Consider the following 144179-nt stretch of genomic DNA (forward strand, 5'->3'; position numbering starts at 1 on the left):
CTGTTGCGCAAGGATGAAAGAAATGGGTTTCCATTTCTAATCATAGAAAAGCATCACCCAATGCTTTCTTCCAGGTGCATTATCTGACCTACTTAGCAGTTGCCTGGGGAACTGCCCTATTGTCCTGTGTATGATGATGCGGCTTTCAGAATCTGGAGGAGGGAGCAACAAATGAGAACAAAGGCTGGCTCCAGGAGGCAGCAGTTCAATGGTGGGCAAGGCTTCTTGAGCCTCTGTGGAAGAGGTCAGCCACCAAGTGCAAACCTTGTGAAAACTCTGGTGCTGAGGAAGTCTGAAATGCGGACACTGATTACAATGATTGTCCTTGTGTCTTGAAATGTGCAAAACCTCTCCCATTCAAAAGTAAAATCTAATATTCCAACAACAAAAATGTAATGATCCCACCACTCTTTCTTACCGCTCATCTCTTTTTTAGTCATCAGCCTCAAAATAAGTATTCTGTGACACCTAAAATGTGTTTCCTTCCAGCTACTAGCCAGAAATATTCATATAACTTTTAAAGGGTGTTTTTTTAATTATGGTTCTGATTTGTGGGATCCATCAGTCCTTTATCTAAACTAGAGTTTTCTCATTCTTCTTCAACTTGCATCTTCAAAAGTCTCCCGATGTAGCTTCTTTGTTCTGATTTCAGGATATTTGGCACAGCTAACCACATTTTCCGTCGCCTTCTGTATCTGTTTTCCTGATCTCACTGATGATCCCTGTTCTCCTGCAGCTTCACTAGTCATTTTATCTCTGTCTGATTTTTCATAGCTCCATTTCTAAAAGCTGCCGTGCTTCTGGTCCTTATCCCGAGACACGGTATCCTTACTTGCACAAACTCTCTAGCGCCTGAAGTCACACTTACCAATTCCACCTGCAGGAATTTGTTCATTCTCAGGACTATCTATTACCTCTGCCTTTCCCCCAGACCTTCAAAAGATTTTCACAAACCTGCATTTAAAGCTAAAACCATCATAGAGCCCTCCTGGCACTAATTGATGATTTCAATTGTGGTTTTATGTTTAGTTTTAGTTTTTGCATTTGAGAAAAACTCATACTCTTTTTGATTATCCTATGGAAAGAGGGTCTGTCTCGTCCCTCCATGTGCCTTCTGCTGAGGAGCAGAAGCAGGAGCCTGGTCGGCAATGCACACGCCTCATGCTGGGGACCTGGGTGGTCGCCTGGGTGCAGGCCCCCTGAGTCCCACTGTGTGTGGCCCTGGTGATCCCAAGCATATGGCTTCTGGAGCACTGCCATGTCCCAACCCCTTCCAGCTTTGTCCACCTTAAAAAAAATCCATTAAGAGCAGAAGCTTTATCTGACTTATTAACCAGTGTCTGTGGAAAGCCCATAATAATACCTAATTCATAATGTGCTTACAATAAATAGCTTTTAATGACTAGTGTTTCAATTGCAAGATATTTTACCTGGTAAAATAAGCTAACATTTTTTAGTAAATGCTAGAGATGGCATTAAGTTGTGATACAGTTTTATGCTCGAGAAGATAAGGGAAGAGAAGGATAGAGAAGGAAAGAAGTCAAGAGAGGGTTAAGGAGAGATAGATAGGAAGTAATGGGTTGGGTTCCGGGCTAGAGGGGAAAGCACCTTGACCTTCTTACTCTCTGTGGCCCTACACCAGTTGTCAAAAAGATTGTCTTCTCCATTGTACAGTTTGGGCTTCGTTATCAGGGATGAAAATATTGATAAATGCTTGGGCTTGTTTCTGAGCTCTGTGCTGGACAAACGGTGTGCCCGCTTGCATGTGGCAGGCCCAGGTTGAGTCCTCAGTACCACGTGGTCCCTTAAGCACTACCAGAAGGAACCTCAAGGCAGAGATTCCCCCCAACTTATTGTTCCAAACCATGAACATTGGAAATATTTCTATTTGCATCGTGATATTTTTAACTATATAGATTCCCCCCTCCCTTTATAAGTTTACTCCTAGGAATTTAATCTTTTCGATGCGATTCAAATGTCTTATTCTTAATTTCCTTTTTCTCCAGCTCATTGCTTATGCATAGAAGTGCAGCATATTTATGACTATTGGTTTTCTCCCCTGCCACTTTACAGAACAAATTAATTATTTCTATTAATCTTTTCTTGGTGAGTTTATGTTTTTTCTAGTATATATCATATTCAAAACAGTGGTAGTTTTATTTCTTTTCCAAAAAAATTACCTTCATATCTTCTTTTCTGTTTCTGCAAGCATTTAGAATAATATGTTCAAATTATTGGTGAGTGAGAAATTCGTTTTTATTCAGTTACAGAAAGTTTTTTACCACTGATTGTAATATTAGCTGTGGATCTGTCATACTTTTTTATTACATTGAGATGTGTTTCTTCTATTCCTGATTTATGAATCTCTTAAATTGTAACAAATATGGGGATCTTTAGATGAGGGGTTGGTACATGGGTGATGGGTGTGGTGTGGGGATTATGTTTGTGACAAACTACCCATAAAATTACTGTAAACTATAGAATCTCAATAAAAAAATTTAACGGACATCTTAGCTAGAAAAAAATTTAAAAAGTAATTATATGTGGAATATTTAAAAGCTTTTCTGAAACTTATTGAAATAATCATGTTTTGTCTTTCACTTTGTGGATTCAGGGTTTTGTGTTTGCTGAATTCCAGGCATCAGTGCGTGAGGCTCATTTGGGTATAATGAATGGTCCTTCTCAGAGGTTGTTGCATTATATCTGCCAAGATTTTATTTAGATTTTCTTGCATCTATGCTTATCAGTTATCTGTTGATGCTGCTCTTATTTCTGCCATCCTTTCCTAGCTCTGAAATGCACATTGACTCATGAACTGTACTTGGGAGCATCTCCCCACTTGGATTCTTACGGAAATTTTTCAGCTGGATTGGTATTAGTCCTTTCTTTGAAAGAGTTCTAGAAATTATAGCTGGACGCGTCTAAGGCTGTAGTTATTAGGAAGACTTTTGATCACTGTTGTAGTTTGGAATTTGTTTTCCTCAGAACTGTCTTTCGTTCTGGTTCAGACATGGAAGGCAGCGCAATTCATTATGCTGCTCTTCAAGGTTATTCAATTTGCTGCACATGGATGGTCACAGTTGTTTCTTATGATCCTCTGTGCTTATTTAGCATTAACTGTAACATGACCTCTTTTATTTCCGACTCTGTAACAGGGTTTCCTCTGTTTGTGAGTCTAGTGGGGGAGTTTTCAATTTTATTGATCATTTCAAAGGCCAAGGTCTTGATTTCCTTGATATTTGTGTCTTTGTTTTTTGTTTGTCATTCATTTATTTCTTCACTGGTGCTTATATTGTCACATTTTTTTCTGATTAATCTTCCTTTTCTACTACTGTCTATAACTTTGGTTTGTTTGATTCTTATATTGTTTATTTGTGTGGGCCTGCATTTTTATAAGCTTTTCTCTTTATTCTGTTTGTTGCATCCCATAGAACCTAATAGCTAATCTTTTGAATTTTATTGTTTCTAAAAAATTTTATTTGCCCTTGGGTATATTCATTTACCTGAGTAATTAAGAGGTATTCATCATCTCCACATTTGTGACCTTCCACATTTTCACTGCTGATTTCAAATTTTAATATATTTCATGATATTTTAAATATATATTAGATACACATTTTCTATAATGAAAATTTTACCATCATTTCAGATGCATGTTTAAAATATTAACATCTGTGACCTTTATTTGCAGATATTGTTATTGCAGTTTACCCATCTCATACTGTTGTGATTAAAAAAGATATGTGACATGATTTGATTTGGCATTTACATATAGATTAAGTTCTTAAGTGCCTCAACTTATGGTATATTATTGACAATTTCCATGTTAAATTGAGAATAATCACTTGATCACTTGATCACTTGACTTCCCGTTAATTATTGATTTGCTCAAGCAGGTGCCAGTAACGTCTCCATTTATTACTGTCGCATGGTAGTGTAGCCCAATGGCATCTGTTCACTCTAGGAACACGAAGAGCCTCAAACAATTTGTTCAGGGTCTTGAAAAAGAAGTCTGACCATCTGTTAGGTGGGCGACCACGTGGTCTTTTGACTTCCCGTGGAATCCAGTCCGTAACGGCTCTAGTCCAGCTGTCATCTCTAAATCTCATTACGTGTCCAGCCCATTGGATTTTTGACGCCTTGGCAAACTAGACAGAGTCCCTGATTCTTGATCGTTGATGGAGGTTGGAACTCCAGATTCTTTCTCTCATTTGAGTGAAACGTGATACTCAAAGCATAGCTCTTTTGATTCCTCTTTGGGAGACCCTACTAGCATTCTTATCCTGTTTTTTGTAGAGCCCAGGTCTCTGAGGCATTTGTTAATGCAGGAAGAACAGTGGAATCAAAGAGATGTGCCCAGAGCCAGAGGTTCTTTGTCCTCTTAGCTATTTCTTCGATGCTCTTGAAGGCGTTCCAAGTCGCTCTCTTCCTTCTGTGTAACTCAGGTGCCAGGTCATTCATCATGTTGACTTCTCGACCTAGGTACACATAACTGTTGCATTCGGAGATGGTTGTTCCGTTGAGAGTGAATGGAATGTCAGGAACGAAACCGTTTCGCATAAACATTGTCTTCATGAGATTCAGCTGTAATCCAACATTTCCACACTCATGGTCGAAGTATGCCAGCATTTGTGCCACTTGGCTGATGTTTGGTGTTATTAGAACAATGCCATCAGTAAAGCAGAGGTGGTGTATTTGTTGACCATCTATCTTCATTCCATTTCTTTCCATTCCAGTCGTTGCATGATGTTTTTGAGGGTGGCACTGAAGAGTTTCGGTGAAATGATATCACCCTGCTGAACTCTTCACTTGATGTCAAAGATCACCTCCCTGTAGAATGGTGAGATCCTGGTAGTGAATCCACAGTACAGCTCATGGAGGATCCTGATGTATTGAGTTTGAGTGCCCTGATTGGCTAGGGCTTCAATGACCACTTCTGTCTCAACAGAATCAAAGGCCTTCTTTAAATCAATGAACGTTAGACAGAGCAGCACCTTGAACTCCCGAGAAATCTCAATGAGCTTGGTTATCATGTGGATATGGTTGATGGTGCTGAATCCTTTGTGGAACCCAGCTTGCTCACATAGTTGTCCTTCTTCTAGTGTTCTGCCAATCCTATTCAGGATGACTCGAGTGAACAGCTTGTAGATGACAGACAACAGGCAGATTGGCGATAGTTGCCAATGTCATGGATGTCTCCCTTTTTGTACAGTAGTACAGTCCTGCTGGTTTTCCATTGGAACGGAACCTTGCATTCAGACAGGTAGCGTGTGAAGAGCCGAACCAGTGTATTGATGAGTACTGACGGCAGGTTCTTCAGGTGTTCGGGTCTGACCTTGTCTGGGCTGGGTGCTGTTTATTCTTTACTGAGGAAATGGCGTGTCAGATTTCGAAAGGGAGAACATTGGGAACGACATATCCATTCTGTGGAATTTGGTATGTGGGCAGGTGGACGTGGCTATTGAAGAGATCTGAGTAGAAGCCATGGATAATCTTCTCCATTGCCCTTCAGGAAGATGTGATAGATGCATCGGGATGATGAAGGGCAGTGATCTTGGTCTTGTAGTTGGTGAAGGACAGGTGGGCGTTATGAATGCTTTTCCTGACTTTTGCGACATCTACCAACACTTCTGCTTTTCTCTCTTTGAGGTCTTCCTTGATTGCATCTCTGCACTGCTTTGCAAGCTCAGACATTCGCTTGCGGTTGCCTGAGGCATGTGCCAAACCACGTTGGCGAATAAGCTCAAGAGTTTTCAAAGGCAGGCGTTTTTTTTTTGTGTGTGGCTATCTCCCTCTTGGCGTTCCTCACACAATCATAGAGGTGTGGAACTAGTCAATCGTATTCCTCTTCAATGTTGTCAACAGCGGCATCTTCCCATGTTGCAGAAATAGTGCCAAAGAGCTCCCAGTTGGTGGCCGTTCTGGGAGTTCTCTTCTTAAACTTTGCCACCCTTTCATCGCTCGGTGAAGTAGAATTTTGCACAAAGGAGATGGTGGTCTGATCCCGTTTGGAATTTTGGGACAACAGCAATATCAGTCAGGCAAAACCATCAATTGAATATGTGGTCAATTTCGTTGTGAAACCGTCCACTGGGAGATTCCAATGTCCAACGTTTAGATTTGGCCTTCTGGAATTGTGAGTTATCATGTCTTTATTGACATGATGAACTCAGACAGTCTCTCACCCTGTTTGTTCCATTCTAGGTCATGGGTCCCAATGTTGAGTTCTTCGGCTGATCTTCTCGGTCCTATCTTGGCATTAAAATCACCGACAATGATCTTGTAGAAGATTTGGTCTTCTTTATAGAATTTCTCCAGCTCCATGTAAAACTTCTCAATTTCTCCTTCATCATAATTGAATGTTGGTGCGTAGACAACGAAGATAGAAACTGCTGGCAGTGAGCCACATCTTTTCAAGTGTAATTGTCCAATTCGGCTTGTTAGGCGTTCAAATGAATCAATGCTCATGGCCAAGTTCGTGTTGACAAGGACACTGATGCTTCTGACGCTTCTTTTATTGCATGTTCCGAGGAACAGTTCTTCTCCTGTGATGAAAAAGGGGTTATGTGATTGCTGCCTTCTTGTCTCGGTCAGACCAATGATGTCGTACTTGATCTTTAGCGCTAGTACCATCACCTCGATGGATTCATCTAACGCTAGCGTACATGCATTGAAAGTACAATCATTTTTTGGCAGCCTAGTTCGACCTTGAGATTTTATCAGCCTCTCCTTCATCCTTCTCAATGCTTCCATATTGCTGACGCCTTCAGGATCAGGGGAATGAGACCCATTGTAATTAGTGGTTTTGGCATATCGAATATACAACAGATAGCTTGCCAGGCTCTGCCATGTGGGCTGAATACTCTCGGTAGCTTGCCAGGCTCTCTGAGAGGGATAGAATTGAGAATAATCATTTCCTTTAAATCTAAAAGTTACTGCATAATATGTAAACTCTTTTTTTAAATTGCTTAATTTGATGTCAATATTGTATATTCTGGTTGACATATACATTATTATAAGTAAGTACTTTTTATCTTTTCCTTTTCCTATCTATCTATCTATCTATCTATCTATCTATCTATCTATCTATCATCTATCTAGGGCCGAAATCTCCAAGCCTACTCGGATTGGAGTCGAGCTTCCTCCACCCAGATCCTCCAAATTCCAGTAGGCGGGGGTCACACCCACCACCTGGCCCCCTGGCGCCGTGTAATCCCATCAACGGCCAAGACTCAGAGACTATAAAATCCAGCTCCTGCACGAGAACAGTGCAGTCTCCTGCCCCCACGCCTGGCTGTTCCTCGCCGGGGCCCATTGGAGGGGAGCGGGTTGAGCTTTCCTCCCCGCCCCGACCAGGGCTCCAGCAGCCCAAGACCTCCAGGACCAGCCACCACCATGCTGAGACCACTCTCTGCACACATGAAGGTACTGGCAGAGGGACAAAGCCACGCGGGTTCCGGGGCCGAGATCTCCAAGCCTACTCGGATTGGAGTCGAGCTTCCTCCACCCAGATCCTCCAAATTCCAGTAGGCGGGGGTCACACCCACCACCTGGCCCCCTGGTGCCATGTAATCCCATCAATGGCCAAGACTCAGAGACTATAAAATCCAGCTTCCAGAACCGCTCAGCCGCATTCGCGGCCTCAGGACATCTTTATCAAAACATCTTTTTATGACATCTTATTATCTCATTCCTACTTTGGACAAACTTGCAGGCTATCGAATGTAGCCTGCCCACAGGGCAGAGTCTGGCAAACTCCCCGTGGCGTACCAAATATTCCAAATACCAGTAACAATGATGGGTCTCATTCTCCTAAAGAGCCTTGAATATAATCTCAGGGCTAGGATGAAAGAGACGTTACTGTTACTGGAGCCTGCTCGAGGCAATCGACGAATAACAGGATGATGAAATGAAAAATGAAAATGAAATCTATCTATCTATCTATCTATCTATCTATCTATCTATCATCTATCATTTTCCCTTTGGACTGCACTGGGTGATGCTCAAATCTTATTCCTGGCTCAGGACACCACATGGGTTGTGGGGATTGAACCTCGGTGGATGGCATACAAAGCAAATGTTTTTATAGTGATGTAAGTAGTATTTTGAGATATTAAATAATTTTTGGTTTTCTATCCATAAATTCCTTCAGCAATAATTATCTGCTATTGGTTATAAAATCAATACCCAAAAGTCCATGGCTTTCCTATATGCAAACAGTGAGAGAGAAGAAAGCAACATAAAAAAAAAATCCCATTCACAATTGTGCCCCAGAAAATCAAGTACCTAGGAATCAGCTTAACTAAGGAAGTAAAGGACCTGTACAAAGAAAACTACAAAACGCTACTTCAGGAAATAAAAGAGGACATGAGGAAATGGAAAGATATCCCCTGCTCATGGGTCGGGAGACTTAACATTGTCAAAATGGCAATACTACCGAAAGCATTGTATAAATTCAATGCAATCCCTATAAGGATACCCATGACATTCTTCAAAGAAATGGAGCAAACACTCTTGAAATTTATATGGAACAATAAGCCCCCACGAATAGCTAAAGCAATTCTTGGGAAAAAGAAAATGGGAGGAATCAACCTCCCGAACTTCAAACTGTACTACAAAGCAGTAATAATTAAAACAGCATGGTACTGGAACAAAGGCAGAACTGCAGACCAGTGGAACAGGGTTGAATACACTGACATCTCTCCTCAATCATATGCTCATCTAATCTTTGATAAAGGTGCAAGTAATGTGAAGTGGAGTAAGGAAAGCCTCTTTAATAAATTGTGTTGGCATCACTGGACGGCTACATGCAAAAAAATAGGCTCAGAACTCTGCCTAACACCATGTACAAAAGTAAGATCAAAATGGATTAAAGACCTCAACATCAGACCAGAAACCATAAGGTACATTGAAGATAAAGTTGGCAAAACCCTCCATGACATTGAAGCTAATGGTATCTTCAAAGATGCCACGCCACTGGCCGAGCAAGTGAAAACAGAGATAGATAAATGGGACTATCTTAAACTAAGAAGCTTCTGCACCTCCAAAGAAACAGTGACCAAAATACAAAGACAGTCTACAGAATGGGAAAGGATATTCACCGAATACACATCTGACAAGGGGTTGATATCCAGGATATACAAAATACTGGTTAAACTCCACAAGAAGAAAACATCCAACCCCATCCAAAAATGGGGCAATGAAATGAACAGAAACTTTCTCAAAGAAGAAATCCGAATGGCAAAAAAGCACATGAGAAAATGCTCTACATCATTAATCATCAGGGAGATGCAGATCAAAACCACAATGAGATACCATCTCACACCTCAGAGACTGGCTCACATTCAAAAGAACAAAAGCAACCGATGCTGGCGTGGATGTGGCGAGAAAGGGACACTCCTTCACTGTTGGTGGGAATGTCCACTGGTTCAGCCCTTCTGGAAAACAGTATGGACGATTCTCAAAAAATTAGAAATTGAGCTCCCATTTGACCCAGCAATACCACTCCTGGGAATATATCCCAGAGAGGCAAAAATGTATAGTCGAAGTGACATCTGCACTTGTTTGTTCATTGCAGCACTCTTTACAATAGCCAGAAACTGGAAGAAACCTGAATGCCCAAGAACAGATGACTGGTTAAAGAAACTTTGGTACATCTACACAATGGAGTACTATGTAGCTCTTAGAAAAGATGAAGTCATGAAATTTACATACAAGTGGTACAATATGGAAAGTATCATGCTAAGCGAAATGAGTCAGAAAGAGAGGGATAGACATAGAAAGATTGCATTCATCTGGGGAATATAAAGTAACAAAGTATGAGATTAATACCCAAGAATAGCTGAGATCAGCACCAGGAGGATTACTCCATAACTTAGAGGCCAGCCGGGTATCCTAGAGGAAAGGGCAGTTCAGATAGAGAAGGGAGCACCAAATAAAGGATGTTTGGAGGATCCTCCCAGGAGGGGAGATGCATGTCGAAAGTAGACTATGGACTGAACATGTTTGCCACTCAATGCCTCTTTTGCAGACCACAACACCCAAAAGGAGAGAGAGAACACAGGGCATTGCCCTGCCACAGAGACAGGGGGGATGGGGGGATGGGGGTGGGAGGGATATTATCCATGGTGGTGGAAGATGGGCACTGGTGGAGGGATGGGTATCTGATCATTGTATGATTGAAACCAAAGCACAAAAAATTGTAAATCTACAACTTTAAAAAAAATAAAATAAAATAAAGGGAAAAAAAAAGAAATAAACTGGAAAAAAAAGTGCCACATAAAAAAAAATAATAATTATCTGGTATTGATTGCTTTGTATATTTGGGTATCTCTATTGTTGGGTTCATGTTTATCAGTCACCATTACATTTTCTGGCTTTATCAGTCAAAAAACTTTTCTGTCTTTAATTGTCTCAAAGTCTATTTTAGTAAAATAAGAAAGTAACATTTCTAGCCAGGGAGATAATTCAGCGGGTAGGGAACTTGCTTTGCACATGGCTGAACTTGTCTCATCCTGTCATGCTACATGGTCCCTGAGTCCACCTGGGAGATCCGTGAGCTCACAGTAGGTGTGACCCAAAGAACTAAAGAAAGGGAGAATGAAAGAAAACACTATTTCCCTTTTCCCTTCCTTGAATTATTGACTCCATCTACTCACCCTAAGATTCCATTTGTGTTTATATCAGATATAAGATTTGAAACTATAAGAGCCTGTTCAAATCTGTTCAGCGACTTTATGACTTGATTGGTGAGGACAGCTTTCACTTTTGTTCCATACTTGTGTCTGATTTCCTCTTGTAATTATTTCTCTTCATTTTTTCACTTTTATGATAAAGGTGTTTGCTTCAAATTTTCATTTGTATGTTTTTTAAAATTTTCATTTGTATGTTTTTTAAAATTTTCATTTGTATGTTTTAATTTTATAATACTTTATCAAACATACACGTGTACACACGCGCACATACACACACACATGCACACACAGAGTAGAGGGTCTTTCTGTGCAGTGCCTAGGGGATCTGCTGTCCACCTCCAGCAATTCTCAGTCAAATGTCTCAGAGTGCGAGAGTCAGGACGCAGTGCTCCTCAGGCCTGGTGGTCATAGAAACCACCAGGGAAACTCAAGAGAGCTTGAGGACCTCAGGCCACACCTTCGTACATGGCTAGTGTGTTGGGTGTGGGACTTTCAGGACATCTGGAGATTCCTGGGAGGCTACTTGATGCCAACTCATTTGTCTGCAAGGCCCTAACCCCTGTAACATCACCCTAGCCATACAAATATTTGTTGTATGTGCTGATACGATATATTTTGGTTTGAGTGTATGTATTCTCTCTATAAATTGTGTACTTTTATATTTTTCCTACTGGCTTCCAACATGTTTTTTTTAAATTGACATTTGATAATTTAACAATGGTATATCTTTGTGTAGGTCATTTTTTAGATACAAAAAAGAGTTTCTTATACAGTTTTTTAAGTTCTTTCCTATTTGGACAGTACTAAGTTGCTATTTTTTAAAATATGCTTTCTGCTTCCTTTTATTTTTCTTCATCTTCTAGTACTTCTATAACTCTGATGCTTAGCTCTCTACTGCAATATAATAATTCCCATATTTATTCTTCAATTTTCTGGTGTTTTCTCTCTCCTCTTTAATTTTAGTCATTGCTTTGATTTATCTTAAATTTCTGGCAAATTTGTAGCACTGTAGCACTGTAGCACTGTCCTCCCATTGTTCATTGATTTGCTGAAGTGGGCACCAATAACGTCTCCATTGTGAGACTTATTGTTACTGTTTTGCCATATTGAATATGCCATGGGTAGCTTGCCAGGCTCTGCCGTGCAGGATGACAAATTTAATGAAAGTTAATCTATTTGTTATGAGACCAAATTTTATACACATTACTTGTTAGGCCAAATATCTCTCTTAGAAAATACTGTCATTAGTCTCCACAGTGAATAATTACTGTGTGCCTGTAACACCTTTTTCTCATATATTACATTTATCTTTCTGTATTTATATAAATTTATCTTACTTTTTGAAGTATCATGCTTCACTCAATGAAAGAAAGAATCCGAAGTGCCGACCCCCATCAATACTCTAGAAACCCTGTCTCGTTTGCCAAGGCATCGAAAATCAGATGGGCTGGACACGTAATGATATTTAGAGACGACCGCTGGACTAGAGCCATTACCGACTGGATTCCACTGAATGTCAAAAGATCGCGTGGCCACCCACCTATGAGATGGTCAGACTTCTTCATCAAGACCCTGAATGATCGGTTTGAGGCTCTTCGTGTTCCTAGAATGAGCAGATGCCATTGGGCTACACTAGAACACGACAAGGACGAATGGAGACGTTACTGGCATCCACTCGAGCAAATCGATGAGTAAAGGGATATCAAGTGATCAAGTGATCTCTTACTTTCCTTTGATTCTTCTTCATTATTAGCTATTTATCTCACATTTTTGTTTTTCTATATTCTTTTGGATATCTTTTCCTGTATATAAGGAATTCTATTCAATCATTCTTTTGGTTTTGGGGTCACACCCAGAAGTTCTTCAAGACTACTGATTCTGCTTGAAGTTCTCAACTGACCAAACTCAATGACTGACCTATGTCATTGACCTAACCCAGGCCTCCTTCATGCAAAACACTCTGCATTTTAGGTTATCTGTCTACCCTGAAGAGTTCCATTTTATTCTTATTATGGTTTCCTGGAAGATGTTTAAGTATTGTTCACAGCAACATTTAATTATAAAGTTTACAGAAGAATAATATCCCCTCAGGACATCTTGATGGTTCTATCTGTAAGATACATATCTCAGCGGTTCTATATCTTGTTAACCTTAAGCTATTCTCTTGTAAGACTCACCAGTTCTTTGCTAAAGGTGATGGTCCTTCTGGACCTTTAAAGTGGTGTGCTTTAATAGAAATTCAATGTATTTTTCCTTACTTCTTATCATGGTTCTCTCTAGGATTTACTCTAGTTTTTCCTAGTCACCTGCACTAAAGTTATTGTAACCCCTGCTAGCTTCCATCTTCTACAACATAGGCAAAAATCCCAGGATATCTGGTACAATTTCCGTAGTCTGAGCAGAAACTGAACAAGTATGAAAAAAGATTAATCTGAGATTTGTCCCTTTTCCCTTTCCATAAAGAGTATAATATAGATGAAAATAACTTTTCAGTCTTAAATTTGCACTGAATAATTAATGACTTATAAATCTTTGTCTTGGTCTCAAAGTTGCAGTTCTCAGTGTAGAGTTTGAAACATGATGTTTTTGGATCTTTTGTTAAGTATTGAAAACTACAAAGATTCCTGTCTGTGGAGTATATTCCTACTATGAGGAATTCACTATTTAGGAAGTCATACTCTCATTCAATTCTATGGTGATTATTTTAATCTGAGGTACAACTCAAAGTTATTCTTTTTGTGCAACTCTGATGTAGGCAGGCAGGCAGATAGGGAAGGACCCTCCCCCCAACCCCTAAGTGATGGCAATGAATTTCCTGGGAAATAATAATATCAATGTCTCCGAAGTTGCAAAAAGTCAACTTTGCAGAAAACAGGAATCCCCGCCCCCTACCCCCACCCCACCTCTGAGAGAAGTTCCTGCAGGAACAAAAGGCCTGAAAGGCCTGAAAGACCATTAAGGTAAAGGTAAAGGTAAAGGTAAAGGCCATCCCGTTGATCGTCGATTTGCTCGAGCGGGCCCAGCAACGTCTCCATTGGAGACTTTGTTGTTACTGTGTCTGGCATCTCGGATACTCTCGGTAGCTTGCCAGGCTCTCCGAGAGGGGTGGAGTCGGGTTGGCCATGTTGGCCGCTTGTAAGGTGAATGCCCTACACACTGTGCTAACTCTACCTCTTTGGAATCCTCCCTAGAAACAGGCTTTACCTAGGTCGAAGCTCCACCTGGGGGCAGGTTGGAGAAACCCTATAAAAACCACCTTGAACAAAGGGAGTGCACATAAGCTGCCCAGGCCCAGCCTGTATGGCCGTGCACAGGTGTTGCCCACATCACTCCTCTGGAGATGTGGACTTCACTATCTAATGCTGGGATGTGTGCAGGGGCTCTCTCTTCACCCTTGGAGATGCCTAGTTTCTCTCAAGTGCCTTACCCTCTCTCACTTTCTGTCTCTCCTCCCCCTTCCTAAAAACCTCCAAATAAAATCTGTTTTTACTCACTGCTAGTCTACTCCTGAAATTCTTTTCTTCGAGGAAGACAAGAACCTAGTAAGCCTACAACCTCATACCCTGGGTGGCAAAGGCAGATTGGGAGAAAGTGACAGTCTTTTCTCCCCGCTTCACATAAGCCACCTATGGTTGAACTCCACTGATTTCAACTCCACCTTGAGTGTATCACAAGTATTTGAAATTACGGCTTTAAAAAATTATTTTAAAATGCTAATATAATAATTATTCTGCTGTAGTATATTAAAGTATGATGGTAAATGTACTAATTTTATTAAAAATTTGAGGTAGGCAGACTGAGAAATAGTTTTTTTTCTAATTCTTTAAAGCCAAATAGATGTAAACGTAGACTAGCAAGACGTTATCATTTTCAGCTCCCCTAGATCTGAGGAGGAAATTAACATGTTGGTTATCAGGCAAGGATTTTCAAGAAGGGAAAAAAATAAATGTTTTATACAATTCACAATAAGATACAGTTCATCTTCTACTATGGGACTTAGGTTAAAAAAAAGAAGCATTTTTTAAATCTTTAGAAGTGAAACATTCTGTTGAAATGATAGAGCACTCAGTAAGGAAGCTGATGCTTTTTAGATGCTCTAATTTGCATTTCCTACTGCCAGTGAGGAAACTGAGGCCTCTGCATGGCCTCTTGCACTCTGCTCCACATTGCCTGGGGGAGAAGGAACTCTGTGCCCCCATTGGTGGAGCCAGAAACTCTCTGTGAACTAGTCACCCTTACTGAGGGCCATATAATAATGACTCTCTCTCTTCCCTGCACTCTGATGAATGAGGTGGTTACTGGTCTAATCTTCAGAAACAGGGGGGAGGCTGCGTTTAGTTCAGCCAAAGTCTGATTACCAAGAAGGCAATACCATTTCTTTCTTCTTCATTTCCCAGCCACTTGTTAATAAAGTATTTGTATAAGACTGAGTATGGACCAAAGACAGACAGATGCAAATGATATTTACCACATATAGACCATGGTAGTTTTGGGTTCAACACTCTTATCAGGGTTTCTTTCACTCTTACCAGAAGGGAATGAAGAGGACTACAGAGATTTGAAACATAAGAGTGGATGCCAAAATAAAGCATCGTGTGTCCTGAATGATTACTTTCACATTACAAGCATTCATTTTGAAATTCAATATTTTGTTTTTGTTTCTTTTTGTTTGATCTTAGCCTCCATCCTTGAAATTAAATTTTCTAAAATATGTTCATAATATATAAATTATTGTTATTTTAGTCTCAGTGCATTTCAGTAGCAAAAAAAAAACCAACCCTAGTGGTGGGGTACAGTGATTGGACATCAATACCATAGGTTTAGACACAATTGTAATGATAAAAGCAACAACAGAAGTATAACTCAACCTTAGGCAATTTATATTTCTCATCATCCTAAGGGCTTTGTATCAGAAAAGCTATCTTTTCTCACAGTATGTTTCTATACTGTGTGATACTTTTATCATTTTTTTTTTTTTGGATTTTGGGCTATACCCGGCAGTGCTTAGGGCTTACTCCTGATTCTGTATTCAGGGATCACCCCTGCTGGTGACTTGGGAACGATATGTGGTTCCAAGATCAAACCTGGGTTTGTAATGAGCAAGGCTGGTGCCCTAGTCACTTTACTCTCTCGGACCCATAGTGCTTTACCAAAAAATTATGAAGACTTTGAGATTTTTGCTTTATTTACAGTTCATCAAATTTGTCACAGATGCCTGTGGAGTGAAGTCAGGTCAAAGTAAAATATGCCTCTGATCACTGCGTATGAAAGAGCATCACAACATGTTCAAACATCATGAGGCCCTGGGAGACGCTGAAGGCTGAGTTCTGCACAGACTCTTGTTCTTGCTGAATGTGAGGGACCTGCACTGAGCATCTCCACAAAAATTCTCCCTTGTTCCCTAGAGAAAGACACCATAGAAATTATTCTATTCAGATGTAGTTTTTTCCTCCCTGAAAGGGAAAATCATCCTTATTCCAAGTTAAATGCCGATAAAAGCATCTTTGAGATCAAAGCTCCTTTAAACAGATTTGAAATACAACAGAGAATCATCTCAGTGTGTTTTATTTTCCAGGCTGAATAACCACAGAGCAAATCATAGTAAAAGGCAATGTTAGAGCAACTATCAGAGCTTGGAAGATCATCTGTACCTTAATTTTAAAGATGAAAGAAGAAAAGATCTCAGAGAGCAATGGACTCAGCCAAGTTCACCTAGAACACACTGGGAACCTTCAGTCTATTCTTTATATCTTGCGCCAAGTGTAATCAGACCAGATTATATATGCACGTGTTTTACAAAGGTCAATTTATATCTGAGTTTTAAAAGTTGTACTCTAGAAGCAGTAATTATACAACTGTATTGGCTGGTGGAGAGAAGCAAGCTCTCTGGGGATGGGTGTGGTATTGGAATGGTGACCAGATGCGTTAAAAACCATGATAAACAGTACCGTAAATCTGTACCTGAACAAAAGTGGTTAAAATGAATAAATAAAGGAAATAAATGTCTGTGTTGGGAACCTAAAATCTGTATGTTCATCACTGTCCAATAATGACCACTTCTACAGGCCAATTTGACTTGACTACCTTCATGGACAATCAAATATTCATATATATATATATATAAATTATATATATATATAGAGAGAGAGAGTCTTGTTTATATATCTGTAACACTGTAACACTGTCCTCTGGTTGTTCATCGATTTGCTCAAGTGGGCACCAGTAACGTCTCACAACAAATTGTGAGACTTGTTGTTACTGTTTTTTTTGGCATATCGAATACGACACAGGGGGCTTGCCAGGCTTTGCCATGCAGGTGAGATACTCTCGGTAGCTTGCCGGGCTCTCTGAAAGGGGCAGAGGAATTGAACCTGGGTTGGCCACGTGCAAGGCAAACGCCTTACCTGCTGTGCTATCACTCCAGCCCATTCATATATATAGTATTTTAAAATTAACTTTTTATTATTAGCACTATAAAAAAATTCCTAAACATTATCTCAATAAGTTGAAAAGTAATTTTTGAAAAATGATTGTTACTATGTGAGTACTATGTTTCAGCATATAAATTCTATTTTGTGTGCATGTGGTTATAATTTATGCCATAATTTCTTACCATATTTACTTTTCTATCCAAAAATCTGAATATCACTTCCGTTTTATACTGTTCTCTTGAATTGTAGGTGCAACTATCCAGTGATTGAACTAGTTGCTCAAAAATGTATTGTGCACTTTCTATCAATAGTAATAAAATGGGTAAAATTAATAATAGTGCTGACATTATAGGTCTGAGTCTGAACTGTATTACTTTGTTAGCTGAAAGTGCCATGTTAGAGAAAGAATGTAGGAAGGAACATAAAAGGAAGGAAAATCTTTATTATTAAATCAGTGAAAATTATGTATTAATAAGGTTCCAATTACAAATTCTATTATTCCATCCTACCTCAAACATAACTATACTCCCTAGAAATTCTCTTTGTTTCAACACAACTGAAGAGAGAAAGTAGCAAAGAAAATAATTTGAAGTTGGAAAAATGATTGGTTGTAATAAATTAGAGCCTCTGCTTACTCTACATTAAAAAACACATAACAAAACTGTCAACCCACAGTCCTATATATAGTACTACCGCTTGTCCCTCTGTTTTCTTGTTTAATTTGTTTTTGTCTTTTTCTAATCACTCAGGAATCATTTCCTTAGTTCACTAGAGTTACCAAGAAACTGTTCATTAACAGGAACAAGTAAATTTAAATGAAAATGTAGAAACATCATGTATTTATTTATTTACTAATTTTGCTTTTTGGGTCACACCCAGCGATGCTCAGGGGTTATTCCTGGCTCTGCACTCAGGAATTACTCCTGGCGGTGCTTGGGAAACCATATGGGATGCCGAGGATCAAACCCAGGTCGGCCACGTACAAGGCAAAGGCCCTACGCGCTATGCTATTGCTCCGGCCCCAACATCATGTATTTTAAAAACGTACATATTTTTATAAGACATACTGTTAAAATTACTAAAAGTTTGACCCAGGAAGTGACTCAAAGGACTGGGGCAATTGCTTGGAGTGAGGCAGATCTGAGTTTGATCCCTGACTCCCCAGGACACCCCAACAGGGACAGAGAGCAACCTCAAGCACCAAACCAGGAGTAGCCCCAGCAGTGTCAGGAGTGCTACAAATAACAATGGCACAAAAAAGACTGAAAATATGGGCCAGCACAATGGTACTACAGGTAGGACACTGGCTTTGCACACTGCAAACCCAGATGCCATCCCAGATACCCCATGTGGTCCCCTAAACTCTCCAGGAGTGGTTCCTGAGCCAGAGGCAGGAGTAAGACCTAAACCAGGTGTGGTCCCAAAATAAATAGAAATATATTTTAAAAAAAAGAAGTACTAAAATGAGCTTAAGTGACAAGATTACTTGACCATGATTTACTTTGCTGTGTCTTTTTGACAAAAATTTTACTATAAACCAAGTAAAATCAGAGTAAGAATAAATGCTGTTTTAAAGGAAACAAATGCGGGGTGAGCAGATCACTCCCAACTCTTCCCCTCTGTCCCCAGCTGAAAGAGACGCCAAGCCAGAGAACGGAACAGGTACCTGGTTTCCAGGCTGAAATTCCAGGCCTCAGCAGGAGAGAGGCAAGCCAGCATCTCCCATCTCTAGCTCCTGGAGCATATGCAGCTAACAGCAGGGCACCTCCAAATTCCACATCACTGAAAGCCCAGTAGTAGCACACCAAATTAAATTGAAAATAGCATAGAAGCTCATTAAACTCAATAAGCGAAAACAGTAACACAGAAGGCTCAGCTAGCAACAGCTCAGTAAATCCTCAAACAATGACTTTAATACCATCATCATGAGATATAACAATTTTCACAAATTTTCTTTTACTGATCTATTTTTTAAAATTCTATATACTATTTTATTGTAACGAGCAATATGAAATACATTATTTTGTGCTGCTAAGTGGCCAGGCTTTGAAGGTAGGTGGAAAATTGGGGACAGTGATAGAGTGAAGGTCACACCAGTGGTGGAATTGGTGCTGAAATACTGAATGCCAATATTCAGAATAACTTTGTAAACCTCAGTATTTAAATAAAGTCAGAAAAAGAAAGGACACAGTAGAGTACACACAACATTTCAGCATCCCTCTGGGATATATTCTTGGTTCTTAATATTGTCAACATTTGAAAAATCATCTCTGAGGTAGTGACAAAGACTCTTTACCAAGTTCTAGCCTGACATGTCTCAAGTTTTTTCTCATCTAAATCATAACTCCGGTTTTCCATATCTATCATTATATGATCCACTTTTAGAAAAAAATTCTAGGTGAGAGTGTCTAGCCTACTCACCATAGCTCTCCTCTCGGTTTCCTGTCTGCCATCCCCAGTGTCTGATCACCCTGTTCTGTCTTCACCAAAATCTCTTTAAGTTGATTTAGTCAGAATTTCCACCTGTCACTAATAGTCCCTATCGGTCTTTTGCCTATAAATCTGGCTTTCCTAGTAAAGTAAGAGCTATGGCTCCTTCTCTCCTACACAATATCTAATTTTAATAGCTCTTCCTTACTAAACCCTCCCCCCACTATCCTTTTGAGGTATTATGCTATTTTTCTCTAACTGGCAGAAGAATAATTTTCTCTTTAAAAATCGTAAGTCACAAAGCCTGTATGTTCATTTACATACCATAAGGAAACAATAGTACCAAAGAGTTCCCAGTTGGTGGTCATTCTGGGAGTTCTCTTTTTGAACTTTGCAGCCCTTTCTCCCCGCTCTGTGAAGTAGAATTTTGCATGAAGGAGATGGTGGTCCGATCCCGTTCGAAATTTTGGGACAACAGTGACATCAGTCAGGCAAAACCGTCGATTGAATATGATGTGGTCTATTTCATTGTGGAATCGTCCACCGGGAGACTCCCATGTCCATTGTTTAGATTCTGCCTTCTGGAACTGTGAGTTACCATGAATGGTCTTGGTCGACATGATGAACTCAGACAGCCTCTCACCCTGTTCATTCCATTCTAGGCCATGGGTCCCGATGTGAAGTTCTTCAGCTGATCTTCTCGGTCCTATCTTGGCATTAAAATCACCCACAATGATCTTGTAGAAGGTGTGGTCTTCTTTATAGAACTTCTCTAGCTCCATGTAGAACTTCTCGATTTCTCTTTCATCATAATGAGATGTTGGTGCGTAGACAACGAAGATAGAAACTGCAGGCAGTGAGCCACATCTATTCAAATGTAAACGTCCGATTCGGGTTGTTAGGCATTCGAATGAATCAATGCTCTTGGCCAAGTTTGTGTTGACAAGGACACTGACACCTCCAACACCTCTTTTATCGCATGTTCCGAGGAACAATTCTTCTCCAGTGTCGAAAACGGCATGGTGAGATTCGTGCCTTCTTGTCTCTGTCAGACCAATGATGTCGTACTTGATCATTTGCGCTTGTCCCATCAGGTCCTCGATGGATGCATCTGATGCTAGCGTACGTGCATTGAAAGTACAGACGATCATTTTTGTCTTCCTTCGTTGTGGCAGCCTAGGTCGGCCTTGAGATTTTGTCGGCCTCTCCTTTCTCATCCTTCTCAGTGCTGCCATGTCGGTGAAGCCTTCAGGGTCAGGTGAATGAGACCAGTTGTAGTTACTGGTTTTGGCATATCTAATACACAACGGATAGCTTGCCAGGCTCTTCTGTGCGGGCGGAAGACTCTCGGTAGCTTGCCAGTCTTTCCGAGAGGGATAGAGGCTTTCGGGGTGACCTCTAATCACCCTTGTAGGTGTTACCATATTTGAACCCTATCAAATATGGTACGACAATTCCAGAAGATGGGTATTTAGTGTCTTATGATGTGTCGCGCGGCCACTTGCGGCCGCGCGGGTCCGGAAAGCGTCCTGGAGTGTGGCAACGACTGGGTAGTGGAAGTAGTGTCGAGAGTGGAAGTCTGCCAGTGGGGTATTTATCTGGGTAGGGTGGGTCTCCTGTGCACAATTCGATCCCTGGGTGATTGATGGAAGCAGACAGGGCAGGGTAGGGTGGGGCTCCTGATTAGAATCCCTTTGTCACCTGTGGTGGTGGGAGCAAGCAGAGAGTACCATTGTACTATTTGGTACTATTGCGGCAACATGGGAAGATGCCATTGTTGACAACATTGACGAGGAATACGATCGACTGGTTCAGCACCTCCATGAATGTGCGAGGACCGCCAAGAGAGAGATAGCCACAAAAAGTCGCCTATCTTCGAAAACTCTTGAGCTAATTCGGCAGCATGGTTTGGCGCATGCCTCAGGCAACCACAAGCTAACGTCCGAGCTTGCAAAGCAGTGCAGAGATGCGATCAAGGAAGACCTCGAAGACAGAAGAGCAGAAGTACTGGTAGATGCGGCAGAAGCCGGGAAAAGTATTCGTAATGCCCGCCTGTCCTTCGCCAACTATAAGACCAAGATGACTGCCCTCCGACATCCTGATGGATCCATCACATCATCCAGAATGGCAATGGAGAAGATTATCCATGACTTCTACTCAAATCTCTTTGATCGCCATGTCCACTTGCCAACATACCAAATTCCACAGGATGGGTATGTCGTTCCCAACGTTCTCCCTTCCGAAATCCGACACGCCATTTCGTCGGTAAAGAAACAAACAGCACCCGGCCCAGACAAGGTCAGACCTGAACACCTGAAGAACCTGTCGTCAGTACTCATCAATACACTGGCTCGGCTCTTCACTAGCTTCCTGTCTGAATGCAAGGTTCTGTCCCAATGGAAAACCAGCAGGACCGTGCTACTGTTCAAGAAGGGAGACATCCATGACATTGGCAACTATCGCCTGATCTGCCTATTGTCTGTCATCTACAAGTTGTTCACTCGAGTCATCCTGAAGAGGATTGGCAGAACACTAGATGAAGGACAACCATGCGAGCAAGCAGGGTTCTGCAAAGGATTCAGCACCATCGACCATATCCACATGATAACCAAGCTCATTGAGGTTTCTCGGGAGTTCAAGATGCCATTCTGCTTAACGTTCATTGATTTAAAGAAGGCCTTTGATTCTGTTGAGACGGAAGCGGTCATTGAAGCCCTAGCCAATCAGGGCATTCAAGCCCAATACATCAGGATCCTCCGTGAGCTGTATTGCGGATTCACTACCAGGATCTCACCATTCTACAAAGAAGTGATTGTTGATGTCAAGAGAGTGGTGCGGCAGGTTGATACCATTTCACCAAAACTCTTCAGTGCCACCCTCGAGAACATCATGCGACGACTGGAATGGGAAGGAATGGGAGTGAAGATAGATGGTCGGCAATTACACCACCTCTGCTTTGCTGATGACATTGTTTTAATAACACCAAACATCAGCCAAGCGGCACAAATGCTGGCCGACTTTGACCGTGAGTGTGGAAAGGTAGGACTACAGCTGAATCTTACGAAGACAATGTTTATGAGAAACAGCCTTGTTCCTGATGCTCCATTTGCTCTCAATGGAACGACCATCTCCGAATGCAACAGCTATGTGTACCTAGGTCGAGAGGTCAACATGACAAATGACCTGGCACCCGAGCTGCGCAGGAGGAAGAGAGCGGCTTGGAACGCCTTCAAGAATGTCGAAGAAATAGCTAAGAGGACGAAGAACCTCCGGCTCCGGGCAAATCTTTTTGATTCCACTGTTCTTCCTGCATTAACATATGCCTCAGAGACCTGGGCCCTATGCAAACAAGATGAGAACTCCATTCAGGTCTCCCAAAGAAGAATAGAAAGAGCCATGCTTGGAATATCACGTTTCACTCAAATGAGAGAAAGAATCCGGAGTTCTGACATACGTCGATGATCAAGGATCAGGGACGCTGTCTCATTTGCCAAGGTGTCGAAAATCAGATGGACTGGTCACGTAATGAGATTTAAAGACGACCGTTGGACTAGAGCTGTTACTGATTGGATTTCATGGGATGTTAAGAGACCGCGTGGCCGCCCACCTATCAGATGGTCAGACTTCTTCGTCAAGATCATGAATGATCGGTTTGAGGCCCTTCATGTTCCCGGAGCGAACAGAGGCCATTGGGCTACACTAGCACGCGACAGGGACAAATGGAGACTTTACTGGCGCCCGCTCCAGCAAATCGAGGACTAACGGGAAGTTAAGTGATTAAGTGATTAAGGAAACAAGGGTTTGCAGATCAGCTCACAAATGCACAACAGAAGCTCTTAACTAGGTGAATTATCTTGGACTAGGCAATCGGTTCAATGTATTATCAAGACTCTTAAAGGGAAAGTGGCAGACAGATGAAAATGAGAGAAGGGCCAGCATGAAAACAACTTGGGTCTTATTTATTGGTCTTAAAGACAAGGGTCAACAAAACAGTAGGAACTGAAGAATCAAGGAAAAGAATGGCCCCCTGGAGCTTCCTGAAAGGAATACAAACTTGCTTACACTTGAATTTTACTCAGAGAGCCTTTCCTATTTCTCTTCCATTTCTATTCTGCAAAATAGTAAAATAATGAAACTGCACTGTCATAAGCCACCTCAGTCTGACTTTCCTTTTCCCCACAGCAGTTTATGCTGCTAACCATCTTCATTTGTTTTGACTAGTAGTGCCAGAGACGAGGATGGGGTTATGTAAAGGGCTCTGAAGAGGACTGGCGGGAGACATAGTACAGTGGATAAAGCCCTTGTCTCATGTGCTGCTGACCCAGGTTCGATTCCTGGTACCGCATATGGTACCTCACACTGACCAAGAGTGATCCATGTCTGCAGTCAGGGGTTAGCCCTGAGCACAGAGACAGAAATAGCCCTTTAGCTGCTCCAGTGGGACCAACTTCTTCTTAAAATGAAAAAGAGGAAAGAGAGACAGTACACTGAATAAAGAATTTGCCAGTACAAATTCGAGTTGGGTTCAATCTCTAGAATTTCATAAGGTTCCCTGAGAAGCATCAGGAGTGATCCCCAAGCACAGAGCCTAAAACACAGGTAGATGAAGCTCTCAAACAAAACAAACAAACAAACAACAAACAAAAATCCCATCTAAAAACAAAGAAACAAACAACAAAAATACAAAAACTCCAGAAGGTTCCGCAGGCACAGCACTCAGCTTACACACACTGATTTGTTTCAACACGTATGACCCCCTGGGCCTGTGGGGAGTGAGCCCACGCAACCAACAGGAGTAAACTCAGAGAACTGAAAGCTGTTGCCCCAACACAAACAAACTCCTGATAAAAGATAGTAAAGAACAATGAGCAAAAAACATCAATAGTTTTTCTTTATTACTTTTTCTGGCATATAAAAAGTTTCCTTCTAGGCAGAAGCTAAAAACTAAACTAAGAGTTTTCTCATATTGAGGGGAAAGATCCTGAAAGACACAGCCCATATGCCACATAACTGGCTCACTGTGAATTAGATCAGACAGCAAATTAGATATTGACAGAACTATTCGGAACAGTCAATATACTTTCTGAAGACTGAAAACTTCATATTACCTGATAACATCACTACTATTGTTTAGAAACTAGAGGTAAAAACTATAATATTCTCTTTGTGGAACACTTCATTGTAACCTAAGCCTCAAGTTTTATTTCTTAGTAAGAATTTATGGAGTTGATTTTCACAAGAATTATCAAAAGATAATTAAAATACCACCTTTTACTTTCCATATAAAACTGTCCATCAAGTTAGCCTTCAAACTGAATTATAAAATAAAGCAGTCAAACTCTTTAGAATTTTCAGGCATTTAAATACTTAATTGATAGAAGCGGTCAGGGAAAAAACATTTTAGACAACAAAAATAAACTAATTGTAGAGTTAATAGTTCATTTTATTAGGTTAATAGGTTTCATTTCATCAGCTCTAAAAGAAGTGCTCCACAAGCCACAAAAATACAACCCTGTACACTGCCAAATACTATTTATGGAATGTGATCAGGATAACAGAATATGATTCCTAAAACTCATACAATAGCCTCCATTTACCTCTCTCCTAATCTGACCTTCCAGTTGAAATTTCTCAAAGAAATTTCCAAGATTCTTTAGTAAGAAAATTCAGGAAAATGTTTATGAATTTGCCCATTTACCTGCTCAGCAAATATTTAGAAACCTCCACTTATGTCTAGACATTGTTGTAGTCACTGCGAGAGAGCAGAGAACAAAGGCCATATAATCACTGTCCCTTCCAGAGGTTGCCTGCTGGTAGGAAAAGAAAGTGGTTCATGCACAAAGAGCAGAAGGTGTACGGGATGCCTATTGTTGCTTTTAAAGGAGATAGTAAATACCAGGAGTGAGTCTGCTGTTAGGAATGCCAGATAGGGTATAAACAGATGAGATAAATTTGAAAACTACACCGAGGGACACCATAAAGAATGGATTCAAAATCACTGATAGAGAAATGTTCCAAGGAAAATGATATAGTACATAATTATAAATATGAATATGAATTGTAGCACATTTCTAATTAGAAACAATTTCAGAACTTTCCAGAGATGAACTAAAGAGAGATAGCAAAGGCTCTGGGAGATAGAAATATTGGACAAGATTTGCCTTGTATCACCTGCACACCCATCCCATAAACATGATTTATGAGAAAACCTAGAGAACACTCTGAGGTAAAATGGTGAAAAAATATATCAGTGCAAAAGTGTCTCTGAAAAAGATGTTCTCTGGTAGCTCTCTGTTGTAGACCAAATGAGTACGAAGAATACTACTATTCCTGTGAGCACCCTTATTTCAGCAAAAGAATGGAATAATCACAAAACAGCAGTGGCAGAATATCACCTCTTAATGATCAAGGATTAAGAGGTGAGCACATCAAATGTAGGAGAGGACAGGAGCATAGCGATGATTGGAAAATATTGGCCTGAAGAGATGTTTAGTAGTGGCTAATTGATCACAATCAGTGTCTCTTGAAATAAGATAAAGGACAGCCTAGTTGCACATTGCATGATTTATGTGACAGGGAAAGTCAAAGCCAAGTAACAAGAAATCTGACTTCAGTTGTCACAGTTGGAAATTACAGCCACTCACTCAGTTTCCAGACCTAAGTTCATTCACATACCCAGAGAACACTGGCCGTGGGAGAGCTGCCTCTCTTGATGGAAGACACCACCAACGGCAGCTTCAAGGACACGTTATAAATCTCCCTCAGTCCTTCCCCAAAGAATAAAATCTAGTCATTTACTAGAGTGGCTTTGTACTAAGAGAAAAAGCTACCCAGCCATTTCAGGAATTACTAAACAGTGACTCTGGATTGTACCCTATTCCTGGAGATATGAAATGTTACTGCACATGCCAGAAGTTTGAATCAGTAGTCAAAATAGAAGTCGTAGGGCGGAATCCAAAGTATTGATCCCAATTGTTCTGGTAGGCTTGAAACAAACTCTCCATTTATTTCTTCAGATACTCAATATATAATTCAAATGGACAAACTTGTCATCTGATAAAATTCTCTCTTTAATTCAGTAGGCAACTTCGTCAATATGCAGTGAAGGATTAAATTTTATCTTTGAATTTCACTTCCCTTTCAGATAGTAAGCAAGAAGCAATACCATATCCAAGAAAGAATTGCAGAAATAAATGTCACCATGAAGAATAAAAGAAATAGGAGGGATACTATCCATCATTTACTGTACTGACTAACCTATGCCGAAATCAAATGCAGGGGTGGCTATGGGCACATTGGCTTAATGAATTGGTGATCTCCATTGTAGCTACTGTAAGATACAACGTTACTGGAACTAGTAAAGATAGGCCTTGGCATTTAAACTGACTCTATCAACCCAACTCATATATTTTGTTTCAAGCCATTTTTTAATTTTATTACTGATTTATTTAGTTATTTGGGGGTTTGGGCCACACCCGTCAGCACTTGGCCCTTTCTTCTGGCTCTGCACTCAGGGATCACTTCCAACGAGCCAAATGACTTCATAAAAGCAGATTCTTTTCTTTCCTTCAGAAAAAAAGTATTGCATGAGAAATAAACAATACTTCTGTTCTCTCTCATAGTACTGTTTGCTGACATCTAGATTATTCAGACATTTCACAAATTTGACAGCAGTAGGCTACTTGTACTGGAAACCAAAAACAAATAAATTATATGAATAGGTCTGACATCTCCCAATTTCTACCACATTATGCTCTCTCCTTTAGTTCAATACTTTGTATTTCAGGGGGCTATTATTAGTAAATAACTAGTGAACTAGAACCAATTTTAAAAGTGAGTCACGTGACAATGGAGAACACCCTCAAGTTGCATACTTTAAAAATCAGGAGATGAACCTCATATTTGGTGGTGACAAAAAATTTTCCAAATGAGCTTAATGTTGGGTATTTTGCTGTCCACTATGTATTGAGTGAAAATTGGGTCTCTGTATGCCTGAAACTCATCATGAATAATTCTGTAACTTTGTAATTTATAATGATTCAATTTGAAAATAATTGAATAGAAGAGCCAATGTATGATGACCATAGGAAGTCAAATCATTTTTCTGGATGTTTATCAACTCAAAAGAAATGTGATTTGAAAGATTAGTGAACCACAAGTTTTGGAAAGAAGTATGTGTATGTATCTCTCATAATAATATGATTATCAACTTCTTTTTTGTGTGAGTACTCAACAAAGGTATCCATTTCAGAAAAATACCTTTGTTATAAGAATAGAAAAAAAATTTGCAAGTGAAACATCTGAGCTATCTCTGGAGTTCAGTTATTCCTTTGCCTTGTTATTCCAACTATTACTCAATAGGCCCATGAAGAAGAACGGGCATAAAGTGATCTCAACAGAGATCATGAATGGATCAATAGCATGATTATCTTTTCATAAAGCTGCTGCTAACAAGTAAGTTACCAATACAGAGACCAACATTGATATGGCATGATGTCATAGAATAAGGGTAAGCAAATATACCATCTACTGTAGCTGAATTATACCTTAGTTCTTCCATAATATTTATAAATGATATAACTTTAGAGGAGTATACACATATTATAAATATGTATTTGCTTTTCCTTCAAAATGCTTCTGTAAACACAATTATCTAGAAACAATATTTTCTGAATGTCATTGTGTTCTATTATGCTACATCAAGAAGTGATTTCTAATGAAAGAAGTGCAGTAATTCACTATGTCTATGTAATCAGCTGCCTTATCTTATACTCAGACAACCAGAAGTGGTCGGCCTTGTTAATCATAGAATGATTCGTTGAAGACATAGTTATAGCTCCAGTCAGGAAATAATACACTGAAAATATGGAGTTCTTTTTTAAGAACACGTTGTAAATTAGAACTATAGATTATATCATGCTACTTTCCCCATGGCCAAAAGTATACATGCCATGGAACTAAGCACTAGAGATAAGAATTACTACTCTAACTATTTAAATCACCCATAGAGATATTTTTTCTTTATTCTGGAATCCTTACACTGCTTTGAATAACTTAGCATCCAATAGGGGTTAGAAGGATAGCACAGCAGGTAGGGTGTTTGCCTTGCATGCGGCCGACCTGCGTTTATTCCTCTGCCCCTCTCGGAGAGCCCAGCAAACTACTGAAACTATCCCGTCCGCACAGCTGAGCCTAGCAAGATCTCCATGACATATTCAATATGCCAAAAACAGCAACAAATGTCACAATGGAGATGTTACTGGACCCACTCGAGCAAATTGATGAACAACGGGAGGACAGTGATAGTGACAGTGACAACATCCAATAAAAGAGGCATCTTGCTGTCACTGAATAAAACATTAAAATTTCATCTGACTGGTCTGTTCTTTATTTCCTTATTAGATCAAAAGGATAAAAATGAAATAATATACAGGCTGAAATTATCTCTCCTAACTGCCTAGGAAAACCATGGTTGTTGATGCCTAATGGAGAAAAAAAATGACTATGACACCATGATTCCTAGGATATATCTTGACATCATCTTGCCAATATAAAGGTGAACAAAAAACAACAGACAAAAAAAGTAGGATAATTGAGAATTCTCTCTATTTCAGAATGAATATTTGAAATAATATGAATAAAAAACCTGAAGAAAATAGAAAAGTCTGAGGTTTTAGTAGAAGGCAAGGAAAGTGAATGGCTAGTAAAGAATAAAGTGATAACAATTAACTATAATATTTGGAAAAATTAGAAAATAAAAATTCTAATTTCTTTGTATACTTTCTTTATGTTTTATTTATGAATGCATTTATTAATCTATGCAAATCATTTTATTCTCTATCCTTTCCATTTTTAAAAGATGTATTTTCTGTTTTAGTTACTAGGGTTTAACTTTAAAATTAATGCTTTGGGTTACCAAATATTCAGTGGAATCATGACTGAATTGGGGAAATAACCAGTATTGTTTGAAATTGAAAAAAGTAGTGGGAACTTCTCCTCAATTTGGAAACAATCTAAAACTTTTATTACTAGTAAGGGAAGGAAAAATATTTCATTTGGAAACATATCTTTATTTGGTAATATCTTGTGAAGTTGTTTTACTGTTTCAGGATAGTTAAAACAAAATGAAAATGCATATGAAAATTGAACAGGTGGAAGAAGTTTCAGCAATCAATTTTCTGCCTCTAAGTTCCCAGTGAACTCTAAATTATATGCCCTATTATAAACTAGAGGATTCTTTGGACCATTACTTCATTAAATTGAGTTTCTGTTTCTCTTTTTTTCCTTTTACTTTTTTCTTTTTACATTTAAGAGGGTTCAGGAAAAGAGTGAATATACTCAAAGTCTACTTAAAATAACTAGACTTACAGGGCAAGAAGATTAGCTCACACTTGACATCAATAAGAAGTCACAAAATAAAACTTCATATTCATTTAGATTGAACATTTTGATTAGAACTTATTTTAAAATTGCAGAAAAGAAGCACCATTAAAATCTTTTTACTGAAAACAAGTTGAAACTGCAACGACTCAGTAAGAATTAGTCAAGTGTCCTTACAATTAGAAACTGAAACGCAGAAGATTGCTAGTTAAACTATGCCTGTGCTTTCTTATTCATCTTATAAACAGAATCTTAACAGCAATCAGAGTGATCCATTAAAGTTATGTATTATTCTTCAGGCCCAAATACCAAGTCTGTTCAATTTTTCTAACTTTTTTTTATTAAAGTACCATGAGATAGAGCATTGCAAAGTTGTTCATGATTGCATTTCAGTGATCCATTATTCCAACACCCATCCCTCCACCAGTATAATTTCCCAGCACCAGTGTTCCCAGTTTCCCTCCCATGCCTCCAAGCCAACCCCACCACTGCTGCCTGTATGTCAGGCACCTCTCTCTCTCTCTCTCTCTCTCTCTCTCTCTCTCTCTCTCTCTCTCTGTCTCTCTCTCTCTCTCACACACACACACACTCTTCCTCTTCCTCTCTCTCATATTAGACATTATGATTTGCAATACAGATGCTGAACCTTTGTCATGTATATGCCTTTACCTACTTTCAACACCCTTTTTCTTGTCCAGAATGATCATTTCCAACTACATAATGGCCGTGTAACCCCAACAACGGCCAGGATCCAGAGATTATCACACTCAGCTCCCGGGAGAGAACAAGGCAGAGTCTTCTACCCTGTGCCTGACTGTCCTCACCAGGGCCTAATAGCTGAAGACCTCTGGGCCCCAGCCAAGGCCATGCTGGGACCACTCCACACACTTGGATGAGCCTCATGCATAAAAGAACTGGCAGAGGAACCCAGGTGTGTGGGACCCGGGGCTGAGATCTCCAAACCTGCACGGTTTGGGACTGAACCTGCCAGTAGCTAGACAGTTACACCCACCAACTGCCGTGTAACCCCAACAAGGGCCAGGATCCAGAGATTATCACACTCAGCTCCCGGAAGCGACATCTTATCATCTCATTCCTACTTTGGACAAACTGACAGGCTACCGAATGTAACCTGCCCACACGGCAGAGTCTGGCAAACTCCCCGTGGCATACCCAATATGCCAAATACCAGTAACAATGATGGGACTCATTCTCCTAACCCTGAAAGAGCCTTGGATATGGCACTTTTTTAAAAGGTCTCAGGGCAAGGATGAAGGAGACGTTACTGGGGCCTGCTCGAGGCAATCGATGAATAACAGGATGGTTGTGATTGATTGTGATTGTCATAATGGACCATCCTCTATATTAACTACCCTCTAACATTCACACCCTTGTGGTAATTACCAACCATTGACCAGTCCTCCTGACCCTTTTCCCCCTTGCCTTGGATATTAGTTTCATACTGTTTTTATTTTTTAACCCACAACTAGATGCAGTCATTCTGTATCTGTCCCTCTCCTTCTCTCTAATTTCACTCAGCATGATACTCTCCAAGTCTAATCATTTATAGGCAAATTTTATGACCTCTTTTTTCCTTACAGCTGTGTAGTATTCCATTGTGTAGACATACCATATTTTCTTTATCCAATCATAGTTTCTCTATCTGTTGTCAGGCACTCAGCTTGTTTCTAGATTGTGAACAGTGCTGCAATGAATATAGAAGTGCATATGGTGTTTCTGCTGTGTGTTTCTGGACCTCCAGAGTTTATCCCAAGAAGTGGTATTGCTGGGTAAATGGGAACTTGATTTCTAGTTTTTCGAGGAATGTCCATATTGTTTTCCAAAAAGGCTGGTCCAGTCGGCATTTCCACCAACAATGAAGGAGAGTCCCTTTCGCCCTGCATCCACACGAGTACTGATTGTTGTTTTTCTTTTAGATGAGTGCCACTCTTGTAGCATGAGATGATATCTCACTGTCATTTTGATTTGCATCTAACTGATGATGAATGACGTAGAGAATTTTTTCAGGAAACTTTGGTCATTTGAATTTTTTCTTTGAGAGAGTTTCTGTTCATTTCTTCTCCCCATTTTTTGACAGGGTTAGAGGGTTTTTTTTTCTTGTAAAGCTCTACCAGTGCCTTGTATATCTTTGATATTAACCACTTATCAGATGGGTATTGGATAAATAGTTCTTCCAATTCCCTGGGATGTCTTTGATCTTGGTCACTGTTTCTTTTGAGGTACAGAGCTTCTCAGTCCAACACAGTCTCATTTGTTAATCTTTGCTTCCACATGTTTGGTCAGCAGTGTTTCATCTTTGAAGATCCCTTGAGCTTCAATATCATGTGCTTTCTTCCATGTACCTTATAGATTCAGGTCTCACAGTGAGGTCTTTAATCCATTTTGATCAGTCTTTTTTGCATGGCATTTAGAGGTAAGATTTCATCTTTTTAAACATAGCTGTTCAGTTTTCCCAGCATCACTTGCTAAAGAGATATTCTTGCTGCACTTCATATTTCTTACTCCCTTATCAAAGGTTTGGTGGTCATATATTTGAGGGTGGAGTTTCTGTTTTATTGGTATACATAGTTTGTTACAGCCATATAGACAGAAAATAAAAGTAAACTACAATATTATCAATAAATGCAGAAAAGCATTTGAAAGTATATACAATATTTTCATCTAATGAACTCTTTAATAAAATTATGAAAAATGGAACTTCTTCAACCTGATTGTGGATTAAATGACAACAAATTATTGTACATAGTGTTGGAGAATGTGACATTATTGTCATATCAAAATGTGGTAGACATTCAAGTAGGAGGTCCTTTAAGAGTGCTTGGGAAGAGTTAAATGAAGTCTAGAAGAAATATTAAAAAAGTTATATGTTATATATGTTATATGTATACGTATATGTAAATCGCTGGAGCGATAGCAGAGCAGTAGGGCGTTTGCCTTGCATGCAGCCAGCCCAGCCGAGCCGATTGGATTCCTCTGTCCCTCTCAGAGAGCCTGGCAAGCTACCGAGAGTATCTCACCCACATAGCAAAGCCTGGCAAGCTCCCCGTGATGTATTCGATATGCCAAACACAGTAACAACAAGTCTCAAAATGGAGACATTACTGGGCCTGCTTGAGCAAATCGATGAACAATGGGAGGACAGTGACATGTTATATGTCATCGATTGCCTCGAGCAGGCCCCAGTAACGTCTCCTTCGTCCTAACCCTGAGATTTTTAAAAAAAGTGCCATATTCAAGGCTCTTTCAGAATTAGGAGAATGAGACCCTTGTTACTGGTAATACATGAATAAACATACATAATGTAAAAAATGAATGGTTCATAAGATAAAGGATGGAAATTTTGGAAATTATCAAAATGAACAACTCCTTGTCTCTGTAAGGAAGTTATTGTTTAGAGAAAGAAAAGACAAAAGTTCTAGTTGGGAGAAAATATTTGAAAATTAAATATAAAAGACTTGTACCCTACATAGAGTATAGCTGTGAAACCACTAATATAAAAACAAGCAGCCTTGTACTGACTAAAGATTGAACATATGCCTTACGAAAGTGCTATGAAAATGCAGTTAAGCATATAAGATGATTAGTAAAATTAGTTCTATACACTTAAAAACATTTAAAAGTTAAAAATAACTGAACACCTCAATTTGTTATAGACATGGAACAAGGAATATGGACACATTTCTAGTAGCATTTCAAAGAGAAATTTTGAAAAAAATGTTGGGCAATTAACATATAACTAACATATAAACTGACCCTTTCCATTCTTAGTATTTGTAAGGGAGAAATGAAAGTAAATACACTCTTAGATATGCATTCAAATCATTGTAGCACTTTATTTCTAATAATCACGGTATCACGGTCCTCCCGTTGTTCATCGATTTGCTCGAGCGAGCCCAGTAACGTCTCCATCATGAGACTTGTTGTTACTATGTTTGGCATATCAAATACGCCACGGGGAGCTTGCCAGGCTCTGCCGTGCGGGTGAGATACTTTCGGTAGCTTGCCGGGCTCTCCGAGAGGGACGGAGGAATCGAACTCGAGTCGGCCATGTTGGCTGCGTGCAAGGCAAATGCCTTACCACTGTGCTATCGCTCCAGTGGTTCAGTGGTAGAATTTCTAATAATATAAAATACAAATAGCAGTATTTCCTGGAGCACGCAGCCTCTCACATTCTAGCCCACTGATGTACCATCCCATCCACACAGCAGAGTCTGGCAAACTCCCAGTGGCGTATTCAATGTGCCAAAAACAGTAACAATAACGGGTCTTATTCCCCTGCCACTGAAAGAGCCTCCAATATGACTGTTGGGAAAGACGAGTAAGGAGAGGCTGCTAGAATCTCAGGGCTGGGATGAATGGAGACATTACTGGTACCCGCTCAAGTAAATCGATGAACAATGAGACAACAGTGCTATAGTACTACAAATAACAAATATAATTAAGCCTATAAAATCATAAACATCTTATGATGCTAAGAGTAAGAAAAAAATGAATCACTGAAGCTTGCAACAATATGGGTAATCTCAAAATAATTATCCTATTTAAACAACCATATGGTAAGGAAACCTATTATTGTGTTTATATAAAACCTTGGAAAAGGCAAACTATAGTAACTGAATGCTGATAACAGTTATCTAGGAATGAGAGTATGATAAAGCAGGTAAAGGGAATGTCTATAATGATAAAAAAGCAAAACATTCCAGATTAGTGTATAAATAAATAATCTAACAGTCAGGTGTGGTTAATTGTAGATATATGTTACTGACATGCCTGTATGTCTAAAATTATTAAATTATATATCTTATATATGTGTATTTTAAATTGTAAATTGTACCCCATGCAATTTCAAAGCCAACATCTGTTTTGAGTTTCAGAGAGAATGGAAAGAGGAATAAAAAGTTAAGTAAAAATAGAAGCATTCACAGTTACTCAGGATGAAACAAAATGTTTTAAGAAGAGAAAGTGATCTTGAAAAGTGTGGAAAAGTTTTAAAATAGAAAGGAAGAACTGATTTAAAATGTTCACCGCATGTAAGAACCAGGTCTCAGAATGAATTAACCATGCAAAGGTTGGGGGCAGAAGCCATGCCTCACAGAGTTGGATGATAAGGGGGTGAAGTTAGCAAGATAGAGGGAAGCTGATTGTTTTGAAAGTCTGTGAATGGAAAAATAGTAGGACCTAGATGGAAATTCGGAGTACGAATGTACCATCTTCAGAGGAGTTGCCTTAACTCTTGTAACTTTTGGTGTTAAGACTTATTCAGGTGGAAGAGATGGTATCCAGGTTAAGGAACATGCCTTAGGTATAATCTAGCCTAGTCAGAGTCCTAGTAGCTCAGGGCCGTTGGGCATCGTGGGATGTGGGCCCAGAGCTCCTGGGCAATCCATAGCACTACAGGATCCAAATAAAAAGAAACATACCACAAAAGTGTGGGGGGCGGAGGGTAGGTAAGATAGAGAAGGGAGCACCGTGACAATAGTAGCTGGAAATTATCAGGCTGGACAAAAACTGAGTGTTAAAAGTAGGTAAAGGGATATCCATGATAATCTTTCAGTATCTGTATTGCAAACCACAATGCCCAAAAGGAGAGAGAGATATACACATACACATGCAGAGAGAGAGAGAGAGAGAGAGAGAGAGAGGAGTACCTGCCATAGAGGCAGGTTGTGTGTGTGTGAGAGAGAGAGAGAGACAGAGAGAGAAAGGGGTGATGGGAGGGAAACTGGGGACACTGGTGCTGAGAAATGTACACTGGTCTCCAGAGGGATGGGAGTTGGAACGTTGTATGACTGAAACCTAACCATGAACAGCTTTGTAAGGGTCTATCTCACAGTGCTTCAATAAAAAAATCTTTAAAATATATTTGATAGTACAAAAATATTTTATTGTTCAAAACTAAACAAAGAACAGCATTCTTGGTTTTATCAGTGTCTGTCCCCTTAACAAACCCTTCTCTGAATCTATGCTCTCTGGTCTGTAGATTACGTTTTGTAGACAATCATGACTCTGATTTTCAAACTTGATTTTAATGTTTTAACCAGTGTTTTAAGAAACTGTATATAACTTCTGCATTTTCTTTCACCTCAGGGCTGGGTGTCCAGGCAGTACTCAGGTGATCTGGGTGACTCTTAGATGTCCTTGTCTGATAATGCCAGTGCTCCTATGCCCACTTGTGCAGGAGGGAGGACTTATGTGCCCTGATGACTGAGCTATCTCCACCAGACCCATTTCATTCCTTTTTAATTTTCTTAATGCACGCTAGAATATATTGATGAAAATTTAAAAATATACCCTCAGCATTTATAAAAGTTTTTATATTTATTTACTATGGGAATCATAATCCAGAAGCTATAGATTTGATTAATATGTGTGACTAGAACTCTGGAAACTAGAATTTGGTTAGATGACCACTTTCTTTGACTCGGGTGACTAATCTATGCTATCATGAATTCCACAAGAAATCTCCACTAAGCATACCTTTCAGAGAGAAAGACAGACTTTGAACCACTATTAATATGGTAACGTTCTGAAGGTAATAAATTTCAAGCCTTGGCGTGCTGGGAGAGCTCTGTGAAAACTGATGGAGAACTGGAGCGGCTGTTTAACTGTATGATTCCATTCCATTTAAAATATTCTAACTGTGTCCTCACACGAGCTAAGAGTTTTGAAAAACTATGTACTCTAATAACATTGGAAAATTTTCAAATGTTATTTTTATATATTTTGGTGCTGTTATTATGATCTCCATGTGTAAAGAAAATAATACCAAACCTAGTGCTGATGCAATCAAAATGCTGTATTTAGCCTGCATGAAACTTTTCTTCTGGGAATTACAGAAAGCTCTGTCCTATTTAACATAGCATATGGACATAGTATATACTGCTATTGTAGTCTTTTTTCTATTAAAATGCTAATGAATAAAAAGGGATTTCATTTTTGTTAAGGAAAGTGGTGGTACAAGTGTGAGAGAGCGAATTAAAAACAAATCTACTGGGAGAAGAGATAAGAATTCTGTACATCTGTGAGGTTCTTCTTCCACATAGCACAAACTGTTAAGATAATTGGAGACTACACACACACACACACACACACACACACACACACACACACACACACAAAGATCTGGTAAGTTAATCAGGGAAATTTCCTATTCATAGAACAACATTAGATTCATAAAATCTAGAGGAACAACATACAGTGGGTCGTTTAATCTGTAACTTTCTTGTAATTAAAAATCTAATTACTGGCATATTCTACTCTGAGTCTTTCTCTATGTCCCTTCTTTTTCTTGCTGATTTGCCTTTGGCTAAGTCAAATTCCATTACTGGTTCCTTTTACCTGCAAAACTATTTCTGAATCTAGTTCTATTTTTTTTTTTATCCCACATCTATTACTACCTCCCAAGTCTCAAATTCATTCAAGCAGATTTTTTTCTAGATATGTTCAGATAAAGTGCCCTGGAAAGTGATCAGTTTACTTTACTTTTATTTTCTGTGTCAGAGAAATAGACACTAGTGTTTCTCTGAAAGTGCTGGCTGGGAAGATAGCACATCGGGCAGGTAGAGTGCTTACCACTGGAAGAGGAGGCCTCAGTTTACCCATGACAGCTGCTGTGAGCAGTCCTGTTTTTGGTTGCCCCATTCTACAGAGCAGTGCAGTCTGCCCCCGCACCTGGCTGTTCCTCGCTGGGGCCCCTTGGAGGGGAGCGGGTTGAGCTTTCCTCCCCGCCCCGACCAGGGATCCGGCAGCCGAAGACCTCCAGGACCAGCCACCACCATGCTGAGACCACTCTCCGCACACCTGAAGGTACTGGCAGAGGGACAAATCCACGTGGGTTCCGGGGGCCGAGATCTCCCAGCCTACTCGGATTGGAGTCGAGCATCCTCCACCCAGATCCTCCAAATTCCAGTAGGCGGGGGTCACACCCACCACCTGGCCCCCTGGCGCCGTGTAATCCCATCAATGGCCAAGACTCAGAGACTATAAAATCCAGCATTTGCGGCCGCGCGACATCTTCTGAGGACATCTTTTATGACATCTTATCATCTCATTCCTACTTTGGACAAACTTGCAGGCTATCGAATGTAGCCTGCCCACAGGGCAGAGTCTGGCAAACTCCCCGTGGTGTACCAAATATGCCAAATACCAGTAACAATGATGGGTCCCATTCTCCTAAAGAGCCGTGAATATAATCTCATGGTTAGGATGAAAGAGACGTTACTGGGGCCTGCTCGAGGCAATCGACGAATAACAGGATGATGAAATGAAAAAAAAAATTCTACAGTTTTGGTTCTCTAAAAATTTTGGGATTTTTCTGATAAAGAAGGAGTTAACAATTGCTAATCATATTATTTTGTCTCAGAATTAGGAGTCACAAGACTATGCTAATGAACAATACCCAGGAGATGTGACCAGAAAGACAAACCAGGAAGAGCACCCTGCAGATTTCCCATGTTCTTTGTGATGCTTGTTGATTGATGCAAAGTGCCTTTACAAAGGCCAACACAAAACTCTGACTTAACTTAGCCCTATGCTAAGTTCCTTTCCTCTTGGTAAACTCCTTTTATTTTCTCTTAAACCTTCGAATAAACTCTTTTACTTTCTAGCTCTGAGTCTGAGCATCTTTATTATTCAACGTTTTATTTCTTGGAAATATTGAAGATCCTGGGCTGGAGCAATAGCACAGTGGTAGGGCGTTTGCCTTGCACGCAGCCAATATAGCCGACCTGAGTTTGATTCCTCTCGCCCTTCTCAGCGAGCCTGGCAAGCTACCAAGAGTAGCTCGCCTGCACCGCAGAGCCTGGCAAGCTACCCATGATGTATTTGATATGCCAAACACAGTAATAACAAAGTCTCCAATGGAGACGTTACTGGACCCGCTCGAGCAAATCGATGAACAACGGGAGGACTGTCACCGTGACTGAAGATCCTGGGGAAATGAACACAGAACCCTCCCTCCACGTCAGCCTCACCTGAGTCACCACGCACCAGGCCAGCCTGAGTTTGATTCCCGCCACAGCTATGGCTCAAAACAAAACAAACCAATCAACAAGAACCAAAACAAACCTATTAACAAGTTTGTGCTGACTTTTACAAAGCTGAATATGTGAGGCTTTGTATGAGATCACTAAAAAAGCAAAGTGAGAAATCTGAAAAATACTGCAGCAAATCTCTTACTTTCAAATGCTGTTTTCCACTATCACTTCTTGACTGAGAAACCACCTATAATTCACCCTAGCTGAGAGACCTTCCAAGTGGTCTAGTTTACGTTCTTACTGCAAGAAGACCAGACCCACTTAAGCTATTTCAGTATTTAACCTTGTGTACCCAGTTTCTACAACTAATACTTGACACTTAATAAAATAACTCCCCCAATATTTAGTTTATATTATTTCTTTTTATATTCTATATTTATAAATTTTTCTTCTCTTCATAGGATACTTTATGCACAGTTCACGTAAATAAATGAAAATGTATTTGCACTCCTCTGAGGAAGTTTATTGTTTAGTTAATATATGCAGAGAATAACACATTCTTATCCACACATCTTGCAACTGAAGTCAGTAAAATGAATATATACTTTCTTTTTACATTTGATTAAAAGTACACACAAACACTCAGTGGCCTTTCCTGCTATGAATTCCTCAGTAAATAATACAATTATTTGCTTCTCAATTTATCTTCACAACCAAATTAGGTTTGTGAATGAAGTATGTATGTCAATTTACAGCAACAATGTGATTTGCATGATAGACATAAGCAATATTAGTGCATTGAAACTCAAAGAATGATAGAGTCCTGTGCCATAAAAACAATGCTAGTTACTAAGATTCAGTGGAATAAGATTATAAAACACTGTTTCTCTTTTTTTGGGTTGTAACCATTCTGAGTTTTATATATTTAGAAAGCCCACCTGTGTATTGCTTAATTGATTAAGTGACCTTCTTTCTTTTTTGTATGCTAGTATGCTTTCTCCCTAGTAAATAGGGTGGGAAGTCCCACAGTTAATGGAGTTTGCAACATTTCCTGATTTAGATTTTTACCATTGTAAAAATAACTATTTTAAATGATTTCTTCGTTTTTCTTTCAGTTCCAGTTCATTTGACATCTTGGTGTTCGCTATGTTACAACAGTGAAAGAGCTAGCTTTTTAATTTTATTCAGTACTGCACTATTCTTTTTCATAGACATATATTTTTGGTTGGCCTAACAGATGCCAGCTATAGTTTTATATTTAACATATTTAGAAGTACATCAGAAACCTAACATTTACAGGTAAGCATCTTATTAAATAAGGTAGCCACTCAAAGGAAATCATTTATACATTTCAATTTACATTTATACATTACTGTTGTAAGAAATTGTAAAGTTATAATTTATGAATGTTACATTTAGAATTTTTTCTCTATGCATCTGAGAATATGCATTTAACAACTGAGATACATAGTTGATGTTAATTATAATGGAAACACAATTAATATTAGAAATATTACTTTTATTATACCTAAATTATCGAGCATCCTTCACCCAGATCCTCCAAATTCCAGTAGGCGGGGGTCACACCCACCAACTGGCCCCCTGGCACCGTGTAATCCCATCAGCGGCCAAGACTCAGAGACGATAAAAACTAGCCCCCGGAGGAGAACAGTACAGTCTCCTGCCCCCGCGCCTGGCTATTCCTCGCCAGGTCCCCTTGGAGGGAAGCGGGTTGAGCTCTCCTCCCCGCCCTGACCATGGCCCCGGCAGCCGAAGACCTCCAGGACCAGCCACTACCATGCTGAGACCACTCTCCGCACACCTGAAGGTACCGGCAGAGGGACAAAGCCACGTGGGTTCCGGGGCCGAGATCTCCAAGCCTACTCGGATTGGAGTCGAGCACCCTCCACCCAGATCCTCCAAATTCCAGTAGGCGGGGGTCACACCCACCAACTGGCCCCCTGGTGCCATGTAATCCCATCAGCGGCCAAGACATAGAGATGATAAAAACCAGCTCCCGGAACCGCGTGGCCGCATTTGCGGCTGCGCGACGTCTTATTATGATATCTCATTCCTACTTTGACAAACTGGCAGGCTACCAAATGTAGCCTGTCCACACGGCAGAGTCTGGCAAACTCCTCGTGGCGTACCCAATATGCCAAATACCAGTAACAATGATGGGTCTCATTCTCCTAAATGGCCTTGAATATAATCTCAGGGCTATGATGAAGGAGACGTTACTGGGGCCTGCTCGAGGCAATCGACGAATAACAGGATGATTTGTGATTGATTGTGATTGATACCTAAATTTTAGATTATTAAAACATGTTTAAAGAAGTGCTATGCATTTTAATTGAACATATATATTTATTGAATCACCAATACAGTTACAAAGTTGCTCGCACCTGAGCTTCTGTCATACAGTGTTCCAACACCCATCCCCTCAGCAGTGTGCATTTCTAGCACCTATGTCCCTGTTCCCCTTAGGGCTGTCCCCAGCTCCCCACCCACTTCTGCAGCCTGCCGCAAGGGAGACACTTTCCTTCTCTCTCTTTTTTACCTTTTAGGCACTGTGCTATGCTACACCTCAAGGAAAGCGATCCATGCATATCACTTTACGTTATTTTAGCGCTAAGTTTTTATAGTGTGATCATTTTCAAAATATCATGGCCATAATGGCCACTTCTCTGTTCTAACTGCCCACCCCCTCCCTTTGTGGCAAGCTTCCTAATATGAACCATTCCTCCTGGCCTTTGTTTCTACTGTCTTTGTATATTATTCACATACTACAAGTTTGGTTTTTTTTTTTTTTTTTTTTTTTTTTTTTTTTTTTTTTTTTTTTTTTAGAATTATGTTTTCTCTTTTTATTTTTATTTTATTTTTTTTTTTTTTTATTAGTGAAAAACCATGAGGTACAGTTATAGGCTTACAAATTTTGTGCTTGGGTTTCAGTTATACAATGATCAAGTCCCCATACCTCCACCAGTGGTTTTTTTTTTATATCTCACAAATTTTTTTTATATCTCTCAATGGAACGACCATCTCCGAATGCAACAGCTATGTGTACCTAGGTCGAGAGGTCAACATGACAAATGACCTGGCACCCGAGCTGCGCAGGAGGAAGAGAGCGGCTTGGAACGCCTTCAAGAACGTCGAAGAAATAGCTAAGAGGACGAAGAACCTCCGGCTCCGGGCACATCTCTTTGATTCCACTGTTCTTCCTGCATTAACATATGCCTCAGAGACCTGGGCCCTACGCAAACAAGATGAGAACACTATTCAGGTCTCCCAAAGAAGAATAGAAAGAGCTATGCTTGGAATATCACGTTTCACGCAAATGAGAGAAAGAATCCGGAGTTCTGACATCCGTCGACGATCAAGAATCAGGGACGCTGTCTCATTTGCCAAGGTGTCGAAAATCAGATGGGCTGGTCACGTAATGAAATTTAAAGACGACCGCTGGACTAGAGCTGTTACGGACTGGATTCCACGGGATGTCAAAAGACCGCGTGGCCGCCCACCTTCCAGATGGCCAGACTTCTTCATCAAGATCATGACGATCGGTTTGAGGCCCTTCATGTTCCCGGAGCGAACAGATGCCATTGGGCTACACTAGCACGCAACAGGGACAAATGGAGACATTACTGGTGCCCACTCGAGCAAATCGACAACTAACAGGAAGTTAAGTGATTAAGTGATTAAGTGATATCTCACAAATGAATAAAATCATTCTCCATGCCTTTCTTCACTCAGCACAATACTCTCCATTTCCATTCACGTGTTGTTGGATAAAATTGGTTTGTCCTTTCTTCCCCCGGTCTCAGGGAGCTTAGGTTTATTGGGTTTTACCCATCACAGTGCTCTCAAGGCACTCCCATTCCTCTGTGTTTATCTCTAACTTCTTTGTGCTCTGCTTCCCCTATCTGTTAATCACTTGTATCCGCAAATCAGACCTTGTGACTTGTAAAGTCAAATTCTTCTGAGGACTCTGGATTTTGTATATGGAAGTGAAATACTGACTTTCTCTTTTCTGTATGTCCTTCACGTCGTTTACTTTAGAGCAATGTTCTTTTTGTGTAGACACAGGCTTTTATAACTTGGGAGTTAATTGACTCCGAATAATATTTAATTTTAGGCATCTGTCATATTTACTCAACTTAAGCCTCAGTTGCCTTTAGTGCCTAACATCCCCAAAAAGGAGGGTCCTGACGAGATACTTGAATGGACACAGGACAAGCCTTAAGCTACTCAGGCATCGAAAAGGGACATGCTTTAATTTATCCTGGCATCAAAAAGAGACAGGCCAAGTGCCATAAAACAAATGATAAGTTAAGAACATGGTCACCGACAAACTCTGTCATGACCCAAAATGAAGCAACTGGATAAGGACCCTGCTGATTTAGGAAAGTCTAACCTGGCCTGAGGACTGTCGTCTGGGATGCACAGGGAGATGTCCCCAGGAAGAGTCACCCTTTAAGCTTTATGTGTCTCTGACTTGTCCATACAAAATGACGAGAAATATTATTGAGGCAAATTTAATAGTCCTTCAGTGGACTGAGGAGAGGATCCCCTAGCAGGATGAGGTTCGCCCTGGAAGAGCTCCCCCTGGGGGAAGGGCTTGACATCTGCTCACTGTGCATCCAAGGCTATGTGTCCGGCTACTCCAACCCTTGATGATTTCTCTGTAACTAGGACTGTGGGACTGGACTAAATGGTGACTCATCACCAACCAGCCTGGCAGCCCCTTACCTCCTTCCTGGCCAGTCGCAGACAGTTGGGGTGGGGAGGTGACTCTTGGCCACGCCCACACTTTGAGCTCACAATGTATACGTAAATTTTGTGACTTCATTTTTTCTAAGAGCTGCATAGTATTCCATTGTGCAGAGATAACTTAGTTTCTTTATTCAGTTATCTGGTCTTGAGCACTAGGGTTGTTTTCAGATTCTTACTATTGTTAATAGTGCTGCAATGAACATGGGCATGCAGATGGCTTTTCTGCATTGCATTTTTTTGGTCATTAGGAATATATTCCCAGGTGCAGTATTGCTGGGTCACATGGAAGTGAAATTCCTAGGATTTTTTCACATTTTTTAAAAGAATGTTCATACTGTTTCCCAAAAAAGCTGGACCAACTCATTTATGGACTATAAAATAACATAATATGAGACTAACAACTAAAGAGAGTAGAGACAAGGGCCAGGAAGATTGTCCCATGGTAGGTAGCCTGCCTCATGAGCTGGGGAAGAAGGCAGCTGGGATTGAGAAGGGATCACTAAGTCAATGATGGTTGAAGGGATCACTCGGGATGGGAGATGTGTGTTGAAAGTAGATAAAGGACCTACATTATGGCCTCTCAGATATATGTATATCAATAACATATGCATACTGATATATAGTATTAAGAGTACTATATATCATGAATGACCAGTGGATTCTAATTTGATAGTTACTATAGTAAAGAAATCTATAATTTTGGGGCTGGAGTGATAGCACAGCGGGTAGAGCATTTGCCTTGCACGCGGCCAACACAGGTTCGATTCCCAGCATCCCATATGATCCCCTGAACACCACCAAGAGTAATTCCTGAGTGAAAAATCAGGAGTAACCCTTGTGCACTGCTGGGTGTGACCTAAAAGGCAAATATATATATATATATATATATATATATATATAGAATAGGCTGATTTTAATATAAAAAATCAGCCTATTCTGGCAGTATGGGACATAGCGTCAGTGGTAGAGCACATGTTAAACATGTCTTAGGGCGTGATTGGTCCCCAGTGCAGTGTGACTCCCAGCCACCAGAAGCCTGGGCACTGGGCTGTCAGGATCCCAGTTCATGCTTACTTTCTGGGTCCCTGAAAGGGACTGTGGGTATGGCTGTGGGTATGGTTCCCAGAAAATGAAATAAGAATGTTCTACAAAAATAAAACTAGGAAACATTTTTAAAATTTGAAATTGAACTTTTGTTTAAATATAAAAAAATTCTTAAAACTACTTGAATATCAAGAAACATTGTAACAATCATAATGCATCTATGGAAGGCAAGAAGTATTTCTATGTTAACAAGACCGGGTTTAACTTTTGTTTTTATTCATCAAATTGTAGAGACTGAAGGGAAAAATAAAATTATTTACAGAAAATGGCTATATATGTACCTAGAGGTACAAATTTGGTAACATAGGGCTGGAGCGATAGCACAGTGGTAGGGCGTTTGCCTTGCACACAGCCAACATGGCCGACCCAAGTTCGATTCCTCCACCCCTCTCGGAGAGCCCGGCAAGCTACTGAGAGTATCTCTCCTGCACGGCAGAGCCTGGCAAGCTACCCGTGATGTATTCGATATGCCAAAAACAGTAACAACAAAAGTCTCCAATGGAGACGTTACTGGGCCCGCTCGAGCAAATTGATGAACAATGGAAGGACAGTGACAGTGACAGGATACTAAAGCAAATGCTGGCATCTCAGAAGTTATTCTAAAAGAGCTCAGTTTCATTTTTTTTAATCTTAAAAATGTTTAAGATGTTTCTTTGGTGGTAGGAAATGTACACTGGTGCAGGATGGGAGTTGAAACATATGACTGAAGTCCAAACATGAACAATTTTGTAACTGTATCTCATTGTGGGTCAATTAAAAAATAGATAAAATAATAATAAAAAATTAAAAGCTAATGTGGTAAATAAGAGGATTGATCACTGCAAAATTTGCCTCATTTTATAAAAACATAAGAAATTGCCAATTCCAATGGGAAGTTTCAATGGTGGCGGGACTGGTGTTGGTATTAAAGCACACAAGGCTCAACCTCTAACACCATGTTCGTGATCTCATATCACTTAATCACTTAAGTGATATAGAAGGGTTTAATTGCCCCTGTTAGATACATGACAAAATACAACAATCTTCACCCTCTTTTCTCAGGGAGACTTTTTTTTTGTAGCATTTTCAGCAGTTTTTTTTTTTTATAACAAACAATACAGGATTTATTATTTCGGTTCTGCTTTTGGCAGGGATTGGGGTTCGGAGTGGAAACATCTGAAATATGGTGGTGGGAAAGTGTAATGGAGGTAGGATTGGTGTTTGAATATTAAATTTAATGAAATATTGTGAACTACTTTATAAAATAGAATATATATATATACATAAAAAAAGCCCTGAGCATCATTGGATATGACCCCAACCCTAAACCTAAAGCTAACAAACAAAACCCCAAAATAAACATAGGGCAATGTTTCGCAAGTAAATAAATAAAATAAAATAAAAATGAATATCAGTAGAATGAAGGGAATAATTAAAAAGAGCAGAAAATCATTATTCTGATGACAAACACATACAGGCATCACAAAGAAAATTACAGATCAATATGCATGATGAACACAGATGCAAGTATAGTCAACAAAATCTCATGAAATTAAATTTAACAATGTACCATGAAGGATGCCTAGGCTCCAGGGAAATAGTCCAGAAAGCTGAAGCTCGTGTCCTCATGAATGAAGCTCGATTTCCATCTATTGGTGGCACCACATGAGCCCTGAGAACCACTCAAGACATGCTCAGAGCACTTACAGGGTAGACCTAGTGACCCAGCCCTGAGCCTAAATGGCTCGAGTGTCTGTAGGAGTGTACCCTGGGCCTAGAGTATTGTGAATCAATAAATTGACAAATAAATCATGAGTAGCTTTATTTATTATGATAAACACATCATGACTAAGTGGGATTCATTCATCAATAAGGAATTATTTAACATGTTCGGATCAATTAATATGATTAATTTTACCAATAGAAGAAAATAATGGGATTTTATTAGTAAATGCAGAGAAAACTTTTGACAAGATTCAACTCACTTTTAGCTTACACCTTGCTCCATGCTTAGGGATCTATCCTGTAGGTGTTAGAGGTGGAACCAGAAACCAGAATTGGTTGGGTGTAAGGGAAGCTCCTAATCCCTGTACCAGCTCTCTATTCCTCAACATATGTGCAACTGGACTAGAAGTTCTATGTAATAAGGTACACAAATGACAAACCTGCAATGAACAGAATTCTCAATGGTGAAAATCTGAAAGTTTCCCTCCTAGGATTAGATATGGGACAAAAATGTCCACCTTTCCCACATTTTAAAGTTTTTATTTATTTTACCATTTATTTATTTTATTTATTTGTCAAAGCACCAATCTACAAAGTTATTCATAGTTGCATTTTCCACATACAATGTGTTCCTGCAATCAAAATTAGTAGATAAATTGCATTACATAGAGCAAATCATAGAGACTCCAGTAAAAATTCTATTTCAGTTAATGAATATAGTACATTGGCTGCATAGATAAGCCTATGAGAGCTTGAACCTTTTCCTATGTGATTCCTAAAGCCGATTTACTCCTTTCGTCGCTTTTTACTCTAAGATGTGGGGGAAACCCAGGTATCAAACCACAGGGGAGTTGTAGAGAAGGTCTGCAGCCGGAAACAACTTGGCTACATACAGTCACACAGCTCCAGGCTTCCAGGGCAGAGAGAGAGCGCTGCGGCGTCCTGTGCACGCAGGTCAGGGACTCCGGGGAGCTGCGGGGGGTCAGTCTGGGCCACTGCTGGGCACTGCGAGGACAGCCCGGCCCACTGCCGGGGTTGAGGACAGTCCTGCCCACAGCAGGGAGGACAGCCCTGGCCACTTCCCTGCAGGACAGCCCTGCCCATTGTCTGGGAGGACAACCCTGCCCACTGCCGGGAGGAAGACAGCCCTGCCCACTGCCAGGGAGGACAACCCTGCCCACTGCTGGGGAGGACAGCCTTGTCCGCTGCCGGGAGGAAAATCCTGCCCACTGCCAGGAGGACAGCCCTGCCCACTGCCAGGGAGGAGGGCTCTGCCCACTGCCCGAAGGACAGCCCTGCCCCTTGGTGAGGTGCTGCAAAGCCGCCCGGGGCCTCTGCCAGGGCAGCCTCGCTGCCCTACAGGGGGCTCAGGCCTGTGCCCCCGAGAGAAGGTGGCAGAGAGAAGCGCCTGAGGTTGCCGCGAAGGTTCCGGACAGTCAGACAGGGAGTTCGGGCTTCCCACTCCTCTGCCCGGCCTGCTGGCCACGACCCTGCAGGACAAGGCAGCCGGGCATTGCAGCTGTCTGGGACCTGGGGTCGCTGCCACCTGGGTTGTCCACCTGGGTAGGGGCTCGGGTCAGAAGAGGAGGGCAAATATAGGATGTGAAGAACACACAGGAAAAAAAATTAGGAAGACAAAATTAGTGGAAACTAACCCATAAGAACTGTGGTTTCCTAAAGGGAGGAGGGAAAACGTGGGTGGATAGGCCAGTGAGACTAGCTGTAGAAATATCACTATTTCGGTAGTGATTAGAGTATGATAATGTTGAAAACACATGCAACTGTTTCCATAAAACACATTAAATCATGGAAGTTAACTTTTTTTTTTCAATTAAAATATCTACAAACTAAAAATGAAGAAAGAAAGAAAGAAAGAAAGAAAGAAAGAAAGAAAGAGAGAGAGAGAAAGAGAGAAAGGAAGGAAGGAAGGAAGGAAGGAAGGAAGGAAGGAAGGAAAAGTTGGCTTGCTAATAAATAATAGTCAGTGGGCTTCAGTAATTTTTCTGTTTAAAAATTCTTGACAGACATTGGTAGAATTTATTAAAACAGCAGTTAAACTCTTCATTTTCTAACAGACATGTAGATGTAGCTGTGAGTGTAGACTTTGGTTAATACTTATGTCCGACTCTCAAGTTGTTTCTCAGAATTCAGAACATGAATTTCTTTGCAGGTTTATCTCGTGGTACTTCAGGCCTCTTATTTTTTGCACTTGTCCTCTAAAATAAAGCACACTGTAACTAACATCAAGGTACCTGTGTTTCCTCAGAGGGTGCTCTTCGCCAAGTTCTGTCCTATATTTCAAGGTCAGTGCATAAATGAAAGCACATTGGTGTGTTAGTATTACTCCTCAGCTTGCAAATTGTGGAAATTTTCTTGAATTAATTATAACTATTTGGCAATTTTGCAATTGTAACTATTCAGACTCTGATGATCCTATCGGCCAAATTGGACTACAGAGAAAAGTAAAACCTCTTTTAAAAACTACTGTATGTTCCATTTGCCTTTAGCAATCACCTTAGAATACAGTTTTTCTCCACCTCCTGAATCGTGTATGATACTACATGGAATAAACCTCCCTAGTACGGCTCTTGCTTTCCTCTTTCTCCCTTGACACCAGAACCTTTTCTACTTATACAGTACCTCCACTAGTGAAAAATTTAATTTATACCCCCTGTCAACTTGTTTTCTCTCAGAACTCCACTTCAATTAGAAAAAAATCTTTTTCTTTGATAAGCAACAAATAAAACAAAGTGGAGGGAAAAGTTGAGGGAATCTGTCTACATTATTTACCAAATGGTTCAGTATTTCCCAACAGCTGATGAAAACCTAGTCATCAATCCAAGTTCATTTCCAGAGAGACACATAGAAACTTTACTGCTTAACAGAGCTCAAAATATCCACCTGTCTCTCGGACTAAAACACGGGCCGACACTATTCTGCTGATACTGAAATCTTTTCTAATCTCTTATTTTGTTTGTCACCATCTGATGCTAATTATATTGTTGCCGTTTATAATTCTGGCTAGACAGGGAATTTTTATTACTGCATGTTTGAGTAATTGAGATGCTGAAGCAAAAAATTTCAATCATAGAAAAAACGTCTGTTGATATCTATGTGTGTACACATGCATGAATACATGTACTCTGTAGTGATTGCTACAAGTTCAAGCTAAAATATATTCATGCCTCTTCTGTATAATGAATGTTTTATTTATTTATTTTACTTATTTCTTGAGAATGCTTAGTTATTAATAATAGGCCATTATTTTATTTTTAAGGAATGCCTCTCTTTGTACTAATCTATTTTAAACAAGGGAGTTGGGGTGGGTTTCAACAGTACACTCCTGGGAAATTTGTGATTTTGTTTGTTTCTTATTATCAGCATCTCGCTGCTCCAGAAAGTGTAAACCAGGCCCACTGAGCATTTTCCTGCTTCCCAAGGCTGTCAGAGACTACACACTCACCTCGCCCAGTAGACCCACATGCACATCTTCGAATGATCTTTGCAAAGGTATGAAAAACAATCCAATTAAGCAAGTAACACGCTGTCTAATAAACCTGGACACAAGTCCCGAACTTCAAAGAATCAAGTCAAAAGGGATCACAGATGAAAATGCAAACTATGGAACTCTTAGAAAAACTATATAGGAGGAAATCTAAATGACTTTGATATATATACTTTTTTTCTTTAGCTGTACTGGGATTCAAATCCAGGGCTTCACAAGAACAAAGAATGTGTTTTATTACTGAACTACATCCCTAAGCATAAGTGTAAACCATAAAATATATTGTTGCTAGATTAATTAAAATGAAAATATTCTGCAAAAGACAAGATGCCAGAGAGGTTGTATAGTGGGTAGGTGCTTGCCTTGTGTGTGACTGACCAGGGTTTGCTCCCTGGAACCCCCTACAGTTATGAGTCCCAGCAGGAGTGATCCCTGAGTGCAAAGCAAGGAATAAGCCCTGAGCACCTTCATAAGTGTAACAAAAGAAAAGAGAAAAAAAAAGAAGGAAAGAAAAAACTGTTCAAGATAATTTGAAACATTAGAAAACAAGAAAAAGATTGGGAAAAAATACTTGCAAAAGATGTGAGTGGTAAAGTAATTAAAGGAATATAATCTAAACACTTCAAATTATTGTTTTGGGGAGAGTAGGGAACCACAGCTGGGAGTTATCAGGGTTTACTCCTGACTGTGGTCAGGGATCACTCCTGGAGTGTTCAGGGCCAGATGGGGTGCCACAGGTTAACTTGGGTCAGCCTGGGTCAGCCATTTGCCATGCAAACACCATACCCACTGTACTATGACCCCCTGAAAATTTCAATTTCTTTAAACTCAGCAATAAGAAGATAATTGGGTGTGAAAAAGGGCCAAACTAGTTAACAGACACTAACAATGATTTAAATATTAAAATGCACGCAAAATATTTTTCATCATATGTCATTGGGAAAATGCAAACTGAAACAATGACACATTATTAGAATGGCTTACAATATCAAATGATGGTGACAGTGTGGGACGATAGCAATAGTGTTCTGTTGCTGGGTGAAATTCAAGATGGTTACAGTGAGTGTAGAAGATAGTTTGACATTTTCCTATGTCAAGATGAAGGAGGAGGAGGAGGAGGAGGAGGAGGAGGAGGAGGAGGAGGAGGAGGAGGAGGCGGAGGAGGAGAAAGAGGAGGAGAAGAAGGAGGAGGAGGAGGAGGAGGAGGAGGCAGAGGAGGAGAAAGAGGAGGAGAAGAAGGAGGAGGAGGAGGAGGAGGAGGAGGAGGAGGAGGAAGAGGAGAAGGAGGAGGAGGAGGAGGAGAAGGAGGAGGAGGAGGAGGAGAGGGAGGAGGAGGAGGAGGAGGAGGAGAAGGAGGAGGAGGAGGAGGAGGAGGAGGAGGAGGAGGGGAATGGTGGTCAAATATTTTTAAATAAAATAAAATTATAGAGGATTAAATTTTCCTTCAGTAGATCAATAAACAGTTCAATCAAACTCACATATTACTAAAACATAATGAATTATGAAGTTCTGTAAGGATATTGAGAAAAACATTACAAAGTTAAAGAAGCCAATAGAAAAAGCTATATGCTGTTCGATTTTTTTTTTTTTGATTTATTAGTGAAACACCATGAGGTACAGTTGTGGATTTACAAGTTTCTGTGCTTGGGTTTCAGTTATACAAATCGAGTACCCATCCCTCCACCAGTGACCATTCTCCTCCATCACTGATCCCAGTATCCCTCCCACCCCCCATCCCCCCATCCCATCCCGCCTCTGTGGCAAGGCATTCACTTTTGTTCTCTCTTTCCTTTTGGTTGCTGAGGTTTGCAAAAGAAGCATTGAGTGGCAATCAAAGCTTCAGTTCGGTTTATAGTCTACTTTCAGCATGCATCTCCCATCCTGGAAGGATCCTCCCAACACTTGGTGTTCCCTTCTCTATCTGAGCTGCCTTTTCCCCTAGCATGTGCGGCTGGCCTTAAAGCCATGGAGTGAACCTCCTGGTACTTATCTCGACTATTCTTGGATGTTAGTCTCCTACTTTGCTACTTTATATTCCCCAGATGAATGTAATATTTCTATGTCTGTTCCTCTCTTTCTGACTCATTGCACTTAGCATCATACTTTCCATGCAGATCAAAACCACAATGAGATATCATCTCACACCCCAGAGACTGACCCACATCCAAAATAACAAAAGCAACTGTATGTGGTGAGAAAGGGACCCTCCTTCACTGCTGGTGAGAATGCCAACTGGTTCAGCCCTTTTGGAAAACAGTATGGATGATTCTCAAAAAATTAGAAATTGAGCTCCCATTTGACCCAGCAATACCACTCCTAGGAATATATCTCAGAGAGGCAAAAAAGTATAGTCGAAATGACATCTGCACTTCTCTGTTTATTGCCACACTGTTCACAATAGCCTGGAAAAATCCGGAAAAAAACCTGAGTGCCCAAGAACAGATGAATGGTTAAAGAAATTTTGGTACATCTACACAATGGAGTACTATGCAGCTGTTATAAAAGATGAAGCCATGAAATTTACATACAAGTGTTTGATTCTTTTTGACTAAAAGGCAAAACTTTAAAAAGAGTAAAGAGATCATTGGTTGCCAAGACTTGGGAGAGTAAAAAAATCACTTAATCACTTAACTTCCCGTTAGTCGTCAATTTGCTCGAGCGGGCGCCAGTAACATCTCCATTTGTCCCTGTCGCGTGCTAGTGTAGCCCAATGGCATCTGTTCGCTCTGGGAATATGAAGAGCCTCAAACCGATCGTTCATGATCTTGACGAAGAAGTCTGACCATCTCGTAGGTGGGCGGCCACGCGGACTTTTGACATCCCGTGGAATCCAGTCAGTAACAGCTCTAGTCCAGTGGTCGTCTTTAAATCTCATTACGTGACCAGCCCATCTGATTTTTGACACCTTGGCAAATGAGACAGCGTCCCTGATTCTTGATCGTCGACGGATGTCCGAACTCCGGATTTTTTCTCTCATTTGAGTGAAACGTGATATTCCAAGCATAGCTCTTTTCTTTCTAAAAAAATATCCTCTATAATATAAATAGTTTTTTTGTTCATAATCTGTAGTTTTGCTCAAGTTCATAATGCATAAAAATGTATTCTAGGTACCAGAGAGATTCTACATTGAACAGTGCTCTTGCCTTGCACATAGCTGATCAGGGTTCGATCGCAGACAACTCAAATGTTTCTTTGAGTCAAGCCAGCAGTGATTTCTGAGTGCAGCGCCAGAAAGAAGTCCTGAGAACAGCTTCATGTGGCCCAAGTGCATGTGCGTGCTCACACACACAGGAATTGACCTTAAAGAAAGCTAGGGGGCTGGAGCAATAGCACAGCAGGTAGAGCGTTTGACTTGCATTTGGACAACCCGGTTCTATTCCCAGCATCCCATATGGTCCCCCGAGCACTGCCAGGTGTAATTCCTGAGTGCATGAGCCAGGAGTAACCCCTGTGCATCGCCAGGTGTAACCCAAAAAGCAAAAAAAAAAAATAAAAAAATACAAATGCTACAAAGTTTTGGGTAATGGTATGCTACAGTAAGCATATCCCTTGCCGCACATGCTTCTTTTGGTGGGTCATGTTGGTATCTGGAGTCAAAGAATACATGGAGCATATCCAGTCTTTATATTTAATATTGTCATCCACAGAAACATTATAAAATAATCTCTTTTCTTATGAACGTTATATTTTTTCTGTTCACTAAAACAAGTTCCTTGCAGACATGATGCTATTGATAGGGGAGCTCTCAGAGACTCTCTAACACCCACAATGTATGGACAGAGAGTAAGTGTCCTCTTCCTCTCTGTCCCCATGGAATTGCAGTTAGGAGCAGTCTGGCTTATTTACTAAAATAAGTTTAAGAGGGTACTTCTCGTGCCTTTCGCACAATAAAGCTATGTGTGTCCTTATGTTTGTTCATCACTACATATCTAGAAACATATGCTAATGTGTTTTCTTTCTACACACACATTAAACAATTAAATCTGTCATACCACTTGCACTGTTGGCAATAAAATGCATATTTTTCAATGTGCACATTGTATTGCATTGTGCCTCATACCATATGTTGTGATTCACTTCTAACATATATGTATTAATTAAATAATTAAAATCCATCATTGCTGCATTCAACTCTAGTTGAAAATTTTATTAAAGGTATATGAATATGAGGATCTAAATATTTCTTACTATTAGACTAAAATGTGCAACAAAATCAGATCCTATCTAAAAATAAAGTAATGACTTGTTTTAAAAATAGTATTTTATGGTATATAAAGCTTTTGTACAAAGAGAAGTCATTGTACTAGACCCATCAATGCTTAAAAAGGAATCCTGTTAAACTAATAGCAATTCACCTTTCCTTGTGATTACTCCACTTGGCAAAAAGAATCCTGATGCCTTTAAGTGTTTCTATGTAGCTGTAGAATGGATTTTTCAATATATCTTGATTCCCAGAGGTCTGACAGATTTTGCAAGCCTATGCAAAACATAATTTGTGTAAGTGTTATTTTTATATGAATGTCATTATTCTATAGAGATGGGCTTGCTGAGTGGACAAAGTATCACAGTTTGTTCTCTGCGGTATATTCAGAATTCAGTATAGTTTTAGAGACTAAAAAGTTGAATAAATAAAGAAGAAGATGAAAATTAACAGAGCAGAAAAGCCCCAGCTGAGGAAGTAATAAATGAGTTCATAAAATGAATCAGTGCAACATAAGAGTTCACATCCAGTCCTTTAAGGAATACTGCCAAATACTTTTCCTCCTGTATGGGAGGAAATATTTGCACACATAGAAAAAGAATGAAAACCTTGATAAGAATTTCTGTAAATAAAACCAAAAATTTTAATTACACAGAGAAGTATTATTTCTGCTCTGCCATGCTAGAGTACTTGCTTTATTGGAGTTGGAACTATTGTCACATGTGTGTGTGTGTGTGTGTGTGTGTGTTCTGGTGTGTTATTTTGTGAATTGACATGAATATTTTGACTCTAATCAACTCCAGGTCTTTAGGCACTTGTTAAATTAGGGTACAACTAATACACTGTAGCACTGTCCTCCCGTTGTTCATTGATTTGCTCAAGCGGGCCCAGTAACGTCACCATTGTGAGACTTCTGTTACTGTGTTTGGTGTATCAAATATGTCACAGGTAGCCTGCCAGGCTTTGCCGTGCAGACAAGATACTCTCAGTAGCTTGCTGGGCTCTCTGAGAGGAGCGGAGGAATCAAACTCAGCTCAGCTGGGCAGGCTACATGCAAGGCAAATGCCCTACCGCTATGCTATCGCTCCAAGGCTGAAATATCTTTCTTTCATGTCTATAGTCCATTGTCCAAAATGCAGTTTTCAATATACACCTGAAAGCAAAGACATGTGTCCAATATCTCTACCTATGTGTCCAGAAAGAAAAGTTAAACAGTTTTGGGAAATTATTTATAGACTGGATTGACTCCAACTTTGTAAAGAGAATATATAACTATCACTCTTTACTGACCTCACAGAAAGAATTGATCATCCTTCTCCTTTAATAGAAACAGAGAAGCCATTAGTAATTTGTCTTAAAAAATAATATTTTAGTACTGAGTTTTATAAGTCAGAATTAATTAGCAAATGTTAAATATTCTTTTGCTTTTGATTCTAAAGAAATATTCACCTTCTCTCTCAAGTATAGGCTATTCTAATAGGTTAATAATGTAAAAGAAAAAACTCATTTTATTTATTATAGTAAGACCATTTTTTATTTTAAGGAAACTTTTGTCTGCCACAAAGGGTCTTTTGACTCAGAAAGAGCATATTAAATTCATATATGTTCTCTTGCGCAGGAGGTCAGAAATGAAACGAAGGAGAAACTGTTATGTTAAACAGTTATTCAGCCTATTGTAATTTTAGCAAAGCAGGAAAAAATTACAAAGTTACTCATTTCTATAGAGTTACAAAGAAAATATAAAAATTTATAATAACTGCTATTTGAATGTTTTCATATGGAAAGTTTTTTTTCTGGTCTCAAAGGAGTAAAGACCAATTTTCTGTTGACATTGTGATAAGAAAGGAACATTCTTGTGTATTCACTATCATTTGATTATAGAAGATTTTGACTCAGAATGGCTTCTATTCTCACTGAACATACTAAGATACACGTTGAGGTTAGTGTAACGAATTCAGGAATGTTTGTAGAAAATGTGAGGTATTTCTCTGATAATGTATGCATCCAAGGCCCTTATTAATTGTACATAACTCCATTCAAGGAAAATAAACTTATTCGTATCTGATTTGGGACACATTGACTATGATAAATAATTTAATTTTTGTTTGTTTCTGTGACTCTTTGGGGGAAAGAAGTGGGGGGTTACATCCAGCTTTGCCCGGGGCTGCTCCTGGTTCTGCACTCAGGTGGTGCTGAGGGGGGGTGGGCATATGGGATGCCAGGGATTGAACCTGGGTCACCGCATGCAAGGCAAATGCCTATTCACTTCACTATCATTCTGGCCCATTATTTTATTTCTTCAGTAGTATTGCTTCAGATAGAAATGCTAGAAATTCTGCTTTGATTGTACACATAGGTGAAATAAAATTCTCCTTAGAAATGTAATTAGCTTGCTTGCTAATATTAATCAATTGGTTAAAATATATTCTTCAGGACACAAACAGATTCTCTCACAAATAAGGATATTATTTTTATCCTATATCCTTAAAAGTTGAATTTGGAGGATAGTCACTATGTGACATATTCAAAGTATACCTCTAATTTTAAGCTATGGTTAAAGTGAAAACAATGCAGCTGGTATGTTTTGAGGTTCTACTCTTAAGCAGAAACAGTATCAAATATTAAACACAAATATCTAGGGCCTATATATTATTTAGTTCACACTTTAGGATAGATCATAAAATACGAAGTTAACTGTGAAACTACATACAAGTGCAGGCAGGAATTTTACCCCTGGTCTGGTATACTTTCCTCCAGCCCCTTTTTCAAACACATGACCTCCATTTAAAATTATGAGGCAACATAAAAAATTGAAACTGAACTTCACTTATTCCATTATGTTATTGGGGTACTTGAAGATAATTACCTATGAGTGGGGGAGCAGGTGTTTATGTAGCACAACAATTACAACAAGTCTACACCAAAACTTGAATTAAAGTAGACAAAAACCAATCTGAAAATCTACTACAGCAAAGCTTTCATAGTAATATACAAGAACACACTCTCAGAAGTGTGAGACAGCTCATCTCACTGAGAAGAAAAATCCACTGCAGGGAAATAGCTCCAATGGAAAGACTGTTATAAAGACCCTTATTCCAGGAAACAGAGGAATGTTGTAAACGCCAGGAATGCAGTGCTACATTCTGTATTTATAACACCAGAGCATGAGGCAAGAAAGCAATCAATGGGCTAGAAGTCCCCAGCAAATTCCACGTCAAACTGGCCATTCTCTCCCACGTGACTTCTCTCAGATTGCCAACAGTTATTGGTCACCATGCTGGATCCCACTCTCCATAGTAACGAACCCTGAATCAAGTCTTGTAGAATTCCATCTATTCCTAAAAATAACTGTGCTCTTTGGGAGCTGAAGATACTTTTTAAGCAGGCTTGTTTTTAGCAGACCTACCTAGCCCCATGTAGACTTATGGGGATGAGATTACATCTGACTCCTAGTTAGAAGCGTCAGTCCTACATACAAAACAACTCACAAATGCCCCAAAGTGCACGCAGTTAACAGAGACACTCTCTGCCCTCATGTCATTCCTTTTGTTCATTTACTGCATTCTTTGGCTCTGTAACTTCCACCAAGATGGTCACCACCAACATACTCTGTTCTCTGCTAGAATACGTGAGTAGAATCCTGAGGCTCCCTCTTCCTTGCAGATCTGTGACAGTGTGATTCCAGTGGCTGTCTAGGGCTGTGTGAGCAGCTTCCAAGTACTTCCTATCAAGAATCTCCTAATTTATACTCGAATCTGGCACCACAGCCAATACCAGACACTCACAATCATGAATCTCCAAATCAAAAAAATCAAAAAGCAATCTAGCTCAAACAGCGTTACAACTGGGACCAGGCACTTAGGTCTGTGATGCCCCATACGCATTCAGGGCCCTTGGGCAGCATTCCAGTTAGTGCAGGTCTCCATTACCACAGGCTACAGGCATATGCACCTTGAAACTCTCTGTCATCACCCAGGCTTACTTGCACTTGGAGGCACAGTCAGAGCCAGTGATTTGCAACTGTGACTTCCTAATCACAGCTCAGACCCACTGGAACACGTGCGACTAAAATCCTCAGGCCTTCATGGAGTACCAGAATATAGGAGAGACATTAGAATTCAGCCAACACAGAAACCTGAAAACAATACTAATTTATTTTTAGAATTAATGTAGCATTTAGTATTAACAAAGCTAAGCAAGAAAACTGAAGAAGAATTTAGTAAAGTCCTAATAGTCTGCACTAGAATGGGGAGATGAATGAAAGAAAACTTCAGAAATAAATGATAAGATGCAAAGTAACATATCAGAAAATTCTAGGCAAAGTTCCAGAGACGAAGAACAGAGTAAAAAAAACTAAAAAAATAGATAACTCAACATAAGAATGGAAGAAGACAAATATTATATCATTGTGCACAAAAATAAGTTTGCTATCCATCAAACAAGACCAGAAAGAAACAAAAGAAAAACAATGAAGATGATAGTATTACATATATATGGGAAGCATTAGAAGAAACAAAATTTGCATAATATAGGTTGTCAGAAGAGAAAAGAAGAGGGAGAGGATTCTCATTTTAAAAAATAATGGTAGGGACTGGAGCAATAGCACAGAGGGTAGGGTGTTTGCCTTGCACATGGCCGACCCGGGTTTGATTCCCAGCATCCCATATGGTCCCCCGAGCACCGCCAGGAGTAATTCCTGAATGCATGAGCCAGAAGTAACCCCTGTGCAAAGCCGGGTGTGACCCAAAACGCAAAAAAAAAAAAATGGTAAAGACTTTCTCTAATATGACAAAAAAGATAGAAACTTAGAAAGTTTAAAGAATCCTGAACAAAATTAGCCCAAGCAGATGAATACCAAGATACAATATAATTAAAATAGAAAAAAGAAATATAGATCATTCTTCAGTTAATAACAAAGCCCTTTATACAGTTCTTTAAGGAACCTTCATAAATCTAACATTAGATTTTACCATAGAAACCTTACACACCAAAGGGAATGTTGATCCATGAACTTCTGGGAAAAGACCTCCAGTGCAGAATGCCCTAGGTTATTACTTAGGTTTGAAAGAAGAGAAAAGAACTGCTCAAGCAATAATTAAGGGACGGGGGAATGGTACCGCCAGCAGGTCAACCTATACCTGTGGAGTGAGTGCATCAGCAGCCTAATGATCCCTTCAGACTTCCTGAAACCCCCAAATTATTGCTGTGCCTTTGGCCAGACCCCAACAACTTCGGGCCACGTTTATCAAGAAATTAAACAGACAAAAGTTAGGTATGTGGGAGACACACCCACAAACCACCTCTGGCTCAGCTATATAAGCTCATTTATTGGCCTTCTTTCAAAAACACATAAATCTCGAAAGAGATCAAAAGACGCAGTTAGGTCCTGTTGTGCCGAGGCTGGCGGGAACCCATGACTGAGAGCTCCAGACCCGCTTGGATCAGGACTGGGCCTCCTCCCCCCAGGTCCTCAGTTTTCCAGTAGCTTGGCAGTCACACCCACAAACTGCCCCCTGTGCCAGGTAATCTCATCAATGGCCAAGACCAGGGGCTATAAACTAAAGCTCCCGGAAGAGAGTGCCACAAAATGTCCTGACTCTATACCAGGCTGTCTTCACCTGGGCACCTTGGAGGGGAGGTGGATTGAGTTTCCCTCTCCACCACAAACAGAAGCTGGGCAGCCAAAAACCTCCAGAACCCAACCACCGCCATGTCCAAAGCCACTCTCCACACACTTGGACGAGCCTCACCCAAGAGGGAAAGAGGCTCACTCAAGACGGGAAGAACCTCACCAGAAAGCAGACGAGCAGGAAAACCCAGGTATGCGGGAACCCATGACTGAGATCTCCAAGCCTGCTTGGATCTGGACTGGGCCTTCTCCCCCCAGGTCCCCATTTTTCCAGAAGCTTGGCAGTCACACCCACAAACTGCCCCTGGTGCCATGTAATCTCAATGGCCGAGACCCAGAGACTCTAAACTAAAGCTCCTAGAAGAGAATGACACAGAATCTCCTAGGTATTATATTCTATATACAACAAGCAATACAAAACAAATTGCCCAGCATTGCCTTTTTGGCAGGTTTGAGTGGTGGTGAGACTGGTGTCAAAATATCGAATGTAACCAAAGAAGAGAGAGAGTATGAGGGAAATTGTCTGCCACACATGCAGGGGACAGGTTGGAATGAGGGTGCGGTGGGGAAAATGCTGGGTATTTTAGTGGTGGAAAATGTGCACTGGTGAAGGAAGGGATGTTTCATGATTGTATGAACAAAGGCCAGACATAAAAGCTTTGTGACTGTATCTCACAGTGAATCAAAAAAGGGGGTGGGGAAATAATAAAATAAAATTAACCTTCAGAATAGAATAAAAAAATTAATGTGGAGTTCCTGCCCAATTCAGTCAGGTTAATCAATGGCTGAATAAATAGCAGTACTCCTTCATTATAGCACTGCACTGTCCTCCTGTTATTCATCGGTTTGCTCAAGCAGGCCCAGTAATGTCTCCATTGTGAGACTTGTTGTTACTGTGTTTGGCATATCAACTATGTCACGGGGAGTTTGCCAGGCTTTGCTGTGAGGGCGAAATACTCTCGGTAGCTTGCAGGGCTCTCCAAGAGGGCCAGAGGAATCTAACTCAGGTTGGCCAGGCCAGCCGCATGCAAGGCAAACGCCCTACTGCTGTGCTATCACTCCAGCCCACATTAAAACAAAAAAAAAAATAATAATTAAGGGAATTCACAGCCATTAAAGCAGCCTCTAAGAAATACACAAAACACTGCTACCTAAGGAAAATAAACTTTATTTGGAAGTAACATAATATGTAGAACAGATGGAAATAACAAAAGATATTCTTGGAATGACTCAATATTTGTTTCCCTTAAATTTAAGACAGTCTTAGGGCCTCATGTTTAAACTTCTTGATTACCTCAAAGCAAAAGTAGAGGAAATAAACATAAACAAACCAAATATGCACAACAATCTCACAAGAAACAGTTTTCAAAGCATAAAGGAAGAGAACAAAATAACTATAAAACAACAGACACTTAATTATATAACACCCAGGATCCATACAGAAAAATGGCAATGGATTCTTTTATATTAACAACGTTTTACTAAATGTCAGTGACCTCAAATACTTGCATACAATATGGAGAGCAGGGCACGGAGTGATAGTACCCTGCCTAGGGTATTCTGGTCCCCAGCACCCAAACAAACCCTCATGGTCCCAGAGCTTGCCAGGAGTTATCCCTGAGCACAGGCAGGTGAGGAAAAACACAACATAGCACAACAAAATGTAGAGAATAGTGGGATAGATGAGGAAAGAGAACCCAATCTTTGGCTGTTTGTGGCGGATCTAATTAAGTAGGCTACATAGTAAACGTAGGGTAAAATCGAAAGGTTGGGAAACTACTGTGCAGGCAAATGGAGCTTCATAGGATCATACAGAGTCATCGTTGCATGAGATAAAACACACTGAAAGTAAAAACTATAAGGTAATAACATTACTGACTTGCATATATTCAACTGTCTGAATCACTACGAGGAGTATTGCTTGGTCTTGGTGTGTGGTCTTTTCTGATTTTTCTTTTTGAATATTAAAGCACCGTGATCTACCAAGTTATTCACATTGGATTTTTTATACATACACGACTCTATCGCCAATCCCACCACAAGTGTCAACTTCCCTCCACCAACAGTCCCAGGTTCCCTTCCATACCCTGCCCACAGTCTGAACAGACATATTACTGGTAGACATCTAATACAAAGAGCTCAACAAACCAGTTCTAACCTGCAATCCCATCTGGGCTACAACTTTATTATTGGGGAGATTGTTAATTACTCATTTAAATGCCTTGCTTGGGATTGTCCAGTGTGGATTATCTACTTCCTCCTCATTCACTTTTTGGGAGACTCCATGTTGCTAAGATTCTGTCAAGTTTTTAAGGTTCTTCAGCATGACAGATTTGTTCATACTAAGTTCTCATGATGTCTTGGATTTCTAGGGGTTCTGTTGTAATTTCTACCCTTTCATTTCTGATCTGATTTATTTAACCTTTTTTTTCCTCAGGAGTTTAGCCAACATTTGGTCTACTTGTTTATTTTTTCCAATAACCAATTCCTAGTTTCATTGATGATTTGTATTGCTCTCTTGGTTTATATAGCATTGATTTCTGCTCTAGTTTTTTATTATATTTTCTTCTAGTAGCTGAGTGTTTATATTAGACGGCTACTAGTAATACATCTGCTGTTTAGGTTATATCCTTTCCATGCAATTGTTTGAATATGCCCAGAAGATTGTCAGCTAGTTACTCAGTTGAATTAACTGAGATTTAATGCTGTTGGGGAAATAGGAGTGCCACATCCCTCCTGCCCTCACTACAAAAGGCGTATGTAATAAAGTCTCAAGAAGTCTTTGGTGGAATACATTGGTATAGGACAGAGAAGTGGGGTCCAGGCTTGTAGTTGTATGACTGCATGGGTTTTCAGGATGGGGAACGTCAGGTATGGCTCTGCAGGACCAGTATGAACTTTTTACTGTGTTGTTGAACTTGGTTTGCTAATATTTTGTGAAGGATCTTTGTACTCATCAAGGATATAGGTCTATAGCTTTTCTTTTTGTGTTATTTCTATCTGCTTTTAGTGTCAAAGTAATGTTTTCTTTATAGAAACTGGGAAGATTCCTGATTTTTCAACTTTCTGAAAGAGCCCGAAGGGAGTTAAGAAATCCCTAGTCTTGGGTCTTGCTCTGGGGGAGACTATTTTATTACCATTGTGATTTCCTTTATAATAACTGGTCTATTCAGATACTCTGTTTGCTCTTGACTCAATCTTGGAAGGTTATAAAAATTCAAATATGTGTTCATTTCTTCTAGGTTTTCCTATTTCATGGCACAAAGATTTTTGACATAATCCCCCATGATCCTTTCTAAGGATCAATTTTTTAATTTTAATTTTATTTAATTTCATTTTAAATTGTATTTATGTAGTATCTGTTGTGACATTTTCCCTTTCATTTCTATTTCATTCTTTTAGGGTTTTCTCTCTTTCTTTTTTTTTGCCAATTGTTTGTCAACTTTGTTCATTTTGTCAAAGAACCAGTTCTTGATTTTGTTGATCTATAAATTTTTTATTTGCCATTAATCTATGCTCTTTTATTATTCCCTTTCTTCTGCTAGCTTGGAGTTCATTTTGATGGTATTTTAATAACTGCTTAAGCTGTGCAGTTAGGCTATTTATATGGAAAGTCCCCCTTCTCTCTTTCTTTCTTTCTCTCTTTCTTTCTCTCTTTCTTTCTTTCTTTCTTTCTTTCTTTCTTTCTCTCTCTCTCTCTCTTTCTTTCTCTCTCTTTCTTTCTCTCTCTCTTTCTTCCTTCTTTTCTTTTGTCCTTCCTTTCTTTCTTTCTTCTTTTCTTTCTTTCTCTCTTTCTCCTCTTTCTTTCTCTTTTTTCTTTCCTTCTTTCTTTCTTTCTCTTTCTCTTTTTTCTTTCCTTCTTTCTTTCTTTCTTTCCTTCTTTCTTTCTTTCTTTTTTCTTTCCTTCTTTCTCTATTTCTCTTTCTTTCTCTCTTTATTTTTTCTTTCTTTTTCTCTTTCTTTCTCTTCATCTTTCTTTCCTTCTTTTTTCCTATTTGTTTCTCTTTGTTCTTTCTCTCTTTTCTCTCCTTCCTTCCTTCCTTCCTTCCTTCCTTCCTTCCTTCCTTCCTTCCTTTCTTTTCTTTCCTTTTCCTTTCTCTTCCTACTGAACACGAGCCCTCTATAAATTTGTGAGTTGCTTTAATTTCCAAGTGTTTGAGGGTTTTTTTTAATAATTTCTGAGGGTTTTTAAATCATTTCTCTTTGTTAAGTACAATTTTCAATACATCTTGGTGCGAGAAGAAAGGAAAATTTTTTCTTCTTGATTTTATGAAGGTATGTTTTGTGATCCAGCATGTAAGTCTATCTTGAAAAATGTTTCGTGTGCACTGGGGAAGATTGTGCATTCAACTTTTTTGTATGCAGAGTCCTATTAATTTTTGCTAATCTCATTACTCCCATTTCTTCCTTCAAAGTCAGTGTTATCTAGTTGATATAACCAGAGAGGTTAAAGGAGTGTTGACATCTACAGCCATCATCGTATTGCTGTCAAATCTTCCTTTGGTATGATAGCAGTTTGTATTTAATATTTTGAAAGTCCATTTTTAGGTGCATAGCTATCTAGGAGTGTGAGTTCTCTCGCTATAAGTATACACATATATATATACACACTCATGTATCCATATCCCTTTATTATTGAGAAGTGACCATACTGTCTCATAAATTTTTAAATTTGAAATCTGTATCACCTATATAGGAATTTCAACACCTATCTTTTAAAATGAAATTGCTTGCTTGTGATATTATTTTCTAGACTTTGACATTGAGCCTGTTTGCTCTGGCAATTCAAATGTATCTCTTGTATGATTTTCTACTATTTCTTTGTCTTTTTTAAAAACCATGAGTTTAGCATCCTTTCTTCCATTTGTCTACCAAAAAAAATACAAGCATGTTAGAGATACACACTTAAATTAATTTAAATAGATAGACATTGCAGAATAGAGATAATTTGAATGCTATCCAGAAGACCAAAGAGAGCCTTGAAGGAATTTTGCGTAGAAAGTGAATTACCGTACTTTATATCTCACTAGAAGCTTCACCAGATACAAAATCTTAGATAAAATAAAATTGATTATACTGTCCTGGGCTGGAGCAATAGTACAGCGGTAGGGTGTTTGCCTTGCGCACAGCCAGCCTGGCCAAGCTGGGTTCGATTCCTCCGCCCCTCTCGGAGAGCCCGGCAAACTACCCAGAGTATCTCGCCCACACAGTAAAGCCTGGCAAGGAACCCGTGATGTATTCAATATGCCAAACATAGTAACAACAAGTCTCAAAATGGAGACGTTACGGGGCCTGCTCAAGCAAATCGATGAACAACCGGAGGACAGTTTGTTTGTTTTTGTTTTTATACTGTCCAAACAATCTTCATTTTATTTTCCAGATATTTAGTTCTAAGTGCTTATTGCAGTATTTGAAAACACAAAAAGAATAACTATCACTTTTTTAAAAGAATTTCCTAGTAAAAGACATTGTGTTCACTTGTAATAAGTACTTTCTTTCTCATATTACTAGCTTTTTCAGAGAGTTTTGTATATTACACAGCTTTATAAAAAGTAGTTTCCCACATATATATCTAAATAATTTAACAATCAGGAAAATATCATTTGAGCAACAATATTAAAATAAAGATTGAAATACTGAATAAATGAATAGAAATTGATATTGATTGAATATTAGGGAGTGATGAGATAAATTAAATTTAAGAAGTCATAAAAATGAATATCCAGCATGAAATTCTAATCCTAGAAATCTATCAAAAAATACAAAAGCATAAATTCAAAAAATTACTCACATATATATGTATTTAATTGCGATTTCTAATGGCAAATAGTCAAATAATGCAAGTATCTGATGACAGGTAAGTAGATAACGAAAATGTGGTGTATATAATACACAATGAGATATTCACTTAATCACTTAATCACTTAACTTCCCGTTAGTCGTCGATTTGCTCGAGCGGGCGCCAGTAACGTCTCCATTTGTCCCTGTCGCGTGCTAGTGTAGCCCAATGGCATCTCTTCGCTCCGGGAACATGGAGGGCCTCAAACTGATCGTTCATGATCTTGACAAAGAAGTCTGACCATCTGGTAGGTGGGCGGCCACGCGGTCTCTTGACATCCCGTGGAATCCAATCAGTAACAGCTCTAGTCCAACGGTCGTCTTTAAATCTCATTACGTGACCAGCCCATCTGATTTTCGACACCTTGGCATATGAGACAGCGTCCCTGATCCTTGATCGTCGACGGATGTCAGAACTCCGGATTCGTTCTCTCATTTGAGTGAAACGTGATATTCCAAGCATAGCTCTTTCTATTCTTCTTTGGGAGACCTGAATGGCGTTCTCATCTTGTTTGTGTAGGGCCCAGGTCTCTGAGGCATATGTTAATGCAGGAAGAACAGTGGAATCAAAGAGATGTGCCCGGAGCCGGAGGTTCTTCGTCCTCTTAGCTATTTCTTCGATGTTCTTGAAGGCGTTCCAAGCCGCTCTCTTCCTCCTGCGCAGCTCGGGTGCCAGGTCATTTGTCATGTTGACCTCTCGACCTAGGTAGACATAGCTGTTGCATTCGGAGATGGTCGTTCCATTGAGAGCGAATGGGGCGTCAGGAACAAGGCTGTTTCTCATAAACATTGTCTTCGTAAGATTCAGCTGTAGTCCTACCTTTCCACACTCACGGTCAAAGTCGGCCAGCATTTGTGCCGCTTGGCTGATGTTTGGTGTTATTAAAACAATGTCATCAGCAAAGCGGAGGTGGTGAGATATTACTAAGCTATTCAAAGGAATAAGCTGTTTCCTTTTTGAATAACATCAACAGAACTGGAGTGGGATCATACAACACAGACAAAGTCAGAGGGAAGAGAAAAAATTCTAAATGATCTCAATATATGGGATAGATCAATATGAAAAAATAAAAGATACAAACCCAAAGTTTAAAAAAGGCTTAATTCTGACCACAGAACTAAGTTTTCCAGGGTGGAATGAGGAAGGAGATATAAAACAGAAAGGATCTAAATGCACTGCAGGAAGAATATCACTATTTTGGTTGTGGATGTGGTACAAATATATATATATATTTGAATATATATATATATATATTTATATATATATATAAAGAAAGAGAGAGAGAGAAGGATAAGATCAAACTCCAAAATACAAACAAGATTAAAAAATAACATATCCTCAATAATAATAACAATTTTAAGTTGATAACCCAGATATGTGAGGTATCTCTTAGGATCATTAGTTATTCGATAATGCTATTGAGTTTCTATTGAAATTAATGTGCTGGTGTATATTATTATGCCTTTCCCAACTCTCTGTTAATAAACCCTAATCCCTATGGCTATTACTGTTTTCATTTTTAGCCACACCCACCAGTTTTCAGGTTTTTGTCCTGGCACTGGAGAGGGAACTACTTCTGGTGGGACTTGGACCACCATAAGTGGTGCTTGGGATGGAACGAAGATTAGCTGCACAAAAAGCAAGCACCCCCCCCACCCCTCTCTACTTGCCCTACAGTCAATAATTGGGATTTTTTTTATATTTTGGGTAAATCATGAATCATATCTAACCATTTTATATGTGTAGATAGTATAAAATTATCACATTATTGCTTTGTATTTGTTTGCTATTCACGATATTCACAAAGAGGAATAACTCTCGTTGATATGAATTATAATAGCAGAAGGCTATGTGGAAACGATAGTATAATTCTGTGAAGTATTTCTTTGATTCTCTGTTTTTTAGACTGGAAATTGAGAGTGTTTGGCTAGGTAACTGCAATATTATTTTGGAGTAGACAGTTTACTGATGAATGCAGATGCTGCACTACTCATAAAAAGTACGCATATCTCAACTGAGATATAACCTTTCGGTGCATTTATTTGATTTTCTATTTATGCTATGTCAAGAAATACAAGATCTCAAACCTTCTGTCATGATAAAAATCAAATATCTACAAATGTTGCAAGAATAATTTTTGCATGCCATTTTGAATTTATTTGTAATAATTCATCTGTTTAAAATAAATTTCTGATTATAAAAGGATGTGTAATGCATGTAGTTGATAACAAATACTTAAGATATGAAAAATGTTTATATTAATATATATTAGAAATTAAAATATGCTTGATTAGAAACTGTAGTTTCTGTCACAATTTAATTAATTTCATGTTTGCCATATTTTTTTTTCTCAAGTTGGCCTACTAATTGAAAACAAAGCCTCTTTTATGTATGTTAAATGAGTCAATTGAATCAGGTTTTGTTTTACGATTTAGATAAAACTATTAGGCAATTGCTATTTATTGTTTTGGAAATTTCCTTGAAAACATACTGCATTTATTTTTTTTGATGAGATGAACCAAGTAAAAATATTTTCATGAATTTTGCCAATTTAAAGCAAATATACTACAGATGAATTGTCATGCATACAACTGAAAATAAGCTTCACCTAAGTGACCCAAAGTCAATAAATCATAATTACTTGTATACAAACATCTGAAATACTTGATTTCTAAAGCTTCAGGCAAGGGTAATGCTTTTGTGATTATTTTTAATGTATTAAATGCATTTAATTAATTATTTACATACAAGAACAAACTTCATACAATTTCTGGTGTGCAAGGACTTTCCCTTGTGATGACAAAACTTCATCATCTTCAAAAGAAAGATTATAATCATGATAATACTTTCACTAATAATTATGCGAGTCTTTTGAATGAGAGATTTGTCCTTGTGCCTTTTAGCAAAAAGCCATTTTGATCCAGAATGTGTTGCTTAGGAATTTCCCGTGGCAGGCCCTCAGTTGAACTAGCTGAATGCATACTTTTATTGTAAAGTGTGAAGTAAACCAGTGAACTAGTACCATAAGGGAGACTTAGTACATGTCTCTAGCAGAGCTTTGGAAATGATACTATAATTTCCTTCTAAATTAAGCATTAATAAAGTTAAAAATTTTGAGCAATAAAGAATAAAATGCCAAAAGTCAAGATCATTTTTCTTCTTCATTTATTTTATTGTCACCGGGTGTCATAGTAGTAATACTGTCAGTGTTCATGCTTTTGGTGTACAGTATACTTCACCTCACTCACCAAAAATATTTCTTCTTTCTGAGATTAATAATCTACTCTGCTTGCTGCAGTCCAAAATTAGTGATAGAATTATATAAAGCATATTTGTGACTTGAGTTAATAATTCAAAATCTTTGGCTAATATTACTATCTGCATTCAAAACAAAGTTCAGTACCCCAAATCTAGTCAATAAGTATTTTAGCACAGCTTTTTTCCAGTGATCTGACTTCAATAATGTTACCTTTCTTGAAGCTGTAAAATGAAAGTGAAAGAATCATTTATGAAGCTTGGCCATGCATAGCAGCTAAGAAATCCTTAACTGATGCTTGCAGGATTCTCTTTAATGAAGTACAAGTTGCCAAGATAAGTTTAGGTAAATGAAACCCTGTCACATTATGTTAAATTGAAAGAAATGACAGACGTAGTTCAGCAGATGGAGGTTACTGCAGAATGCTTGTGTCAAACACCGTAGCCTAGGTAACTGCACAAAGATGGAGCAGATGCATTAGTGTCACTACTATAAACAAGTTCATAATACCACAACACATTCATGGAATCTGTTCAAATTAAGCATAACAGCTTTCTTTGTTTAAGTTGTCACTTAGAGCCGGCATGCAGATCATATCTGTGTGCCATCAATTCCTTTCAAGTAAAAGCTCTCATATTCAGTACCAAATCCTATTTAGATGGTACTGTTAACCTTAAAACCCCTAGTGTTTTGCCTTTTCAATAGTTTCTTAAGGCAATGTCTGAATACTTTGTTGGAAATGTTACTTTCAGGGCTATGATTTAAATGAATGAATTGCCACCCCTTCATATCTGGTTTTCTCAGCCTGAATGCAAACTGGAACCCTGTATACAATGGATTAAGGGAATTCAGCTGTGTCTCTTAAGCTAAACAATAAGGACTGAGTTTATAAATATAAGGCATTTTTGTGAATTCATTTGAGGAGGATCTGGGGTTGACTTTGTTTGAAGGGAATAATTTTTACATTTTAAATCTTGGAGGCACACCACTCTGTCTAGAAGTAGTCAAGGATAGAAAAAGGGGAATTTATTTATTTATTTATTTGCTATTAACATTGGATTTATCTAACAAATTATTTTTGGATCTCTTATAATCTATAAACTCATAATTCTTGATTTTTCTAGAATTATCAATTATGCCAACAATGATAAAATATCAAATACAAAATGCATATACATATACAAAATGTCTAAAACAAAGTAGTAACCAATTTGAAACCAAGTCTACTGGGAAAAAATTTTAAATAATCTAAAATTCGTTTTTGACATTGAACATAAAAATCCTCCTAGGCTTAATATCACAAACCAATTTATGCTCAAAATATATGAGAACCTCTTCCTGTATAGAACATGAGAACACATTGCTAAACAGAAGATTCTTATTAGACTTTTGTAAAAAGTCATTATAAAATATCATTATATAATATTTAAAAATGGTATAATGATATTGGCATCATTTAATCACTCCTTTTTAAAGCTTTATTTATATGAATTTTCTTAACATCTGGTCTTTGTAATATATTCTTTCTGTACCATTTTGACTTATTTTTAAACATGTTTTCTTCTTCCACCCTTTTCTATTTGACTGTGTTTCTTTGCTTGATATTGGCGTAAGTAATTACAAGAAAGTAATTTTTAAAAAAGTCATAATAACCAAACAATCTGTGTGAGTGGGGATGTAGATAACATATTTTTCATAAAGAAAAAACAACATTTTCTAAATACAGTTGATAAAATTTTAAAATGGTGAATTACTTCTGATTTTTAACAAATGGTACTGGCAAAACTGGATGACTACATGCAAAAAACTGGGCTTAGATCTCTGCCTAACACCATGTACAAAAGTAAGATCAAAATGGATCAAAGACCTCAACATCAGACCAGAATCTGTAAGGTACATTGAAGACAAAGTTGGCAAAACCCTCCATGACATTGAAGCTAATGGTATCTTCAAAGATGTCATGCCACTGGCCAAGAAAGTGAAAACAGAGATAGACAAATGGGACTATCTTAAACTAAGAAGCTTCTGCACCTCCAAAGAAACAGTGACCAAAATACAAAGACAGTCTACAGAATGGGAAAGGATATTCTCCAAATATACATCCGGCAAGGGGTTGATATCAAGGATATACAAAGTACTGATTGAATTCCACAAGAAGAAAACGTCCAACCCCATCAAAAAGCGGGGCAACGAAATGAACAGAGACTTTCTCAAAGAAGAAATCCAAATGGCTAAAATGCACATGAGAAAATGCTCTACATCATTAATCATCAGGGAGATGCAGATCAAAACAACAATGAGATATCATTTCACAACACAGAAACTGGCCCACATTCAAAAGAACAAAAGCAACCTGTGTTGGCGCAGATGTGGCAAGAAAGGGACCCTCTTTCACTGCTGGTGGGAATGCCACTGGCTCAACCCTTTTGGAAAACAGTATGGACGATTCTCAAAAAATTAGAAATTGAGCTCCCATTTGACCCAGCAATACCACTCCTGGAAATATATCCCAGAGAGGCTAAAAAGTATAGTCGAAGTGACATCTGCACTTGTTTTTCATTGCAGCACTGATTACAATAGCTAGAATATGGAAAAAACCTGAATGCCCGAGAACAGATAACTGGTTAAAGAAACTTTGGTACATCTAAACAATGGAGTACTATGTAGCAGTTAGAAAAAAATGAAGTCATGAAATTTACATACAAGTGGTACTACATGGAAAATATCATGCTAAGCGAAATGAGTCAGAAAGAGAGGGACAGACATAGAAAGATAGCATTCATCTGGAAAACATAAAGTAACAAATAGGAGACTAACACCCAAGAGTGGCCGAGATTAGTACCAGGTTGTTCTTTCCATGGCTTAGAAGCCAGCCGCACACTCTAAGGGCAAAAGCAGCTCAGATAGAGAAGGGAACACCAAATAAAGGGTGCTGGGAAGATCCGCCCAGGATGGGAGATGCATGCTGAAAGTAGTCTATAGACAGAACATGATTGCCACTCAATGTCTCTTCTGCAGACCACAGCATCCAAAAGGAGAGACAGAACAAAAGGGAGTGCCCTGCCACAGAGGCAGGGTGGGATGGGGGATGGGAGGGGTGGGAGGGATACTGGGATTGGTTGTGGTGGAGAATGGGCACTGGTGGTGGGATGTGTACTCGATCATTGTATAACTGAAACCCAAGCACAACAACTTGTAAGTCTACAACTGTACCTCATGGTGTTTCACTAATAAAAAAATGATGTATCAGAGACCTGAAATTTTGGTTTTTAATGTTATTTTTAGTCTCACTTTATAAGAATATGTAATTTTTGTATTTCGTTTATGCAAAAACATCTTGATATTTGACTGTTGTGGGTTTTATTAGTAATTTTGTTATATTTATTTATTTATTTTTACTTTTTGGGTCATAACTGGCGATGTATAGGGGTTACTCCTGGCTCTGCACTCAGGAATTACTGCTGGCAGTGCTCAGGGGGCCATATGGGATGCTAGGAATCTAACCAGGGTCAGCTTCGTGCAAGGAAAATGCCCTACCCACTATACTATTGCTCCAAGCCCAATTTCAGAAAGCAAAATTTGAAAACAAGTTTAATTTTTCTGTATGTTTTAGAAAAAAACAATTATTCAGGGACTAAATAAAGATTTCAAACAAAACTGTTTTTCTTTCAGTACTGAACCCTATTTTATGCTCACTAATCTTACTCAGAGACAACTTTTATTTCTCTTATAATAAAAGTAGCATTCTAGAAATATTTAACAACTATACACAGTGTTCAGACAGGTAGCGAGTGAAGAGCTGAGCCAGTGTATTGATGAGTACTGACAGCAGGTTCTTCAGGTGTTCAGGTCTGACCTTGTCTGGGCCAGGTGCTGTTTGTTTCTTTACCCACGAAATGGCGTGTCGGATTTCGGAAGGGAGAACGTTGGGAACGACATATCCATCCTACGGAATTTGGTATGTTGGCAAGTGGACATGGCTATCGAAGAGATTTGAGTAGAAGTCATGGATAATCTTCTCCATTGCCGTTCTGGAGGATGGGATGGATCCATCAGGACGTCGGAGGGCAGTCATCTTGGTCTTGTAGTTGGCGAAGGACAGGCGGGCATTACGAATACTTTTCCTGGCTTCTGCCGCATCTACCAGTACTTCTGCTCTTCTCTCTTTGAGGTCTTCCTTGATCGCATCTCGGCACTGCTTTGCGAGCTCGGATGTTAGCTTGTGGTTGCCTGAGGCATGCGCCAAACCACGCTGGCGAATTAGCTCGAGAGTTTTCGAAGATAGGCGATTTTTTGTGGCTATCTCTCTCTTGGCATTCCTCGCACATTCATTCTTCACTCGCTACCTGTCTGAATGCAAGGTTTCATCCCAGTGGAAAACCAGCAGGACCGTACTACTGTTCAAGAAGGGAGACATCCATGACATTGGCAACTATCGCCCGATCTGCCTATTGTCTGTCATCTACAAGTTGTTCACTCGAGTCATCCTAAATAGGATTGGCAGAACACTAGATGAAGGACAATCATGAGAGCAAGCAGGGTTCCGCAAAGGACTCAGCACCATCGACCATATCCACACGATAACCAAGTTCATTGAGGTTTCTCGGGAGTTCAAGATTCCACTCTGTTTAACGTTCATTGATTTAAAGAAGGCCTTTGATTCTGTTGAGACAGAAGCGGTCATTGAAGCCCTAGCCAATCAGGGCATTCAAGCCCAATACATCAGGATCCTCTGTGAGCTGTATTGCAGATTCACTACCAGGATCTCATCATTCTACAAAGAAGTAGTCATTGATGTCAAGAGAGGGGTGCGGCAGGGTGATACCATTTCACCGAAACTCTTCATTGCCACCCTCGAGAACATCATGCGACGACTGGAATGGGAAGGAATGGGAGTGAAGATAGATGGTCGGCAACTACACCACCTCCGCTTTGCTGATGACATTGTTTTAATAACACCAAATATCAGCCAAGTGGCACAAATGCTGGCCGACTTTGACCGTGAGTGTGGAAAGGTAGGACTACAGCTGAATCTTACGAAGACAATGTTTATGAGAAACAGCCTCGTTCCTGACGCCCCATTCGCTCTCAACGGAATGACCATTTCTGAATGCAGCAGCTATGTGTACCTAGGTCGAGAAGTCAACATGACAAATGACCTGGCACCCGAGCTGCGCAGGAGGAAGAGAGCAGCTTGAAATCGCTAAGAGGACGAAGAACCTCCGGCTCCGGGCACATCTCTTTGATTCCACTGTTCTTCCTGCATTAACATGTGCCTCAGAGACTTGGGCCCTACGCAAACAAGATGAGAATGCTATTCAGGTCTTCCAAAAAAGAATAGAAAGAGCTATGCTTGGAATATCACGTTTCACTCAAATGAGAGAAAGAATCCGGAGTTCTGACATCCATCGACTATCAAGAATCAGGGACGCTGTCTCATTTGCCAAGGTGTCGAAAATCAGATGGGCTGGTCACGTAATGAGATTTAAAGACGACCGTTGGACTAGAGCTGTTACGGACTGGATTCCACTGGATGTCAAAAGACCGAGTGGCCGCCCACCTACCAGATGGTCAGACTTCTTCGTCAAGATCATGAACGATCGGTTTGAGGCTCTTCATGTTCCCGGAGCGAACAGAGGCCATTGGGCTACACTAGCATGCGATAGGGACAAATGGAGACGTTACTGGCGCCCGCTCGAGCAAATCGATGACTAACGGGAAGTTAAGTGATTAAGTGATACACAGTGTTAACATTAACATAAGATCAATATTCAGCTTCTATCTTAGCTGTTTAAGCTTTTTTGTCTTTGCTGGAAGTCTCTTGGCTATTTTATCTACAAGAATGTTTCCCTTGGGAAATTAAGATCATTGGATGGACTATATTTTTTCTTATATATTTTGATAAAACAAGCAAAGTACAAGGAAATTAAGATATGCATGAATTAAAAGTTATAGATGGATTTCTGTGGGCAGAACTAGAACAGGAGGACATGAATGAAATGTGTCCATAAAGAAGTTGTATATTCTAGTGATTTTTCAAGAATGTGCAGAGCCCCCTCCAAAATAATGAAATCTTTAGATCTTCATTGTTGTGGAAGAATGAGTCAATGGATATGTTATTCTGTACCTCAAGACAGACTACTGAAACGGTCTATTTTATATCAGCATTGGTCAATACGATGGCGGTGGGCCCCAGGGGTGGCTTACGTGAAGTGAGGAAGAGAAAGATGGTTACTTTCTCCCCAATTGCCTCTGCCCCCGACACCCAGGGTTACTGGGTTCTTGTCTCGCCTTGCAGAAAGGAATTTCAGGAGTAGACAGCAGTAAAATTACAGTTTTTATTTGGAGGTTTTGAAGGGAAGGAGGGAGAGAAAATGGGCGAGGGTGGGGAGAGAGAACACGGGCTACTCCAAGGACGGAGAGAGCCCTTCACACATCCCAAAGTTGGGCAGGAAAGCATCAAAGAACACATCTCAAGAGGGGAGATACAAACAACACATGTGCTCAGGCACTGCATGTGCTCGGCCATGTGGACGCAAGCAGCACAAGGGCTCAGGCATCATCTGCCCTTCCTTTGCTCAAGGTGGCCTTTCTAGGGTTTCTAGGGTTTCACTGGGGCTTCTGCTTTGGTCAGAGTATGTTGTTAAGGAGGTTGCCTAGGGGGGTTGGAAGTGGTGATGGTCTTCTTTGAAATTCCCTTCCTGGCCTTTTGTTTCTGCAGGAGCTTCTCTGAGTCTGTTGTTGGCACCTGGTGAGGGTCTTATCGGGCCTTAGTTCCTATTTTCTGCAAGGCTGGCCTTTGCAACTTCAGATCCATTACTTCCCAGGAAATTTACTGCCATCGCCTGGGGAAGGGCCTTCCCTATCTGCCTGTTTGCCTACATCTTATATATCTTTGACTCAAATAAATTTCACCGTCAATGTCACTGCATCCCGTTGTTCATCGATTTGCTTGAACGGGCCCAGTAACATCTCCATTGTGAGACTTGTTACTGTGTTTGGCATATCAAATACTTCACGGGGAGCTTGCCAGGCTTTGCTGTGCACGCAAAATACTCTCTGTAGCTTGCTGGGCTCTCTGAGAGGGGTGGAGGAATCGGCCTGGCAGCATACAAGGCAAAGGCCCTACCACTGTGCTATGGCTCCAGCTCTGTGGATGACATCAACAAGATAAAAGCCTTAATCAACAAGTTGGAAGTTGATGACTTCTACAGGGCATAAAAACCTCAGTATTCAGGGTAAAGCTACTATTATAAAAGATCTAAGGCCGCAAAGTACTATTTCTAATTCAACACTTCAACTAATATACAGTTTTTCTAAAATTTTGACTATCTGAGGATAAGCATTTTCAGTGATGTTTTACCCCTGTTCCCTTTTAATATAAGTATTTTACATTTAACACTGAAACACCATAAGATCACATTTTTCCTTTTAAATTTTATTTTTGTGTATTTATGATCCTGACAAAGAACAGACTATTTATTGGTGTCTGATTAATTTTGTTATATCAGAAATTATACACATATAACAATCACTCATGCTTTCATTTCAGCTATTGTAAGATTTGTTTTGCATTTTCAAAAACATTAAGATTTCCATATTTTAATTATGCTGGCCATTTCAACGCCTGTGCTCTTTGTGATGGGATAGCAAATTTAAGTCTAGCAATTTGAAGTTAAAAGATGAGAGAATATGCATCCCGTGACAGAGGAAATCCTCTCTTAACTTTTGAGAAAGCATGCAGTCCTACGCAGATGTGCTCATGAGATTCTCCCAGCTAGGTATGCGAACTGCACCAGAGGTGGTCAGGGTCCACCCAGTGCCAGACATTGATCCTTTTTCTTGCAAAGCATGCAGTTTATCCAATTGAGCTATTTGTCTGAGACGAAGAAAGATTTTCAATCATTTTGGTCATGTTTATTTTGAGAAAAGAACTAATTTGGCATGTATAGCACATGGGTTATATTTTCCCTAAGTTCATAATTGCCATGTGAAAATTGAGATGGTGTTTTAGTCAGTAAATTAGTTTTCATAAAGTTACAGAGGTGAGGATCCAAGTAAGATTCCAGGAAGTTCCAAGATTCCAAGTAGGGTTCCAAGTAGGTTCCGAGAAGTTTGGATTCCTTTCAAGAAACGCAGGAGAGGAAAGAGCTCAAGCTCTCAGTTCTGCAGGGAACGTAGTGAGAGCAGGGCATCTGCGAATCAGGAAGAACATCCCACTCAGGAAACACTGTAGCTGACATCTTGTATTTGAACTTTGCTGTCTTCTCTACTGTGAGAAAAGCAATGAAACATGCTCGTGCATGTTACAATTTGTGGCAGTTAAACCACATTGCAGTCTGAGACAACTGAAGTACTCACTGGTGTCAATGTATTAAGTCAAGTAGTCAGTAACATTTGTTGTGAAAATCCATTGTCAAGTCCTGGTCACTTTGAAAGAGATGATCTTTCTTTGCAGTTCTATCTGAGTCTGACTCCCTAAAGTGTTTAAATACATGCTAGTTTTCCAGCCCGTAGCAGATAAACAGAATACCTGGAGAAGACTGAAGGTGAAGACCACCACGCAATGCTATGGGTTCACCTACGAAACCAAAACTACAACTGAATCTATCAGATCTCATAATGAAACTGCTCGTAATTAATGTAAATTTGGAAAGATGGTATCAGACAATATTCAAGTCTTGCATGAGAAAATGTTTTAAAATTCCATATCTGGGTCTTGAGAAATAGAGATAAGGCGTTTGCCTTGTACACAGCTGACCAGGGTTTGATCTCTGCATTGAGTATGGTATCACAAACATCTCCAGAAGCAATCCCTGAGCTTAGACCTGGAGCAAAGGCTGAACATAGGCAGGTATAAATCTATACACCCTCAAATAAAAAAATTCATTTTTATTAAAATAATATGAATAAGACCAGAGCATAGCCACATATTGCTCCCAAATTTAATATTAATAATTTTTATATAATTTAAGTATATTATTAATTTACTCATAAATCCATTTGTTTATTTTAAAAATCTACCTGATTAGTTATTGTGCTATGCCTTGGGGTTGACATTTTATAGTAGAAATTTCTCTTCAATACCAGTTTAGACAATGTCTTGTCCTGAAGATTTGGGCTACAACTGGTGGTACTCAGGGCTTACTCATGGCTCTGCTCTCAGGGATCACTCTGGGTGGGGTTGGGGGACTATATGGGGTACTGTGGACGGGTCAACTGTGTAAAAGGCACATACCCTCCCTGCCGTGCCATTCTGGAACTAACACTTTTATTTAATCATTTGTATTTTCTGTGGGCTGGAGCGATAGCACAGCAGTAGCCACATTTGCCTTGCACGTGGCCAACCTGGCCAAGCCAGGTTCAAGTCCTGTGCCCCTCTTGGAGAACCCGGCAAGCTACCGAGAGTATCTCGCCTGCATGGCAGAGCCTGGCAAGCTCCCCGTGACGTATTCGATATGCCAAATACGGTAACAACAAATCTCAAAATAGAGACATTACTGGGCCCACTTGAGCAAATCCATGAACAACGGGAGGACAGTACAGTACAGTATTTTCTGTACTGGCACCTTGGTGCAGGTGTTTGAAACAAGGTTGTTTGGCTTATATCACATTTTTCCAACTTTATGTATCATAGGATTTCATTAAAATTTAAAAATATATATATTTTTAATTTATATAGTTTTGGGTTAGAGCGATAGCACAGTGGGTAGGGCATTTGCCTTGCACGTGGCCAACCCAGTTTCGATTCCTTGGCCCCTCTCGAAGAGCCTGGCAAGCTACCGAGAGTATCCCACCTGCACCGCAAAGACTGGCAAGCTCCCTGTGACATATTCAATATGCCAAAAAGAGTATCAACAAGTCTCATAATGGAGACATTACTGGTACCCACTCGAGCAAATCCATGAACAACTGGAGAACAATGCTATTTCCCTATACAGTGCTATGTAGTTTTGAGCATTACCTTGAATTCATGTTTTGAAAAAGTAAAGAATAAAACAAAAGTAGTGACTATATAAACACACTGTCAGGCAAAAGTGGCCTGAAGGTCTCACTGCCTTAAGTGAATCAGCATCTGCCCCATTTAGCCAATCAAGGCACTCAGAATATTGCTGTTAATAGTTCAACATGTCTTAAGTTATGAATATACAGATGCTATGCAATTAATGCTTCAATATAAACATATCATAAAATGGAAAATAAATAAATAGAGTTGATAGTATATTTTATGATATTTTATATAAAAATTTCATCACCTTCTGGTATTCAAATGAATGTTGCAAAATAATATTTTGCAAAAAATCAAATGGCATAGAAAAATTACAACCTATTTAATAACCCTGTGATTAAAGCCTAGAGTAAAATCATGAGGGAATGCCTAAGTAAGTAAAGATACATAAATTAATGATTCCCTTCTTTTTGATAAAAGTTGAAAAAATTGACATAAAGGAAGGTGTAATTTCTCAGAGGCATTCTGCATCCTCATAACTGTTGAGAGAAAAGTAAGGATATATCTTTCAACTGGGATAAATAAAACATTTACTGTGTTTATATAGAATAAAAATTAAATAATTAGTAATTTGTTTGCATATTTAAAAAGTCAAGTGATATATGAAAACCAAGATAAACAACTAGAAATTATGAGGGCAAGAGAAGAGACATGGATTAGAAAAAATATAAAATATTTTAAATAAAGCATTTAACCTCTAATAGCTAGTATAATTTTAGTTGTTTATTTCCTTGATCTGGTAAATATAATACCAATTCTTTTTTAAAAAATTGCAGTTCGCATATCTTCAGGGAAAGCCTAAAATCCCATTTTTAAACACTTAGACAAGAATGATGTACTGTGAAATACATAGGGCTTTATAAAGAACAAATTCTGTCAAAGTGCTCACAGATATCTTTCTATTGACAGAATAATGGGTTAGTAAATCAGAGAGAAGCATTAGATGCAATTTATCTTGACTTTAGAGAGTTTGATTCAGTCTTGTATGAAGTATTAATCAAGAAATGGGCAAAAGTGGCCTGAAGGTCTCACTGCCTTAAGTGAATCAGCATCTGCCCCATTTAGCCAATCAAAGGCACTCAGAATATTGCTGTTAATAGTTCAACATGTCTGAAGTTATGAATATACAGATGCTATGCAATTAATGCTTCAATATAAACATGTCATAAAATGGAAAATAAATTGAAACTAATACCTGCCATTTTATATTGAATGCCAACATTAATGTAAAATTACCTATGGGTGTATTTCTAGGCTACTATACTTCACATACCTAAAAGATTACATCATATAAAATATTGGAAGACAAAATAACTTAATTGCTTTATAGAAGTATAAAACCATGGATGAAAATAATTGATGTATTAAAAATGTACACGTAGCATTTTTGCCTGTCAGAAATAATCAAGAGCAAACATAAATGTATATAAAATTTAGTATATAAATGTATATAAAATTCAACATAAATATATATAAAATTGAGTGTTAGTTATATGTCTGGAATTTTATATAGATCTTTCTGAATGCAAACAAACACAAGAGTAGTATCAGAAATTTCCCAACATTTCAGACCATCAAATGTATACAGAATATAGAGACAAAAACTCAATATATAACTTTTTACTGAGTTTAATCTAATCTAGCTTCCTTGAAAGGGAAGACACTCCACTTCCTACAGAAAACATTTGTTGAGAACCTGAAGAGAAAAATGATAGAACACTAAAAAAGAGTATATAATGTACCTGTAATAAAAGTACTCGTGCTTTATTTTAAAGATGAGAAAGGCCACTGAATAAAAAGGAGCACAAAAAATAAGTGGGATATGCCATTTTGGAAATGGTATTGAATTTGGTGAATGACTTTGAGGATTTCCAGTTTATGAGCAATATAGCCAAAATGGGTCACATGACAAATTCTACCTTAAGAAATAAAAAATGACTTATCGAAAAGGCTGAGTGATAGAACAGGCATGAATATGGGGTTAGTAAGAATCAAAATGTCTCTTGCAGGATATTCCTCAAAATAATAAAATAAAATAAACTTTAGAAGCACTGAGTTTATCTTGAAATATTTAGAAAAATGTACAGAAAACATTGTTGACACAAAAGAACTCATCATTCGGTTTTAAAATTACATGAGTATGGCATGGATATGAATTTAATAGAAACATAACTCTCATGGTAAATAAACCACAAATTCTGGGGTCCAAGAATAGGGCTGGTATACTATTTTAGAGTAGACATAGCTTAATCATTGTTGCCTCATTTTCCTAGGTCCTCCTAGCATACATATTGGAAAATAGAGAGAGAAAAAACCTTTTTATAAAACATACGTAACAGGAACTATTGAAAATATTTTACTATTAATTTTATCTAAAAGTGATAATGCATCACGAGAATTTTCTCTCTCTTAAAACGAGTTCTTCAGAAGTGCCATTAATAAAGTTATTAAGGAGTGGGGGGAAGATAGATATTGGTTTTAGAAAATTCTAAATTCTTTTTCACTTAGCACCTTAAAATTATCATTTTTAAATATTTAATTTTTATTACTCTGTCAGGTAGGGCTGAAGCGATAGCACAGTGGGTAGGGTGTTTGCTTTGCATGTGGCCAACCAGGGTTCAATTCCTCCGCCACTCTCAGAGAGCCCGGCAAGCTACCAACAGTATCTCGCCCGCATGGCAAAGCTTGGCAAGATCCCCGTGACATATTTGATATGCCAAACACAGTCACAGCAAGTCTCACAATGGAGATGTTACTGGGCCCGCTCCAGCAAATCGATGAACAACGGGAGGACGGTGCTAGAGTACAGTGCTACTCTGATGGGTCATTTGGTTGCTTTTAATAGTCTATTTATACAACTTTCTAAAATTTCACTGTGTAAGTCTGACTATAGATTATGCTTACTACCCATTTGGATTTTTTAACATGTATTCCCTTAAACTGAGCAGTTTGCATTTTAGTTGGCAACTGTTCTACTTTCATGCAATCTTTCTCATTTATTTGGGTTTATTTCTTGACTGTCATTCTTATACACATGATTTTGAAGTGAATCAAAGTATTTAAATATAGTAATCATAGTCTATACTTTTTTATCTCATGGAATTAAAATATCATAAAATCATAATTTTTCGAAATAAAATGACAACTTTATTTTCATTTAGTGTTAATATTACTGTCACATTTATATACATATATTACTGAACTATATATTATTTTAACCATTCACTTGATTACATAAAAGCCATTGGCTAAAAGCACTATAACCCTTGTGACTAATCTTTCATTTAAAAAATTTTGTCTGTCTTTGAATTAAATATTTAGTTAATTATTTATTATTGCATAATATTTTTGTATCAGGAAAATCAAGATATAGAGGTTTATAGACATACACATGTTTATCTACATAAACACATATGAGAAATGCATGATATTCATCAATTTTAAGAAAAAAGATATTATATTTTTTCTCTTTGGCTTTTTTTTTACTTTTCTTCATAGGATTGACTCCCTATGAGAATCTCTATGCAATGCTGTCCTACATTTCTTGTTGCTAAGACAGTCTCTTTACCCCTCTCAGCATGATTTTTAATAGAGAGCTTGAAATTATGAGCTGTATTCTGGTTTGACCCAGAAAGCTATGACATTCAAAACCTGAGTGGTCTGAGCGACTCTGACAAAATACAAGTCTGAATTAATTGGGAAATTTGATTATAATGACCCTGGAGGAAAGGGATAACATATTGGACTTTTTTTCTATTAAAATGATATCTATGTAATTTAAATAAATAGGTGTTAATAGAATAGCTTGAATTAAAATGCGCTCACATTGAGTAAATGGAATAACCTCTTCAGTTATTCTAGTGACAGAGAGACTACTCTTTCTGGAATAAATTGAGCTTAATACAACTGACAAGTATTATATATACATATGTATGTATATATATATATCTGTATGTATATATACATAGATATAAATTTGTAATGGAATAATGTGATGAACTATTCTTACTATGGTGTTGGAATGGGGTATATTTATTAAAAAATAATGAATTGCTTTATGAGTTTCTAGTTTTAAATGAAATAAATAACTCGGATACAAAAATATTAGTTTTCATCATTGTAGGATAGCATTGGTTTGTTCTTTCTGCCTTGCCACAGGGAGCTTAGGTTTATTGGGTTACTCCCATGCAGTGCTCCCATTCCTCTGTGTTTATTTGTAACCTCTTTCTTTGTGCTCTGTTAACATGTAAATATTGCTAGCTAGCACCCCAAAACCAGGGTCTTGGTGAGGGACTGGATGGACCCAGGGCAAGCTGTGAGCTACCCTAGCATCAAGATGGATTTGGCCAAAGTGCCATAATAGTTAGCTATAGGTTAAGAGCATGGTCATGGACAAATTCTGTCATGATCCAAAAAGTAACAACTAGATTAGGACCTTGCTAGGGTTAAGAAAGATTAATCTGACCTGAGCACTGTAGTCTAAGATCTATAGTGAGATGTCCCCAGGAGAGCCACCCTACAAGCTCAATGTATCTCTTACTGTGTCCATACAAAGCAACAAATATTAAGAAGTAGAATTAAGATGGGCTGGAGCTATAGCACAGTGGATAGGGCATTTTTCTTGCATGTGAACAACCCGGGTTTGATTCCTCACCCCTCTTGAAGAGCCTGGCAAGCTACCGAGAGTATCCCGCCCGCACGGCAAAGTCTGGCAAGCTCCCTGTATCGTATTCAATATGCCAAACACAGTAACAAGTCTCACAATGGAGACATTACTGGTGCCTGTTCGAGCAAATTGAAGAACAAATGGAAGACAGTGCTACAGTGCTACAGAATTAAGATGTTAATTAAGATGTGAATGAAGTTATTGGACTAAGGGGAGGAGAAACACTCCTAGGTGGTATTCCCTCCCTTGAGTCTGATCTTCTATCAAGAAGGGCTTTCATATGTTGATTGTACTACTGGACAGTGTGTGGTGTCTATCCCCAATGCAGGGAGTGGGGGATGAACGCGAAAGAGAGAGAGAGATAGAGAGAGAGACAGAGAGAGAGACAGAGAGAGAGAGAGAGAGAGAGAGAACACAGAGCAGCAAGAGGGAGCTGGAGAGACAGCGGGAGAAGACTGTAGGGGAAGTATGCAGAAGCAGGCACGTGGAGGGATGAGAGAGAAGAGACTGCGAGAGAGAAGTGGAGAGATGAAAGGGAGAGACAGGAGGAGACGGGAATGAGGGCCAGCGGGAGACTGGACTGGGGAGCTTAGTGAGACTGAACAGGCATGTGTGGAAAATGAAATAAATGACAGCTGATCACCAACCAGCCTGGCGACCTCGTTTTCTCCTTGATCCGCCCATGGCATTGGCCGTCCTGGGTGGGCTAGTGACCCGAGTCCACTGAACAAGGACAGCAAGAGGGAGGGCATCCAGGCTTTCCCTAGCCGCCGGAGATTAAACCCATCATGATATTTACCACCTGATTATAATAAATTATACAGAGATCTTTGATTTCTTAAGACATTCTTGAAGATATTGAATGCATTATTTTCTGTTGTTATTCCTAAACAGCACATCTGAGTGAACATTAAAGAATTAGAAAGGAAAAGGGTGAAAAGCTATTTACAATTTCCAGTCAGTTATAATTATTAAAATGTGTCAATTGGTAGTTTTTGAAAGTATATTAATATTATTAATATTAATTAATATTGGGCTGGAGCTATAGCACAGCGGGTAGGGCATTTGCTTTGCACGCGAACGACCCAGATTTGATTTCTCCACCCCTCTTGGAGAGCCTGGCAAGCTTCTGAGAGTATCCCTCCTGCACAGCAAAGCCTGGCAAGGTACCTGTGTCATATTCGATATGCCAAACACAGTAACAACAAGTCTCACAAGCAAACAGATGAACAACGAGAGGACAGTGCTACAGTGCATTAATAAATATTAATATTATTAATTAATAATATTGATAATGTAATCATATTACATTAACATAGAATTTTACTTTATAGGTCATTACTATTTAAATTAAAGTTTCTTTCAATTGAAATGAATACACAGAGGCCAGAGAGAGAGAGTGTGGGGGGTAGAGTGCTCACTTTGCATACGGTCAGTCCTAGTTTGATCCACCATGTCTTTCCCTGGACACCTCCACTTCTGAGCATAAAACAAGAGATAACTTCTGAGCACGGCAAGGTTTGACTCCAAAGCAAAACAAAACAAAAATAAGCATAAGACACAAAATGGAGGTGAGAGAACAGTCATTTTTTTCTTTTAAAACTAATACTGTCATTGAACTAAATAAAGCCATAGAGGAGAAGCTATTTATATGGTTAAGAGACCTATTTATGTGATTACGTTTAAAGTAGGGATGGCATATTTGAAGGGTCTCTATAGATCTCCTAGAATGTCCAGAATAAAAACTAAAAACAAAACAGTAATACATGGTGGGCCTCTCTCTCTGGGCTCCTGATCCTGTTCCATGGGTCAGAAAGTCTGTCCTTGTTCCAACATCACACTCTCTTGATCACTATGTCTTTGCAATACAGTTTGAAGTGGGGAAAAGAGAATCCTTCTCTCTTTTTCTGCTAGGATTTGAAATTTAGGAGATTTTGTAGCCATTATAAATTTTAGCAGCATTTGATCTATGTCTCCAAGTTTTTTTCCTTTGATATTTTTATAGTGATTTTGCTGAGTCAGTATAGTGCTTTGAGATATATTGTCATTTTTGACCATATTTATCTTTCTGATCCATGAATAGTTGGTGATGAGTTTCTATGTCTTTGTGACCTCTTCTACTTTCTTTAAGCAATGACTTGTAGTTTTTCTTATATTAATCTTTCACTGGAGCGATAGCATAGTGGTAGGGCCTTTGTCTTGTGTGAGGCCAGCCCGGCTGACCCGGGTCGATTCCTCCGCCCCTCTTGGAGAGCCCGGCAAGGTACCGAGAGTATCTCACCCTCATGGCAAAGCCTGGCATGCTACCTGTGACATATTCGATATGCCAAACACAGTAATAAGTCTCACAATCGATGAACAATGGGAAGACAGTACTACTGTGCTAATCTTTCACAAATTGTGTTGACTTCTACTCCAAGAACCCCAAAATATTATTTTTAAAAAGACATCTGTGATCCTATGCTTATTGTGGCAAATATTCACAATATCCCATCCACATTTGAAAACAACCCAAGTGTCCAAGAACAATTTTGTAAAGAAATTGTGGTGAGTATATGTAGGATAACATTGGTTTGTCCTTTCTCCCTTGCCACAAGGAGTTACACCCATCACAGTGCTCCTGAGTCACTCCCATTCCTTTGTTTATCTGTAACTTCTCTGTGCTTTCCTCCCCAACCAGTTAATCAGCTTTTCCCCTAATCAGATTCTGTTCATCTTTAAGGTCAGATTCTTCTAAGGACACTGTAATTGTATTGTAAGTTAATATTGCCTTTCTCCTCTCCTTATATCTTTTGAGAAGTTTGCTTTAAAGCAATGTTCTTTTTGTATAGACAAAGGAAGATAGTTGATACTATGCTTTTGTAACTTGGGAGTAAATTGTCTCCAAACAATCTGCACTCTGGGGCATCTGCTTCTTCGACTAACACCTCAGTTGCCCTTAGTTCCTAGTATCCCAAAAGCGGAGTCCCGATGAGGGACTGATTGGACCAAGGACAAGCTGTCAGCTACCCCTGCATCAAAATGGGCCAGGCCAAAACAACACGATACTCAACTATAAGCATGGTCATGGACAAATGCTGTCATGATCCAAAAGTAATGACAAGATTAAGATGCTGATAGGGATAGAAAGACTAATCTGTCCTGAGCACTGTAGTCTGATATAGAGATAATCCCAGGAGAGCAGTTCTATAAACTTACCTCTTACTCTGTCCATACAAAATGATTAATATTATGAATGTTTATATGTTTGTTGGACAAGGAGAGGAGAAACACACCCATGGGATTCCACTCTTGCGTGGGTCGTCCTGCTGAATGAGAATCTGTCCTAGAAGCAGTTTCCCCTGAGGGAAGAACTTTACCCCTATTGATTGTGAGCACACCTATGTGTAAGCCCCAACCTCTCATGATCTGTAATTTAACTAAGACTGTAAGATGGGAAGGGGGCTGAAGGGCAGAAGCAGAGGGAGATTCAGAGGAGGGAAAGGAGATTGGAATAAACGGCAATTGAGACCATCCAGCCTGGACCTCGTTCCTCCATCCGCCCCTCAGGGTGGGGGCAGTGACGTGAGACTACCAAATGCAGGCGGCAGGAGAGAGAGAGCCACTGCGAGGCCTTCCTCGTAATTTTGTTTCGTAAATACACATGTTTATACACAAAGGAATGTTACACTCAGCTCTAAGAAAAAATTAAATTATACCACTCACTTGTACTTGAATGGAATTAGAGGTCCATGCTGAATGAGGTCAGTAAGGAAGAGTGAAACAGATACAAACGGATCTCTCTCATGTGTGGGACTTACTGAAGGGAACAACACATGGGCAAAGATAAATAAATAAATAAATAAATAAATAAATAAATGGAGTTTGTCTACTGAACTGAGCTTATCTAGTAGGGTGGGGGTGGGGGGTGTTCTTGGGGCATTCGAGGATGCTGTGAACAAGCCTGTGCTGTGTGTGATGCTGAAACTATGTGTGTATTAAACCATTGCCAATAGTATCATAACTCCCCATAATGTAAGAACAATGGGCTGTGGAAGAGTGCTGAGAGCCATATAACGATCAAGTAAGTAAGATATAATATATCATATAACGATCATACACAGTAAGATAGACTCAAACAAACTGAATGTCAGCTAGCTGTTTCAAAGGTCCAGTAGTGGAAAAACAGCTCAAGGAAATGAATGATGCAATGGCAGAGATAATAGGAAAATGGAGATGTCGCATAGATAAAATTTAACTTTTGTATACTATAGAGGTGTCTCCTGGTTATACAAACTCAAGGAGATACATATCCTCCAAACATCCAGATGGACTTTAACCACATCTTCCCTACTCTTCTGCCACTTCATTCTATGGAGTGTACATTTTGTAAAAGTCATACCAACTTTCAGAACTAGAGAAAGTATTATAGAATGTGTATGATAGAATTCTCATGATTGCCATTCCAACTGGAAACAACAAAAAGAAGCCTGAGTCTAGAGAGAGTGAGACTCTTGCTTTGCAACAGCCAACCTGGGGCCCCTGTGCTCCACCAAACGTGATCCCTACACACAGAGCAGGGCTTGGGAAAAAAAAAAAGAAGAAGAAGAAAGACAAGAAGAAGAAGAAGAAGAAGAAGAAGAAGAAGAAGAAGAAGAAGAAGAAGAAGAAGAAGAAGAAGAAGAAGAGAAAAGACTGACTGTACCTATAAATGCTGAAGTTTGAATTACTGCAGCAATACAATCCCTTGGATATTCAGTCAGAAATAAGTTCTGGCATACTGATACATTGAGAAGGCCTTTAATATAATCAGTAGGAGGCACAACCAAGAGAAAGTGGAACACAATAATAAATTATCACTACAAATTTTCCTTTTTTTCCTAATGAGTTTGCCTTGGTTGCCTATATCTCAACATTATATATAATATATACATATATTTATATATGTGTATGTGTATATATAATTATGAAAGTACCCCAATCTGGTAGAGTCTGGTTCTAATCATGAAAAGGTTTATATGATCAAGCTGGATTACAAATGGTTTTACTTGTCTAAATAATGTGCATGATTAATATGAGGCAAGGTCGCTGCTTGAAAAAATAGGCACAGGACAGGATTCTCAAAAATGGTATTATTCCACAAGGGTTTTACAACTTTTGCCTCTGGAAACATCCAAACATAACATGAGGTTTAAATCTTCCTCTTGTCCGTGTGCGTGTGTGTGCCTGTGTGCCTGTGTGCGTGTGTGTGTGTGTGTGTGTGTGTGTGTGTGTGTGTGTGTGTTTGGAGGAGGTGGAGTGGCAATCAGCACTGTTAAGATTCAAAAGTCCTGGCTTAATTTTCCACCTGATTGGGAGTAGAAGAAATGGCCAGAATCTTAAAAGTGATCTTTCTTTCTTGCACTGTGACTAACACAATCAGGCATAGTTGTGGCAGAAGTGGTTCCCTGTGCTAAAAAGAATCCTTGGCACTGAACCTAGACAAGTGATAAATGGTAGTGAACTTTTTTTAAGAGCTACATGACAGAACAGAAACTACACATATACAAGTACACTCACAGGCTTGGTAATGGGCATCCAAGTTTACTGTAATATATCTCATAGAGTTTATTATTTAATTTGTATTTTATTGTTTTCATTTCAAGTGTGTGCTCTCTGTCTATTTTGAAACCACCAAACAAAAGGAAACATTTCATAAATTATTAAAGACATATCTATACAGTTACAAATGTTCTAAGAATTGTATTTAGAGCATTATGAAATCATTCTGTGGATTCATTTCTCATTATTTTATTCCATTTCAGCCTTTTTGAAAACACAACAACAAAAAAACAGTTTAAAAGACAAGATGTTGTTGTCTGATCTGTATATTTAAAGGTTTTGTGGATGAAAATTCATATCTTTGGTTTTCTACATCTAGAGTAATTTATAGCAGGTAGTAATCTTCAGAGAACTGAGGTTCTACAAAAAGACCTTCCTACAAAATGGATGAAGCAAAGAAAGGAGACGCAAGACAATTTTTGTTGCATAGGTATTATTCTAGTAATAAGAAAATAACTACTTTTCCTAAATTGCAAAATAAGTCTGTAGTGAGAGCTTAAAACAATTAAGCCAAATAGAAAAGATAGTGCATAATGCCTCATTATATTATATACGTGTTACTTACTAAATTCAACCTCTTTTAATACTATTAGTTTCAAACGTGCCTCCCATTAGACAATTTATTTGTTATGTCTACTCAACATTTTTGATGAAACAAGAATTAAATGGAAAGAGAATGCCTTTTCAGCAAGATTTTAATGAAGTTCTTGCTATGGAAGAATGAAAAACACATACTTTACCTGCACTGAGTACTATTAGAGTATAATTAGAATCTAATGAATTTGCTAAAGCATTTAATGATAAACAACATAGTTCTACATGCTATGACTGGTATATTTATATATTCAATTTTATCTGTAAAATGAATGTATTGATATTACATTTAAGCACTGTCATGCAAACTGGATGGCTCAGAAGCTTCAAGACTATTTATGCATGTTGACATAATATCTTACTTTCAATTCTATAATTAAGATGGGAATTATGGTTCTTAGACTAGAAAATCATATAATATACCATAGGATATCTCCAGTCTTATGACACAATGTTCTTTCTCCTATCAGGATAAAAGCTTATTAAAAGCATTTACTATCTTTTTTTTATCAGAACCAGATGTTATTTGTAACTTCTTAATATTTTATGATATAAATTGTAAAAATAATTTAGCTATAAGAAATAAATAAACATACATGCAAAATATACACAAACTAGATCTGAATGTTTGCAATTTTCAGTGTCAAACATTATACATGCAAAACTACTTATCTATATATATTGTTTTGACAATAAATTTGAAGAATATACATTTTTATGTACTGTACTAAGAAAATAGAATCAAAAGAAGCACATTCTTGGACATATGGTGCTTCAGTTTCACTTACTGTAATTTATTGACTTAGCTATAAGGAGCTTAGCAATAGTTATCATTCATGCTTCATATGTAACATTCCCTATGTGAGAAACATTGCTGTATGATGCTGTTGAAATAAGACAGGCTGTGATCTTAGTGAGGAACGCTTCGTGGGGGTGAAACGGGCTGCGATCTTAGTGAGGAATGCTTCTCGTGGGCTGGATTATATTTTATTCCCCAACATTTCTCTCACATCCATTGCTTCAGACCTCACAAATATTGTTTCTGTACAAACTAATTTTGCTTATTAGCATCATTTTGTGTTATAGACTTTGAATATTGCCATGACCATATTTCAAGTGTTAAAATGCCTTGAGCAGATATCACTTACAACAAAGTGTATGACAGGATATAATGACTTTATCAAGTTCTTATGAGAGGGCTAAAGTCCTGTGAAGTTACCTGAACAAGAGAATAAATAAATCATATCAGGTTATCAATAATGGAAGGCCAGGTTTTATTTTGTAAAATAAATATCTTTAAATAACATATTTTATTGATTTTAAGATAAATAAAATAATGAAAGGGTATCCCAATGATCCAATTTTTTGCAACATAAACAAAATATCACTTTTATTAATAAAAATTACAAAATCCCTTTGTATTTATATTATAAAATTCAATGAATATCATTATATTTTAGTTTGGGGGGCCACACCAAACTATGAACAGGGCTTACTCCTTGCTTTGCACTCAGGAATCACTCCTTATTAGGTTTGAGGGACTGTATGGGGTGTAAGAAATCTAACCCAGGTCAGCCACATGCAAGGCAAATAGCCAACCCACTATATTATCTCCCAGACTCAACTGGGTATTATTTTTATAAGGGAAATAATGTGATGACCCCATATAAGAGGCATGAATTATGATCTAGTCTTGATACGATTTTCTAATATTTTCTTTATAAAATCTAAAGTAAGACCTCAACAAAGCATAAAGGCACCCAAATGAGATTTCTGAACTGTGTGAAGAGGAACATAAGACCCGGCAGAGGACCCTTATTAGAGTAACTTCCAGCCAAAAAAAAGCTCTGGCCGTACTGACCTCCACATCGCAAGATAAAAGAACACAGACAGGTTATTTATGCCTTTATCTGTTGGGAATACTGTCATTAGCTAGACAGAGCAATCACTGTGGGCAAGGGTTGTCTCCTGAGAGTCATACTGATAAAAACGGTCAAAGAAGGTCTTTTTGTTCTTTCACCGTGGAAAAGAACCCAGTGGTCAGCTGCCTGCACCAAGGGACTCTAGAACATCAAGGCCCTGCTCAGAATATCTCTTGGTGCGTGAGCCAGAGAGCACACTCCTTCAACATCAACCACGGCAGCCAGGCAGCAGCAGTGAAGTCCCCGTGTATAAAGAGTGGTCAGCGAGGAAAGCCTCTGTCCTGTGGCTCGGTGACTCGGTTCCCCTGTGTAGCGGTCACGTGGCCTTGGGACCTGGTATCCCCTCTCAGAACCACGAGATGTAGAGAGGCGCCACCTGAACCAAAAAAACTAAATGAGCATTATAGAGAAAATTACGTTTCATTGTCAGTGTTTGAAAGCTGTACCTAAATGAGGCAAATGCCAAAGGATCTAGGCTGAGATACGGCAGTGGCGGGGGCCTACCTTCATGCAGCTGATGTGGGTTCAATCCTCAGCACCACATCTGGTCCCCAGAGCCCAAATAGGCCAATCCCTGGATCACCAGGTGTGACTTCAAAAGCAAAAATATAAAATTAAAAGATAATAAAATATAAGATCTGAATTAAAACCACAAACTGCTAACATTACAGACAAGGTAAACACTACACCTTGAAAACCACTAAGCACAAGAATCAGGAAAAGGTCTCATTAATTAGAAAGAAATGAAAAAGCTCAGTCAATTGTTCCTAGCGGCAAATAGCTGAAGATTGAAATTATCTAATAACTTTGAAATTGCCATCATAAAATATAGTCCCACGTAGAGATTTTTAAAAGAAACAACATATTAAAATAACAGTATTAAAATTAATCAAACCGTAATGATAGAACTCAGAATGCAATCATATAAATATGCATTGTAAGTTTAATAGTAGAGAGGTAATGACATGCAAGTCAGTGTACTTAGGGGAAAATTTGGAAAGAAAATTTGGAAGAGGATACCCCAACTTAATGCAGGAGGATTCACAAAGCGAATTTGGAAGCAGTGGCTTTAGAAAACCTGTGTGTTTGAAAGCAAATTATTTACAAAGCCTGACAGCACTCTGATTTGAAAACACTCAGTTCTCTGTAGGACACAGCAAGCTTCTTTGGCAGTACCACTCCTGACTGAGGTAGGTCCACCCTGTCCAACAGCCTCACTGAGCTGATGTGGCCCCACTCTGTCACCACCAGACGTGTTCCTGAGTAGGCTTGGTGCAGAATGCATTTGGCATTGCCTCTCACATCTTCTAAAGCATCGGAACTTCTTGGACCCAGACAAGGTCCGTCTGGAAGGAGCCAATGCAGAAGTGAGCACAGCCAAAACATGGGGCCAGACTCAGTTCCACTCAGTTAAATGGCACTGTAGCACTGTCGCACTGTCCTCCGTTGTTCATTGATTTGCTCGAGTGGGCCCAGTAACGACTCCATTGTGAGACTTGTTACTATGTTTGTCATATTGAATATGTCACAGGTAGTTTGCCAGGCTTTGCCGTGTGGGCAAGATACTCTTGGTAGCTTGCCAAATGGCAAAAAGGCAAAAATTCTCATAGAAAAGTGACAACAAATTTCTTCGTATCAGTAAGTTCTCAGTAGACAATAGATTGAACTCTACCATAAAAAACCTTAGAGTGAGTGAATGGATCAGGAAATAATCCTAATTTTTGCTGCATACAAGGGATACACTTGAACTCTGGTAGTGAAATGTTACAAAAATAATTGTAAAGGTTAATGGTAGAATAATATAAGCAGGGAGTGCCATACTTGTATGAGACCAAAAAAAAATGATCAAGCTAAAGAAATTAATAAGAGATAAGGATGGATATTGCTTTCTGGTTTCTAGATCAATAGATCAAGAAAACATAATTCTTTTTGACATATATGCTTCAAATTAAGGAACAGAAAATTTTATAAAGTTGTTCATCAATCTTGGGCAATACATTGACATAAGAATAATAGTAGTAAGAATCATTAACATTCTACTCATATTTTAAAGATTAGATAGAAAATAAAGTTAGAGCCCCAATATAGAGAATTAAAGTACTGGAACAGTTAGACACATCCAGGTATCCCACCCCCAACAAATTAATATACGTGGAACATTCTCCAGAATATATTGCATTCTGGGTCACAGAATAGAAATGGTATGACGTATCTAAATGAAACCCGGAGACCAAATACATTGTCTCAGAGACTGCATGTGAATAATTATAACACCTCAGAATTACAAAGTATCATAAGCAGTTACTACAATGTTCTGCCAAATTTATGGACAACTGAGGAAAAATAGATTTCTTCTTTTTAATTGAGTCACTGTGAGATACACAGTTACAAAACAGTTCATGATCAGGTTTTAGACATAAAATTTCCATAACCCATCCCTCCCTCCACCATCAGCACTGTTCCTAGTAGCCCTCACCACCCCACCCCCTCCAGGCTGCTCTAAGGCTGGCATCTTCTCTCTCTCTCTCTCTCTCTCTCTCTCTCTCTCTCTCTCTCTCTCTCTCTCTCTCTCTCTTCCTCCCTCTCTCCCTCTCTTCTCTCTCCCTCTTTCTTTCCTCTCTCTCCCTCTCTCTTCTTCTCTCTCTCTCTCTCCCTTTCTCTCTCTCCCTCTCCCTCTCCACTCCCCATATCTCACCCCCCTCAGTATGCAGTTCTTATCCAGAGTGACCATTTCCAACTATCATTATCATAGCGGTCCCTTCTTTACTCAACTTCCTTCTATCCCAGCACTTGATGCAGGCTTCCAACCATGCACCAGTCCTACTGGCCTCTGTTACTACTGTCCTTGGGTATTAGTCTCATACTGTTATTTAGAACAAAAAAATTATGAGCACAGTCATCATGTCTGTTCCTCCCACGAGGAGTATTTTAACCCATTTCACTCTGAATGATACTCTCCATGTCCATCTCTATATAATTTTTCTACTTCATATTTCCTTTATCAAAGATTCAGTGATCACATATTTGAGGGTCTGTGTCAAAATATTCAACTCTGGTCCATTGGTCTGCAGGTCTGTCTCTATTCCGATACCATGCATTTTAACTACTACTGCTTGACAGTACATTTTGAAGTTGGAGAAATTAATACTCCCATCTTCTTTTGCCAAGTGGGGATGGGGTTATTGTTTCATATGAATTTCAGGAGTATTTCATCTATTTCTTTGAAAAATGTCATGGGTATCCTTACAGGGACCATGTTGAATCTGTACAATGCTTTGGGGAGAATTGCCATTTTGACATTAATCCTCCCAATCCATGAGCAGGGGAGGTGTCTTCATTTCTACATGTCATCTTTTATTTCTTGAAGTAGTGTTTTCTAGTTTTCTTTGTATAGGTCCTTCACTATTTTGCTAAGCAGATTCTTAAGTACTCAATTTTCTGAGGCACAGTTGTGAACAGGATTGTTTTAAAATATATCTTCCTTCTCATTCATTAATTGTATAGAGAAAAGCAAAGGACTTTTTGGTATTGATTTTGTAACCTGCCACTTTACAAACCTATTGTTTCTAAGAGCTTTTTTGTAAAGTCTTTAGAATTTTCTAAGTATCATGTCATCTGGAAATAGTGATAGTTTGACTCTTCCTATCCTATCTGGATGCCCTTGATATCTTTTTTTTCCCTAACTTCTATGGCAAGTACTTCCAATACTGTATTGAATAGGAGTGCTGAGAGTGGGCAATCTTGTCTTGTGCCTGATCCTAGAGGGAAGATTTTTATTTTATTTTCCCCATTGAGGATAATGCTTGTTGTGGGCTTGTGGTAGATGGCTTTGGCTATATTGAGGAAAGGTCCTTCAACTTCCATTTTGTTGAATAAGGCTGAATCTTATCAAATGCTTTTTCTGCATTTGTTGATATGATATATGAATTTTATCTTTTCTTTTATTGATCTGGTATATTATGTTGATTGACTTGCAACTGTTAAAACATCCTTGCATCCCTGGGATGAATCCTACTTGGTCTGATGTATTATCTTTTTGATAAGTCATTGGATTGCTAATGAGGATCCTTGCATCTGAGTTTATCAGGTATAGTGTCCTGTCCTTCTCTTTATCTGTGGTATCTTTATCTGCTTTTGTTATCAGGGTGTTATTTGTCTCATAGAAACTGGAAATATTTCTATTTCTGCAATTTCCTGGAAAAGTTTGAAAAGGACTGGGAGTGTATTATTGTAGAGTAAATAATTGTAGGTTTTCTTTAAAGGTTTGAAAGAATTCACTTGTGAATCTATCTGGGCCAGGGATTTTGTATTTGGGGAGTAATATTGATTACCATTCAATTTCTTCAATATTGAAAAGTCTGTTTAGGTATTCCAAGTCTTCATGGTTCATCCTTGAAGGTTATTGTAACCCAGAATTCATCCATTTCGTTGAAGTTCCCTTGTTTGTGGCATAAAGATTCTTAAAGTCATCTTTGGTGATCCTTCGAACACCTGTGGTTTCTGTTGTGTTGTCCCCATTCTCACTTCTGATGCACTTCATTAGGATACTCTTTGTGTTTCTCTCTGAGTCTTGCTAATGAATAATAAATCATATTTATTTTCTCAGTGAACCAGTTCTTGGTTTCATTGATCTTTTGGATTGGTTTTTGGCCTTCTGGCTCATTAATTTTTCCCTTTTATAATTTCCTTCCTCCTGTCTGGTTTGGGCTCCTCTTGTTGGTCATTTTCCAAGACCTTAAGCTATGAAGTCAAATTATTTTTGTAGGCTATTTCTTCTTTCCTGATGAATGCTTGCAGAGCTATAAACTTTTCTCTTCACCTGCTTATGCTGTGTCCCACAAATTCTGGTAGCTCATATCTTCATTCTCTTTTGTTTCCAGGAATACTTTTTTTAAAAATTTTTTTTATAGTTTATTTATTTATTGAATCACTGTGGGAAAAGTTACAGAGCTTTCAGGTTTAGGTCTCAGTCATGTAAATATCAAACACATTTCCCTTTACCAATACTTATTTTAACCGCGAACCCCAATAGAACCCCACCTCCCACCCCTCCCAATTCCTGTGAGGCAGATGAGTTCTAGTTAACACTCTATCTACTTTGACTAGATTCATTGTTTCGATAAAAGATGCACCATTATTATTTAGAGTTTATGACCCCTCCCCCAAATCAGACATGCTGAAAAAGCGTTGTGAAATGATTTGCTTTCTACAGCTGGGTTTTAAGAATTAAATGATGCCGGAGAGCCGAGGTCACCAGTTGCCCCCCACGAGTGGCTCTCCGGCACGGCCACGGCCCCAGAAGCACAGGGACTTAACACAGAAAACCAACCGTTTGGAGCAGAAAAGCGAATGGACTATGTGTTAAACCACGCCAGCATGCCTGCCCGGAGGGAAAAGGGTGTTGCCCCACTCACCCTCTCCTCTCTGGAAAGAAAGATGGCGGCCGCATGGGAGCCTTGTGGACAGCAGGTTTGAGCCGGGGTGGGGGCGGCAGGGACCTCATGGGAAGGGGGGCGTTCTGGTCCGTCCTTCACGCCCTACTGAGGTCACCAGTTGCCCCCCACAAGCGGCTATCCAGGAATACTTTTGATTTTTCCTCTAAGCCACTGGTTGCTTTGTAGCTGGTTGTTTAATTTCCAGGTATATGATTTTATTCTTTGCTTATGTGTGTGATTCATTTTTATTTTTAGTGCACATTATTCTAAAAAGATGGTTGACACAATTTCCATTCCCTTAATTTTGTGGAGTTATGTTTTGTGCCCAAGAATGTGATCTATCTTGGAGAATGTCCCATGTGCACTGGAGAAGAATATGTATTCAGATTTTGGGAAGATGAAAAGACATATATATATATATATATATATATATATAGTGATTCCTCCTCCCCTCTCAGAGAGCCCGGCAAGCTACCGAGAGTATCTCGCCCGCACGGCAGAGCCTGGCAAGCTACCCATGACGTATTTGATATGCCAAACACAGTAACAATAAGTCTTATGATGGAGACGTTACTGGGCCTGCTCGAGCAAATCAATGAACAACGGAGGACTGTGACTATATATATATGTGTGTGTGTGTGTGTGTGTGTGTGTGTGTGTGTGTACTGTTGGAGTACAAGAAGCTTAGGTTTATCAGGTTGCACCCACCACAGTGCTCCCAAGTCACTCCCATTACTTTGTTTGTCTGCAACTACTTCTTTGTGCTCTTTTCCCCAACCAATTTGTAAGGTCTCATCCTTCTAGGACTCTGAACATGTACTATAAGTTAATATTGCCTTTCTCCTCTCCTTATGTCTTTTGAATAGTTTAATGCAATGTCCTTTTTGTATAGATACAGGAAGACAATTAATATTATGCTTTATAACTTAGGATTTAATTGGCTTTGAATATTATTCACTCCTGGGCATCTGCCTTCTCAACTTAAGCCTCAGTTGCCCTCACTTCCTAGCACTCCAAGGGCTGGGTCCCGATGAGGGACTGAATGGAATCAGGGCAAGCCGGTAAGTTATGTGCTACCCTGGCATCACGATGGGCCAGGTCAAGGTGCCACAATTCTTAACTATAGGTTAAGAGTTTGATCACAGGCAAATGCTGTCATGATCCAAAAGTAACGACGAGACTAGGACCCTGCTGCTAGGAATAGGAAAGATATCTGGCCTGAGCACTGCAGTCTGAGATTGAGATGGCCCTAGGAGAGTTATTCTATAAGCTCAAAGTATTTCTTACTGTGTCCATACAAAATGATTTATATTATGTATGTTTATATGTTGGTCGGACAAAGAGAGGAGAAGCACACCCAGGGAATTCTGTTCTAGTGTGAGTTGATCTGCTAAATGAGAATCTGTCCTAGAAGCAGTTTTCTTGGGTGTCCTGGCTAGCTTGGATGAGACTGAACCTTTCTCCCCTTCAAACTGCCTTCAGTAAATGATTTCAGTATATTGAGGCAGTTTCTCTTATCTCACAGGAACCTAGCTGGTCTTAGGTATACAGATCCCAGGTGCTAAACCAGGCCTGATCTTTGAGATGTAGATGCCTGGCTCCAGGCAGGCTGATCTTTGAGATGTAGACTCCAAGCTCTAGCAGACTGGTCTTTGATGTGCTAATCCAAGTGCTTGTAGTTTGTAAAAGGTGAGGCCAGGATTACTGGCCTGTGGATGTAAAGAAACAATGTATGGTTTGCTGCCTCAATGTTCCTTCTGTAACTCCTTTTGATGACATCACTATATTGTACCCTTTAGAGGTGCCATGATCTATATAAGAGAGATTTCAGGGTTTATAGAGGAGACACGTGTGTCAGAGAACCTGGGAAGATGGGGCTGAGGACAGAAGCTGAGAGAACAGGAGAGCACGTGCTTGAGAGATCCTGGGGTCTCTATGACATACACTTCTTCCATGTAATAAACTGCTGCTAAGACTAACCAGCTTGACCCTCATTTCCATCCTTTGCCTGGCCCTCGCCATTGACCCCCCTGGAGTGGGGAAATGGCCTGAGACTACCGAACGCAGGTGGTAGGAGAGATAGGCCCTAGCCCGTCCGTTTTTTGTGTGTTTACACAATGTACTAACCCCCTTTCTTCCCTCAAAAACTGTATGCTTTTAGTGAGCTTTATTCTGGTTAATCTATCAAGTGGTGACAGAGTGGTGTTGAAATCTCCAACTGCTATTGTGTTGCTATCAATGTCTTCAAATCTATTAGCAGTCATTTTGAGTATTTTGCTGGTTCCTCATTAGGTGTATATACATTTATGAGTTGAGTTGTTCTTGATGCACAGATTTCTTGATTATTAAGAAATAATCTGCATTGTCTTTTCTTGTATAATGGTGTTGAGTTTGTGAATTCCTAAGTTATTGTTTATCTGTGAAGCTGTGCATTGTTCCTTCAAATATGAATGAGGGTTTAGCTGGGTACAGTGTTCTTGGTGAGGTGTTCCTTTAATTGAGATTTTTTCACTATATCTCACTATCTTTGGGCCTGGAGAGTTCCGCCTGATATGTCTGCTGTAAATCTTAGGAATACTGCTTCATAATTCAGTATTCTATCTCTATCTTTGGTTTTCATCATTCTGATTAGAATATGCCTTGGTGTAATTTTACTTGCATTTCTTTTCACTGCTACGCCGCCAGACCTCCTGGATCTGGGTGCAATCTCCCTTCAGAACTTTTTAGTAATGATGGCATTGACTGTTGTCTCTTCATCAGGATTGTCTTTTTGTCCCTCTGAGACACCAACAACTTTTATATGTTTCTTCTTAAATTCATCTTTTGGTTTATTTTGAGGATTTTTTTCCATCCTCTGCTGTTGTCTGGAGACTCTCTGCATCTCATCTTGCAGCACAGATTCTGTCCTCAGCAGCTGTTACTCTGCTACTGAGGCTTTCCAGTGTGTTTTTCATTTCAACTAACAGATTTTTTCGGATGTCATTTCAGTTTGTATTTCCTTGTCTCTGCCCTCATATCCTCTTGGATTTTATTGGTGGTGTGTTCCATTGTTTCTTTTAGCTCCTTATGCATCCTTAACAGCTCATTCTAAATTCTTTGTCAGAGTGGTTATATGGTTCATTATTACTTGTTAGGACATCGGGGCCAGCATCTTCATTCACTAAGCCTGGTGGGTTTCTGTGTTGCTTTTACCATTGTTACCTTTGCAGTTTGAATTCTGGTGTTCACCATTGCTTTTGCATTTTGGTGGGGGGAACATTGGTGTAGGTGCTAACGAACTATTGGCCTAATGTGGTTGTGGTTGTCATATTGACTTGATAAGAGTTTCTTTTGACAGGCTAATTTGTGGTTCTTTTGGGATATGGTGAAGGAGCTTAACTGGTGCTGCTGCTTCCGAAAACACGCTCCTTGGTTTTATAACTTGAAATTTCCAAATATTAGATCCTTGTAGTTCTTATCACTAGTTTAGAGCTACTGCCAGCTTGGGGGTCTGCCATCATTTATTGATCATCATTCTTAAAAAATTTAGAGATTAAATAAGAAGAACACCAGAACATATCAATCAAGAGTGAGGAAATTGAAGAACAATTTAAAAAATTTTCTATAGAACAAAAGCCCATGTAGAGATGGGTTCACTTATAACTTCCACCAAACATTGCATCTTACTACCTATAATTCTCAAGCCCTTACAAAATATTAAAGAGTTAAAAATTCTTTCTAACAGCTTCTATGACACCAACATTACACTAATACCACAGCAGCAGCCATAATAATTACTAACACAAAAAATTACAAATATATATCTTGATGAACAATGAATGCTGTTTCTCAACTAAATCTTAGCAAACCAAACGTAACAATATAACAAAATAATCATACACCATGAACAAGCGGATTAATTCTAGCATGCAAAGATGGTTCACTATTTGGGTAAAAAAGGACAATTGTAGAGTGAATAATAAATTTTTGCATTTGTGAATTCAATGTAGTGTATACATGTTTTAATGATTCCCATCTAAGGTTTACGTAAAGTTGAAATTCAATGTAATACAAGTGATTGCAAATTTAAAAATAATATGATAGCTGACATAGCTGAAAGAAGCTGAGAAGTCCATAATTACATTTAGATATTTTAACATCTTCAGCTTTACAAATTAAAGAGCTACTGAAAAAAATAACCAGTAGTGAGATAGAAATCTAAGCAACACATTTTACCAAAAGATATAATTTTTATACAAATAAATTCCACATCAGGACTAGAGTGATAACACAGCAGTTAAGATGTTTGTCTTGCATGCGGCCAACCCAGTTTCGATTCCCAGCATCCCATATGGTCCCCTGAGCAACTCCAGCAGTAATTCCTGAGTGCAGAACCAGAAGTAACCACTGTGCATCTCTGGGTGTGACCCAAAAAGCAAAAATAAATAAATTTCACATGGGAAAAAAAATTCTTTCTCAAGTATTCAAAGAATTTTCTCCAAGAAAGACTTTGTGAAAGACTTGAGCAAATTACAAATGTGTTTATGAAAAGTCGTGATTGAGTTTATGAAAAGTACGTTCTCTATAACAAGTGTTGCCCAAACCAGAGGATATTACACAAGGCAGGTATTGGAAGACTGAGGTAAATGCTATCCATCTAGGAAAATTAGACAAAGCAATAGGAGAGAGATAGGTGGGATGAGGGGGACTAAACTCGGAACAACTTTGCAAAATATTTTCATCTATAAAGTTAGAAAAATTTTAATAAAATAAAAATTAAATCAAACAATATATGGAAAAATGTATCTACCATGGGCAAGTGGGGTTTATTCTATTCATGCAAGTCTAGTTTAAAACTTAAACAAGGTAGCTCATCATTTCAATTTACTAAAGAAGAAAAACCACATATCCTTCAATGAACAAAAAATATAAAAAATTTCAAATTTATTCATGACAAAAATATAACAATTTAGGAATAAAAATAACTTTTCCAACTGATTATTAATGAAAAACCTTAAATGCTTTCCCCAGCATTTAAGACCAAAGCAAATGAACCTGCCTTTTTCCTATTAAACAGAGTCCTAAATTTCTGTCCGCTGTAGTAACTGTAGAAAAGAATGCAAAGACATAAATGGGAGATGAAAAACAATGTTCAAATAAAAATATATTTTATGAGAAATACTAGTATCAAGATGGAAATAAGGGGGTCCTATGCTTTACCCCAAAAATGAACTAGAAATTGATTGAAAAGACAAACTATGAAGAGAATTCAGGAGTGTGACCTCTTCTCACTGACTCAGATCCTGGAGACCAACACAGACGACAAGACAAGATCTAAAGGATATTCATACTTTGCTGGGCAGGTGCACAGAGGGACCTGGGATACAGATCAATGAGCATTGAGCTCAGTCAGAGTCCTTGTAGTTGGTGAGAATCAATGGTGCAGAGGGCCAGTCCCTGGACTAAGGTGAATACTTAGGAAGGGCTGGAGGTGATGCCCTCTGGTTGAGCCTTTGACCAGGGGAGAATGGAGGGAGAATCCTTCTTTCCTGACATTTGGGATATGCACAGAGATTGTAAAGTGTACTAAGAGTGAGTAGATTGTTGAGTGTCAGACATGGATTCCAAGAGAGAAGGGTAACTGGTCCTTCCACAGACATAAACTACGTTCCCCCAGCACACTCGTAATAGCAGTTCAACCCACCACCACTCTGCTAAAAAGCAATACCAAAAAGAGCCTCAAAAACTACAGAATCCAACAAAAATCAAAGAGATAATTCAATCCACCAAAATAAAATTTAAGCTAATATGCACCCCTGCTGTTAAAATAACTGATTCTACTTTTTAATTCACTGATCCAGATATATTGAACAAAATAAATCAATGTAGCAAAAAAACATATAACACATTGAAATCTGAGATCTGAGACAAAAATGTGTAGACAAAATATTTAACACATAGGGACCTGAGACCTGAACAGAATGTAATGTCCTGAGGCAAGAACAACTATTCTGACTCCTACCTCAAAAACCAATAGAATTACACCATCCTATTAAATAGAGTTCATTTTGCTATGATAAAGAAATACAAAGAAGTAGAAGAAACCTTATAAACACCAGAGAGTATAATACAATAAAACTTAGGAAAGCAAGTGAGAAAAATACATCATTACCCCCCCCAAAAAAACCCCAAAACCAAATATATGAATTATGAAATAAAATAATGAGAAAATAGAAATTAAAGTATAAAACAACAGCAAAAAAAAATAACTGTCATTTAGGATGTAAGGTTTCAATAAAATTACATTCAATGTTCTTTAAAATATAGGGACATGAGGTAAATTAAAATGAAGACAGAAATCTGTGAGCTCAGTAATGACTCCGGTAGAAGAGAAAATAAATAAGATTTTTTTAAAAAAATCAAGAACATTTATGAAAGGTATTCAGTTAAAAAGAGCGACATTTTTCAAGAACAGCTCATACATACGTATGAAAGGGAAATGTGGCATGCGCAGTCGATGAACATGGGCGGAACACAAAGCCAATCCAGAAGGAATGCAATCGGCACCCGGAATTAAGTTCTTTGGGTTTGGATTGCTGAGAAGGAAAGAATTGTTAGGGCGGGAACGTGATCTCCCTTTAACAACAAAGAAACTCCAGAGACTGCAAACAGCAAGCAAGGTTTATTGTAAGACTGGCTAGCCAGGGTCAAGCCGCCTACACAGACACACAGGTCAGTTAGGTGAGGCAAGACCCCGAACTTCTTCAAAGGGGATCTTATATAGGCCTTCACTGGCCATTACAGCAAAGCCCGCGCATTTCATAGCCAATAGATTTGTAACAACATATGCTTTCTTAACCAATCCAATTAAGGGTACATCACTTCTTAGCCTATAGTTTAAAGATGAGCATTTTGCGTCGGTGCTTAGGAACTGACAGGTTTTTAAGGCAGTCCTGGGTCTTGCAACATGGGTCTTATGAGAGACATCCGGTTATCTGGTCTGACCCCCACCCTTCGAGTACCTGTATCTGAATTCCTTGCTCAGGGGCAGAAAAACCAGTTATTTTGCAGTGTAGGTTCCTATTAAGCTAAGCTAAATTAATTCTGGTGGTAGTCCATTTTTGGGCCTGTCCCTTACAAGAATATGTCTCTTATTTTGTCTGTCCCAAAGCCCAAAAGTCTAGTGAGAACCCTCGCAGGAAATTCAGGAGCTCATCTGCCCTTTCCTGGCTCTTTCCCTGTCTTAAGTAAGTTCTGTGGCCCAGAGAGATGGAGTTCCTCTGTAAAGAGAGGGGAAGATCAATTCATGGATTTGCTGGGCTGTAGCTGATGCAGGTTTTACTTGACACCTTATCTCTTAACTGATGTTTTCATCTTATCTCTCCGATTTATCATCTTATCTCTCAACTTATCTCTGTCTTCTCAATTTATCTCTCAGTTGACTGACCTTGCCTTTACTTTCCTGGTGACAAATACATAGAAACCCATGCAAAAATGGGCAAACGGAGGTCTTTAGGGATGTGGTTCTTATTACGTTCATGAAAGAAAGTTGACCCTAGGTTGTAAAGGGCCCAAGTGCAGTGTCTACTGGCCTGTAGGGTCCAGGTCAGTGAATGCTCCCTGTCAGCACGACGATACTTACACAGCTCTGTCTGAGTATAAGCAAGCACAAACTTAATAACCTGGATCCTCCCAGAGAATGCCTGTCACATTTTTAAAGTACAGTCCCAGGCCAGTTTGTTTTTTCTTAACCTGAGTCTGTTTATTATTACTTTTTTAATTCCTCTGGAGATAGGGAGGAGGATAGCTATTTAAAAGTTTTATCAATCATTTTTAAGCTTTTAGGGACTGGTATTTATGAAAACTAATTGCATATAACCTGTGTGCTTTCACAATAATTGAGGTGTCACATTAACTTCTAATCATTCTGCAACATGGATTTTAAAGTTATTAAACATAAGACAGATTTTGTGAGTCCAGAAGCACTGAAATTCAATGTTTAATTCACAAATATTTTATTAACACTAATAAGAAACAGCATTGGCAAAGACATTCTTTGACTTGGTTAGTATTCTATAAATAAAAATGATAAATCTCCACATTGCAATGTGCTATGTGCTTGGTAAATAGAAAATTATACACAAATGATCAAAAAATTACACATTGTTTTTCTTCACATAACTGTCAATAATGCCTGCTCTAAAAGCCTTAATTTTGAAAATTACATGTTTTCTCAGAATGAATGAATTGAAATACTTAAGTTTCACCTCACAAAAATCTGTAGTGTAGTTGTAAATTGAAAATTGGTGCCGATAAAATATATATTTAAAAATAAAATACATTGTTATAAATTTAACATTATTATACAATCAAGAAATTTAATATAAGCCATTTTTAAGGGGAGTCCTCCTATAATTATATCATCTTATGTTCTAAAGAATTCTTAAAGTAGAAACAAATGTATATTCTATGGAAATAAGTGCTTCAAGGAACTGCAGCACTACCAGAAGGGTCTGTATTATGCCCTTTTCTTCTTTCTACTGTGGATTCCATGAGGAGAGAAACGAGTCATGGCAGCCAACAGAAGGGTGTCCACAGCCTCACCTACTCCTACGCTACCAGGGGAAAGTCCCTGGAGATGGTTAGGGTGAAGAGAGGACACTGTGAGCTTACAGGACTAGTATCTCTCCTGGGGTTGTTAAACTGCAACCCAGTCAGGCTTGGTCAGCCTGGCCTGGGAAACCATCCCAGCACTGGGTTTGGGGGGATGGCGGGACTCAGTCTGGGGTGAGGAATTGCTCTTTTCAGGAACACAAGGTCAGTCCTAAACTCTTACACAGGTTTTCCAGGTCAGTGGCCTTTCCTAGCAGAAAGGAATTTTAAGAAGAGAAGGAATAGTGAGTTAAGTTGACTTGAGAGATGAAAGAAGAGAGAGTGATGTCCACTCAAGAGAGACCACTGGCTTCCCCTGGGCGGAGAGAGCGAAGCACACATCCAAAGCAACTCTGCAGTGAATTCCCAGCATGCAGAAGTCACACTGGAAAGTAAGAAAGTGGAGGTGTGGGTCACTCCCCTCAGAAGGGGAGATGCACGCTTGCATCTGCCAAGTTATTTTATGTCCAGCTTCTCCCGAGCTGCGCCTGGCCCCTGTTCTCTGTTCAGGAGCTGCAAGCCAGGCTCCGGATGTGTCATTCCAATCCCAAAGGTGGCCTTCTCAGATGGGCCTTCCATCTCAAAGGCGCATCGTGCCTCTGGGCTGGTTTAGGTTCCGGTGTTTTCTCTGATACACATTACGAGGGCCCCCATTGTGTCTCTGCCCCTAACATGTCTCATTAAAGGAGATAATGCATGATTGAAAGAGGTACATTTTGTATTAAAATTTCTTTGGCGTAGTTAACAGAACACTGTTTTGAAGATAACAAAGACTTTACAAGCATTAGATTTTTTTTTTATCTGAGAAATTGCATCAAAAACTCCTTTAACTCATTGCAGGTTTTATTTCCTGTGTTCTGAAGAGCCCAAGTCCGGATTCGCTGTAGCACTGGCTGTTACTCCTGCTACATTCTTAGGAACACAGTTACCGTAGTTTAGGTGCTCTTCCAGGGGACAGTTTGTTCTGTTTTCTAAAATAAGATTCTTCTCTTTGAAATTCCCAGCATAGTCACATAAGTTGCCTCGTTCTAAACTGAGCAGAACAGAAAGTAGCAAAGCAACAGGCATATGCTAATGACGTGAAGGATCACATAAATGGAGAGCATGAGATACCATTACGTAATTTCAAATTTCAGAATACCAGTAACATTCTATTAGGAAAATTACAGTCGAGCATTTGATTGATATGACAAAGTTTAGTTTTAAATTATGAACCATAACGTACAGCTCTCTTTAAGGCAGAATTCCCTTTTCTTAAGCAGATTATTGCCATGCAATTAGATTAAGACGATGTTTGAAGTGGTAAATGTAGCTATGACACTGTCTTATCTATCATGACTTTTTGACAGAGTTTATAAATTGATAAACACTGATTAGAGCCACAAGTATGTTTTAATAACTGATAAAGATCATAGAGGAAAGGAAAATTATGCATATTCTGAGCCTAAAATGCATATATATATACAAAAAAGAAAAAAATTGGATATAGAATATAGAGATGAATTTAAAAATTTAAATTACATAACATTTTCAGAGAAAATTATACATATTAACTGAAAATAATAAAATGACTTATTCTATTAAATATGTACATGATAAGTGATATTGGATTATTGTGGCAATATAGTATTTTTTATTACAGAAACCTTAATACATAAATTAAAGTAGAGCAATTAGTACAATAAAGTTGCTTGTCGCTACTAGCTAGGCTCAAACATTCATTATCAAAGCTAGATTAATCTTGTTTTATCTGTAATCTTTCCTACATATGCTTGTAACTGCCCCAAATATATTATACTATAATGCAATTTAATATTGTACAATCTCAAAGCTGGCTGGAGGGATAGCACAGCAGGTAGGGCATTTGCCTTACACGCGGCCGACCTGGTTTCGATTCCTCTGTCCCACTCAGAGATCCTGGCAAGCTACCCGTGGTGTATCTGATATGCCAAAAACAGTAACAAGTCTCACTTCATATTCCACCAGTACTCGAATGAAGACGTTACTGGTGCATGCTCGAGAAAATAGATGAACAATGGGACAACAGTGCTACAGTGCTACAATCTCAAAAATTACTTTACATAATATGTTATTTACCTAATTTTGTCTTTAGCTATTTTATATAATATAGTCTTTTTACATATTTTGTAAAGAAAACATATAATTGTATATATAAACAGTATTTATGCTAAATATATAATGCAATGTATCATAAAACAATTTAGATGCAAACATTTCAGAAATAAAAATACTATTTAAAAGTCTTTATTTTATTGTTTTTTTAAAATTCTGTCTTTTATTGATTTATTTTTTTAACATTTTTTATTGAATCACTGTGAGATAGACACACTGTCTTTTTTTTTAATTTATTTTTTATTAGTGAAACACCATGAGGTACAGTTGTAGATTTACAAATTTTTGTGCTTGGGTTTCGGTCATACCATGATCAAATACCCATCCCTCCACCAGTGCCCATTTTCCACCACCATGGATAATATCCCCCCCTCCCCATCCCCCTCATCCCCCCCTGCCACTGTGGCAGGGCATTCCCTTTTGTTCTCTCTCTCCTTTTGGGTGTTGTGGTCAGCAAAAGAGGCATTGAATGGCAAACATGTTCAGTCCAGTCTACTTTCAACCTGCATCTCCCCTCCTGGGAGGATCCTCCAAACACCCTCCATTTGGTGCTCCCTTCTCTATCTGAACTTAGACACACTGTTTTATGACCCACTGTAGCACTGTCCTCCCATTGTTCATTGATTTGCTTGAGCGGGCCCAGTAACGTCTCCATTGTAAGACTTGTTACTGTGTTTGGCATATCTAATACGTCACGGGTAGCTTGCCAGGCTTTTCCGTGCAGGCGCGATACTCTTGGTAGCTTGCCGGTCTCTCTGAGAGGGGCAGAAGAATTGAACCTGGCTCGGCCGGGTCGGCTGCATGCAAGGCAAATGTCCTACCACTGTGCTATCGCTCCAGCCACAATGTATGACCCAATGTATCATAAAACAATTTAGAAAAGTTCAGAATTAAAAAATTCTGTTTAAAAGTCTTTATTATTGATTTATTTATTTATAAGATTTTAATTGAATCACTGTGAGCTAGACCCTTAAAAGCTGTTCATGGTTAAGTTTTAGCCCTACAGTGTTCCAACACGCATCCCTCCACAAGTGCACATTTCCCAAGACCAGTGTCCCCAGGTTCTCTTCCATCACCCCCTCCCACCCTTCCCCAGACCATCTCTATGGCAGGCACTTTTCTTCTTTGTCTCTCTGTTTCTCTCTGTGTGTCTCTATCTCTCTCTGACTGTCTTCTTTTGGGCGTTGTGGTTTGCAATATTGATATTTAAACGTTATCAGGAATATTCTGTTACCTCCTTTTAAGACTCAGTTCTTGTCCAGCGTGATCATCCCCAGCTATTACTGTCATACTGGTATTTCCCCTATCTTACCTACTCTCTGTCATATATACACTTTTGGTTGATTCCAATCATTGACCAATTCTTCTAGCCCCTGTATTCCCTGGCCATGGATATTAGTCTTCTATTATATATATGTACATATATATATATATACATACATATATATATAACAAATGAGTGCAGTCATTCTATATCTATCCTTCTCCTTCTGACTCATTTTACTCAGCATGTACTCTCCATATCCATACATTTATAGGCAAATTTCATGACTTCATTTTTTCCTGACAGCTGCATAGTATTCCATTGTGTAGATACACCATATTTTCTTTATCCAGTCTAGGTTTCTTTGTCTGTTCTACGGCACTAAGTTTGTTTCTAGATTCTGGCTATTGTGAATAGTGCTGCAATAAATATAAGAACACAGATGGTGTTTCTGCTGTGTGTTTCTGGGACCCCAGACTATATTTCCAGAAGTAGTATTGCTGGGTCAAAAAGAAACAAACATGTTTCTGCTTCTTCAATTTCCTGGAAAAGCTTGAAAAGGACTGTCAATAGCTGCTCTTTAAAGGTTTTGAAGAATTCACTAGTGACTAGACTTTTGTTTTGAGGAAGACTTTAGATTATTATTTCATTTTTTGATATTGATAGGTCTGTTCAGATATTCGAAATCTTCTTAGTTCAGCCTTGGGAGTTACAGGAATCCAGGAATTTATCCATTTCTTCTAGATTCTCTTGTTTCATGGCATACAGACTCCAAAGCAATCTCTGATGACCTTTTGAATTTCTGTGTTTTTTGTTGTGATGTCCCTCTTCTCATTTCTGATTCTTTCTGATTTGATTTATTAGGGTTCTCTCATTTTTTTAAAAGTCAGGTTTCAGAGTTCATATAAACTATTAGGCCCTTGGCTGGCCTAGGTTCAAACATAGGCATTGTATAGGGTTCCCTTAACCTCTAGCAGGGATTTCTAAGCACAGAGTCAGAAGTAATTCTTGAACACCATCAGGTGTAGTGTCCACCCAAAAAGTGTGTCTGTGTGTGTGTGTGTATATATGCATATATATCTTTATTTGTGCTAATGAAAAATTTGTCAGAGCTAGAATCTGTCTTTTTATAAGTATATTTGTATTAATGTAATTTTGTAAGGAAAGCATGCTCCATCACTTTGTACAGTTCAAGTCTGTATTTCTATTAATCAGTTCTTTGTAAAATTATCTTAAACAAATAGAACGAAAAATGATTGTTATAGATACCTCAAGGGATTCTAACATAGAGCTATACACAAACACACACACACATATATATAAAATCAATATATATTATATATATAGTACTGCCCTCCTGTAGTTCATCAATTTGCTCAAGCAGGCACCAGTAACGTCTCCATTGTGAGACTTGTTGTTACTGTTTTTGGCATATTAAATATGCCACGGGGAACTTGCCAGGTTTTGCCGAGCTGGCAGGATACTTTCCGTAGCTTGCTGGGCTCTCTGAGAGGGACAGAGGAATCGAATCCGGGTTGACCACGTGCAAGGCAAATGCCTTACCCTCTGTGATATCGTTCCAGCCCACCATACATAAAAAAAGATGTCATATTATTAATATTCTAAAATCTTTTGATTCTGATTATTTACATGTTTACTCTTTTTAGTTTTATCAGGGCAGAGGCCTCCCATGTGGCGCTCTGGTGGCCTAGGAGAGCTGCCTGAGTTCCACAGCCCAAGGCCGGGAGGTGGTGTTCCTCAGTACGCAGAGCAGTGCCCCATCCGCTCCCCAGTGTCACTTAGGGGCCTCCAAGGACACACCCAGTGACAAAGACAAAGGAGCCAGGGGAGGAACTACGTGGGGCAGAGTGGAATTGAAGCGGCCACGTGTAAGGCATTAAGCTCTGTCAGATCTCTCCAGCCCTAATCTCGTGTCGATCTTGACTAGTATTCCCTCACTAAGAAATTTACCTTCTGCCTGGGTCCAGAGAGATAGGACAGAGGGTCAGGTGCTTGTCTTACATGCTGCCAACCAATGTTTGATCCCTGACACCAATAGGATCCCCCAAGCCCCGCCAAGAGTGATCCCTGAGTGATCCCTGAGCACCGCAGGATGTGCTCCCCCACAAAACAGAAATGTACCTCCTATTAGCATGCTGAGGTTCTTTAGCTACTGATTATCATGGTGAGACATCAGATACAAATTTTCTCATAATTTGAATCTGTCTCCAATGATCATTATCTCACCTTGACCTTACATACTGACTCATGCATACACACAATATATATCATGTATGTATAATGTATGTATATGATTTATATATCCATGCACACAACACATTCAAGAACATGTTTTACCCCGTATACATTCTTAAAGATGACATAGCGAGAACTCTCAGTTGCAACAGAAGACACCATTCTAACACTCTTTTTGATGGGTGCTCGCCAAAAGTGCTCAGCACTTCCAAGACTTATTCGCTTTTCCCTGCCAAACAAGGGAGAAGTACAGCCCAAGGGCCCTAGAATGAGATGCCACTGCTCAGACCCTGCCGTGTGGTGGGTCTGATCTCTCCACCTGACCACCCTGCTGGTTTTGTGGGGAGTCCTGTGCCACACCCACTGATGCCAGGACTTCAGGGCTGCCCCGACCAAGTTCAGGGACCAACGGGTCACGTGAAATCAAACCCCAGGGGTGTATGTTGGGCACAGCCACTAGCAGTCGTACTATCTGCCAGCCTTCTAGAACAATCATTTATAGGGCGTCCAGTCTAGAATACTTTGCCTCTCCCAAGAACTGCTCAGAAGCAGCAAGTAAATTACTGACCAAACAATGAGAATAGTTTCTATGGTAAAAATGTATAAAGTTTGACTTTGTGAGTCCCCAGATTCATTGCGACTTGTCCAAGAAAGGAGAGTTACTTAAAAAACAAACAAACAAAAAAATCTATTCTACTCTTGGTTTTGTAGTTTTAGGAGTTTTGTTTTCTTCTAATGTATTCAGCACAGCACAGTGTGTGGAGGTCTTTGAGGAGCTAGCTTAGTTTTAATAGTTTTGCTTTCTGAAGTGATTAATTCATTCTGACTGGCTCTTGTGAGGTCTTGGCGATAATTCATTCCCTGTTTGAGTTTTCAGCACCAAGGATGCTTGCTAACCAAGGGGGAAGTACAGCCCAAGGGCCCTAGAATGAGATACCACTGCTCAGACCCTGCCGTTCGGTGGGTACCTGACCACCCTGCTGGTTTTCTGGGGAGTCCTGTGCCACACCCACTGATGCCAGGACTTCAGGGCTGCACCCTGCCAAGTTCAAGGACCATGTGTCACGTGAAATCAATGCATAGCTAACTTTGGTTACCCGGGTCTGGTAGGAATGCCACAAAGAGGAAATTGAAGATATTTATAGAGCCTGGAGCTGTACATTCAACTTACTGTGAATGTAAGTTGAATTAAATCTATTTAAAACAAAAATGCATGGAGTTCATGGAAGAGCCTGTGAGAGGAGATGTAATATAAGAGTATACATATAAGTGTGCAGGGAAAAACCTAAGGGGATTCATTATTTTCTATAATGTCCCCCCTTTTAATCTAAAACTGGAATTATGCCAAGATTTATTAGGTATATTTATAAGGAGATTCATGATGAGATATATTTTTGCTAGAATATCGTTAGATCTTTCCTAGAATCACAAAGCACATTTTATGAAGATTTCAAAGTTATACAATGAAACCAGGGAGTGTTTCCTAATCATTACCCCAATGACTTGCCATACTTAACCTCTCCTTTCTTTTCTCATTGCTGTTAATGTTCATTTTACATAAAAACCTCCACTGGAACTAAGTAAGACATCTTTAGGGTAATGTTGGTTTCTAGGCAATGGTAATTTTCAATTAAAATTGCACAGTGTACCAGTGAATTAAAAATCAGATTTAAGGAAAATGTGTTATGGACTTTTCGGTTCTTCTAATCAGCCTTCTTCTCCCATGGATTTCTCAAACCTGGCAACAAGTTTCTGGTTTGCTTTTGGTTTCATTCCACTGTGCTTATCTGCTCGCCATTTCTCGATATAATAAAGAGACAAAAATCTCTCCAAGACTCAGACTCCACTCTCTTCAGGCTATTGTGAAGTCTGCACAGCCCTAGATAAGAGAAGAAAGCACTTCACAGTGTTAAGGATTAATCAGCCAGCCTGGCTTCAAGTTCCAAGTTATAGCGAGCAATCAGTTTCAGAAGTTCACTTACATTAACTGAAATTAAATGGGACAGACTCATTTAATTCTTGTGTATAAAAGGCTCCTGAAGCACACTTTAAACCAGTTACTCTGTGATTTCTCGGAGCAAAGGGGCTAATTGAACTCATTGTGAAGGGAAAGGTCTCTGTTTTGTATCAAAGAGCAATCGGACAGGGCTTTGAAACAATTTCCTTTGGTCTTATTCATACCTTTAGAGTACTACATCTGCATCATCCATTACCGTGTAGCAGAACGTCCCCCCTGCCTTTCTCCCAAAGTTATTTGTAATGGAGGATGCTCTTTAGGGAATACAAATGAGAGTTTAATTGTTCTGTGAACCAAAGCAACTTAAGGATTTACTCACTGTTCCTCAAAAAGACACTTCTATATTTGAACAGTGGGATTAAATATTATGTCAAATATCACTAAAAAACAGGTTTATATTACACTGATAATTTTGATAAAGGACTCTGATGCAAAGTAAAGCCAATAATCTAAACTGTTTCACTTTTTTCAAATTAGATCATTTATTTCATAGCAAATACTGTAGCACTGTTGTACTGTCCTCCCGTTGTTCATCAATTTGCTCGAGCAGCACCAGTAACATCTCCATTGCGAGACTTGTTAAAACTGGCTTATCGAATACCTCGTGGTTAGCTTGCCAGGTTAATAAAAACTGTGTGCATTAATTTCCATCATGTTTCCATTTGAGTTAATTATATTAATAACTCATATAAAACTAATATTAAAATCACCTTCATATTTTATGGGCATATTTAAATAAAATTCAAGTACTAGTTCCCTCCCAAAATGTAAAAACTGTGTCTTGAAACAGTTTATTAGTTCTCTACTTGAATGATTAGTCAGCTTAAATAATTGATACATACTAGTAATAAGGTTGAGAATAAAGTTCCAAATGGGTTTAAGTCTATCATGCAAAATTCAGACTGATCTCTTGTAATGATCCGATATTTTCACCCTGTGATTACATAATAATACATTAGTTTAATATGATATACATATAAAGACTATTAGTGAATGAGACTATTAGACTAAAACATATGAAATATTTCTCTATTTTATTGACAGTTCACTCAATAGATCCTTCAGTGAAGTTATAGAGAAAAATGTTTCATGGAGAACAGAGAAATTAGAAAATCTCTTCTGTTGACTACAACATGGTCCTTCCTGATGGTCAAAGTTTTGTAAGTCACTAAACATTGACTTTCTGTCTTACTTGCACAATAACAACACATTAATGGGGGATTATGAGGTCATTTTTTATGAAAATAAAATGGGTCTTAATATAAAAGAAAGCTGAAAGCATGTAATGATTTTTAAAGTAGTATACAATTTTTTCTTAAATACTGATTTATGTGGTGAAAGATATCTACAATGATGATCAATACCAAAGAGGGATTAAACATGAAGATGAAATGAAACTTAATGACCCTTTGTATTCCACATTAATTGAGGGCATGTATAATTTATACTTACCACCACATAGGTCACAATCTGTTTAGTTAATTTTAGTAACATAATCCAAATTTCACAGTTTTTAATGCAAAATATTGGAAGTAGCCATAGAGAAAGAAAAATTAAATTATCCTATGTTTTGGACAATTGAATATCTGAAAAAAATACCATCACACATTAAAAGGATCTCTAAACTTTTTATGAAAGATAACAATTGATGTCTAAGCATATATAGTATGACCCGTATCTAAAATATATAAAAGGAAACACAATCTAAAACTGAATTTTAGGAAAATTCATAAAGACATGCTAAAACAAGAAGAAACAAAAGATAAAAGCAGAAAATATGTATACAGCACTAAGTATTCGCAGAATAGTTTATAAAATATACAATATATATTTTGACCTATGATATGATTCTAATTTAAAGATAGAAAATGACAGGCAGTGTGATGATTAAGCACATTCCCAAGCCATAGACTATAACTTAAAATATAGTACCCGAGAAAAATCTAATGATGAATTCAAATGTTACAAGGACAATGGAGATCACATCAGGTACCTCAAAAGTGAAATGAACAAAACCTCTGTGTATGTCTAAGGGGATAAGACACAGATCCTTGATTTTAGCCTCAAGTTAAAGAAAAATTACTCCATTCACAAATATTAGGTTCTGAACATGGCAAGAGAATATTTAACGTTTTCAAATATATTGATCATTGAGAGGCCTGAGCTATAGTAGAGTGGATAGGGCAATTGTCTTGCATATGGCTGACCCAAGTTTGATCTCCAGCATCCTATATAGTCCATAAGCCTGCCAGGAATGATTTCTGAGTGCAGATCCAGGTGTTAGCTTTGAGCACAGCTGAGTTTGGCCCTCAAACATACAACAACAAAAAAAAGTGATTGGAAATCTTCAAGTTAAGAAAAGTTGTTTTTCAGGTTTTCGGGGGGGGGCTGATATATATTGGTGTTTGGTTTGTTTGTTCTTTTGTTTGTTTTTAGCTTGAAATGGACAACTGCACTTTGGAGCCACATTCCATAAAAAATATTTTACTTTGCTAAGAGATTAGTTAATTTGCATTCTCATTTCATGGCAACTCTAGGGAAGAGATTTATTTCATAAGTGGATGAAGTGACTGTGTTTTCCATTTAAGTTATTCTACCCTTAAGCAAAAGTATTTTATTTTGAGTAAATGAAACACTAAGATAATATTGCTTCAGAATTCACATAGATACCCAAAATGAAAACTCACCCATAGATTTTATGTATAAGGAAATTGAGACTCAGATAAGCTCAGTAGTTTGAGAAAGTGAAAATAGTTAACAAGTTATAGTTTCATCATAATTTTCCCTAAATTAAAAGTGATTATATGTGATTTGATTTTTTTATTAATATTTTTAACCTTGGTTTAATACAATACTTCTTATTATTCTAGGGCTTTAAAGTAAAAGACAATAAATAAAAATTGATTATCTTGACTAATGATCAAGATGAGGAATATAGGCATTTAAAATGACATTGGTCTTTATTTCATTTGTTCATTTACTATTTTGGGGCCACATCTAATGGTGTTCAGGAGTTATTCCTAGCTATGTACTGTGTAGTCAGGAATTATTCCTGGCAGTACCCAGGGGACTATATGGGATGCTGGGGATAAAATCCAGGTGAGTTGTTTGCAAGTCGAACATCTATCAACTGTACTATTGCTTTGGCCCTGACACTGGACTTTAGAGTGCTAAATATATCACTGAAGCATTTTGTTTTAGATTCCTGACTAGTTGAGGGACAAAGAGAATGGCAAAATGAACATATAATGGGAAAATTGGAGCTAACATTCAAGGTATTTCAATACACATAAATTGAGTTCCTAAGATTTTTTTCCCACAAAAAAATAAGAACTAAAGATATTGTGAGCCATAGAAAAATCAAACAAGTAAATATAATTCCAGGTATATGTAATTTGGTGAATAAACTCCACCAGCAATAATTCATGTATATTTTATCCGCAAGAGCACCTAAGTGCTCGAGCGGGCCCAGTAACTGGGCTGGAGCGATAGCACAGCGGGTAGGGCGTTCGCCTTACAAGCGGCCAACATGGCCGACCCGAGTTTGATTCCTCCGCCCCTCTCGGAGAGCCCGGCAAGCTACCGAGAGTATTCGATATGCCAGACACAGTAACAACAAAGTCTCCAATGGAGACGTTACACCTAAGTGCTACGGATATTAATCATCATTTAGTGTTAAGGACATATTTACTTGAAATAAAATAAAATTTGGGTGAAAGACTTATGAGGAATTATAGAAGTTATATTAAGAATTTCTGGGATTTAGATATTTTACAATAATTGATAATTACTCACCTTACTTATTACTTACTAAAATATTAATTACTTATTAATACTTGGGCTGGAGCTATAGCACAGGAGTAGGGCATTTGCCTTGCACTTGACTGACCCGGGTTCGATTCCTCTGCCCCTTTCAGAGAGCCCGGCAAGCTACCGAGAGTATCTTGCCCACATGGCAAAACCTGGCAAGCTACCCATGAAGTATTCAAGCGGGCCTTACCCACTGTGCTATCGCTCCAAGTAGAATAAAATTCTGAAGCAATTTCTCAACTACTTAGAGGATTGCATGCATCTTGAAATTATTCTTTACTAATAGGTATATGGTATTGGTTTACAATGCTAAAATATTTAATAACAGCTGCAAATTAAAGAAAGAATCAGGGATTATTACTCTCTTTGGACTGTGTAGGAAATTAAAATGTACGATGAGTTTAGTATTAAAAATGCTCTAATCTACTAGTAGGAGAAAAAAGAAAAATCTAAACATTTTAAATATTGCAAATTGATGGAGTTTCTTTGTGTTTTGAACAAAGATAAAAGAAAGAATATAAACAAACAAATTCAAGTGGTTAAAAGGCACCTGAAAAAATGCTTTATATCACTAATCATCAGGGAGATGCAAATCAGAAAAACAATGAAATATCATCTTACACCACAGAGACTGACACACATCAAAAAGAACAAGAACAACAAGTGCTGATATGGATGCAGGGAGAAAAGTACTCTAATTAATTGTTGGTAAGAATACCTACTGGTCCAGCGCTTTTGAAAAACAATATAAACATTCCTCAAAAACTAGAAATTGAGCTCCTATTTGACCCAGCAAGTCCACTTCTGGGAATCTATCCCAGGGATCCAAAATCACAGCAGAAATACTACCTGCACTGCTATGTTCAGCACTATTCACAATAGCCAAAATTGGGAAACAACCTTAGTCCATATGACTAGATAAAAAAAAAATATGGTACATCTACACAGCTGTTAGGAAAAGTGAAGTCACAAAAATTGCTTATAAATGGATCAACTAGGAGAGTGTCATGTGAGTGAAATGAATCAGAACGAGAAGGGCAGATATAAAATGATCATAGTCACTTGTGGAATATGAAAAAAACAAAGTATGGAATTAACATCCAAAGTCAGGAAAAATGGTCCAGGAGGACTGGTCTATGGTTGGAAGTTTGCCAAAATTGTGGGGGAGCAGGAAAAGGGAAGTTGGGATAGAGAAGGAACGAGCACGGCAATTATAGTTATAAATGATTACTTCACAAGAACTGACTGTTGGAAAAGAAACAGGGGAGAGAGACGACAGAGAGAGAGAGAGAGAGAGAGAGAGAGAGAGAGAGAGAGAGAAAGAGAGAGAGAAGAACAGAGAAAGAAGAAAAGTGTCTGCCACAGAGGCAGGCTGGGAAGGGCAGGAGGGAAACTGAGGAACACTGGTGTTGGGAAATGTTGGTGAAGGAAAGGATGTTGAAACACTATATAACTGAAACCCAATCATGAACAACCTTGTAACTATGTGATTCAATAAAAAATTAAAAACAGAATATAAGAAATGCTGAGAATGAGTCTGTGTCTTATATATACTACCTGAAAAGTATTCAAAGAGAAAAGAAATACATTTCTAATTACAGTTGAATATATTTTTAGGATGATTTTCCGAACTTGAAAGAGACTTCAGTGAAATGTAAATGTCTGTTCTTTGCCCCAAAAGTCAGTTCTATGGCAGTGTTTCTCTTCAGTCCAGAAGATTGGCGTTGTCAGTAGAAGTCAGCTGTGAGACAGTCATGGAAAGCAGCTGCCTTTTCCCAAGACATGTGTCTCTTCTTTATTTTCTTTAAATTTACAAAGTTACTGACAGCTGAGCTTTAGGCATGCAATAATTCAGCACCCATCCCTCCACCAGCGTCAACTTCCCTCCACCCGTGTTCCCAGATTTCCTCTATCCTGACCCTAACTCCACCCACCTAGCAACTTGATAGGCTTGTTACAAAGTTTCAGTGGCTGACACTTAGATCTCATGTTTTCAGTTCTGCTGAATCTCTGTTTTTGGTTTATGGTTTCGCCCCTCACTCATATCCATGGTATACTTGAAGCCCCGATGCCTGTTCTCCCATTACTTCTTACCCTAAACCCCAGCTTCATTTCTTCTCTGCCTGTGTCATCTCTAAAAACTGGAGTCAAGGATGATCTAAGCACCCCCTTTCACTTTAATACATTTCGTCAAACAGTAGCTATATTCCACAGACAAGTGAGATCATCCTGTGTTTGTCTTTCCTATTCTGGCTTACTTCATTCAACATGATATCTTACAGTTCCAGCTATGTTGCAAAAAATTGCATAATTTCATGATTTCTTGCAGCTGATAGTATTCCGTTGTGTATATATATTACATCTTCGGAAACCATTCATCTGTCGTTGAACACCTAGGTTAATCACATATCTTAGCAATAGTATTGCATTCATAAATAAATAACAGTGTGCATCTCATCATTTGAGTTTTTTTTTTTTCATGTCCTGGAGATAGACCTCAAAGTGGAATTGCTGGGTCATATGGCAGTTCAATTCTAAGTTCACTGAGAATTATCCTTACTGTTTTCTATGGGGACTAGAGCGATAGCACAGCAGTAGGGCATTTGCCTTGCACGCGACCAGCCAGGCTGGCCAGAGTTCGATTCCCCTGCCCCTCTCGGAGAGCCCAGCTAGCTATTGAGAGTATCTCGCTCACGCAGCAGAGCCTGGCAAGCTTCCCATGACGTCTTCGATATACCGAACATAGTAACAAGTCTCACAATGACGGAGACGTTATTGGGCCTGCTCGAGCAAATCGATGAACAATGGGAGGAGTGTGCTACAGGTTTCCATGGGGGCTGTACCAGACAACACCGTGATGCTGAGCATTTTCTCGTGTCCCTACGGGCCATCCATCAGTCTTGCTCTGAGAACTGCCTTTTGATTTCCTCTCCCAATTTGTTGACAGTATTTTAGATTTCTTTTTATTAATCTTTGTGAGCTATATATCATGAATATCAAACCTATATCTGAAGTGTTGAATGCAAATATTTTTTCTCTTTCATTGAGCTTTTAGTTTTAGCCCCTGGGTATTTTTTTCCTATGCAGAAGTACTTTAACACTATGCAGTCCCATTTGTTTATTTTTTATTTTGTTGCCTTTTCCAATGTTTTCAGATCATTGAAGGCAACTTGGAGCTTCAAATCTTGAAATGTTATGTGTATTTTTACACAATGTGCTTAATATTTTCTTGTCAGATCTCAAGGTCTTTGATGCACTTTGATTTGATTTTTGTGTGAGGTGTAAGAAAAGGATGCAGCTTTTGTTTCTCACATGCAGATATCCAATTTTTGCAGCATCATTTGTTGAAGAGGTTGTCTTTACTCCATTTCATATTTGTATCTCCCTTATTGAAAATGAATTGCCTTTATATATGTATATATAGATATACACATATATATGTATATGTGTGTAGATAGATAGAAAGATAGATGATAGATAGATAGATAGATAGATAGATATAGATAGATATGGTTTTGTCATTGGTTGTTTGATTCTTACCTGCTGATTGGAGGGTCTATCTTTATTCCAATATCATGCTGCTTTGATTACTATAGCTTTGTAATGAAGTTCCAAATTTGGTAATGAAATAGCTCCCTACTTCTTATATTTCAGCATGGTTCTGACTATTCAAAATTTTTTTGATTCCATACAAAATTTTTTATTGATTTTTCTAGATTCTGAAAGAAGGATGTCCGGATTTATGTGAGGATTGTATTTAATCTAAAAAATAGCTTAGGTAGCAGAGTCATTTTAATAATAATGATTCTTCCAATCCATGAGCATGGGTATTTTTCCACTTTTAAGGTTCTCCTCTATCTCTTAAGTAAGTCAAAGTTATCATGGTATAGCTCTCCCATATGTTCTACAATCTTTTCCCTGCATCTTTGCAAGTCCAAGAAAGCTGCCATATAGCTGACGCTCCATATGTCATTTATTTATTTAATGAAGCAAGGTAGTTGTTTTCTTTCAATCTCTTTTTAATTGAAACTTGATCAGAATGTTGTGAGAGGAGGGAAAGAGGAAGAAGGGAAATGTGTTTAAGAGAGAACAGGGGCTGCGAAGGCAGAGACCAGCAAGTGAGATTTGTGTACAGGGAGAACATGGGTGTGAAGGGCAAGCCCTAGGTGGCTTTGCAGAGCAGCTTTCAAGCAATTCTTCCAGTGTTTTCTTTCTGGGGCTTTGCATACATAAAAGTTTATCTGGGTGTTGTCCCAGGAAAGCCTGGTGCTGTTCTGATCTTCTTGTAATTCCCTCCCTTGCACTGTTGAAAGTCTCTTCATAATCTTGTGGTACTTCTGTAGCTTCTCCTTTTCTGTGGGGTCCACCCTTCTCTGGGTGGTGCCCCAGTGTCTCCTCTCCTCTCCCACATATATGATTTCATATGCCAATTTGACACAAAGTTGGTTGCTGGAAGGTCTATTTTCCAGGGCATCATTATCTGAGAGCAGACAGGACAGGTTAGCCATATCAACAAGTGGGGCCATGTTGACAGCCACAAAATAGGAGACACGGGCCCACTCAATCCTTTGAATTGGAACTACTCAGGTTGCCCAATTCAGAGGTGACAAGATTTAGTCTTGTCTAACGTGTGATCCCTGAAAGATATTAGCTCTAGTGATAAATGCAAAATTCCCCTTCACAAAGATTTTTTGTAAAAATTTCTGTTTCCAAAGGATAAGAATGGATATGTCATTTTACAGCTTTTAAGTGAATATAATTTGATAGTGCTATTACACATAGTCTTCTTTTTAAGTGAACCTGAGCTGTATCTATCTATAAACTAAATATTTTTGATGGGAAGGAAAAGGAAAATAAGAATATTTAATTAGTTAGAATTTATCTTCCATCCTTCCTCATTCTGCCCTCCATCCCTCCCTTAATTACTTCTTTTCTTCCTTCCTCCTTCCTTCTCTCCCTCTTTCCTTTGCTCTCTGTGACTCTCGCTCACCTCCTACTCTCTTTTCCTTATCTTCTCAGGGGCTAGTTCTGACTCTGTGCTCAGATGTGACTCCTAACAATGTTTGGAATCCATATTGTGTTGCTGGGAATCTGAGCCAAAGTCAGCAGGACAAGCCCCTAAACCCTGTACTGTCCTTCTGGCCCCATGGGGAAGTGGTTCCAGAAAGGTTTTGGTGAACTGTGCTGATTTATTTTTACTAAGGCTTTTGGTGTGATATGTCCTTCTAGGCACAATAATCAAAGCATTTAGACAAGGTCAGATGAGAATGGTCAGTCGCATTCTACCTGCCATGTCCATAGGAACAGACAGAACTGAAAGCTGAATGAAGAAAGGACTGTGGGAGAACCCGCCATATAGCCTGTAAAAGTTACTGGCTCTGAAGAAAATGAAACATGCTCCATCATCTAACCTTCCAGGGAGAGTTTGTGGCTTATTGACTTAAACTGATAGAAACCAACGAAACTAATCACTTAATCACTTAACTTCCCGTTAGTCGTCGATTTGCTCGAGCGGGCGCCAGTAACGTCTCCATTTGTCCCTGTCGCATGCTAGTGTAGCCCAATGGCATCTGTTCGCTCCGGGAACATGAAGGGCCTCAAACCGATCGTTCATGATCTTGACGAAGAAGTCTGACCATCTGGAAGGTGGGCGGCCAGGCGATCTTTTGACATCCCGTGGAATCAGTCGGTAACAGCTCTAGTCCAGTGGTCGTCTTTAAATCTCATTACGTGACCAGCCCATCTGATTTTCGACACCTTGGCAAATGAGACAGCGTCCCTGATTCTTGATCGTCGAAGGATGTCAGAACTCCGGATTCTTTCTCTCATTTGAGTGAAACGTGATATTCCAAGCATAGCTCTTTCTATTCTTCTTTGGGAGACCTGAATAGCGTTCTCATCTTGTTTGCGTAGGGCCCAGGTCTCTGAGGCATATGTTAATGCAGGAAGAACAGTGGAATCAAAGAGATGTGCCCGGAGCCGGAGGTTCTTCGTCCTCTTAGCTATTTCTCATTCACCTGACCCTGAACGAAACTAATATATTTGTAAAATTTCCCTTTTGTTCCTCGTCAAGAGAGGGGTTCGGCAGGGTGATACCATTTCACCGAAACTCTTCAGTGCCACCCTCAAAAACATCATGCGACGACTGGAATGGGAAGGAATGGGGGTGAAGATAGATGGTCGGCAACTACACCACCTCCGCTTTGCTGATGACATTGTTTTAATAACACCAAACATCAGCCAAGCGGCACAAATGCTAGCCGACTTTGACCGTGAGTGTGGAAAGGTAGGACTACAGCTGAATCTTACAAAGACAATGTTTATGAGAAAGAGCCTCGTTCCTGATGCCCCATTCGCTCTCAACAGAACGACCATTTTTGAATGCAACAGCTATGTGTACCTAGGTCGAGAAGTCAACATGACAAATGACCTGGCACCCGAGCTGCGCAGGAGGAAGAGAGTGGCTTGGAACGCCTTCAAGAACATCGAAGAAATAGCTAAGAGGACGAAGAACCTCCGGCTCCGGGCACATCTCTTTGATTCCACTGTTCTTCCTGCCTCAGAGACCTGGGCCCTACGCAAACAGGATGAGAACGCTATTCAGGTCTCCCAAAGAAGAATAGAAAGAGCTATGCTTGGAATATCACGTTTCACTCAAATGAGAGAAAGAATCCGGAGTTCCGACATCCATCGACAATCAAGAATCAGGGACGCTGTCTCCTTTGTCAAGGTGTCAAAAATAAGATGGGCTGGTCGCATAATGAGATTTAAAGACGACTGCTGGACTAGAGCTGTTACCGACTGGATTTCACGGGATGTCAAAAGACCACGTGGCCGCCCACCTACCAGATGGTCAGACCTCTTCATCAAGATCATGAATGATCGGTTTGAGGCTCTTCATGTTCCCAGAGCGAACAGATGCCATTGGGCTACACTAGCACGGGACAGGGACAAATGGAGACATTACTGGTGCCCGCTCGAGCAAATCGATGACTAACGGGAAGTTAAGTGATAAGTGATCCCTTTCGTTATGGGAATCTGCATTAGATTTGATGAGAGAATTCTGGGGAAACTAGTAGTTTCCTCTATACTGTTCCTTAGTTCTCTGAAGATAACTACTACTACAATGTTCCTCTGAGTACTGGGCTCAGGCATATCTGAGTTTCCTCACCACATTGGCAAGAACTTTCTGATGCTAAGAGCTAGGTTTTAAAAGTTATGTATTTAGCACATATGTGAGCGATAATGTTGCCTTTTTAATTAAAACAGATGATAAAGATAAAGGTGGCATGTATGTAAAGGTTGGAAGGGAGGGAAAGAGGCTGGGAAGGAAATGATTGTGTTTTTTTTTTCCTGGAAATGTTTCTACTTCAAGAACTATTCTGCCTTATAGATTTCCAAATTTAATTCTCTGAGTTCTACCTGGGCTTACAGGCTCTGTGGATTCAATGCTGACTAAACTCCCAAGGGCACATGACAAATGGCAATGTCAATATGTTTAAGGTGGGATATCTATCTGCCTTCAGTGACTTCTCCAGTTTATCCAGTGAAAATACAGTGCAGTACAGACTGGGAAAATGTTAACCAAAATCAAATCAAACTTATCAATAAATTGGCTAACTTGGAGGGCAGTATTACAGTCTGAGAATACTTTGAAATATGTCAAATGTCTTAGTTAAGTGTCAGAAGAGAGATGAACAGAAGAAGAGAGAGGAGGGAAAAATATCAGTGAAATCAATTCAGAGGCACACAGTACTAGTGATGGCTCATTCTATTTCAATCGCTCTTTAAAGAAATTGTATTCAGATGCTGTGTTTAAGGTCATTCAAGCTTAAATAGCTTTCTATATTCATATGAGGAGATTTTGTGACAAGATACCAAAAATTAAAATTGTAGAGGTAGGGGCCAGAGATGCATAAAGTGACACGTATACCAGGTACAACACACAGGCCTTGAAAGTGGCAACCTGGGTTTGATCCCTGGCACAACATGTGCTTTCCTAATGGGAAGAAGAAAGAAATTTTTCAAAGAAAAGAATACAAATGTCCAAAAGACACATAAAAAACACTCTACATCACTAATACAGTAACAACGAATAACCAGTAAGATGCAAATTAAAATGAAAATGTGATATAATCTCATACCACAGAGACTGGCACACATTAAAAAGAACAAGAAAAACCAGTGTTTGCGGAGATACAGGGAGAAAGGGACCCCCATTCATTGTTGGTGGAGTGCAGATTGGCCCAGCCCTTCTGAAACAATTGGGCATTCCTCAAAAATACTAGAAATTGAGCTTCCATGTGCTGCAGCAATATCATTTTTGGGAGTATATTTCTCCAGAGGCCCAAAAACACACAGCAGAAACACCATCGACATTTTTGTGCTCATGCAGCTCTATTCACAAGAACCAGAATCTGGAAGCAATAGTTCATTGCACCACTATTCACAATACTCAGAGTCTGGAACCAACTCCTGTGCCTGAGAACAGATGACTGGATAAAGAAACATGGTACATCTACACAATGGAGTACTATGCAGTCTACAGGAAAAATTAAGCCATGGTTCCCTTATAAATGAATGGACAGAGAGAGTAGCATGCTGAGTGAAATGAGTCAGAGTGAGAAGAACAGACGTAGAATGATTTCACTCATTGGTGGGATATTTAAAGATAGAATGTGACTAAGACCTAAAGACAGTAGAAAAGACTGACCTACATTTGGAAGCTTGTTACAAGTGGTTGCAGGGGCAGAGCAGTTAAGATAGAGAAGTTCACTATGACTGCGATAGCTGGAAATGATCGCTTTGGACAAGAACTGAGTGCTGGAAATAGGTGAAGGGACAAACATGATAACCTCGAAGCACCTGTACTGCAAGCTATAATGCCCAAAAGGAAAGAGCGAGAAAGAGAGTAAAGAAAAATGCCTGCCACAGAGGCAGGTGGGAGTGGAGGAGAGTGGGGACATTGCTGGTGGGGAAAATACACTGTTGAAGAGACGGGTGCTGGAACACTGATTAAAAACCAATCATGAACAACTTCGTAACGGAGTTTCTCATGGTGATTCAATAAAAAACAAACCAAGAGAAAGTGATTGTTGTCTTTTTTAAGCCATATGGGACAAATTGTAATTAAACATTTTGGTCATTTATAGCTGCCCTACAGTTATTCATTAAACTTTAAACTTAGTTAATACATTAGTCTTAGTGATAAAAAAATAATTGTTTTGTCCAAAAGATCTTACACATTTTGAAAGGAGAAAATAATAATAATTAATAATATGGTAGCAATGTAGCACTGTCCTCCCATTGTTCATCAATTTGCTCGAGTGGGCACCAGTAACTTCACCATTGTGAGACTTGTTGTTACTGCTTTTGGCATACCAAATATGCCATGGGGAACTTACCAGGCTCTGCTGGGCAGGTGGGATACTCTCGGTAGCTTGCTGGGCTCTCCGAGAGGAACAGAGGAATCAAACCCGGGTTGGCCGCATGCAAGGCAAACATCCTACCCACTGTGCTATTGCTCCAGTATGGTAGTAGCCATAACAATGTTATTTCTTGATTTTTTTACTCGTATATTTGAAATGTCTTCATTTTTCTAAAACCCCACCAAATCGTATGCTATTATAGATATCTTACTTTTTTTGTCATTTCTTTCTCCATTTCACAAAGAAATATGACACACTGAATAAAAGATTCTAGGCCACACCATTTTTAAGTGACAAAATTTTTTTAGTTTTATATTTTTTTATTTTATTTTTTTAAATTTTTATTAGTGAAACACCATGAGGTACAGTTGTAGATTTATAATTTTTTGTGCTTGGGTTTTGATTATACAATGATCAAATACCCATCCCTCCACCAGTGCCCATTTTCCACCACCATGGATAATATCCCTCCCACCCTCACCCCCCCATCACACCCTGCCTCTGTGGCAGGGCATTCCCTTTTGTTCTCTCTCTCTCTTAAGTGACAGATTTTGAGTGCTAATTCTTGCTTGACTAAAACGTTATTGGTTTTCATAATGGTAGACCTACAGGAAAAATTTCAACACTGAACTACACAAAAGTTATTTTTCAAAGGCACTTTTAAGGACAAAAGGAAATTCAGTAAGGGGGTCTATTGAGGAACTTTTTCAAACTTTTTCAAACTTTTTTCACAAGGAAGGGCAAGAACTGAAGCTTGGAAGTCAGTGCACCAACTAGAAGATGAGAGAAGCAAAAGCATTGCCTGGAGGGTCCAGGAGTGAAGCTGCCAGGGAAGAGACGACACAGAATCATACATATGTATTTTTAAAAATGTCCCTCCTAAAGACAGACTGATGGATGGGATGCAAATGGGGAAGGAGGAGAGCATTGGTGGAGGTATGTGGACAGTGAGGGAGGGATCGTGTCGAAGCACTGTATGTCTGAAATCCAATCATGAATAGCTTTGTCATTAAATTCTAAAAAGAAGGCAGGGTAAAAGTGGGGCACATGTCAGGGTGGGGTGTATCTAACCCTCCATGGGAATCACAGATATTTATACACTGCTGAACAGTCAGGCGAAGTCAAACAAAATCTGATAAAGAGTGAAGAGAGGGGTCACTGAGAGTCAGATTCTAGAAAACTTTCTCATAGTTTCATAAAAGCTTCAACTCTGTCCTATGGACAGTGAGGAAATACTAATGAATTTCAAAGTAGGCACAACATACGCTATGTCCCTAAATATATGGCAACACTTAAAATATATTACCTATTACTTTACTAGTCATAAGATCCATAAATTTCCCCATCCTTGGTAAATTGGATATATTTTTTATTAACTTAGATATGCATCTACACACCACATTCTATTCAATAAATTAATTTATATTACTGTTTCATGTCACTATAATTTTACAACTTTATATCAATATCTGCAGCCTTAAATCATTTGGTCTATTTAAAGTGCTTTTTATGGTTTTTAAAATACTTTTCTAGTGCATAGCAATTCACTACTATAAAAGGTATTTGATATATATGTTGAGAATTTATATCTCAAGTCATGTTGGAAATTATATTTCCAGCTACAAGAATTTCATTTCTTTAAAAATATTACCCTCTAGTCTAACTGGAAGGTCTGTTCTCACTCTTGGTCAAAGGGACACCTGCTGCTTGCTCATTCCCCCTGTAGTAATCGGACCTCAGTTAATAAAACATATTATGCAAGAGAACGTCCATTAAGATTGGGAGGCAGGATGCAGGAAGGGCAAGGGGGAATGAGAGCTTCTAACCAGGGCAGACTGGAGGACAATCATGGTGGTGGCCCACATATTTTTATTACTCACGAGTATGGTATAACAAGTAACAGGAAGATGTCTTTTTTTTGAAGCTCTGGCAAAATAGTTTTATTATTACATTGTTTTAGAACTTGGATCATTGATGGGTATGATATGTTTTTTACTATTGTTGCTCAAATATTTTTCCTTCTAGTAAAACCGCTAATATTTTGTTTATTTGCTGGTGATTTTCTTTTCTAGGAATTTCTTATGCAACTCAACACTTTTTTTAGTTGTTTTGTATCATTTATCTGTAGTAATATTTAATATGATTGACATTTACGTGTTCTGCTGGTTATGTGTTTGTAATATTTCAACCAATTCCACGTAACTTTATCGTATCGTGTGTTGAAGAGTTATATCATTGCATGTTAACTGGTCAACAGAGATGCAGAGTATTTTCTGAAATCTAGTATTATTTCAATTACCTGGCTGGTTACTGAATGTTACAAATACATATAGATGAAACAAAGGAATAAACCATTAGGTGTACTATAGAGTGACAAAAGTAACACGTAAATGCAAAAAAGAGAGAAAAATTGAATAATACACTTTAGAAAATATTGGATGGCTCTTTTAATTATTTTTTAAAAAATAGGATATGTGTTGGAAAGGTTTTTTTTAAGCAGAAGATTAAAAAATGTAGTACATGGTTAGAGTGTGCACATTACTCATCCATTTCATTTATCTATTAAGTATTGGGGTTCTTGGTTGTTTAAATGTCACATATTTTCCTTGATGCTCTTTGACATTTTCTATAAATCTAGAATCCATTTTTAACAGAACAAGCTTAGATTGTGAAATGTCACTCGCTTTTACTTTCTTGAAATACATGACTGAATATAGCATGTATCTCTGTGGTAGTTTATGTAATACTTCAATGGATACCTGCAAAACATCTTGCTTGGAGCTAATTAATTTTCCTGGTACCTCGGCAAAAGTGGTGGCATTTATTAAAATTCAGTTCTTATACAAGGAAAAGAAAAAGAACAAAGAGTTTGCACCGCCAGGGAGTAAAAGGCCATCTGAAAAAGATAAAAGCAAAATTACTATTGCTATGTCACATTAAGACTTTTTTCTTGTCTACTCCTCTCCAGTATCCAAATTTTTGATGTCAAAGAATTTACAATGTGTTTATATTAGGTGCCTCTTCTTATTTTCCAAGTAACTTTGTGATAAATTTCATAATAATCATTATCTATATTTTTTCTACTTTTGAGAGGGGAAATGATACTCAAAAGTTAAGTGACTTAACAGCACCAATAGGTAGTTCATTTTTAGCAAGAATTAATACCTAAGTTATTAATTAATACTCAAGTTATATGACTGTGGTCTAGATTGTTGTTTGTGTTTATTGTGCTTTATTTATTTTAATTTAATTTTTAAATTTACTCAATGTGAATTATGAAGTTGCTCATGATTAAGTTTCAGGCGTACAATGTTCCAACACCAATCCCTTCTTACCAATTCATAAAATGTATGAGTTTGGGTCCCTTGTACTGTCAAATGGACTAATACCTGTTTTCAACAAGCTGACTGCATTGGCCAAGATTGTTGGAGAAATGCATGATGATTTCAAAGCATAAATGTAAACTTTTTGGTATTCTCATGGAAATATAAAATCATTTTCTCATTTTTAATAGACTGTGATCAATATTGCTGTACATTTTGATGTCAATAAAAACAAGCATATTTTAATAGTAGAGACATTTGACAAAAATGTGAAAATGCAGTGGGAAAATTGATGGGCGAGAGAGAGGGTAGAATTGATGGAGAGTGGATTTGAATCATTAACAGGCAAGATATCCTCCCCTCTAAGTATGATGTTTACATACATAGAAATAAAGGCAGCGATTCCCAGTTTCCGTGGAGGGCGGGGGGGGGGGGGGGTGTTGGGGGAGAACAGATGTACATACAACCCAGAGATCAGCAGATAGTGCAGCAGAGTGTGGTAAAGTCTCTGTGATAGTCGTTGTAAGAACTGAACCAAGGAAGGAAATTGCAGGTTAAATATCAGAAGGGGTAATTCTGAACTAGTAATTAGAGAAATTGCTGGAATTTTGTTATTGGTGATGATAGATTACAACCACAATTAGAATATGAATAAAACATTAGAAAAAGTTTAGGTTCCAAGTGCTAATACTGCTATGTAATATACAGTCAAATATGCATTATAGAGTACAATGGTCTGATTTTAAGAATATGAAAAGAAAAGCCTGGTGACAATAATCTTAAAAATGGAAGATTTCTTATGATGTGTGTGTTCTGAGTACCTGTATCTTCAATATCACATGCCAGTGCCCAGCTCCTCCCCTTGTACTTTTAAGAGAGAGGGCTATTACAGAGTTGCAAGACTGAACTCCTGATCCGTTTGTATTAGATCCTTTGGAAGCGGAGTAAAACCGAGAGCCCTTTCTCTCCATGACCAGAAGGAAGCCATAGTGCAAGTCAGAAGTTCAATCTCACTGTGAACTGAATTGCTGCTACACCAAACTAAGACTGCCCAGTTTCCACTGTAAGGGATTTACCTGTTTCGTTTACATCAATTAGTGCAGTGCCTGCGTTTTTGTAATGGCAGCATGCTGTCTCAAGGAAACAAGGGTGAATCCTGGAATGCGTTTCAAATGGACCATCTCCATGCTGGAAATGGATACCAGGCAAGAGAAAGAAGATGTTGGAGGAGTAACCGTGTGGGTATTTTTTTTCTCCCTCTTGGTCGGAATCATAGGGTCACACTCAGCGATGCTCAAGGCTTATTTCTGGTTCTGATCTCAGGAGTCTCTCCTGGTGCTGGTTGGGGGACCAGATGGGATGCCGGAGATAAAACACTTGTTGGCCACGTGCAAGGCAGCACCGTCCCGTCTGTAGAAATGCTCCAGTTGTGAAAGTGTGTGTGTGTTTTTTTTTCTGCTTCACGCTCTTTTTTTCTCTTTGTGCCACTAACCCTGAATTTCCTGACCGAATGCATATTGCAAGTGTGTGTGGCTCTCTTCTTAGAGTTTCTCCAGCCACTGAACAGTGCGTGTCCTGAGAGAACATGCCACAGGACTGGGGAGTTAGTGTACTTGGACTATGTCTCATCTACAATTCTAGAAGTTGATGACTAAATTTCGTTGTTTTGAGTGAATCAACTTAGGAGACATTTTATATGAATTCTTCCCAAAAGTTTCCTTTGGAATTGAGCCGTAGTTACACAAAATGATTATCTGCTCATTAATGCGTCCTGTGTGGGACTTTCTTTCTTTGTTTCATTTGTTCCTCTACTGGACTTCCTGCGCACATTTTAAGCAAATTGCCTCAGCAAAAGTATAATACAAAACACCCACTCTATGACTGGAACCTAAGCATAAGCAGCTTTGTAAGGGTCTATCTCACCGTGATTGAATAAAAAAATCTATTAAAAGAAAGATCCTCAACACACACACACACACAAACACCAACTTTTAAAAACGAATCTAAAGGTCTTGTAGACTATCACACATTAGTGAAAAGTCATGAGTTATGTCCCATGTAGTCCCTGATACTTCACACATTAGAATTACAGGCACAGAATAGTAATAATTCCAAAATAATTAATATTTACATAGCTATCATAATAGAAATTGACATTTTTCTAACTAAAGCCTGAGATATTGGTAAAGGAAAGGATTGGGATGTAACAGAGAACTCCGCATGTCTGATGAATTTCTGCAACAATAGTGAATATCAGTAGATGCTTGACTTGATAACATAAGAATATTTTTTCATTGCTATTTAAAGTCATGGAGATTCACCAGAAAAACATCAACAAGCCCCACTACTCCAATACAGTTTAAGATTACTGTCTCTGGCGGGCACATACAGAGCCAATGCACAAGGTAATTATAATTCTGTCTGACTATTACGCTCTAATCTCTAAAAATTATGCATGTGTATATTTATGAAAAATAGCACATCATATAAATATAGGTATCTGTATCTTATTTATATCACTTTCATATTGTCAGGGTAAAGAATAAATTTTCTCTATGCCCCTAGATTTTTTCCTAAGCTGAGTGAGAAATCAAGTGCATGAAGAATTGACATGAATATAAAACTAAAGAAAATGACCAAAAACAAAGATTTTTATCCTAAACCAAGGAATGGAATTGGACTCAAGGGCTTTTAGGAAACTCATGTGACAAAAGGACCAGATGCTACATAATTACATGATCCCCCTGCCATATGGACAGGTTTCTCTGATGGAATGTGTATTACTGTAGATAACCTTAAATATGCCTACAATTTTCATTTCTCTATGTAGTTAAGGGAGTGGTAAAATTTCATTTGTGCCTATAGATTCTTGAATTGACCTCAGCTTAAAATAACCCAGATGACAAATGACACCTCTTCACATCTTTTTCTGGATGTTTTGGGAAGACCTTTCATTCAAAATATTTATATTATACTTCTGTAGAGAAAATGAGCTTCTTTTTTGAAAATAAATTAGTTATAAAAATACATGAAAAGAAAAGGAAAAATAAGAGCCAAGGGAGAGAAGCTAAGGTAAAAACATATACTATTACCTATAATCTATTATGTGTAGCTATAGAACATCTAGCACTTTTTTGTTTGCTTCTTGGGTTATGGGACCACACCCATCAGTACTCAAAGATTATTACTGATTCTGTGCTCAGGATAGCAGTGCTCAAGGAACCATATGGGATGCAAAAAATCAAACTCAGGTCAGTTATGTGCAAAACACACCTTACCTGTTGAACAATCTCTCCACCCCTGTATATTTTTATTTTTATCTTCTATAAATTTATTTTAAGTTCTTTAGCAGATAAATGTCTTTACTTCTTACTACCAAACTGTATCTTCCTGTAAACAAAATCATAATCTACTCCTTTGCTCAAGAACAATGTTCTTGTTTGATAGAAAAAAGCAATCATTTATTAGATCTTAACATCTAAAGTGATTACTTTTTATTCTGTCCTTTTTTTATTTCAAAATCATTATAGGACTAAAAAAAATAAGTCTTAGATTATACATATATTGAAACATACATAGCAGTTTCTTAAGATATTTTTATAGATGTACTCTTTTTTTTAATATAGGAGTACTGCTATTTATTCAGCCACTGATTAGCTGATTGAATTGGGCATGAACTCCACCTTACTTTTTTCATAATTTTTATTTATTTTTTTCTTCTACTATTTATTTATTGAATCACTGTGGGAAAAGTTACTAAACTTTCAGGTTTATGTCTCGGTCATACAATGATCAAACAGCTCTCCCCCCACCAGTACTCATTTTTCACCACCAAGAACCCCAATATACCCCTCATCCCACCCCTCCCAATGCCTGTGAGGCAGATGATTTCCATTTAACTCTTCTCTACATTGATTACATTCATTATTTCGACAAAAGATGCACTATAATTGTTTAGAATTTACCCACACCTCCCCCTAACAATCAGAATTGCTGAAAAGGCATTGTGAAATACTTTGTTTTGTATAGCTGGTTATGAGAATCATATAATCTCGCGCGGCCGCTATTGCGGTTGTGTGGTTTGGGATTTCTGCAAAGAGCCAGATAATTATGAGATTGGTTCCTGTGTGTTTGGTGTTAAGGCTGTGCCGAAGAGCTGCTCCTGGGGGCAACTCATGACCTTGGTAGGGCATGAAGGACGAGCTAGTACCGCCCCCCTTCCCATGAGACTGTAGTCATCCCATCACCACCGGCTCAAACCTGGGTTTTCTATAAGCTCTGAGGTGGCGGCCACTTTGCTGCTGGGGTTGGGGTGGGGGGCAGAAGGGAGCAACACCCTTTCTCTCCTGGGGAGGCATGGCGCCGTAGTTGAACGCATGGTCCATTCACTTTTCTGCCTCAAGCTGCTGGGCTCTGGATTAAGTCCTTTTGCGTCAGAGCCATGGCCGTGCCAGGGAGACACTCATGGGGGGGCAACTCGTGACCTCAGTAAGGCATGAAGGACGAGAGCCGGTATGGTCCCCCTTCCCATGAGACTGCAATTGCCCTGTCACCGTCAGCTCATACCTGGTTTTCCAATAAGCTCTAAGGCAGCGGCCACCTTGTATGGGTCCAGATTCATTTCTGCCAAAAGCCACTGGATTTTGAGATTTGTTTCTGAATCTCTGGGATCGTGGCCATTACTCAGCTTGATCAGGAGCCAGAGAGGCCGTTTGTAGGTGGCAACTCGGGGTCTCACTGGGATGGGAGGAAAGAATTGGTTCCACACCCATCTGGTGGGGCCCCACATGTCTTGCCATTGTGGGCCCAAACCTGACTGTCCAGTGGCCTCTGGAGGATGGCGATAACCGGGCCATCCAGGGGAACAGGCCAAGACACGAAACCCATTCCCACGCTGAGTGGCCCAGCGCCAGTAAACTACTGCAGGAACAGGACGCATTTCTACCAAAAAGCTTTGGGTTCCGAGATTCATTTCTGAGTCTCTGGGACCATGGCTCTTAAGCAGTTCAATCAGAAACCTCTAGGCCTAGAGACCTCTCTAGGCCATGGCTCCAATTATATAACTGAGCCGGAGGTATTTTGTGGGTGTGTCTACCACATACCTAACTTTTGGCTATTTACTTTCTTGGTAAACTTTGCCCAAGTTTTGGGGTCTGGCCAAAGGCACAGAAGCAATTTGGGGGTATCTGAAAGCCTGATGGTGTCATCAGGCTGCTGATGCATTTGCCTCACAGGTACAGATTGACCTGCTGATGGCACCATACCCCCAATAGATGTACTCTTATAAACACTTATTTTCTTTTTTCCTTAATGGATTTGACAATTAATATTGTTCAGTTTTTAAAGGTTTATCTTCCTCCTAGGCTGTTTTCTATTATATATTGAATATATCTGGGGCTGGAGCGATAGCACAACGGGTAGGGCGTTCGCCTTACAAGCGGCCAACATGGCCGACCCGAGTTCGATTCCTCTGCCCCTCTCGGAGAGCCCGGCAAGCTACCGAGAGTATTCGACATGCCAGACACAGTAACAACAAAGTCTCCAATGGAGACGTTACTGGGCCCGCTTGAGCAAATCGACGATCAACGGGAGGGCCTTTACATTTACCTTTTTATTGAATATATCTATATGATATATATATTATATCTATATGATATGTATATTATAAGGTTTGCACATATAATAATATGATAGCTATATTATAATGTATTTTTATATGCATAAGAATATAGAAAACAGTGTAATCAGGAAATGTTATTGAAGCACCAATATTTTTATGCTTATTGACTTACTTAGAAAATTCATGTCCATAATTTCAGCAACTAAAAATGCTTCTAATATTGTCTGCAAAGCTTACTTGTTATTAGTTGAAAGAGGTCTTTAATATCACTGAATAGGGGAGACAAAACATAAGAGATTTCTCTTTTCTGCCTTCTATCCATTCTTCCCATCTTTCCTTTTTTTCTTTCTTTCCTTTCTGTTACTCAATTTTTCAATGTTAGAGTAGCAATAGCACAGCAGTCGGGCATTTGCCTTGCGTGCAGCCAGCCCGGCCGAGCCGGGTTCGATTTCTCCACCCCTCTCAGAAAGCCCAGAAAGCTATCGAGAGTATCTCGCCCACACAGCAAAGCCTGGGAATCTCCCCATGATGTATTCAATATGACAAACACAGTAACAACAAGTCTGAAAACGGAGACTTTACTGGGCCCGCTCGAGCAAAATCGATGAACGGGTGGGCAGTGTTTGTTTTGTTTGACTAACCATTATCACTATGAATTTCTAAAACACTTTTCTTTCCTAAAAGAGCACCAATTAAATGGTAACTTTTTAATCAAACTATCAAGAACACAAAAGTTAATTTATAAAATTTTAAAAGTTGTTTATATGTATAAAAGAAAAACAGGGTCCAGAGATAGTACAGAGGACTGTGTTTGATCCCTGTACCCCAAATAGTTCCAAAGCTTAACCAGGAGTGATCCCTGAGCAGAGTCAACCCTCAGCACCAATGGGTGTAACCTAACCCCCAACCTCTTAAAAAGTTTTTTAAAATGTAGTCAAAGATTTTTCTAATTTGAGCATTTTATAACTGAACAGATATCTGGCAAAAGAGTAAGTTTGATATGATATTTTCTTTTTACTAGAGACTTTTCTTATGACAATAATATTTGTTCTAATATTTAAGCTATCAATCTGGCTCTGCTAACAATGGAGAGCAGTTGGACTTCTTTAAAATATAAATGATGCGTTTTCATAGTAATTGCCATTACACTGGTATCACAGAAGTCCCAGGGAATCTTAACATTTTCTCAACTGTCTTTTCAACAGTAGCCTTTCAGTGATCAATTGAAACAAGTGGGTGTTCTCAATCAAGGGACATAGATGTGGAACTGTAAAGGAGCTTGTTTTCTAATTGGCAAAGATGTCTTTCTTAAGTTTATATTGAGTTTAACATGATGTTTACACTGTGTAAAAGTGTTGACTTAAATGTATGATGATACTTGGAGTATTTGACCTATTGTATAGAGCATAACATTTCTTATGAATTTCTCTGAACATCCATTTCCCAAGACAGAATAAACCAACTATGCAGTTGCTACAAGTCAGATATGTGCAGTATAGACTTTCAAAAACAAATGTTATTTCTGCAAAGTTTTTGTTCAGTCTTATTTAGACATGCTATCTAAATATTAGCTGAGAATGCTTAGTACATGGGCTGGAGCAATAGCACAGAGGGAGGACGTCTGCCTTGCACATGGCTGGCTCAGCCGAGCCGGGTTTGTTTCCTCCGCCCATCTCAGAGAGCCGGGCAAGCTACCGAGAGTATCTCTCCCATACAGCAAAGCCTGGAAAGCTCCAACAGTCTCACAATGGAGACATTACTGAGCCTGCTCGAACAAATTGATGAACAACGGGAGAACAGTGCTACAGTGCTACAGAACACAACAAAATAAACTGTTTCCAAGTCTCTAATGACAAAAACATTTTACTACAGAAACTGATTTACTTATACGAAATACTTAATATCCACATTAATTCTAACATACTTTTCGATCATAAACAAAAGTTTTTTTCTATTATTTATTTTTTGGTTTTGGTCAATACCCAGCTGTGCTCAGGGTGTCCTACTGGCTCTGTGCTAAAGGATCACTCCTGGGAAGTCACATGAGGTACCTGGAATTGAGCCCAGATTGCTGGTGTGAAAGGCAAGCACCCTGCCTGCTCTACATATATTTAGTTTTTGAAAATTATGTTGAATCAAAATGATTAAGGATGATCATGTGGAAACTATTTTAGATAGACCTCATTATTAAATTTCATACTTACTGATAAATAGCACAATATTCATGCCTGCTATCTTTACAACACTTATAAGCACTTCTAGGACCAGTATTGGGGGTTTTCTGTTATTTGAGTTTGAAAGCTACTCGCAGTGGTGCTCAAAGATTATAACTGGCTCTGTCCTCAGGGATTGCTTCTGACAGTTCCTACCATGCTCAGGGTGAAATAGGATCTATCACATGCAAGACAAACATCTTAACCTCTGTACAATCTCTCTAGCCCCTACTTTCCAACATTTAAAAAAATGCAGGAAATGGACACACTCATCAGTACCCAGGCCCTTTTCCCTGATTCTTTGTTCATGTGGGAATTTGACAGTGCTCAGGGGATCATACGGTATTCTAGGGATTCGGACCATGATCATTGCTACATTGTGGCTGTAAGTGGGAGTGTAAGGCCCTCTCTCATCTGTCTTTCTGGACTAGAATCAGCGTAGTTCAGAATGTTTCCAGAAGTATGTAAAAATAAGGATCATGAAGTAATATTCATATGCGAGGAAAATAATTCCCTTCTACTTTCCTATTATGGTCTAACACTGAAAAGAAACACAAATCTAATAACCTGTGGGGCTCTGTGCCATGACAGGCCCAATGGCATTCAGTCAAAAGCAGGTGAAATACAATTCTGGAGGAAGGATTAAGGGACAGAGTATTCAGGGACCTCGGAGACAGTTGTGGTGAGGAATAGTCCAAAGAAAGATGTAGCACTGCACTGTCTTCCTATTGTTCATCGATTTGGTCGAGTGGGCACCAGTAACGTCTCCATTGTGAGACTTGTTGTTACTGTGTTTGGCATATTGAATATGTCACGGGGAGCTTGCCAGGCTTTGCCGTGCAGGCGAGATACTCTCGGTAGCTTGCCAAGCTCTTCGAGGGGGCGGAGGAATCGAACCTGGCTTGACCAGGCCAGCCATTCGCAAGGCAAACACCCTACCACTGTGCTATCACTCCAGCCCAAAGAAAGATGTGAGGGGCAAGTATTTGATATGAGCACACTTTCTGGGCCATGCAGAAACAGTTAGAACCATAAATTTGAATGATCTTGACAATTTCCAGCCAGTCTAACATATTTAACTCATAGTTTTCTTTAAATGTAAAACAATTTTCTCCAGAAAAGGTTAAGCCAAACATACACATCTCAGGTGGAGGCTGATATGCAAGAAAATCTCTAGGACAGAGACTTTTCTTTAGCTCATACTCCATATAATTAACATGGGACAGCTCATTCACTGGAACTCAGCCTCCCTCTAAATTTCTTAACACAGTCCAGGGGATTGTGGGGTGGTGCGTGACAGCTCTTGTTAAGTCTGCCCAATCTACTATTTCCAACACAGAAATGGCTGGGTCAGTCAAAGTTAGATGCTTTGGGATTGCTTATTATTTTCCTTTACCCATCTAAACTAACAATTGTTCAAAATTTCATATTAAATATAAAATGAAACAATTTTAATAGATTTACACACTTTGTACATGAATTAAGCAAAAGACAATTTATTTCCTTCAATTCTATATTTTGAAAGCCATAAACCTGTTTTGACTTTTGTGTTCAACACGTTAGCATCTATTTCAGTTGAATGAGTACATTTGCAAGAGGAAGACTCTTATGGAGCACTTCAATAATGAGTTGAAATAGCATTTATTGTCTTTCTGTTTCCCACCTGTGAAAGGTGTGTGGGCTTGAATCTCCTACAGACCACTAAATGCACCACTGAAACTATGGGTGGCTCGCACTCTGACGTCACATTGGACTAACTGTACCAGAAAATATGTGCAATACTTCAATCAATTGGTTTAATAAATAGAAAAAACTACCCTGTAGTTAAAAATATAATGTACTCATAATTTCAGAATTTTTCTTTATTGAAATATCGTAGATTATATTTTAATTTGGTAGAACCATTATGTCCTATGGCTACTGGTAGGTAACTTTTTGGTACTAATTATTTACTTGTGCTTATGCAATTTTTAAAGCATATCAAACGTAGTACTGGTTGACCCTCACAAAGGCAACATCTGTCTACCCTTTCAGATCATTTTCCTGGAAACCTTTCTGCATTTTCTTTCCAGTAAGTTTTTATGGAACTCCCTATATCATTTTTATTATGTTCTTGAATATTCATAGTATAAATTTTAAAAATGGATAACTTTCTTAGGTATTTGTTCTCCAGGAAACATTTTTTAAATATGATGATTATTTATAAGGAGCTGATAAATAATTTTTTCTCTAGATTTTATAATAATGATTTATTTATTACCTCATCTTTGACACATTTAAATTAAAAAGTTCTGCATGCTAACTGTATCACAGATTTTCTGTACTACTTAATGATTGATTTTACCACTTGACCACTTGACAATTATAGCATGGTATGGTGCATTTGATCTGATATGTCCACACCTTTTTATCTCAGTATTGTAATTTAAAAAAGCATAAGATTTTATTTCCCCATTTATGCCCTCAATAATGGTGCATATTGTTCGTTGATGTATTTGGTACACTATTTTATTTTTATGATCTATTTAAAAATTTGACAAGTTACGGTTTCCCAAGCTCATAATTTGTTCCTGCTTTTCTTTGCTTCTCATGGTAAATTTTTTTACTTTTACTGTATTACATATGTTTTTGTTTCTTTTCTGCAAAAGCTCTTCAGCAAAAGGTTATGCCCAGATAATAGCTGTCTGTACATACTATGGACTCCTAAAGAACAAGCCACTCACCTTCTTCAGCTTCCTCATGCTCACAAGTTCATGTATTTTTTTCATCATTGTTGCATTCTTTCTGGAAAATACCAATACTGTAGGTGTAAACTCTAGGAAGATTCTTTATAAAATTATACCCCATATTTGTGTCTCTTCTCGAAACTGAACAAGAGCACGATGCCTTCTTCATGAAATCATCACCTATTATGTTATTTTCACCAGTTCAATAGCATTTTGAAATGTATCAACAATTTTTCTATATGCTTAGAATTTTACTTACACAATCATCAGTTCTACTTCTGGTATTGCTGGAAAAATGTGAGCACTTAATAAACAAAAATTATTATGCTTCATGGCATTTTTATATGTGTATTTGTATTCATTTCCCTTTTGGACTAACATGACCTAATTCCTTGTACTTCCATTATATCCATAAAAGAAAATATTCAAGAATTTTCTAACCAAACAGGTTCCCAAGAATGTTGATTTATTCTGCTAATAGAAGCAGAAATATTGTTATGTTGTACAGTATATTTGTTGGTTTATCAAACCATCATAGTTTATAAGTTTCAATAATAAAGATAGGATAAATTTTGTAAATGTTTCTGATCAAAAAAAATTTTTTAAATACTCATGTATATCTTATTCTCTTATTTGTTGCCATTCTTCATCATGATCATATTTTGGATATGATTCAAAACATTCTTTACTCACGATATTTTCATAGGATTTATTATCTAAAGGTTCACTTTCCTCACAATTAGATGTGTTGACAATTTTTTTCTTTTGAAGAGGATGATAGTATGATTTTTAGTTTCAATTCTATTTTTCCCCCTCAAATTAAAGATTTATCATATGAATCATCTATTTCCATAACGATGTTATCTACATTCTAAAGGACAAAATATTTTAAATTTTAATGGTGGCTTTTTCCACTCAAGATAAACCTGTTTTTTCTTTTGAACACATTTTTCTCTTTCTCTCTCTCCCTCTCTCTCTCTCTCTCTGACAATCTCTTTCTCTCCCCTCTCATTTCTCTGAGTTTTTTATGCATTTACTTGCTACTTAACATAGTATAGCAATGATTATAATTATAATTATTATATTGTAATGATATTGCACTTCTGAGATGATCTCCTTCGTCAGTTCCTGGACAATGTTATTTTCTCCGGTGTTGTCATCCCCTTTAAACGCGTTGTTTAGAGCTTCTTCTTTGCTGTTTTACAGCACAGACATTCATATTTGACACTCCTGCTCATCCTCTGCTTGAAAGTGGTATGGTCTGTCATGAGAAATGAGGTCAAAACACTTCTTCTCCTCCGGGTTGGTCTTCACTGGGCAGGTTAAAAGGTTGAGCTTTGCGGGAGGGCGGTTCGCGGTACCATGGGAAATGGTCAAAAAGCCGTTTTTAACCGAGCATTTCCTTTTCTGCCACACTTTTCGGACACACTTTTTGGCCACACTCCAGGACGCTTTCTGGACCCGCGTGGCAGCTCCGGCCAAGACTCACGCACGACTGAAGACCCACAGAACAAGATAAGCGAAACTCTCTGAGACCTTGGACTCCAGCTGGGTGGACCCAAGAACAGAGTTTCTCTGCTTGGCTCCCACCAACCACAGGTGACAAAGAGATTCTAATCAGGAACCCCACCCTACCTTGCCCTGTCTGCTTCCATCAACCACCCAGGGATCAGATCGCACACAGAAGACCCATCCTACCTAGATAAATACCCCACTGGCAGACTTCCACTATCGACACTACCTCCACTACCCAGCCGTTGCCACAATCCAGGATGCTTTCCGGATCCGCGTGGCCGCTTTGTGGCTGCGCAACACATCATAAGACACTAAATACCCATCTTCCGGAATTGTCATACCATATTTGATAGGGCTCAAATATGGTAACACCTACAAGGGTGATTAGAGGTCGCCCAAAAGCCTCTATCCCTCTCGGAAAGACTGGAAAGCTACTGAGAGTATTCCGCCCGCACGGAAGAGCCTGGCAAACTATCCGTTGTGTATTCGATATGCCAAAACCAGTAACTACAACTGGTCTCATTCACCTGACCCTGAAGGCTTCACCGACATGGCAGCACTGAGAAGGAGGAGAAAGGAGAGGACGACAAAATCTCAAGGCCGAACTAGGCTGCCACAACGAAGGAAGACATAAATGATCGTCTGTACTTTCAATGCACGTACACTAGCATCAGATGCATCCATCGAGGACCTGATGGTACAAGCGCGAATGATCAACTACGACATCATTGATCTGATCGAGACAAGAAGGAACGAATCTCACCATGCCGTTTTCAACACTGGAGAAGAATTTTTCCTCGGAACATGCGATAAAAGAGGTATCGGAGGCGTCGGTGTCCCTGTCAACACAAACTTTGCCATGAGCATTGATTCATTTGAATGACTAACAACCCAAGTCAGACGTTTACATTTGAATAGATGTGGCTCACTGCCTGCAGTTTCTATCTTCGTTGTCTACGCACCAACATCTCATTATGATGAAAGAGAAATCGAGAAGTTCTACATGGAGCTGGAGAAGTTCTATAAAGAAGACCACACCTTCTACAAGATCATTGTGGGTGATTTTAATGCCAAGATAGGACCGAGAAGATCAGCTGAAGAATTTCACATCGGGACCCATGGCCTAGAATGGAACGAACAGGGTGAGAGACTGTCTGAGTTCATCATGTCGACCAGGACCATCAATGGTAACTCACAGTTCCAGAAGGCAGAATCTAAACATTGGACATGGGAGTCTCCCGGTGGACGATTCCACAACGAAATAGACCACATCATATTCAATCGACGGTTTTGCCTGACTGATGTCGCTGTTGTCCCAAAATTTCGAATGGGATCGGACCACTGTCTCCTTCATGCAAAATTCTACTTCACAGAGCGGGGAGAAAGGGCTGCAAAGTTGAAAAAGAGAACTCCCAGAACGACCACCAACTGGGAACTCTTTGGCACTATTGCGGCAACATGGGAAGATGCCATTGTTGACAACATTGACGAGGAATACGATCGACTGGTTCAGCACCTCCATGAATGTGCGAAGAACGCCAAGAGAGAGATAGCCACAAAAAAAGCCTGTCTTCGAACTCTTGAGATAATTCGCCAGCGTGGTTTGGCGCATGCCTCAGGCAACCACAAGCTAATGTCCGAGCTCGCAAAGCAGTGCAGAGATGCAATCAAGGAAGACCTCAAAGAGAGAAGAGCAGAAGTACTGGTAGATGTGGCAGAAGCTGGGAAAAGTATTCGTAATGCCCGCCTGTCCTTCGCCAACTAGAAGACCAAGATGACTGCCCTCCGACATCCTGATGGATCCATCACATCCTCCAGAACGGCAATGGAGAAGATTATCCATGACTTCTACTCAAATCTCTTCAATAGCCATGTCCACTTGCTGACATACCAAATTCCACAGGACGCATATGTCGTTCCCAACGTTCTCCCTTCCGAAATCCGACACGCCATTTTGTTGGTAAAGAAAGAAACAGCACCCGGCCCAGACAAAATCAGACCTGAACACCTGAAGAACCTGCTGTCAGTACTCATCAATACACTGGCTCGGCTCTTCACTCGCTACCTGTCTGAATGCAAGGTTCCGTCCCAATGG

Source organism: Sorex fumeus, unplaced genomic scaffold, assembly GCF_029834395.1.
Source record: "Sorex fumeus unplaced genomic scaffold, SorFum_2.1 ptg000136l, whole genome shotgun sequence".
Lineage (NCBI taxonomy): Eukaryota > Metazoa > Chordata > Mammalia > Eulipotyphla > Soricidae > Sorex > Sorex fumeus.